This window comes from Saccostrea echinata, unplaced genomic scaffold (genome assembly GCF_033153115.1).
Source record: "Saccostrea echinata isolate AGI-Se365-2 ecotype Australia unplaced genomic scaffold, CSIRO_AGI_Sech_v1 ptg000056l, whole genome shotgun sequence".
NCBI lineage: Eukaryota > Metazoa > Mollusca > Bivalvia > Ostreida > Ostreidae > Saccostrea > Saccostrea echinata.
Window position 1 is genome coordinate 20,198,976 of NW_026889805.1, and position 144,179 is coordinate 20,343,154.

General features: G+C 33.7%; 4 protein-coding genes across 4 annotated transcripts in view; 3 read left to right on the forward strand and 1 right to left on the reverse strand.

Annotated features, from left to right (window-relative positions):
- Window positions 1-12,232: 12,232 nt before the first annotated feature.
- Window positions 12,233-17,868, reverse strand: LOC133173072 (transcription factor AP-4-like). The gene is made up of 5 exons (XM_061307989.1): window positions 17,649-17,868; window positions 16,445-16,604; window positions 14,742-14,928; window positions 14,302-14,501; window positions 12,233-14,118 (listed from the first exon to the last, which is right to left on the reverse strand). The coding sequence occupies exons 1-5, from the start codon at window positions 17,738-17,740 to the stop codon at window positions 13,693-13,695; spliced, it is 1,065 nt and encodes a 354-aa protein (XP_061163973.1). The 5' UTR covers window positions 17,741-17,868; the 3' UTR covers window positions 12,233-13,692.
- A 4,604-nt stretch (window positions 17,869-22,472) lies between these two features.
- Window positions 22,473-72,814, forward strand: LOC133172963 (zinc finger protein GLI1-like). Its single transcript, XM_061307827.1, has 9 exons — window positions 22,473-22,507; window positions 37,288-37,357; window positions 37,698-37,855; window positions 58,006-58,080; window positions 63,576-63,738; window positions 66,854-67,230; window positions 67,615-67,868; window positions 68,625-68,743; window positions 70,270-72,814. Exons 4-9 carry the CDS (start codon window positions 58,069-58,071, stop codon window positions 70,935-70,937), a joined length of 1,593 nt encoding a protein of 530 aa, XP_061163811.1. The 5' UTR covers window positions 22,473-22,507; window positions 37,288-37,357; window positions 37,698-37,855; window positions 58,006-58,068; the 3' UTR covers window positions 70,938-72,814.
- LOC133173944 (tigger transposable element-derived protein 6-like) lies at window positions 46,753-48,315 on the forward strand. The gene has a single exon (XM_061309008.1). The coding sequence runs from the start codon at window positions 46,753-46,755 to the stop codon at window positions 48,313-48,315; it is 1,563 nt and encodes a 520-aa protein (XP_061164992.1).
- A 7,038-nt stretch (window positions 72,815-79,852) lies between the features above and the next one.
- Window positions 79,853-144,179, forward strand: part of LOC133173070 (transient receptor potential cation channel subfamily M member 1-like) — an 88,678-nt gene continuing 24,351 nt past the window's right edge. Inside the window, exons 1-21 of the mRNA XM_061307987.1 lie at window positions 79,853-79,930; window positions 88,249-88,605; window positions 90,862-91,047; window positions 95,780-95,962; window positions 100,162-100,383; window positions 100,594-100,801; window positions 101,263-101,461; window positions 102,396-102,543; window positions 104,000-104,093; window positions 104,216-104,343; window positions 108,886-109,077; window positions 112,431-112,586; window positions 113,768-113,946; window positions 125,749-126,001; window positions 128,535-128,643; window positions 134,692-134,789; window positions 137,515-137,652; window positions 137,839-137,982; window positions 138,841-139,074; window positions 141,523-141,697; window positions 141,825-141,881. Of these exons, the coding sequence (XP_061163971.1) occupies window positions 79,877-79,930; window positions 88,249-88,605; window positions 90,862-91,047; window positions 95,780-95,962; window positions 100,162-100,383; window positions 100,594-100,801; window positions 101,263-101,461; window positions 102,396-102,543; window positions 104,000-104,093; window positions 104,216-104,343; window positions 108,886-109,077; window positions 112,431-112,586; window positions 113,768-113,946; window positions 125,749-126,001; window positions 128,535-128,643; window positions 134,692-134,789; window positions 137,515-137,652; window positions 137,839-137,982; window positions 138,841-139,074; window positions 141,523-141,697; window positions 141,825-141,881 (3,514 nt within the window). The 5' untranslated portion in view covers window positions 79,853-79,876. The remainder of the gene's footprint in view (window positions 79,931-88,248; window positions 88,606-90,861; window positions 91,048-95,779; window positions 95,963-100,161; window positions 100,384-100,593; window positions 100,802-101,262; window positions 101,462-102,395; window positions 102,544-103,999; window positions 104,094-104,215; window positions 104,344-108,885; window positions 109,078-112,430; window positions 112,587-113,767; window positions 113,947-125,748; window positions 126,002-128,534; window positions 128,644-134,691; window positions 134,790-137,514; window positions 137,653-137,838; window positions 137,983-138,840; window positions 139,075-141,522; window positions 141,698-141,824; window positions 141,882-144,179) is intronic.

The following is a 144,179-nucleotide window of genomic DNA, read 5'->3' on the forward strand; positions in this document are numbered from 1 at the left end:
CTATTTTGAAAATAAATGCAAAGATCGAAATCCCCCTGAAATAAATATGAATTTAATTTTAACATGCGACAAATTAATTTGAATCTATAAAAACAGGAACAACAAAATACAATGCACAATAAGTTATGATCCTTTGGTTAAATAATAACTGTAAACGTTCTAATCCACTAAAGGATGCAAAGACATATTAATGCAACAACAAAAATGTGCACAAAATGTCAAAAATACGAAAGCCTACAAGAATCAATGTATGTGAAAATAAAAATAAAAAGGCGTTAAAGGCTTATAATAGTGAGGTTGAGATTTTAAACTTGTACGTGTGCACAAACTTTAATTGACGTACACGTACACGTTTTTGTAATTTGTCTGTTGAGGTGTAACAAGACCGTGTAGACTGTATTCGGTGTCTCTATTTCAACTATTTAGTAGTTTTGTAACATTAGTTTGACTTTAGTAAGTGAACAAAACATGGTTAAAATAAGTGTTCATGAAACTTAACATCCTGAATAATTAACAGCAATAACAGTTTCACACATAAATTGACTAGTTTTTATTGAAAAAGCTACAAGTTTACACCTACGTGTAGATCTATGTCTTTTTAAAAGTTGTACGAACGTGTAGAAAACTTATCAACACCAAAACTGATGACGTAATACACGAGAAATTTAGGAAATTCCCTACTAGTACCCGTACACGTTCACGTATGAAATCTCAACCTCTCTAATAACGAGAAAAACTGAATAAAATTATCTTCAAACGATAGAGAATTCCACAAAAAAAAAATGGCGAAGGCGAAAGTGTATCGCTCCTTCGCCTTCGCACTTTCGCCCTCGCACCATCGTGCTTCGCCGTCGCATCTTCGCACTTTCGCTCCTTCGCCATCGCAACTTCGCACTTTCGCCTTCGCACCCTCACATCTTCGCCATTTGGGGCCACTCGCACCTTCACGAGAGTGCGAAGGTGCGAGTGGCCCTAACGGAACACCATAAAAGGCGTTATGGCGTGAAAAAAGCGTTATTACGCCTTTACAAAAGGCGTTATAATGCGAAGTAAAAATGCGGTACATTCGCCTTTCAATAAGGCGTAATAACGCAAACTGAAAGGTGTTTCAATGCGAAAACGCAAAAAAGGCGAAATAATGCCTTTTAGAAAGGCGTGATTACACCCCTCAAAAAATCGCTATTACGCCTTTTAGAAAGGCGTGATTACGTCTTTAAAAAAGTTGTTACTAAACTTTTCAAAAAGACGTGTTTACGCCTTTCATTGAGGTGTTCCTATTAATGCAAAATGGGCGTTATAACAACTCATAGCTTATTTTTCAAAGGTGCCGGTATTTTCAATATATGTACATGACTAAGCCCCATCTTGGGGGCTAAACGCTTGCTTTCGTGGGACACCAGTTCACAATTTAATATAGGGCTAATCGCTCAAAAAATAGTTTAAACAGTTTATCGCTAGATATTCATGCAGGAGAAATATTTTAAAATGTGTAACATATATTTCAAATGTTGAATCAACTTCGTCCTTCTCTGATGCCACCTGCACCTAAGGTCATGGAATTCACAATTTCGGTGACAGGTACCTGCTCATTATACCCATGAAAATAATTTGCCTGCTTTATTTCGAAGAGGAAAGAAAAATATTCTCAAATGTGAAAAATCCTAATCTATTACCAGTTAAGTCCCACGCTGAGCGTGCATGAGCCTAAATCCTGGATTTTCACAAGTAATACTCAAACAGTTGTGCGCTAGATGTACAAAAGTGGAAATGGAATTTACCTTTTTTTTTTTTTTTTTTTTTGCTTGTCAAGTAATTTTCTGGGTTTAATACGTTCGGGAAGAGAATTTAGGTGTTTTTTTTTGTTTTGTTTTTGTGCTTGTTTTTTTTCTTCTTTTTTGTTTTTGTGCTTGTTTTTTGTTTTGTTTTGTTTTCGTTTTTGTGCTTGTTTTTTTTTTTTTTTTTTTTTTTTGTGCTTTTTTTGTGCTTGTTTTTTCTTTCTTTTTTGTTTTTGTGCTTGTTTTTGTTTTTGTTTTTTTTTTTTTTTTGCTTGTCAAGAAATTTTTGGGTTAGAATTTTTTTTTTGACTGGGTTGGACCCCCCCCCCGGAAAAAATTCCTGGATCCGCGCCTGTATTATATCTTACGCACGCCCATGTTGGGGAGAAGTTCATGATGTTATCATTTAAGGATTTATTCCATCAAAGTAATGAAATAATAACGTCTCCATTCTAACACAACCACAAAAAGATCGACCGTTCCTGCGGCCGATAACTAAACCTGAAATTCCGGAGAAAATTCTGCGATCAGCCACGAATGGTCGACAGTTATACTTTTTAGTTGACTTGTATCAAGTTCCGTCAAAGTGAAAGTAAGAATGACTATTTTTGCCCCAATGCCCCCGAAAGGATATATATATATATATATATATATATATATATATATATATATATATATATATATATATATATATATATATATATATATATATATATATATATATATATATTTTGTTCAATTCGACAACATATTAATAACATTGACAGCAGACAGTTACGCGGTGCTTCGACCTTTTTGACAAGTGCTCTACTTGACATTTAAAAAAAAAATACATACATGCATTTATTCTGGAATGGAAAATTAGTGCAAATTGTCTATTCAAATAATGGTAAATCTCATTACAAAGAATTATGTCCAAAAAAATGAATGAGAAAGAAATCGACACATTAATCACATGTAAAAGGGTCGCACAGCTTTACCTCTTACGAGCAATATTCGTTCTGGGGGCCAGAAGGGGACAATGCATGCGCATAAAAATACAATGATCAGCAGACGATTAACCCCTACCCCCCGCTTCTCCTCGCCAGACACACACACACACATGCACTTTTTATTTCTAACCAATGTACACATGCACGTGCATGCATATCAAGAGCTTTTAATGGACTCATGGGTCAATCTTTGGTAATTAAGTATGTCAGTGATGGATATATAACACAGACTGATTTATAAACAGACATGTCAATCAAAGATAAGTTAATGTTTTATAAGTATTCAATAAAAATGTTAGAAACAGAGTTTTAAAAAAAAGATACAATTAGTAATGTCCGTAAAAGCCATAACGTTTGTCTCATAGTCATAGGTCTGTCTGTCTATTTAGTAAAGCGAGCTTTTCCATTATTATATGTTTAAATCAATTTTGTAATGTTTCGCGTTGAACACAATACAAAAAAAAATAATTATATTTGTTTCATTACATTTTATTTTATTACATTTTGCATTGTCCTCAACGCAAAAATTAAGTAACGCAAAATGTAACAACCAAAAAGTGCATTAATACATCTTGCGTTAACCCCAAAGCAAAATGTAAAAACGCAAAATGTAATAATCCAAAAATCGTGTTATTACATTTTGCGTTATTACATTCTGCGTTGAACTCGACGCAAAATGTAATAATCCCAGTTTATGACATTTTGCGTTGTTATTACATTTCGCGTTGTAACAATGCAGTCTGTCAGTAACCCATGGATTGTGCCATGGCTTTTATTTTGAAACCATTGACTAAAAAGGCCCGTAGGAACAGGGGGAGTCATCGCCCGCGCCCCCTAATTTTGTCACTATTACTATAAAATAGAAAACAAAGCTTATTTACAGATTTGCCCCCTCGTGACATTAATTTTTGGGTGTTGTATTTTTGTTCAGTTGTGCCCCCATTTCCTATTGAATTTGCACCCTACGGGCCCTGGATTGAATAAATTACTACTTGATGTTTTCGGCCTAGGTCGCACCTCATAGGTAGAGGTCAAAGACTTTTAAACATAACCTAAAATTTTACCTGATATTGTTTCCCATGATCGTGGGTCACTATGTGTAATCATTACTCAGTGTTATATGTCCATGGTCATGCATTGAATTCATTGGTGGGACAGACATCTAAATTATCACATGTACTTGTATATTGTTCAGTTGAACAGAAGGGTTGTCATAATTTTGACCGAGTTGGATTTTGAAATACAACGTGGGTGTTATATTAAGAAAATACGAGTCGTAATGAAAATTTTGTATTTATCTACGAAGAAAATTCAAATTTGAAAACATGTATACAAGTATAAGGTATCTGAATGCCCACATAAAAATACCAAGTAATTCATACGTTCCTTGTTTCTAACTTAGCATTCCCGGGATCTTGTAGAGCGTGACTGTTTGTATGGATTGACAATATCTGGCAGCCGTGTCCATTTTTTTATACCTATGAAACATCCACGGAATGTATATAGGTATAGAGTATTAGCTTTGAAATGTATCTTTTTAATGAATGGGCCTCGTCTATTGAAAGGCCCGACCGCAAATATGTAGGTCTTTTAATGGTCTGGTGATAGCTTTAAAGCTGATTATCATCAAAATATTATTTTGACAGAGGAAAAATATATTTGTAAATAAAATAACGGCATTTTGGGGGGCCACATATCTAGTAAATCGTCTTTTAAATGTTTAACATACATGTATTATGAGGCGTTATTTGTGATGTATGACAATGAATTATGTTGTTGCAAGGACAATTTTTTTAAGGAAAGAGACTGGAGAATATATATATATATATATATATATATATATATATATATATATATATATATATATATATATATATATATATATATATATATATATATATATATAGAATCGTATTAAAACTTAAAACATGCTATGATCTTCTGGTTTGAACTAGTCAACATTTAGAGGAGGTTAAATTAAGCTTGAAGAATTTTTTTCCTTTCTTCTTCCTCTTCTTCTCTTTTTTCGGGGGGGGGGGGCTTCTTTCTCTGAAAAATGACATTTCCTTCTTTAAATCAGACATGGTATGCAGCATCTTAATTTAATCTCATATTAATCCAAAAACATTGCAAATTATCTAAAGAGAGTCGATAAAGAGTGGAGGCTCGAAGGCGAGGACAATCCCCGTTCTAAAATAAGACATTTCTCAATTCGAAAAGTTCGTGAAAAACTATATTTTCACAAATTGTTTTGTCAATATAATCTTTTGCACATTTCCTTCCTTTATTTTATTGAATCTATTATTGATAAATAATTCATTTTTCACTCATATTTATAAGGTATGTGAAAAGAAAAAAAAGCTTCACGAATGATTCGAACTAGTTCTCCAAAGCTCACGGCAAGCCACTATGCTACGAAGTCTACTTGCCTTCGATATCGATGTGTGTCAGTGTGATTTAAATAAACGAGTTTGTTGAAGCGTATAATATTTTCAGAAATGTTAACTTTTCATATACTTTATATAATCTTTATTGCCCAAGACATATATCTTATAGCATTGAGTTAACAAACATCAAAAGATTAATAAGAAAAGATTATAGAATGGGTTCAGACTCAATTTTTTTGAAACATGAAATATACATATAGATTTTACATTTTATTTTCCGTCATTTAAACGTGAACGAAGAATGGAGACTTGACCCATTCATGTTCAAAAATAATTTTGTATGGCTCTAATAAACCCATTTTCCACTAAATAAAGCTTAACTGTCAAATTTAAAAACAAATTATCAATTAAGTAGTCGTTCAATAAAATAAATAAATAAAATGTGTTGAAGATGAAAACATAATTTTAGAAAAATACAACTTTTCCGTGAACTTTGAAAAATTGAGAAATATATTATACATGTGTACCTCTGAACGGAGGATTGTTCTCGATTGAACGTCCTCTTTCTTTAGCTATTTCAATTGAGAAGCATACCGGTAAACACAATGCATGTCCTTATATCCTTATGAAATTATGTTAGCATTAGACAATTTTGTAATCATAGAAAAAAAAATGTACAAACATTAAATTGAACAAAAAGTTTTTGCTGTTAAAATTCTAGTAACGATAGTACAGTAGCAATACCTCTGCGAGAAAAAAATGGTCACAGAATAATGCATCTGGATGCGATTAATTTATGTTCAAGTTTTATTGAAATCCGAAAATTGAAAAACAGTTCAAGTGACATTAAAAAAAAGAGAGACTATCCTCTCATGGAAGCACCTTTTATCAAAATGTATTTCGTTGCAAAAATGTATCTTTAATGTAATTTATTTGTGTACTACACTTAACTTGTATCAAATTTTATTTTTAGGGTGAGTAGAATTTACATTTTGAAAGAATTTAGAGAATATTACTATTTTTATTAGCTATGGCAACACCATTCATCAATATAAAAAAAAAAGTTACACAGATTGAGGTATCTTATAGTGTGTCAAGTTTGTCAGGCAAAAGCTGCGGGAAGGGATTGTCATTCTTTTAAAAAGATGTTTACAGACAGACGGACATGCACTTTACAAATTCTCTCCTCTGGTTCTTAACCAGTAAGCTAACAATATCTGTTTCAAGGTGTGACTCTTATTAAAGGGCTTTTCATATTTTTCTTTACAATTATTTGGATATTTCATGAATACGCTGGTCTTCAGTGTTTTCAGATATACATACAGACAGATACATAATTAAATCTGTGGGGACATTTTCCTGCTATTACATTCTTCACCTCTCTATTCTCATTGGTCAGTCAACAATTAACGACTCAAAGAAGCCCCCTTAACTAACGTCTGTTAGTCTTTTGCCATTTAATGGTGTTCGTCTTGCTGTCTTTTTATTCTTCCTATTAAAATGCAAATAGGTTTGGTAATCAGTGTGAATGCAAATATGATGTAAATTAATCTTGGGAAGACGGCGGTATTATGTACAGATGAGTTACAACTGAAATCAATCTCATGGACTGTCTACTGAGAGAGAGAAAGAGAGAGAGAGAGACTGGATGACTTTTATCCACGTAGTACTAAAGAGAGTCTATGATATCCTTTTGAGCCAGAATTCAAATTAAGTGAGAAAATTGTATTCGTAAGTATATGGTGAACTTTTCTCTAGAGTTTCAATACCAATTCCATGCAGGCAAACTTCACAAATAGCTTCAAGTTTGAATTACTTTTAAACAGCAATTCCCACCACACCCCCTACATTGGATGAAAGCTTCTACGCATCTCCGCCGATCACATTTCTTTGCTTTGGACCAGGAATAGTGCACTATTCGGAGAAACAAAAGGAAAACACAAGGGAAAAATTCGTTTTATAACAAGGTTTCAATTACCCACATTAATGTGTAGGCATCTTTATAATGAAAAAATGTTTCTTTAGGAAGGTTATATACAAAATTGATGAGCGATACGACCTTTTAAGGTTTCCATTTGTTCCCCACTTTCGCCAAAGCGATCGAGGGGACATTAAATATCATTCGTCTGTCTGTCAGTCTGTCCATCTGTCAGTCTGTCCGTCACAAAAAACTTTAACCTTGGTTATAACGTTTGAATGAGAAGGGCTTTCATATTTCACATGTACATATTACCTGTGACAAGATCTTTCCAAATTTACTATGACTTTTTACCCCGTGACCTTGAAGTTTGACCTAATTTTCAAAAAAAAATTAACATTGCTTTAAATTGGCTATAACTTTTGAATGTGTAAAAATAGGGCATTCATATTAAACATGTATATTACCTGTGAAATCCAAATATACTACGATTTCTGACCTCGTGACCATGACCTCGAAGTTTGACCTAATTTTTAGAAATTGTAACATTGGAGATAACATTTGAATGACAGGACCTTTTTATTTGACAAGTGCATTACCTGCGACAAGAAGTTTCAGAGTGTGTTATATTTGACTCCATGACCTTGACCTTCAAGTTTGACCTTAATTTAAAAAAAAAATTCAGAATGTGCTATGATATTTGACTCCGTGACCTTGACCTTCAAGTTTGACCAAAATATATAAAAAATTATCATTGTTGATAACTTTTGAAGGAGAGAAGATAGGGCATATATATTTGACTTGTGCATTACTGTTACAAGAAGACCTTTCCAAATGTACTATGATTTTTAATCCCATGACCTTGGCCTTGAAGTTTGATCTGATTTTTAAAAATGTTAACATTGCTAATAACTTTTGAATAAGAGAAGATAGGGCATATATATTTGATACGTGCATGACCGGTTTAAGACCTTTCCGAATGTTTTTGACCTCATGACCTTGACCTATAAGTTTAACATACCGTCTTTATCATTTTTTTCTTACATTGGTAATAACTTTTAAATGAGAAAAGATAGGGCTTTCATACTTCACATGTACATTACCTACATATGACAACACTTTCAGAAAGGTATGATTATCATTTTTGATTTAACGACCTTGATCTAGAAACAAGACAATTACAATATGCCATATATGCATTCCAACCACTAAGACACCGAAAGCGGGAGACCACAATTCTTTGAATTTGCTTTTTTTTTCCTACATTGGACTAAAAATACATCAGGAAATTCCGAATTGATTCAAATAGGTCTGGTAAGTTATTGTGTCAGAACCTTATGGAAAGCGAGGGAACATTAAATCTCATTCATCTGTCAGTCTGTCCGTTTGTCAGTCTGTCTGTCACAAAAACTTAAATCTTGGTTACAATTTTAAATGAGAAAAGATAGGGCTTTCATATTTCACAAGTGCATTACCTGTGACAAGACCTTTCCAAAAATACCAATATTTTTGACCCCGTGACCTCTAGGTTTGAACTTCTTTTCAAAAATTTTAACATTGGATATAACTTCTAAATGCCAGAAGATAGAGCATCCATATTTAACATGTGCATTACCCGTGACAAGACGTTTCCGAACATGCTATGATTTTTTACCCCATGACCTTGACCTTGAAGTTTGACCTGATTTCAAAAATTTTTAACATTGATAACTTTTGTATAACAGAAGATAGGACGTTCATCTTTGACAAATGCATCACGTGTTTTAAGACCTTTGCGAATGTACTCTGGTTTTTGAGCTCGTGACCTCGACCTTTAAGTTTAGCCTACAGTTCTTTTCATTTTTTTTTACATTGGTAAGATTTTTTGAGAGAAGATAGGGCTTTCATATTTTACATGTACATTATCTATGAAACATCTTTCAGAAAGGTATATCATTTTTAACTTCATGACCTTGATCAAGAAGTTTGAAGGACACACAAACAAGACAGATACAATATACCATTAATAATTGCATCCCAACCACTAAAACTACGAAAGCGGGGGACCACAATTTTTTGAATTTGCTGGTTTCACTTGCACTCGACTTCCACTCAGGTGAATATACGTGTAACATTTAGGCATATAGGGGCGGGGTGGTTGATGGGGAATGCAAGAGGTCTTTCCCTCCCTACACCATTTTTTTTCTCAACGTAAATGTTTACTTTCAATTTAGTATAAAAATGTTCATAGAAAGGCTAGTTGCCCCATCCTCCCAACAGCCTCTTCCCCCGAAAAAAATTGGAGTTTGGAGAATTTTCCTCTTTGGAAGGGGGGGGGGGCTAGTCAAAGATTTTTATGTCCCCGTAATCGAAGATTCTGGGGAATAAATTTCTTGCTCTGTCCGTCCGTATGTCTGTTTGTCCGCAAAAACTTTAACCTTGCCCATAGCTTTTGATTGAATAGAGCTATGGCCTTCATATTTCACAAGTGTATTCCTTGTGACAAGACCTTTCCTTGGGTACCAACATTTTTTTTTACCTCTTGGCTTTGACCTTAAAGTTTAACTCACTTTTGCAAATATTTTACCAAACTTTTACCTTGGCCATAACTTTTGAAAGGTTGGTGCGAGTGCTTTCATAGTTCAAATGTTTTTTGACAAGACCTTTCCTTGTGTACCCTCTTTGACCTTTGACCCTCTGTCCTTGACCTTTGAGTTTGACCTTCTTTTAAAAAAAACTTTAACCTTTGCCATAAATTTTGGACGGTTAAAGCTAGGGCTTTCAAATTCCAAAGATGTTTTTCTTGTGACAGAATTTTCTCTTGGGTACCAAAATTTTTTACTTTTTGACCTTGGAGTTTGACCTACTTGTGTAAAACGTTAATCTTGGCCATAACTTTTTAATGGTTGGTGTCACGGTTTTCATATTTCACAATGTATTCCTTGTGATAAGACCTTCCCTTGGGTACCATTAATTTTGACAATTTGACCTTAAAGTTTGACCTACTTTTGTAAAACTTAAACTATTGAAAGGTTGGTGCTAGGGCTTTCATATTTCACAAATGTTTTCCTTGTAACAAGACTTTTCTTTGGGTACTAACTATTTTGATCTCTTGACCTCGGAGTTTCACTTGCATCTGAGAAACTTTAACTTTCAACATAAGCTGTGTCAGGTGTTATCAGTTTTTTCCCTTATAGCCCCCCCCCTCCCCAATTCAAAATTGATCATACGTGTCTCACATTCATTTTTTGTACATAGCATGCATCGAAATTATTTTAAAATATCAAATTAATACAACTGGTTATGTTTATTTTAAACCCCGCTTTTCTCGTTGCGTTTGACTAGGACTTCTGCCCATGTAAACCAGTAAGATGGCATGGATTACTTAACGAGTTTGTATCATTTAATCATAAAATAAAACAATTATTTTTTTTTCTAAACCCTTCGGGCTCCGTGAATATTGTACTTCGAACTTGTCTTAACCATCGTATTGACCTCAAAAACAGTAATAATTACATAATATCACATTTCTCTATGGCCTTTAAAAGACCCCTGTGTTGATTTTGAGGTCAAAAGGTCAAAGGTCAGAAATTTATATATTGCAAAAATGGTTTCCAGATGAAAACTTTATTTCTCTTTAAGCTTTTTCAATGAAGTAACATAACTTCTATTGACTTAAAGAAAACCCCTAGAGATTTTTAGGTCAAATGATCAAAGGTCAAGGTTTAAAATTCATACAATGCAAAAAAAGATTTCCAGATGATAACTTAAGTTTCTATGAAATTTTATATAGTAACCTCTAATGTCTTAAAGAAGACCTCTTTTGATTTTTCGGTCAAAAGGTCAAGGTAAAAAATTCATATCTTGTATAAAATAGTCTCCTGGTGATAACTCAAGTTCTTTTTGAGGTTTTGCAATGAAATTTTTACTTTTAGCCAATATGACTTAAACTCCCATTGATTTGGAGGACAAAGACCAAGGTCAGAATTTTTTAATGTATATTGAGTACATAGTTTTCAGATGATAATCTTATACTTCTCTGTAAGCTTTTGCAACGAAACTCCAGGTCATGATTTTTATTTTAAAATCTTAAAAAGACTACTAATGACTTTAAGGCCAAAAGCTAAAAAGTTAAGGATAGCGTTTTTTTTCAATTCTCCATCTGCCTTTTTGTTTCGAGTTCTCCCACCCTCTTTTTTTCCTTAAGCGGGGGATACAAATTCTCTAAATTAGCTTGTTATTTTAGCATCTGACTCCGGGGCCATAAAACAGATGAGCTCACTCTGTCTCACTTTTACCAAAGGAATTCACTTTTGATCTCTTTCTCGTTATTACCAAAGGAATTAATAGTGGAAAAGTGAGACTGAGATCAAAAGTGAGCTCGTCTTAGTTTTATGGCCCCAGGGTCTGATTACAACTGTTAGTCAAGGTTATACCTGCCGGTGCGTTACATTCTACTTAAATTCAGTTTTTAGATCTTACTCCCATGCCCCTTTAATTTCTACGATTTGATTGAATTTTAGGGGGTATAATTTTTTTTTAGATAGTGAGGTTGTAGAATTATTTGCTGGCCACTTGTTCACAAATGAATATTGATTCCTGGCATACTGCCAGCGAGACAGACTAAATCCAAATTCAATAGGACACCAACATTAAATAAATAATCGCCCCGATAAACTGCCCCCGAGAACAGAAAAGTTGGAGAAAATCTTCAGACAATATAAAGATATTTAACATGCGATTCACTAAAGAGCCTTAAAAAAAACTACAAATGGGTAAGAACAATGGACAAGGCTCTGTCAATCACTTGGACCTGTGCCAGCTCATTTAATGCATGTGCAAATGAATAAAAAAAATAGTATCGGCTTTGGTATTGATCTGCCTGGCAGTGTGCCAAGGCGCCAACTTATTTTACGCTAAAAGCTTACACCAAATGCAATATGCATGTCGCTATAGGAAAACAACCGTCGCAAAAGGAGAAGTCCGTTTATCTGTAAACAGTATATTGTTTTTTAATCAATGACTTTACACTTTGAATGCAGGGAACCGTAACATGATATGAATGGGACTATTTCTTTGATTATCAATGCTTTCTCATTCCATCTTAATCATTCATTTTACCACAACTCATAAATTTTCATCCATAAAAAGTAAAACAGAAAGAACGCATGATTTACAGTTACCACAATTTATTATAATTTCAGACTTTCAAGTTCCAGAGGAAACAACAAATATTCAAATCAGTCTAACATAAATACACAAAAAATGTATAAAATTATAAGCATCCCTTACAAAAAAAAAAAAAAAAAAAAAATCAAAAAAAGAAAAAAAAAAACAGCAACAATTTGATAACGGTATCTTTCATAGCACTATTTAATGCATATTAGTTTTAAAATATCTGATTTCACATTTCAAAACTAAACAACCATTTTTTTTAAAAATTAAATCATAATTTTTTTTTGTTGGTAATATTCTACTTCTGAGGGTAAATTACATCTTGAAACCTATTTTCAGAGTTGTATATTGTACAATAAATAATTGTGGTATATATACAGTATGAAGTGGTGAGAAAAAAAATAAAATGCACATAGTGGCATAAACTTGAGTCCCAAAAAATGCAGCTTAAACTTCCATATTACCGGTTTCTTGTAACATATACAATTTTCACAGGAAGAGAAAAAGAAATTTCATCATGTTAAAAGATGGACAGAAAGCATGGTTTAGCAGAAAACACTTTAAATATCAACAAACACAAAAACTGCCACAAGTCACCTCGCATCCCTCCAGATAGGAATTTTTCTACAATTCTATAATGAGGAACTGAGGTGACATATGCATTGCTATGTGCATTTTGATGGTCATCTTGATTAAAAAAAAAGATGATCCATGTCAAAACAAATTCACAATAATCATTCAATAACACACACTAGACAGCTCCTGCAACATTTACCAAACATGTATTATAATGCTGTGTAACTGAGAAGGTCACACTTGATGAATGATTCCACTAGATAGTTATATTCTGTCACAATAAGCACCTACACAAAAAAGCAACAGGAATATAACAGGAATATGTGGGCAAAGAAATTAAACAAGACCTATTGGTTATGTTTTCCAAAATATGTTCTTTTTTTCAATAATCAATTTTGATATTAAAGACAGAAATCATTAGAGCAGCATTTAAAGCTTGTACAGGCAACTCATTCATACAAAAAGATCAAACTTAACAACTGCAATAACAAAATTTGATACAATGACATGATCTATTTACAAATGTACATGGTAATAAATTACAAGTCAAAATGGGGAAAAATGCCTCCCTGTATATTAATGGAAAAAAGAAATCTGACAATTTTTAATACTCAATGGAAAAGATGAAACCTTTATAACAATGCACTTGCATGTTTCATGGTCTGTTAAAAGCATAGGTCAGAAGACAGCACATTGTATATACATTTATAACAAAATTGAGCATTTCCTTGGGTGAGAAGCACTTCTTTAAATAAATCAAATAACTAGTTGCAAAATAAAAAAAAATCATGAAATTTTAAAAGGGCAGTTTCTTTTCCATGATATAATGAAACTATGATGTCTCTATATACAAAGTGGCAGGATGAAGGATGAGACCCATATGATTGGTCTTATGACTTCTGAACTATAACGTTTGGTCGACAGTAGTAATGAACCATATTGGGTCGATGTAATAAATTGGTGGCAATGGGGAATTTCTCGTGATACTGTGATGGAGAAAGATGGGGGTGAATTTCAGTCAATGGAACTTCTGTGACAGAAACTGATTGTCTTGAGTCTATTTTCTCAAATGGAATAGGAGAGTCACGGTCTTCAGGCTCACTGCAAGTGACACTGCTGTCTTTTTCACTCTCATCACTATGAGGAATGCCCCGATGGTGAGTTGTCCTATCATTTATCCCTAAACGATCTCCTTCTAGGTGTCGGATGGCCTCCACTATTGTTTCCAAGTTCCTCCGTGACATAGATTCAGAGTCCGAAGAATTTCTCTCATGCAACTTCTCATCTTCCTCCGATTCAACAGATTCAACATAAATCTGCAAAGAAACAACAAACACCCTTTAATACAGATAATATGAAAATCATGTATACTTGCTCAAATTTCTTCAGTACATGTATATGCATTTAAATTACATATCTGGATTTGAAAGATAGTATACTTTTATTGTAAGAATATCAAAACAAATCAAGGATAATAGAACTGCTAATAAAACACGTACAACTTTATCTTTAGGTCTCTTCTCTTGCATATGTTCAACAAATGTTGGATGCTCTTGCTTCAAATGATACGATTGATTTTGTTTTTGCAGCATCATTCGCAGATGTCTTTCTCGGTCTAACTGGCATCGCAAGTCTATCATCTCCCGCTTGATTTCATTGATGTCTTCATAGTCTGCTGATATTCCCTCATCTGACGATTCTATTAATGAAGTTGGATGAAATAATCAAATAAGGTTCCCTAAACTTCCCCCATTACAGGTCATTATTTTACTGTATAAAAAGTCTCATTGTCAATTCCTTTCATGAAATTTTTTGAACACAAAAATTTAGTATACATAGTAAAACTGACAAAGTATGACTTCTCCCTTTGCATTCAATTTCATTTACGCTTTACAAAGTAAAATCTACTGAAAATATGTAGCCACAATGAATAGGGTACCTGTATCTCGCTTCTTCCGTTTCGTTGGTGGAGATGGGTTATAGTTGTTGATGGATACTTGTTTCTCATAATCGCTCCCCAATAACCGCTTTAGTTGAGTGCTCAGTTGGTTGTTGATGGCTAAAAGTCTGGTCTTGTCACTTTCCAACTGCTCAATGTAATCAGAGGTCTGCTGCAGAATGGCAGCCTAAAAACAAAATTAAAATAAAATGCAACAATTTCTCAATAAACAGCTTCAATCTTACTAAAAATTCTTGACACAATTCTACCAGTACTACCTTTGTGTCAATTTTATTTATTTATTTATTTTGTTTTCACAGAGAAACATTCATGCATTTGTGTTATTTTAATTTAAGAGTACATTCTGTACATTGAATGAGACACTTTATTTTGGCGTGATTTACTAGATCAGCTGATAGCCCACTACTCTCTGGCAATTTGCCAAGGAGTACTGTTTGCATAATTTCTGTTTATTTTACCCAGGACCCAGTGACCAAGCAATGTTTGTATACCTAGATGTCTGTTCTTTCGACACAATCAATACTCTCATTTATGTTTCACTAATGTCACTGACCTACATAGTCATTTTAAAATCTGCACATCTTTTCACCTGTGAATCTCTACTATCAACTCCCAAGAACTACAGTTCTTTCAATCTGTAAACCCTTCAGTAAACATGATCTCCACACACATTTCATGAATGGCACATAGTGTGTTACACCTGAGTAATTTCATATTTAGGTTCTTCTATAACCAAAGGCATCCCTGGAATCTCAGGTGAAATATAATTTCAGAATATTTTCTTTTACTGGCACATCATCACAAACCTGTCCTGACCCATCCTTCTTGATCTAAATTTGTCTACAACTATCTTGTGGTAACCACCAAACACTTACAGCTCTGTAATTTGGGGCTTTCTTTACACACAGCCCTTGTGAACGAATGCTTACATAAACAATTTTCTTGCCTACTGGATTTCCCATTCAATACAAACCACTCCTCTCAAAGGGAACATGAGTTGGAAGTTTATCAGTTTCATGCCTATAAAAAGTGTCAAGAATACTTTCATACTTATTTAATGCTGATTTCTTACAGCATAAAAATATTAATTCAGCCTTATCAGACACTAAATTTACAATTAATAATGCACACAGTAAAACTACTTTATGACCTATATACCACAAGGACATCAAAATGTATGCACATCTAATTAGTTTTAAAAACCTATCTTAATCTGCTTGTGGTAAAGGAGACCCAGAGGTCTGCGAGTCAACTATTATGTCTGATAATGATTATACAAGATCAATAACTGCTTTCAGACAGGCTGGGAAGTGATAACTGCTACACAGCTTCTCCTAAACACAGCAGTTACAGCTTGTCTAGACTGACTAATTTATTTCCATGCAGAGAACTCTGATGTCCATCAATTGATGATTCAGGGCACAGAGCCAAGAAATACATACACATTTCACTTTACTATCAGGTGAAATGTCACCCAATACCTTAACATGATAAACATTCCTACACCTGACTGCTGTGTCATTCTTGTTCCAACCCCCCCCCCCCCTTTCAAATCCTCTTTCACAACTGCAATGCTCACAATTTTTTACTCTTGAATAATGATGAGCAATTTTTTCATATTTATAACATTTTTTTGGTTCATAATCATTTAAAATTGTTTATATGTACACACACAAATTTACCTTGCTCAATTTCTCTCCATCACTGTGTGGAATCAAGGATTTTAAACTCTGAAAACCAGCATTAATGCTTTGCATTCTTCTTCTCTCGTTGCTGTTAGCAATCTCTCTCCTCATCTTTTTCTCATGTTCCATATGAGGTTTCCCAGGTATAGACTGTGATCTGCAATAATTTGATTATTGAAGTCACACAAAATACAACTATAATTTTTTTCCACATAAGAATTTACCCAACTCAAAAATCATTTTTTAAAAAAAAATACAAAGTACAAATATCATTGAATTATTACTAGCAAATACTTTTAGAAATGACTATTTTCAAACATTGATCACTTTCCCAAGAATAAAAAAATTCCTTGTATTACATTCTAAATACATATCACATAGATCTTTTAACAAACTTTGCAATTTCTTATTTTGCTTCCACCATATTTATTTATTATTTTCTACTCTCTATATTTATATGTAAAAATACATATTTCCTGTCCAGGTAACCTAACAAATAAATACACATTGATGCAAACAGAACAAACTTGTGTTAAGTAACAATTATCATATGACATGGAAAACATTGGAACTGTGCCAAAACTTTTTTTTTTTTCTATTTACAGTTCAATTTTCAGCTGTTTTGTATGCGTCATGCAAAAAAAGTGTACCAATGTATCACACAAATGTACTGATCTATTGTTATATGTTTCTGTTGACTTACAAGACATATCAAAAAATTGTTTCCAGATAAGGTCAAATAAAGACGTCGCAGCATATTTTGCGAACATATTAGATACGTATGCAATAAGAACTGGTTTTATTTTGATTTTTGTTTAAACAACAGATAATCGTAATAATTTGATATATGATAAACAGATTAAAGTAAAAAATGGTCCCACGTGTGTTAATTAATTGAAACACTGCAAAGAAATGCAACGTAGCCGGTAAGTTGTCTGCCCTTTGTTTTCAGTCACGCCATGTGCGGTCTCGTGCTCCGGCTAACATAGAAACTTTGGCATCCAAGTACAACAATATCAACACATAATTTTAGTAAAATAGTGTGCAATAACATGCTTTATATCATATAAAATCATAATGTGAACTTTTAAAATCAAACTGAAGTTGGCGAAATAGAAAAAAATGCAAAACAAGCTTGGCCTACAAGCCGCTACGCAATGTTTATATTGTGGAAGGCGTGCGTACTCGCGTCGCTACTCACCTTCCCAGAACAGCTGTTAAATCCTCTCTTTGCAATTCGTACTCGGAGTACAATTTTCTTCTGTCACTACTCCTGTACACATTCGACATCATAACTCCCTTGAAATCACAAACTTTACAACAGTTAAATCCAAGGAAATATTAAAGTTGTATTTGCAAGGTTTACTACCGGGTCGTCGTGGCTTCAGTAGAATGAGTATTAATTGGCGGGAAACAGCTGTAGGTCGATTCACGAAGGCAGTGCTCTGGTCGTATCCATGAATTTCAATTTTATAACATTGAATTTACTTCCCATTCTATAAGAGTTGATAAAAAAATAAGAATGTATTGAAACGTATCATTTCTATGGCAAACTTTGAAAATGTAATTTTGTGCTTGCACGAAACATATGGGATTCTTTCTTACTGCGCAATCGATTCACTTTCCCAAGCCGCACTTGATCTCCGTTGGCAAGACGCGGGAAACAAACCAACAGCTGTTTGGCACACTGCCAAGAATTAGGTAAGGAGAATCTATACACAATGTTTTTTATATTAGGCTCTCTTTTTCAACTGTTTGTGTTTTTTATGCCAATAAGTACTGCAAAATTTATTTTTAAAATATCTAAAACCAAAACAATTATCATAATTCAATATAACTTTCTCTATAAAAAACATAACTGCAAACCCATATTTAATATATTGAAAGTCTCAATTAGAACTCAATTCGTCTGGAATGCAGACTGCTCTATGACATTACCATATTTGTAGTTACTAAATTTAGGTGTCAATCAGCTGAGCCAGTGCATGTAACAGATTGGCTTCTTCGGGTCAAGGGAAGGCAGACGGTGAAATTGTTTACTAACACAAGCAGAATGGGGAAATAAAATACATCCTACGGGGTTTTATTCAGATGTGTTGTAAGACTCCTCAGTCTAAATTATTAAGGTCACATAATCTCATCATTAAAATAATGTTTTAAGGGGTTTTTTTTGGGGGGGGGGGGAGGAGGTAATTTTAATTGTTGGATCATCTGACGAACTATATAACCTCCCAGTCTCCATGTTTACAAAACTTTCACAGAAAGGTAATAATTATTAATTTACAGGTTGGTCAGATAATCACATATAAAATCAAATATGCATATACACTTCTGGTTGCTGTAAATAAATCATTTTTCATGTATGCCCTACTTAATAAAAATTGAATCTGATTCAATACATACGATCGACGGTAAAAAGGTAGGAGATGTCCCTGTTAAGCTTAAAAAAAATCTTTCCCAGGCCATCTTTTAAAAAAAAAAATGTTTGTTTGCCCTCTTCCGACCGACTGGCTAAAAATGACCCGACTCAAAACTTTTTTTAACCTCCAGGAAACGATTTTTTTCTTTTCATTCCTGAATTTTCTCATCCCGTCAAGAGGTCCACAAGTATGTTGAAATTTTCTCGGGAAAAAAGATTGCATCTCCCTACCCTGAGTCGGGTGAGGGCAAACAAACATTATTTTAAAGATGACGTCACTCAAAGAGTTTTAATTATTCAATTTACTTTTCTAATGATAAATTCTTAACGATCTGTGATTTTTAAAAAATTATTTTATTTATTTATTTATTTATTTATTTATTTATTTATTTATTTATTTATTTATTTATTTATCTATTTATTTATTTATTTATTTATTTATTTATTATTGTTGTTGTTGCAAAAATAAAAATGGTTACATTTTTTCTACATAGCAGACCTGTAGCAACGTTTTTCAAAGTTGAGGGGGAGATTGACAAGCCCTTCCCTCAAAAACAAAACACCCCCCCCCCCAAAAAAAAAAACACCTCGTCAACATGCAAGTTTTAAATATGTGAAAGTGCAAGTTGTAAAAATAACAATGGGTGCCGTAGAAATGACACAAAAATAAAATATCATATTGCTGTTTTGATTTTCAAAACAGTCGATGATTGAAAATGTTCAAAGTCTAAAGGGTTTTTTTTATGGGCCAGTCAATGCCAAACTCGATTTGAAAGTCATCAACATTAACGGAAGTTATCTAGAAGCAGAGGAAAATAAAATTTTAAAAAAGCAGAAGGTATATAGATATTGAAAGTCAAGGGTCATAATTTTCGAAATTCCAGAAAAACTGAATAATTGGAAGTTTTTCAAGTAGGAACTTACTTTTATAAATGAGTCAATCAACACGAAAGTTAAACTTGATCTGTTAGTCATCAGTAAGAAAAGACCAAAAATCAAAATTATTATCTACAAGGACAGAAAAAAAGAATGTCCGGAAAACGCAGTGAATTATATTCAATAAATTCTCAAAGTCTAAGGGCCATATGGTCCAATCAACTCAAAACTTGATCTATAAGTCATCAATATGAAGGAATATACTAAAATGAGTTTATTATCTACAAGCATAGCAAAGATAAAGTCTGGAAAACTAACTATGGCTGAATGATATACGGAATGACAATTTAATGACGGAATGACAGACGGAAACTATATGCCCCGACCATTTCATGGCGGGGGGCGGGGCATAAAAACTTAAAAAAAAAAAACAACAAACAAACAAACAAACTTTGACAAGCCATAAAAGGGGGATAATGGACTGTTTCACAAAACTCCTAATTCTTAATAAAAGGGGGGGGGGTGTTGGTAAAACTCATTTTCATCAGAAAATATTTTTTGTCTACAACAAAATAATGGGAGAGCCAGTTGATTTAAGTACAATTCAATTCAATTAGTTTATTTATCAATTAAGGGCCCTCATGGGGCAAAAAGAAAGTACATTGTAAATTAACATTTTTATATAGTCATATACATGTAATACAATATACATACACACAAGAGAGAAAGAGTTGCATGATTGATAGTAGAAAGACATAAAAATGAATAAACCAGATAGTTTTTATACATATACATGTACATAAATTCTGCACAAATAATATCATACATCATATATATGCAAATTTACATATTTATATCATACACATATTAAAGTACATTTTTTTTTTTTTGCATAATTTATCATAAAACAGTTCACATGCCTCAGACTTGACTTATGGTAATGTTTTTTGTAAAAATCTTCCAAGAAAATTCAAAATATCTAATTCCTCACAGTTTAGAATCCAGAATAATTGTTGTTTATCAGGCAAATTTTGTAAAATGTTTTACTTTGGATGAGATTAAGTTAAATAGGTCTTCTCTTTCCTTTGTGAATTTGCTACAGTGAATAAGGAAATGTTCTTCATCTTCAATTTGATTAAGCATACAATTTTTATATATTCTTTCTGTTCTAGGTGTGTTATCATATCTGCCTAATTCTATAAAGAGTCTGTGTGCTGATACACGTAATCTACAAATTGGCTTTCTGTATTCAGGTTTTAATAAAATCAGATATTTTTATGCCCCCGGATTGAAAGATCCCGGGGGTATATTGTTTTTGTCCTGTCTGTCTGTTTGTCCGTTTGTCCATTTGTCTGTCTGTCTGTTGTCAACTTTAACCTTGCCCATAACTTTTGATTGGTTGGAGCTATGACTTTCATATTTCACATGTGTATCCCTTGTGACAAGACCTTTCTTTGGGTACCATCAAATTTGACCTTTTGACCTTGACCTTGGAGTTTGACCCACTTTTGCAAAATTTTATGAGACTTTAACCTTGGCCATAACTTCTGAACAGTTGGTGCTTGGGGTTTCAAACTTCACATGTGTATTCTTTGTGACAAGGCCTTCCTTTGGATACCAACAACTTTGACCTTTTAACCTTGACCTTGGAGTTTAACCTACTTTTGAAAAACTTTAACCTTGGTCATATCTTTTGAACAGTTGGTGCTTGGGGTTTCAAACTTCACATGTGTATTTCTTGTGACAAGACCTTCCTCTGGATATCAACCTCTTTGACCCTTTGATCTTGACCTAGGAGTTTGACCTACTTTTGAAAAACTTTAACCTTAGCCATAACTTTTGAATGGTTGGAGCTAGGGCTTTCATACTTCACACATATGTAATCCTTGTGACAAGACCTTTTTTTTTGGATACCAACCACTTTGACCTTTTGACCTTGACCTAGGAGTTTGACCTACTTTTGAAAAACTTTAACCTTGGCCATAACTTTTGAATGGTTGATGCTAGGGTTTCATACTTCACATATGTAATCCTTTTGACATCACCTTCCTTTGGATACCAACCACTTTGACCCTTTGACCTTGACCTAGGAGTTTGACCTACTTTTGAAAAACTTTAACCTTGGCCATAACTTTTGAATTGTTGGTGCTAGGGCTTTCATACTTCACATATGTAATCCTTGTGACAAGACCTTCCTTTGGATACCAACCACTTTGACCCTTTGACCTTTAAACCTTCGCCATAACTTTTGAACAGTTGCAGCTAGGTCTTTCAAATTTCACAGGTATATTCCTCGAGACAAGACCTTTCTTTGGGTACCAACATTTTTTATCTTTTGGCTTAAATATTGACTTGCATTTGAGAAACTTTAACCTTCTTCATAAGCTGCCATACGGGGGCATCAGTGTTTCGCAAATACATCTTGTTCTAGTCTAAAATTGTTCTTCAGAAACAAATAAGTGACAAGTTTATCCCTTTTTAGTGTTTCATTTAAGTACTGCCAATCCATAGAGTACATGTATGAAAATATCAGCAGACTTCCTCCCCCTCACGCTCTACCAGGCCCTGGGAGGGAGAGAGATCTGAGCAATATGATGAAAGATAAACAACTCTGGGGGAAATGTATATTTGGTTTGTACAAAGAAAGATAACTCAAAGCATGCACAGTTTTGTTTGACTTGCAGGGGGTCTTACGCATGCGTACTTCACCAAATCAGCATGTTGCATTGTTGACAATAAGAGGAAATTCCAGAGAGCTGTGAAAGGTAAAACAGTTTGTAACAAGTTTTATAACACAATTCACTGACTTAAATGAAATTTATGTAACCAGAGAAGAATACTTTTGCCTTTTTGTTTGCTGTCGCAAAGTTTGATTAGCTGTCTAGTTAGCTATTGCGCGAATCGTTATGTTACAATGCACAAACCGATATTGACTTAAAGAACTTGGGTCCATTATTTGAACTTGTTCAGGTCGCTGATTTTAGAAAAAAAAAATTGCTCATATTTTGCATTACAAGTCTGAAACAAAATTTTATCTCAGCTTCATACGTTAAATTTCAATTTAGTTTCTATCAATACACATAAAACAAGATTTAACAAGTTTTACAAAAAAATTCACATTTTAATGCATGAAGTAACTCACCTGAGCGATTTTTTGTTGATCAAAAGGGTCCGGGATCCATCCGTCCGTCTGTATGTCCTGTTTTGTCTCTAAACTTTTCACATTTTCAACTTCTTCTCCAGAACCACTGTGCTAATTTCAGCCAACTTGTCACAATTTTTTAAAAGCATCCTTGGGTACAGGGGATTCAGATTTTTACAAATGAAGAACCATGCACCCATTTTTAGGCAACATGAATTCAAACTTAAAGGACTTATCGCATGTTTCTAAATTATTTGAAATTAAAAGCATAAAACGTTCCTTATGACCACAGTTTATAAATTTTGTGTTTTTACTGCGGATAAACCTCGATAATTAACCAATTGTCACACGATTGCGGTGTTTTTCTTTGAAGTTTGCTGTTCTGTATTAGCAATACAGAAGGGAAATTCAGTGGGCAGAGCTACTTTCCATTCTGTATTAGCTCTGTATACTGTCTTGTATTAGCCAACTGTTCTGTATCTAAAATACAGCATGGTCTAAAAATAAATCTGATTCAATTTATCAAAAGCACGTACAAATAGTAAATGCTGATTTTTTTCCTATTATAAATTTGAAGAAATATTTCCTTCAGAATGTAAAATGTCAAAATTTCTCAATCACTCTTAAAAAAATTATTTCACACGGAATCTACACGTTATTTCGATCCAAAGAAAAGGAAAAGTTGCAATTATGGAAAACATCCTATGTTAGAGAAATTCCTGAAAACCTGTTTGTTTTCCCTGCTTTTTGTGTCCCCTTCAAAATAGTAAAGCCAATCGGTTCGTGGATGCAACATACATTACGTGAAATTTCGCACTCCCCTTCCCCCATTTTCCACTCTTCTCATGTAAACTCAATCAAGTCTATTTTTCGGGATTTTTTTTAAAAAAATTTCATGTTAAATCCTTATCGCTGACGACTGCCGCACATCTCTTTCACTTCATTTTTAATGTCACATTTCAATAAGAAAATAAAAATCCATAATGTTCATCAAAAAACTGTCTGTATCACCTGTATGTGTATCTTTAGTTAACTGAGATTTTAAGACCCCTGAAATAAATTCGGATCAATCTCCATTTACAACAATTAAGGTTAAATTGTCCACCTTATCAATTGAGACTGACTTTGAGTCTGTTACGTCTACCCCATTGTCAAAACTAATCTGACTAAATCTTACGTTGTCCTTGAAAATATATGTATACTGCGGATGTATACTCCCCGTCGAGCCCTCATCTACAGAAAGAACAAACGAACTCTGGCGGAAGTTTGGATGCTGCACAGGTATGAAGTGGGCGGTGCTTTTTTTTGAATGATCGTGTTACAAATCATTTAGAGAACTTGACAGGTTCTGTATCGTAGATACCAATTTGGGGTGGAGACTCGTGCTACGCACTCGTTCACCCCAAATTTGTATCTACGATACAGTACCTGTCTCGTTCTCTAAATAATACTTATTGACTCAAATTAAAACCCCTGAATTAAAAATCTAAGTTAATTAGATAGCGATCACGTGACCCTGTGACATCAAAGGCGACAATGGCTGTTCACTCTTCACGTTAATCTTACTAAAATATACGCGATACAACCTGAATTTTCTGCATTGTGGACGACCAAATCACTGATTTTATCGATATGAAATTGAATATCCAACCTTATATTTCATAAATGTCAGCAAGAAAAAAATCTGAAAAATCTGTTAATATTGTAAAAATAGCAGCAACGATATCGAATGAGACGCGGCGAAGAAGAAGAAACTCGCCATCACAATACAATTTGATTTGTCATCTTATCACATGTATTAACTTAGTTCATTCACAAATTTAATATTGTATAACTTCGTTTTTAGCATAACATTAATTTACGCGGGTTTGCTGACGTCGTTAAAACTGGGTACGCAATTTATATGATTTGGGTGACTTTCTTGTGCACATTTGATTATGACGTCACAATGAAAAAGAAATCTGCGATGGTTTTTGTTTTATTAAATTCTTCAGTATATCATTATTTAGCTATAACTTTTCTTGGAATTGGTAGTTAAGTGTTATATTATTTAAGCAACAACTTATCACAAATAATGAAGACTTTTTACGATTTGTATAGTCAATACAATACTTACATATAACTTTTGTTGGAATTGGTAATTTAGTGAAGAAGGCTTATTACGATTCGAATGATCGACACTGGAAGTATTAAAAAACGTTTAATTATATTTGTTATCAATCGCATCTTCTCGGGCCTTTCCTGCAAGCTTGGAAAAACAAGTGGTTGTTTTTCGGCTTGTCGGAAAGGCCCGAGAAATTGCGATTGATTTGTTTTCACTTGGTATCGCGAAACGATATGGACACAAGGTTCAACTGACCTTTCTTCCTTTGATCGTAATTGAATTAACAGTTTGATTTATTAATAAAGAAGCCATTATTTAAAAAAAAATCGCAAACACACCTGTTACATCAAAAGATTAATTTTATTTTTAAAAAGGATATTTTTAAAATAAATAGATCTACAAGTTTATCATAAATTAAATACTGCTAAGGTACGATGAAACATAAAGACAATTTGTTAGCGACACTGACCTCCTCTTAGGTTACAACTATTTGATTCTGAGGGAGAGGGGGTGGCAAATTTTACAGAGACAGATTGTTTATTTTCCTGTCGGTGAAAAACAGATTATTTATTTCCACAAAAAACAAGGACAGATTATTTATTTCTTCTTGACTGAAAAAAGTCTGACAAGCAAAAAAAAAAAAAAAAAAAGCCAAAGTTGAAAACTCCCATCGGGGGGGTGGGGTATGGGGGGGTCTAGAACTAGTCATGGACAGATTATTTATTTTCTTGCCCAGTCGAGGACAGATTATTATTTCCAAAATATGTAAGCCCCCCCCCCCCCCAAATGAAATGATCGTCCACTAAGCAACAGCTTGCAATGGTGTTACCTACAGATTTTATTCGCTACTTTGCTTTCCATGTCCAACAAGTAGAATTAATGTTCTGCTGTTGATTACGTCAGATAAAATTTTTAAATTCTCGTCCCATTTACCCCTCTGAAAATGTGGTATGTAAGAATAAATATTTTGTTTAAATATATACTGAAAATATATTGTATTTCGCCGGGATGATATTTGGCAGAAATTCGTTGATTTGAGCACCTTGCTGAATGGTCTAAATAAACACATTTTATATACTTGAATTACTTGAATTAGAGGATACCGTTTTCCGCCAGCACGCTGGAAAAGAAAAATACACAGCCAAATGTAAGGATACGTCTAATCTACGAAAAAAAGCAAAACAAAACAGATAGAAAAGAAACGGTAAGAAAACAACACATAAAGAAAGTAAATTGGAAGAAACTAAAGGATTGACTCATTTGATTGTTGTTTTACGTCCCTTGCGAGAATTTTCACTAATATAAAACGTACAAAAACCCTAATCTCAAGAGAAACATGTCTAATAATCATTTCATTGATATTGAATTATTATGATAAGATTCACGGGTCACTTGAAGCGGATAGATGTGAATTTCAGGGGTGTGCAATTAGCATCGCCCGATGCCCGGGGCTACCATTTTTGGGGTCGGGCTAGTAGTTTTCTGCACGGAGGTAGCCCCTTGGGCTAGTAAAAATTAAAACTACCAATGTAATAATACATGAAAATCACTATCGGTGTTTTCACTCATTTTTTGCTATTAAATTCTCAAGCAATGAAAAATTTTCGGCAGCATGCTCCTATTTTTCGTAAATCTCCATAATCTTATCCATTTTGCAGTACCACCTGACTTATTTACTTCCAAAAACGATCGTTTTTATCTAATCCGAATTTCCTCTATTCCTCTGTTTATGGTAAATACACATGCAGATATCTCATTAAATTATTTGCGACCACTCAATCAACTGAAAAATAAGTGTTATGTGGTTTACATAGAATATATTTCCAGCAAATTTAATGATTTAAGATGAAAAAAAAAAAGATTTTCATTTCATTTTAGATAAGATAATTTATTTGAATTCATTTTATTTACTATCATAATTATTAATTTATACATGATTTAATTTTACTAGTGAGAATTAAACTTAGTGAGAGTTAGACTTTAATTTTAAAAAGAATGACATTAAAAACTCTGACCTTTTCAACAATAAACTATTTTCTTTTAATATTGGTTGTTACTCCCCCCCCCCCCCCCCCCCCCCACACACACACACATTTGGGCTAGTAACTTTTTACATGGGGCTAGTAACTTTATTGCTGCCACTAGCCCGTGGGCTAGTGCTTAATTTTTTTAATTGCACACCCCTGAATTTCTTTTTTGTAAAAATCATTTTATCTTATTTTTCTGCACTGAATACCGGATAGATATTCACGACGTCAAGCATGACGTAGTGATATTTTATGACGTCGTTCTTAAAAATGTTACATTTTGTGATATAAAAGCAATTATCCACATTTAAATTACGCGAAAACTAACTCGAAGACCTATTAATTTTTTCACATTGATTTATTTCAAACCAATTCTTTGTTAAAATACCAAAGGGGGAACAATTTCGTCTACACCATTTAAAAGTTACTGATATTTTTTGAAACAAAATCTTGCCTCAAAACGAGCCGAAAACGACGTTTTTATTATGTAATTCAATAGAATATCATCGAAAATGTAACGACAACAATGGCATGTTTGGGATTTAATTACACAAAAACGATGCAGACGAATTTTATAAAATTTTCAGAGAATATAAAACGAAGGTAGAGGATTCATATAACTAATTTTCATGGTATGTTTTTGGACACTTTTAAATGGCCTGCAAACCCGCGACCTACGTTAAGAAACTTGGAAATTCCAGACTGGCTTACAGAAAGAATAGTAGCAATGTCCTATTGGGTATATCCACTCTCAGACATAGTTATTGTTGCATTTTTCATAGAGGTAGACATTTGTTTACCTTTAGTAGCCATCTTGTCAATTGCTAATTATTTCACAGATAATATATCACTTTTATAAAATGACATCATTTAATTATTGTATATACTCTATAGAAAGAAAATATTCAACAGGGGCTTGTTTAGAGTGATTTATTTACCAACGCTAAAGAAAAAAATTGGCTTTCTGAATTTTGATATTTTGGCAGCCATTTTTATGACAGACTTGTGGCCAGGTACTATATATTTACATTTTACATATTCAAAAGCACCAAAAATATACTCAATGTTGATGAATTTCTCATTGCCATGTATCATAATATTTTTATTAACGTCTATGTAGCCTCACTGTGATGTCACTATAGTGCGAGTTTCTCCATGTATGAAATATGGAGATATCGAACTGTATTCAAGCTCAAAGTCCAATAAAACAATACAAATTGGGAGTAGAGCAAACACGGATCTCCAAAAACATCAGAGGTGGGATCAGGTGCCATGGAGAAGTGAGTATCTCCTGCTGACCAGTCACACCCGCCATGTGCTCCTTGTCATCATTGAGAAATAATGTAAAAATCCGTTGACAATTCAATGTGTAAATAATGGCCTAACAATTAGTATGAAAAACGTCAGTCAGCATAAGACTTAATGATAGAGTGTATTTGCTGACAAGGTCATTGTATCAACCGTAGAACTTATGAAATGATGACTGTTGATATTCTTGTTTCATCAACTTGTTTCTCAATAACTTGCCTCGTTTTAAAAATTGATACATAGAGCATGCTGACTTGCGTATCAAATTAACTGAGAGATATACACCCCATTTGCAGGAGATAGGGGTATATTGCTGCATAAGTAAGGGAAGTTGACAACTGAAAAGTTAGATTCATCACATTTATCATAAAGCTTTGTTGTTAGATTACCATTAATGTCTTTTTCTAGTAAATTAAAATTTTTAGGTATGGAGAACCCTGAGAGATATATACAGACAGATAGATATGCAGACAGGCAGATTTTCAGATAGATATACATGTAGATATACAGACAGATATACAGATATGCAGATGGACAGACATACAGACAGATAGATATACAGGTAGATATATAGACAGATATACAGACAGAAAAACAGACAGCTAAACAAAGAGACAGACAACTAGACAGACAGATAGATAATAATACAAGTAGATATAGAGACAGATAGATATAATGGTAGATAACAGACAGACAGCTAGACAGACAGATAGACATACTGAAGATAGATTTACAGGTAGATATACAGATAGATATGCAGATGGACAGACATACTGACAGATATATATGCAGACGGACATACAGACAGATAGATATACAGACAGATAGACATACAGACAGATAGATATACAGACAGATAGCTATACCTGTATACAGACAGATAGAATTAGTTATAAAGACAGGCACACAAGATTAGCCAAAAATTTCAACATAGAAGAGAAACAAAAACAGGACATCCCCCCCTTCCCCCAACACACACACACACACACACACCCTCTCACACACACACACACACACCCTCTCTCAATATTATTTTGTTTATAGATAAATCCACAATGTAGAACAGCTAGATGCTTTAGAATGTGTATTTGATCTGAATCTTATTCAGTTCAGGATGTGAAATTTTATCAAAAAATTTGCCCTGAATCTATTCTGTATAGTAATAGAAGAAACTAAGAAAATTAGATTATGTTTAGATGGTGATTAAATGCAGTTTAAGTTGCAAGCATGCTAAAATGTACATATTTCAAAACAATTTAATGGCTTAATCTATGACTTATAAATGTGTTACCAGTACACCTAAGATCATGTGATAAAAAATAGGAAAATTTTTGTGTAATATGGCTATATTGCACTTCTGCTCATTCAAATGATGGCAATATACGTAAATATTCAACTATAAATATAAAGTTATTATTAATCTTAAATGCTGAAACTTGATTGTAACCTTGATATAAGCATATTATAGTTAATTATTAACATTAAGTTTTCGTCCTTATTGATCTGTGTTATTTATTTATGTTTTTCGTGATCAAAATATTGTCACTTAAATGGAAACTGTTCCTTTCTTCAACATTTAAATTGCAGCAAATTTTTAATAGAATATAATACAAGAAAATCCTATAAAGCCAAAATTCAAAAAAAAAAAAAAAATTGTTTTTCCCTTTTCTGGCCCATACAATGGGCAGGCAGGCACAAATTTTGTTTTCATTTATCATGATGGGGGCAGGGCACTTTGAGAGGGCTGCAGTGGGGTTGTGAATCTAAAAAATAAATGTAATATGCAGTATTAGGTGAACTATTTATTTGTACAAAGAACAATATTTAAATATCTCAAGGAAATACATAGGGGAAATCTCTTCGAGTAGCTTGTACATCAAGTGATTTTTAGGTCACCTGAGTCACTCAGGTGACCTATTGCTATCTCTTTTCGTCCGTCGTCGTCCGTCGTTCGTCGTCCGTCATTCGTCGGTCGTAAACTTTTGAACATTTTCAGCTTCTTCTCTGGAACCAGCAAACCAATTTCAACCAATTTTGGCATATAGCATCTATGGGTGAAGGGGAACAAAAATTGTGAAATTCGTGCCCCCTGCCCCCTGGGGCCTGAGGGGTGGGGCCAAAACCATCAAAATTAATGCAATCTTTAAAAATCTTCTTCTTTACTCCTGGACATCAAGCAGTCAAACTGTTGGCATGATTGTAATAAGCATTGAGCCCTCTACCAAAATTGTGAAATCCATGGCCCCAGGGTCAGGGGTTCTGGTGCTAGTGCGGGGCTATATAGATCATATAGTGAAAGTGCATTATTTCTTTGAAAATCTTCTTCTCTACTCCTGGGTATTATTGAAACAAATTGAATACATAGTTATGATAAGCAAGGGTGACTCTACCAAAATTGTGAAATTCATGACCCCAGGGTCAGGGGTTCTGGTGCTAGGGCGGGGCTATATAGATAATATAGTGAAAGTGCATTATTTCTTTGAAAATCTTCTTCTCTACTCCTGGGTATTATTGAAACAAAATGAATACATAGATATGATAAGCAAGAGTTACTCTACCAAATTTGTGAAATTCAGACTTGTCGAAATCCATCGGTCCTGTTGGCAAGGCCGGTAAAAATTTGTCTGGACCGACAACTTTTAAGAAAACGTTGGTCCAGATGACCGTTTGAAAAAATCGAGCGTGATGCAAATTTAATAAAGGTCGGGATCGGGATGCGCAGCTGAAGGTCACAAACACAGGAAAAAATGGCCGCGTATGCGGCGTGTTGACGATATCCAATTAAATTTGTTATGGCAAAGTCATAAAACATGTCATTTATGTCTTTTTTTAAAGACTTTTAAGATTGAAGGCTGTTGAAAATAACCCAGGGCATTTTGGTGCTGTTATTCATATGACTTTCAATGAGGTACATGTATCTGGTCTGACAAAACTTTTACTGGTCCGACAGAACATTTGACTTTGTCAGACCAAATGTCTGAAAATTATTTAAAAATTTCGACAAGTCTGGAAATTCATGACCCCAGGGTCAGGAGTTTTGGTGCTAGGGCGGGGCTATATAGATCATATTGTGAAAGTGCATTATTTCTTTGAAAATCTTCTTCTCTACTCCTGGGTATTATTGAAACAAAATGAATACATAGATATGATAAGCAAGAGTTACTCTACCAAAATTGTGAAATTCATGACCCCAGGGTCAGGGGTTCTGGTGCTAGGGCGGGGCTATATAGATCATATAGTGAAAGTGCATTATTTCTTTGAAAATCTTCTTCTCTACTCCTGGGTATTATTGAAACAAATTGAATACATAGTAATGATAAGCAAGGGTTACTCTACCAAAATTATGAAATTCAGGACCCCAGGGTCAGGGGTTCTGGTGCTAGGGCAGGGCTATATTGATCATATAGTGAAAGTGAATTATTTCTTTGAAAATCTTCTTCTCTTCTCCTGTGTATTATTTAAACAAATACATGGTTATGATAAGCAAGGATGCCTCTTCCAAAATTGTGAATTTCATGACCCCTGGATCAGAGGTTCTGATGTAAGGGCGGGGCTCTATTTATTATATAGTGAAAATACATTAATACTTTAAAAATCTTCTCTGCACCTGGGCATATCAGAGGCAAAAAGAGTAAAAGTTTTACCGTATATACTCGCCTATAAGTCGGTGTTTTGGGAGTTAATTTTTGGTCCAAAACTCTATGTCCGACTTATAGGCGAGTCATAAAAATATAAGTATTTTTCTGGACGGCGAAATGTAGTATTTTATAAACATTTTCCAAGATTATCGTTGAACAAAGACTGGATATATCATATCATTTAAATATTCTAAAATTATACATAGAATGCAAGTATTTACATAATTTAATCACTATATTTTTATCTTAAGTGTGCATTATGTATTTTTCTTAATGATTTAAAATTAAATATCGGCATCATTTATAAAAATATTAATCAAAACCAGGTTAAAACATCAGAGCATTGATTTGAAATTGTTAACTGATTTTGGCAAAAAGTTGTACCGACTTATAAGCGGGTCAATGGCAAATCCCATCAAAATAACCTCAAAAAATACAACCGACTTGTAGGCGGACCGACTTATAGGCGAGTATATACGGTAATAAGGAAGGGTATTTTTACCAGATTTTTGTACATCAGGACCATTTGGTCAAGTGTTCTGGTCCAGGCCAGGGCTCTATTAATTTGTATTCTACTGAGAGGAGTTATTCCCCTTTGCCATTTACTTGTGATAATTAATCACTGTAAATAATGTACTTAAAAGGTTAATAGAATAAGAGAATTATGCAAGAATTTTTATTGTATAATACAAAAAGTACTTTCATAGTATTAATGATCAGGTAAATTTGTAAGTAATAGATAAATAAAAATGAGACAAAAATAACTTGTCTTATTAAATGTTCATCAAAGACCAAGAGAGGCCAGTGTAAGAGATTTCAGTTCATTTTATACTTTATGGATCCTCTAAATTGTTGTATTATACTCAGGTTACCGTTAAGGCCCTTGGGCCTCTTGTTTTTTGTAGTTGTATGATTTGATTATAAATCAGAAAGTTATGTGTAGTTTCTGTGCTTTGGTTATGTGTATAAAGACTATTTTGGATTAGTTTTTGATGTTATAATTCATTCATTTTTAAGTGTTTATAAGCTCTTGTGATTCGTCAGAGTCATTTTTCCCTTGACACGATGGTCATTATGCAGGTGTGACTATTTATCTTTACATCTTCAGCGTAAGCTGTATTTTACTTGTAGTAGGGCAATACAAACTAGTGGCAGACATCAAAAAATAATTATATATCATGATTTGTTTGTCTTATTCAATCTAAATTATTTTATTGGCTCCCATATCTCTTAAATTGCAACACTCAACACATTGAATGCTATCTAAAAAAGAAAAGAAATAAAAAAAATGCAAGGGGGCCCCCAAAACTTTTTTTCATTTGTGGAATTCCTTCTAGGTCCTATTAATTTGAGTGAAATTTTTTGGTTGGTAATTCAAGTGATGTCATTCTTTCCATCGACTTTGAAAGTTAAAAGCTGGTTTTAATCTGGAAAATCTCTTTTCACTTTGTTTTTTTCAATTTGAATGAAAAGACACTTCACATGTGCTCTGAAATATTTCAAAAGTAGACAATTATGAGTGAACATATTACATCAACAGGATTAATCCAGTAAAGCTAGTGATTTGCATTATTGAATTTTACACCCATAAACCCAAGGAACCCCAGTGTTTTGTGGTCCAAAACTTGGCCTTGAAATTGAAGTTTAAATTTTTCAATATTTCAGACATTTGATTGCTTCTTGGCACTTGGTACATTTCACTTTTTGTAATATATATGTGGGCTAATTGTGCAATTGCTTCAACAAAATTGAATTGACCTTTTCTTAATTGAAACCAGTTATTCTTATTATAGAAGCTTTTATTTGATTGGATTCTTTGAAAATAAGTTCTCACAATAAAGAGCAGGTTTCCTGAACATTGGGGAATCAATATTCCCGCTGTTAATTATACAGTTCAGATTACATATATGTATTTTATTTAAAAAATGGTAGCCATTTCTCAGCTTGAAAAAATTCCATATTTTAGACCAAAGAATACAAGGCATATTTGTTGCACATTCCCTCACAGATTTATCATGGAGGGTCTGTTGTACATATAAAGGAATTTATCAGCAAATCAATTTACCCTGTCAATATGCACTTCAGATATACTTTGTTTTAATCCCAGCTTTTAAATTTAAAACAATTTTATCAGTTAATTATCTCCAAAAATGCTTTTAATATATTTTCTTTTACCAAGTCTTATATATTTTTTATATTATGATTAGCACACTTTTATGGGTAAGCTTTTCATCAGATGTCCCAAAGTTCTAGTACTTCTTTCCATTTTGTGTCACAAAGGTGTGGTAAAATGGATAGTACATGTATAGTTAAATTGCATTTTAAGGTAAAAAGGGGCTACAAAATGCAATAGCTGTTTATTTGATGAGTTTTTAGCAACAGTAAATATTTAAATTATAAAAAAACATTTTTCTGAAACATTACCACATTTAAGTCGTGTATTCTTCATGATATTTAAGTAGACTTTAAGTTGCAGAGCATTTTGCTTTTCACCTAATATTAGAAAATTGTTAAGGATAAAGTAGAGTCAAACCTCATTATCTTGAAGTCTATGAGACTGAATATCATAGAATTTGATATATTGAGGTTATAAAGTACTTAAAGGAAAAAAAAAAAGAAAGGCTCAAATTTGTTCTGTTGTATGTCATCGTCGTTGTTGTAAACTTTTCGAATTTTCATCTTCTTCTCCAGAAACAATGGACCAATTTCATCTCAACTTGCTACAAAGCATCCTTGGGTGTAGGAGATTCAAGTTTATTCAAATGAAGGGCCACGCCCTCTTTCAAGGGGAGATAATTAAAAATCTGTGAAAATTTAATGGGATCTTTCAAAATCTTCTTAAAAACCACTGGGCCAGAAAAGTTGAAACGTATGTGACAGCTTCTTTTAATACATAGTGTAAATTCATGTTTATTCAAATCATGACCCCCGGGATTAGGGTGGGGCCACAACAGGGATCAAAGTTTTACATACAGATATATAGGAAAAATCTTTAGAAATCTTTTTCTGAAGAACAGCAAAGCCATGATTAGTCATATTTAGGAGTGAAACGGTTCACCACGGTATCGATTCACCGCGGTATTTTTTCTCGGTTTGATACACGGTGCAAAATCTCTAATTTTCGGTTCGGTTCATTCTTTGGTCGGGATCGTTATTCAGTCGGGTTTGGCATAAGGTAAAACATGCTCCTCAGTATAAATAAGTATAGAAAACGTAAATTTTTGATGACTGATAGCTTGTAAAATAATTTTTGACAGTCAAATAATTTTAGTCAATTTCTTCTAGTCAATTTGCAAATAAAATTCGTAAAATATGTGACTAGATTTAGAAAAAAGAAAGCATAAAACAACGTTGAATTCATTTCCTTCTATCAAAATGTATCGTATCGAAAATAACCGAACCGAGAGAAAATTATACAATACGTATCGAACCGTGAAGGAGGTGTATCGTTTCACCCCTAGTCATATTAAAACAGAAGCATCCTCAGGTAGTTTAAATTCCAGTTTGTTCAAAGCATGACCCAAGGGGGTAGGATGAGGCCACAACAGGGGATCAAAATTGTACATAAGAATATATGTAGGAAATATCTTTAAAAATCATCTTCTCAAGAACATCAAAGCCATGATTAGTCATATTAATACAGAAGCATCCTCAGGTAGTGTAGATTCATTTTTTTTTTTTCAAATCAAGCCCCCCCCCCCCCCCCCCCCAAGGTTAGGGATATGGGTCAACAGGAGCTCAAAGTTTTACAGATGGGGCGGTTGTAGTACATGTACAGGGTTCGACATTAACATTAGTCCGTTAGTCTCAGACTAATACATTTTCATTCGGACTAATAAAATCTGTGGCTAATTAGTCCAAACGGACTAATAAAAATTTCTGGAAATTTTTTTTAAAATTACCGATGTTCGATTCTGGACTACTTTGACTGGAATATCCCACATGTATTTTTAGCTTTCTAGCTTCTTATTGGGAAGTTAGGTAATTCAGAGTCAATTCGGCGCTTAATTTTAGGTCTGATTGGCATGACATTAAACATTTTAGCAATCATGATTTAGTTTGACACATAAAGAAAGATGTCGGACGTTTGGATGTAATGTATGTAGAAAAATGAACGAGATCGGGAATATGATCGTAGTTCCTGATCGCGAGATTTCAACGAATCTTAGAATAAAACATTTCACGTAAATGATTTGTTTATTTCAAAAAAAGTATAAAATGTATTGCAATGTTTATTTTTAAATTAACCGTTACAAAACATTGATTTTTTTTTTTTTGACTGACTCATAAAATCGCGTGCGGACTAGTAAATGTAAAGAGGCACTAGTCCGGCCAGACTAAAGCCTAAAAATGTTAGTGTCGAACCCTGATGTCCTTATATAAACATTCATTGGCCATTAATTAGGTTTTGAATCCTGTGTTAAATAATAATTCATGAATATATAACTGGGTTTATTTGTGCTTGAATTTGCAAACTAGTAAACTTAAAAGAACAACTTACTAGGGTATACTGAGCATGTACTATAATTAAGTATATGTCATATTTTGCAATGTTTGACAATATGTCTCTAACTTTTAAAATGCAGTGTCACAGAAAGATTTTCTTTTGAGGCAAGACATATTTTGGTGGGTTTTGTGTTGTTGACACAATGGAGTATCAGTTTTAATGTTTACTCTAATAATGAATATTGATTCAACACAATTGGGAATGAAATTCAATTTCCACATTATCCTTTAAACATTATCAGATTATCACCTGAACGTGTGTATATTTAGAAAAGATATTGCAAATCCCTGGTGATAGAGGGTTAGAAAGACCCTCCAATAGAGTCTCAGTTTGTTTTAAGCGAGTGCTTGATTTGGCAGAATTTTAATAATATCAGGCTTGGAATCACACAAAACTAGAACTGAGGACGTTTTTACCTGTAATACTTAGGAAGGAAAATTTGGCCAGCATCTTATATAAGGTGAAGGGTTTATTTATTTGGAGTGGTTTTATTTATCTTGAGTGGTTCCCACTGCAGAGGGAAGTTTTGTATGCATTGGTAATTATTGGTAAGAAATTTGGGGGGGGGGGGGGGGGAGGGGTATATTAAGTGATTGAAATGTTTCCATTTTTGCTATGTTATTACTTGTATACAAACATCATTGGATGATATTTTTATTTCATGCACTGAGCTACTTTTAAAATTCAGAAATTAGAATGTTTATTCATGTTGTATGTTAGAGTGTGTATTGAAATGATCAAAATTAATGGGTTAGGTTGATAATTGGTTTAAATGTACAGTATTATGACACTTAGCTGTTTATTGTCTGTATTTTTCAGGTTCTGGGTAGACAAAAGTGTTTTACAATGGGTGTGGCAGGGCCTATTTCTACAGATAGAATGTAAAAAGGTAATTTAAGTACCATTCTCATTGTTTACTTAAACTTTTTAATGTTTGGTAGTCATGCAGCTCAGGTTTGATGGTAAGTGTGTATCATTTATTTACTTTTCAAATTTTATTTAGAATTTTAGATGACAATTATAATTATGTATCTTTTGGGGAAAGTTAATTATTACATTCATTCTTTACTACAAGAAATCAAGTTATGCTATTTCATTTTATATTGATATCTACATTGTATTTCCAAAGTTAGAATATCCTTTTTATGTGGAATCAGTGTTATTTACTTATTACACCTATATATGAACCATTTATATAAATAATTTTTTTTTCATTTTTTTTTTTTAAGTGCAGAAGAAGACATATTGACCATTTCAAAACCAGCAACCAATCATCCACAAAGGTATCCGCAAACGTATCATTCTAAACCACTGAATACCATCATAAAATCTACCATACTTACCAGCTATAAAACCATTCACCAGATTCCAGTACCATACAACTTCGGTAAGTTAAGGTCCATGGAGAGCCATTAATTTTTAGCTCTACTGGTCAGAGACCAGAAGAGCTTATGCAATAGTAAAGTGTCAGTTGTCTGTATACAGGGTGTTTCAGAAAACATGCAACCATTTGCTTTCCTCACTGTATTGATATGCAAGCAGAAATATATAAAATTTTTAATTAAAGTTATAGAAAATAGGCTTAAAATTTTATTGATAACAAAAATTTTGGAAATAATTATCATTTAAATTAATTATGACGTCATATTTGACATCATCAAAAAACAGGTCATATCATTCTGAATATGTAATTTTTTAGCTCACCTGAGCCGAAGGCTCAAGTGAGCTTTTCTGATCACATTTTGTCCGTCGTCCGTCTGTCTGTCTGTCCGTCTGTCTGTAAACTTTTCACATTTTCGACTTCTTCTCCAGAACCACTGGGCCAATTTCAGCCAAACTTGCTACAAAGCATCCTTGGCTAAAGGGAATTCAAGTTTGTTCAAATGAAGGGCCACCCCCTCTTTCAATGGGAGATAATTAAGAATTTGTGAAAATTTGGTGGTATCTTTTAAAAATCTTCTTCTCAACAACCAATGGGCTGTAAAAGTTGAAACTTATGTGAGACCTTCATTACATAGTGTAGATTCAAGTTTGTTCAAATCATGACCCCCTGGGGTAGGGTGGGGCCACAATGGGGGGTCAAAGTTTTACATAGGAATATAAAGGAATAAATCTTTAAAAATCTTCTTCTCAAGAACAACAAAGCCACAATTAGTCATATTGATATGGAATCATCCTCAGGTTGTGCAGATTCAAATTTGTTCAAATCATGACCCCCGGGGGTAGGGTGGGGCCACAATGGGGAATCAAAGTTTTACAGAGGAATATATAGAAAAAAAACTTCTTCTCAAGAACAACAAAGCCACAATTAGTCATATTGATGTGAATTCATCCTCAGGTTGTGCAGATTCAAGTTTGTATCAAATCATGACCCCTGGGGATAGGATGGGGATAGGGTGGGACCACAGTGGGCGATCAAAGTTTTACATAGGAATATACAGAAAAAGAAACTTGAAAAATCTTCTTCTCAAGAACAACAAAGCCTTGTTAAGTCATATTGATATGGAAGCATTCTCAGATAGTGTAGATTTAACTTTGTTCGAATCATGACCCCCAGGGTTAGGGTGGGGCCACAATGGGGAATCAACATTTTAACAAGGGAATATATAGGAAAAAAATCTTTAAAAATCTTCTTCTCAAGAACAACAAAGCCACAATTAGTCATATTGATGTGGATTCATCCTCAGGTAGTGCAGATTCAAGTTTGTATCAAATCATGATCCCTTGGGATAGGGTGGGGCCACAGTGGGCATTCAAAGTTTTACATAGGAATATACAGAAAAAAAAACTTGAAAAATCTTCTTCTCAAGAACAGCAAAGCTTTGTTAAGTAATATTGAAATGGAAGCTTTCTCAGATAGTGTAGATTTAACTTTGTTTGAATCATGACCCCCAGGGTTAAGGTGGGGCCACAATGGGGGGTCAGTGTTTTACATAGGAATATATAGAAAAAAAATCTTTAAAAATCTTCTTCTCAAGAACAGCAAAGCCTTGTTAAGTCATATTGATATGGAAGCATTCTCAGATAGTGTAGATTTAACTTTGTTTGAATCATGACCCCCAGGGTTAGGGTGGGGCTACAATGGGGGGTCAACGTTTTACATAGGAATATATAGGAAAAAATCTTTTCAACAACAGAAAAATCTCCTTCTCAAGAACAGCAAAGCCTTGTTAAGTCATATTGATATGGAAGCATTCTCAGATAGTGTAGATTTAACTTTGTTCGAATCATGACCCCCCAGGGTTAGGGTGGGGCCACAATGGGGGATCAACGTTTTAACAAGCGAATATATAGGAAAAAAATCTTTAAAAATCTTCTGCTCAAGAACAGCAAAGCCATTTGTTATATTGATATGGAAGCATCCTCAGGTAGTTCAAAATCCAAGCCCTCCCCCCCTTTAAACTTTTTAATACTGAAGTGATTTGTGCTTTTTCCTAGCCATTGTGCTCAGGTGAGCGATGTGGCCCATGGGCCTCTTGTTTAATAAAGAGCAATCATCAGGAATTTTGACACTGTTTTATCAAAGCATGTCGCTAGTTCCTGTGATTACTTAGGACAATATAAATGGGTATCCAGAATGCAAAGAACTTAATAAAAAAGTTGAAGTTGTACAAAACTGCAAAAATTTTTGAATTTTGGAATGTAAATTATTAAAGAAAAGGAAAAATTGGAAGAACGAAAACAATAGAACACATGAAAACATTGAGAATGTTAGAGACATTGATTCAGGGACTTGCATATAATCCTTATGTAAAACAAGTGACCTTGTAAACGAATGCGACTCAAAAATGAAAAGTCAAGTGTACATGTATATTGGATTCTGAAATATGATTTGAATCTTACATATTTGAAATTTGTTTTCTGTTTGAAACAAATGTTTGGAGGACTATATTCTTCTCTGCCAAATCCCAAAATCATTTGACTTCGACATTCACCTCACTTAACCCCCCATGGCGTTTATTTTTTGGGACATTTAAAGGTTATAGTTTATAAAACACACCCCATCACAACACATGCACTAAAAATAGTTTTCAAAAAATGAGTCAAGGTTCATAATAAAGAAATTTGGTGCACTCGTTATGATTATGAAAAATTTCCTGCATCGATTACATTTATTCATTCACCAAACAATGACGTCATTTTGAACATATTTTGTAACTAGTTGAAATTTTAAAGATTTTCCTTATTCTTTTGTAACTCATTATCTATTTGCCGGAATAATTTTATTCTTACAAGAATAAATTTTGAAATTGTGCCTTTTAATTTAATATGTTAATGGATGGTTTTTGATGAAACACGAATAAAACGTAGTCAATCAAAATGGTTGCATGTTTTCAGAAACACCCTGTATGTCTGTCTGTAATCAATTTTTCAAAATGCTGCTCCTCCTACAGTTTTGATCTGATTTCAGTACAACTTGGTACAAAAGTAGAGCACACAAAGATACACAGTTCTTTGTATTTGTGTTAAATAAACGATGTTGCTCTGGTTATTCAAAATAGAAAGTTTGATGAAATTCTTTCATAAAGCTACTCCTCCTACAGTTTTGTCCGATTTCAATAGAACTTGGTACACAAGACTACACTAAGACACAGAATTCTGGTTATCAGTTTTTGATTTCAGTGAACGGTGTAACCATGGTTACTAAAAATAGAAATTTCTTGGAAGCCTAGAAGCAATAATTGTCAATGTTCATTTACTTGCCAAATAGAGGAAATGAAGTAATAGAATTTAGATCTAAAACTAGTTTGTATTTCATTAAAAAAAAAAAGAATTTGGATTTCCTGCAATGACCAAAAGCAAAAGTAGAGATGCCAAAAAGTATTAAATTCACATTTTATACTTTTATGAACAAAGTCAAAAGTTTTCATCCAGGTTCTGAATATTATCTCTCCCTTTTTCTTGGCAGGGATGTTGATGAAAGGACAAGATAGGCTAAGACCCCTTTTTGGCCCCTGGTTTGGGGTGTCTTTTAGAATGATGCAACAGTTTATCAATAAAACCTGTTGTCACCCCTACCACAAAATGAGTATTGGTTCTAAGTTTTGGGATGCACAGAGGTCACAGGAAGGTCACAAAATATGTCAATTTCCGAATTTTCTCATTTTTACGCAAATTTTACAGCAAATTTTGTTTCAGAAAACATAGAGCACAAGCTTGCCTATCTACCAAATTATATATTTCATACACTAGTATCAGATGCATCTTGTGCGCTTTGTTTTCCAAAGTGAAAAGTATCTCAAATTTGACGAAATTCCACCAGAATTAAGGAAATTAAGGAAAATGTCCTACTTCTGCACCCTCATGTGGCCTCGTGTAAGCTTTGAATTGAAATTAGTGCTGGTTTTAAAACGAGAATCATTTTAAATTCTTAACTACAAACTATCACAATTTTAACTGTTTTCCGATTTTTACATCAAATGAGGGGCCAAATTCGGCCGTTACCATACCTTGTCCTTTATCATAACTATAAATGTAATCACTGAGATATGTGCATTATGTTTTTGTCAAACACATGCTTGAAATCTGTGTACATAAGTGCCAAAAAAAAGCCTTTGTATGCTCCCAGTTCAAATGATGCAATATCTTAAAAATTAACAAGACTGGTTTCAAAAATGGCTAAGCAAGTGGACCAAAAATGAATTCTACAGGAAAGCTGTAGATTTTTGAATAAAAGCGGTAGATGGGAGATGGAGTAAAAAAAACGGTAGACTTCCGCCTTAAATGGTAACATGTATGCAAACACTCTTTGGTTACATTGGAGAGAAACTTAATGCTGGTAATTATGTAAAGAGAATTGATTGAAAGAAATTTTAGAACATGTTTGACAGAAAGTTACTTAATATAGGTAGTCACTAAGGCAGGTTTGACTATACCTAGTTGATTAAGAGACCAGCTTTTCTGTATTTATACTGTATCTTGGTATTTCATGTTTTGTAAGCTGCATTGATTAAAATTTCACATTTATCAAGAAATGTGGAATGTTGGTTTGGAAACAAAAGGTTGTTTGGGCTTATCGTGTACTTAACTGTATTTTTTATACTGATCAATAATCATATTCATGTAGATATCTACCTTTAATGGTCTCTCAGAAAAGTTTGGAAGATCAAAAGACTACTTCTTTGGAGCTTTAAGCCACAGGATAACTCCAGACTGTCATGTTGAGTAGGCCTGAAAAATGTCTGAATTTTCACATTGGGGGTATCAACTTTGTGGAATTCTTAAGAGAAGAGGAACACGCTTAGTTTCTTACGAAGTAGTGCAGTTTGTTTTGACACTACAGATAATGAGACATGTAATATAAAAATTGGGCCCAAGATATTATTGAAGATTCATGAGGGATTTTCTTTTATTGTCAAAGATAAGCTTGTGACAGTTTCAAAATTTATAGACCAGATCAGTTAGATTTTGTGTAGCATTTTCAAGATTCTTTGAGCCTTACACAAAAAATGGAATTTAATTCTCTCACAAAGATGCAGTCTCCTTGCCTTCCATCTTTAATTTGACAGCTTATCACTTTCAGCAAATGTTAAAGCACTGTTATTATTCGGCTAATATCTAACTTTCAGAATATGACATTATACTAACAAAAGAAATATCCATGACAAAAATTTGATTTGCTTTTTCTGTAAATAGAGAAAATATGATTCATTTATTAGCTTTCTTTTCCATGTGAGGGAGTTGTTTCTGTCAAGTTAAAAAAGAGACTTAATCATCAAGGATTTCTATACACTTCTTGGGTTCTTGTTTGTTTGGGGTAAAAAATGTAAAACGTAATTTTGATTTTGTCTGACTTTTAAAACTTATCATAATTTTGTATATACAAATGTATTACTGTTTTTATCATTGATCTAGTATAGTAAAGTGTTACAGATTTGTAAAAATTGTCCATGAAAGCAAAATAACCTATTGTGTTTGTTGTGTTTTTGAGTGTGAAAGACATTTATTTGACTTGAATTTATATTTCTCTACCATGCCAAATTGGTGCCAATAACCTTAGATTTACTCATCATGTATCTAACATCAGCAGCTCCTTAAAACATCAATGTCAAAGTACACTGGAGTTTTATCGAGTCCATTATATTTGTTTATGAAGATATTTACCTTAATGCGATGTAAGATGTACATGAGTAAGAAATAAGGGCTTCTGGATTTTCTGTCCCTCTGTCTGTCTGTCAGTCTTTCAAAATTTTAAGTGATACAAAAATGAGTCCTGCATTGAAAATAATTGTCAAATTAATAAAAACAAACCTTTTTAAAATTGTGGATACCTTTCATACACAAAAATTAATACATAAAATGGATGAATTCACACTTTTTCTCAATGTTCTTACTCGCTTCGAATTTACACACCATGTTGACATTTGAAACTCTTGGGATTGTTCATAGTATATGCACTGAGTAAGAGTTATCTCCTGTGTTTTCTTTGCTACATTGCTGATACACAGAGCGCATTCTATCATTATACTGGGTTCATAGGACATTTATCATAATCATATTATTTTAAAGATAGAACATTCTATCTAATGTTGGTAGTATTTTTATTTCCCAGATTATTTTGGAGGAATTTGCCATTGACCTGCTTATAGGTCGATATGGTTTTTTGCCAGAATCTGAAACCAATTTCTGATTAATTTTTATGCCCCTGTAATCGAAGATTCGGGGGTATATAGTTTTTGACCTGTCTGTTTGTCCGCAAAAACTTTAACATTACCCATAACTTTTGAATGGTTAGAGCTATGGCTTTCATATTTCACATGTGTATTCCTTGTGACAAGACCTTTCTTTCAGTACCATCATATTTGACCTTTTGACCTTGACCTTGGAGTTGACCCAGTTTTGCAAAATTTTTCCCATCTTTAACCTTGGCCATAATTTTTGAACAATTGGTGCTAGGGCTTTCATACTTCACATGTGTAATCCTTGTGACAAGACCTTCCTTTGGATACCAACAACTTTGACCATTTGACCTTGACCTAGGAGTTTGACCTACTTTAAAAAACTCTAACCTTGACCATAACTTTTGAACGGTAGGTGCTAGGGCTTTCATACTTCACATATGTAATCCTTGTGACAAGACCTATCGATGGATACCAATAACTTTGACCCTTTTGAGCTTGACCTACTTTTTACCCACTACCTTGAACCTAGTTTGACCTACTTTTAAAAAACTTTAACCTTGGCCATAACTTTTGAACGGTAGTTGCTAGGGCTTTCATACTTCACATATGTAATACTTGTGACAAGACCTTCCTTTGGATACCAACAACTTTGACCCTTTGACGTTGACCTAGGAGTTTGACCTACTTTTGAAAAAACTTTAACCTTGGCTATAACTTTTGAACAGTTGTTGCTAGGGCTTTCATACTTCACTTGTGTAATCCTTTTGACAAGACCTTCCTTTGGATACCAACAACTTTGACCCTTTGACCTTGACCTAGGAGTTTGACCTACTTTTGAAAAACTTTAACCTTGACTATAACTTTTGAATGATTGGTGCTATGGCTTTCATATTTCACATGTGTATTTCTTGTGAGAAGGCCTTTCCTTGGGCACCATTAATTTTGACCTTGACCTTGATGTTTGACTTACTTTTGAAAAACTTTAACCTTCTCCTTATCTAGAGCTTAAATGGTTGCTGTCGGGGCTTTCATATTTCACAGGAATATTCCTCGAGACAAGACCTTACTTTAGGTACCAACATATTTGATTTGCATTTTAGAAAGTTTAACCTCCACTATAAGTTGCCATACATGGGCATCAGTGTTTCACACACGCATTTCACTTTCTATTGCATTTCCTTGTCTTTCAAAGTATATTTTGGGGCATGACAACAATATTTAACAATTTTAACAGAAATAAGTTCATTTAAATTTGTATGCAGGTGTGTTATTTGCATGTGGTAACTTTAGATTTTCCTTTCCTGCTCCAGAGTTGGTACGATATAACTATGTTTTTCTCATCCAGAAAATTGCCCATTTCCAGGACTTACTTATAAGTCAGACATAGATTTTTGGATCAAAATTTAACTTCCAATAAATTTGACTTGTAGGAAAGTATATACACTACAAGACCATGTTTCACTTTTTCTTCAGGCACTTTTCAAAAGATCAAGGTCAAGAAGTCAAGACTGGCTATATAATTAAACTGGGACCCTGCTTGTCATTTTCTTGTTACATGTACTAAGATAACTGTTAAAAGGAATACACATGAGCTTCCAGTACATATGGAGGGAATACACCTCATCTGACCTTATAAATGTATAGATACAGGGAATTCACATGACCTATATATAAAAGGGAATGCACAACTTTTGAAAATTATGCATGTAAGTGGGTCTGAGTATGTTTTTGAGTTAGCTTAATAAAATGATTTCAGTAAGATACTTGGGTATGAAAAAATCTGGAGGTAAAACTGATTGAAATAAAGTGAAAGTGTATGATTTGAAGTCGATAATTTACTGCTCAAAAGTCTAATCTACCTCTTCCATGGGGCATTTCTTGCCAGCTTATCAGGTTTTTTTCACCTGATTAATTCATTTTTGCCATTAATTTGTTTGCCCTTTACAAAAGCTAGGAGTAAACATTCCATTTTGGTGCTGTTAAACATGTAGGTGCAATGCAAAAACTTTGTGACATTAATAAAACTTCAGGACCCCCTGCTTGGAGAGAATTGCAGTAAGACTTCATTTGTCATTATGTTTCAAGGTTGAAATTCGCATTTTTTCCCTTTAATTATTGTATGTTGAAAAAAGTAAAGCAGTTTTAATCATATATTTTAATAATTTTGTAAGGGTGTTTGGGGGTGGGGCAAAGCCTTAGTTTGTATTTATCATTTGTTATAATAGTAATTATACAGTATAATTATAAAATATTTATCAAACTTTGTAGAATTCATAAATAAGAGTACAGTGCTACCTCGGTATATTGCCCCCCGTTATATTGCCACCCCCGCTTATTGCCAAGAAATCTCCAAGAACGGATTTCCCCCTGTGTTAATACACCCGTTATATTGCCACCCCTGCTTATTGCCATCCGCCACTGTGTTTGAGAAACAAATAGTCAAATTATCTAAGGTAAACCCTCGATAACAATGCCAATTACCTAGCACGTGTCGGTGAATTAGACATCATAGCGGACGGTGCTTTGACAGTGGTTTTGGTGAAGGGTGACTGGCTGGACATGGAATTCAGGTAAATTAAAGATAATTGTTGAATAAAACTCAAAATAAACATAAGTCTTTGGTGTTGTTTTTTAAAAGATAGCAGTGTTATTTCAATTAATAATGGAAACACCAGGCAAGAGGAAACGCACAACTTTAGATTACGAAAAAAAACAAATAATTGTGCAATATTCTAAGTTGCACCCAAAATCGAGCCAGCAGGAATTGGCAAACCATTTCACCGCTCTTTGGAATATTGATGTAAAAAGACGGACAGTTGGTGAGATTCTGACAAAGTCAAGTCAATTTGAAAATGTCGACTGTGAAGGTACACCGCCGAGAAAACGTCATAGAAGTGCTCATTATGCTGATATGGAATCAGCTTTATTTATGTGGTTTTCTAATGCGAGGGCACAAAACATACCAATTTCTGTAGAAATACTAAAAACTAAGGCTAAACAATTTGGAACAGAAATGGGTATTACTGGATTTTCTTATTCAAACGGTTGGCTATCGAGGTTCAAGATGCGTCATGGGATTTCCTCACAAATCATTTCTGGGGAAAGTGCTGGTGTTGACCCTCAATTAATTTCAGATGGTAGACAAAAAGCTGCAAGTGTTATTAAAAATTATGAATTAAAAAATGTGTTCAATATTGACGAAACTGGTTTATTTTATCGTCTCCTTCCGGATAGATCATTAACGACTGCAGATGCGACAAAAGGTGTGAAAAAAATTAAAGATAGAATAACTATCGCGCTTTGCTGCAATGCCGATGGCAGTGAAAAATTAAAACCATTTGTTATTGGAAAGGCGGGAAATCCTCGTTGTTTTAAAAATTTCAATGTTGGACTTTACTGTGACTATGTACATAATAAAAAAGCTTGGATGACATCAGTAATTTTTTCCGATTGGCTTCAAAAATTCAACAGTAAAATGAGACGACAAAACCGCGAAGTCTTGCTTATAATGGATAATGCACCCAGTCATATTATCCCAGCCCTTTCAAATGTGAAAATTCATTTTCTTCCTCCAACAACAACCAGTCACCTACAACCGCTTGATTCAGGAATTATACAGAGTTTTAAAAAACATTACAGAAAACAACAGTTGTCTCACTTGATAAAGTGTATCGATCGAAGGGAAACACCGTCCCTATTTTTAGACTCTGCTATTCGATACGTGAAAATTGCTTGGGATTCCGTAACCAGTGAGACTATTATTAATTGTTGGACTCATAGTGGGTTGATCAAGAAACCTGAAGGAATAACAGAATCTGACGACAGTACTCAGGGTACTAGCGAACTTGAAAATATGTTACAACGGGTTCAGGAGGATTTAGAAATGGACCCAGACATGAGACTTACTATTCAACAATTCATCGATTCAGATCGTGACGCCAACCCGACCGAAGTTTTAACTGACTCTGAAATTCTGGAGACAGTAAAAAAACCTACTTCCGAATCAGAATCTGACGACAGTGACAATGAACCTAAAAATATTTATATACCGTCAATGTCAGAAGCTAAAACTGGTATCGACAACATTCTTAAGTTCTTGGAGCATGACGAGAGAACGACAGAACAAGAAATTAATAAGTGTTTGAGTATTCAGACATATTTATTTCAACTGAGTCAAAACTCTAGCAAACAAAGAACAATTAGTGACTTTTTCAAAAAGAAATGAATGTCGCGTTCTGTACTTTTTGTAAACACACGTAACATAAACAAAATGTAACAAAATAAAGTGTGTATATATATTGATTTTGTTTTGATAGTCTACAATTGTAATTTTTGGAAGAACTCGTTATATTGCCACCCTCGCTTTAATGCCAAAATCTGTCTTGAACAAAAGTTGGCAATATATCGAGGTAGCACTGTATATACAATTTAAAAATATGGTACCAGGTATTTTCTTATCCATTTGACAAAATTTCAACAAAAAGATTTGACTTTCTTAAGATTTATTTGTATGTAACATCGTTGATTTGAATAAGAGGATGAAATTCTTGTCATAACAAAAAACTTTAAAGGTTCATACTTGATACAGTTTTAGCTTATGACCAGGGTTATATGCAAGTTTGTTTTCAGCAATATGCTTTTTTTCACCTGTATTTAAACAACTTTTTTTAGTATAATTTTTGACAAGGGGTTATGAAAAAATTTCCACATGCAAACATCTTAACCTATAAAGTAAAGGTCAAGGTCATAATTAGGTCAAGATTATTGATTTAACAATACTTTGGAGCTCTGAACGACTTTCAGATTTCAGGGGTTTTTTTTGGGGGGGGGGGGGGGTGGTTGAGGTTGAGTGTTGTGTGCATATTATGTGTAAGCTATGTTTTCAAATATACCTAGAGCAAAGAGACAACTTAATTCAAATTTTGATCTTGCTTGCACTCCAGTCACAGAGGTGATTTTGCCAATATCTGATACACATTGTAAATTACTAGTTGTACCAAATAGGACAGTTATGTCGCCTTTCAATTCATCTTCTGACATGTTTTTGATTTTCAAGTTTCATCTTGATTAAATTCAAATTTCATAAGATGTGCAATTTAAACTTTCAGGTATTATTGTAAAAAAAGATGGCATTGTTATAGGATCAGGCTTAAAGAATTCAATCTGGGTTGTCACATTAATTCCTCTGCATGTATAAGTTCTCCAATTAAATTCTAATCAAATTCAACAATCTCTAGGGGGTATGGAATGGTTGTATTGTTATGAGTTAAAGTGTAACCCCCCATGATCGTAGTCTGCAACTGACAGCTTGTGATAATTGTTTATTTCTTATTATGAGCCGGGTTTTCTGTATGTGCAATGGTGTATATTTAAAAGGTCTACATATAAATGACCCACACAAAAACATTTATAGGGGGTACTTGTGTGCGAAATATGTAATCAATTCCCTAGGAGGTATCAAAGAGGTTTAATTAAAGATTCAAATAAATCGTGAAATTTAAATGCAAATGTGCTCAAAAGTTTTACTATAATGAAATATTTTCTGAAAGTTTAACAGTAATATTTTCTTTGAATAGACGTAAATTGATGCATTTCACAGAATAATTATTTTGTAGTAATTTTTCGTACAAGTTTACCCCCCATAGAGGAGCCCTTAGCCACACTTGATTTGGATTTGATAGGTAGATAAATGGTTAAGCATATCTTTTTATATCTCTTCACACATTTCATGACAATATTGGGGTATAAATCAGTGTGCCAGTAAGAAGCCAGTATTGGTAAGGAAGAACTTTTGAACTTGACTTCTAGTTTAACCTAAATTTTCTTTAAGTAAACTTGCTATTTATGATAATCAAAACTTGCAGTTTAGATTTAATGTCTTTATATATTGTGCATTTCATTGAAGAACAAACTCTCTCTCTCTCTCTCTCTCTCAGGAAAACAACATAACCAGTATTAAGGTTGATGATGTCAAATACAATATACATGTACTGTATTAATCTTTCTGAACAGTGATGGTATGATGAATTATGTACTTTAGTGAATTGAGAAAAGAAGAGCTTAAGTAAATAGTACAATGGAATAGCATGTTTCTCTCTTGTTTTATACTGTATACATACTTTTTTCTGCATGGGATTAATTTTGGCTATGTACACAGTCACAAATTTTCCATGGAAATTTGTCACAGTGTACATAAAGTGTATTTAAGACATACAAAGGCAGTCCAAGTAATCCGCATAATTTTCTCCCTCCCGATTGAACCAATATTGTGATTCCGAAGAATTATGACCTCGTGAAAAAAAGTATGTTTACAGTATATTATGTCAGATCTGGGTCATACTGTAGAGTGATGATCATTTATTTTTTGTGTGACTGCCATTGACATACTGGTGAGTTTAATGGTAATTTTTTTCTGATTTTATGAAATTAAATTAATGGATGAATCAATACAGTATAGTTAATATAATTAATTAATATTAAATAAATAATTAATATAATGTGGTAGTCATAATATGTTTCATGGATTAGTTAGCTCACCTGAGTAAAAGTCCTCTATTAATGGCATATGTATGCCAGGAATAATCCACTGGTCCTATTCTGACAAAATCTTTTTGAAATAAAGGGATTTGAGATGATTCAAATGAAGGTCTGGCCCTTCGTCTTCCAAGGGGAGATGCAGGCAAACCTCAATATCAATATAAAGTGCAAAAAAAAGATCATTTAACCCTATGCCAAGAGAGGTAACTATAACATTTTCTATTTCTCAAATGTTCATCTTTAACAATGAATTTTATCAAATTAAGTTTCACCGGATAATTTGTTTGAATATCACTTTTGTCATTATCTTCTGGCAGAAAATTTTAAAATTACCGAAAAATTCCAAATTAGTAATCAAGAGGTTCCATATTGGTTGTAGCACAGGTAATTAATCCTTGCAAAAGCTATTAGATTTCTGAAGATCGAGATAGAGTCTGTATATGATCTATAAGATAACCCTGTGTATTATAGTGTAAAGATGTAAGAGTATGTTGAATGTATTTCTCTAAGATCTACCTGTTTGAATACCTTGTATTGATACCAGTGTTATTCCAATCATCAATAATAATTGAAAATCAGTCAAATCTTGGTAGATTCTAAGTGCTCAATGAAAGAAAAATGTTACTTCAATTAATTGGTTCTTCATTTTTATCAATGAGTACTATTTTTGGAATGCAAGTTTTCAGCCACAACCTGTCCAATATCCTATAGAGGGGCTCGGTATAAAATGTTAAGTATAAACATGGATATAGTGAATTTACGGATATAGCGAAGGTTTCTGGTTTCTCCAGCCAATTTCTTAACAATTCTTTGCAAAGTTTTATTGTTAAAGCAAACTCTAATATAGCATATTCATTTGGTGTCCAGTAGAGTTAAAAAATTACAAAAGAGCTATATGTGGTATATGCATATTTTTTTCTCCCATAAAAGTCAATTTTGAAAATTTCTTGAAATGTGCTGAATTGTATACATTAAATGAAAAATCTAAATAAACAAAAAATATAGTTTCAAGGTAGGTTATTGACAATTTTTGGTTTTATGACGTCACAAACTATTTGGATTTTGTATTATTTCTCAGAAAGAAGAAATTATGGACAAAATTTTTACTATAAAATTTATAGTGGGCAGACCTGCTCCAGAACGCTATTCAAATATTTCTTTGAATTATAATATCATTCTACACATTATATCAAAACATTGAGTTGGAGCAGACCTGTGCTAGGTGACTCAAAATATCATATCTAACATATGGCATCATGGCTAATGAAAAATATTCAGTGCTTTGAAGTCTGCAGATATCCCCCTGTTTTAAAACATTATCATATATTTCTTTGTCAAAGTTTGATTTTGGGGGCAAATATTGGTCATTACTAAAGATTGTCCTTTACATACTTTACAATGAATTTTTTCTGATATCAAAATTTTAAATATTGAATTGACACTTTTTTATATCCGCCACTTGAAAAGCGGGGGTAAATAGTGATGAAGGTGCCTGTCCATCTGTCTGTACGTCCGTCCGTTACGCTTTGGGGTACACATCTCTTATCCACAACTCCTCTCAGACCACTGAATGAAATTTAATGATACTTTCACAGAATATTTGTTATGTAGTACTATTGTGCACCTCCTATTTATCTTCCTATAATATTAAGGGGTACCCATCTCTTATCCGCAACTCCTCATATACCAATGAATAAAATTCAATGATACTTTCACAGAATCTTTGTTACATAGTGCCATTGTGCATCTCCTATTTTATTTTTTGATCGGACACATATTTTGGGGCTGCCATAGCAAAAAATGGACTTTGGCATTATAAACATATGGGATGCGTGGGGTATCATTTTGTGAGTTCACGGCTTGGCCAAGATCATGTGCCCATGTTGGTTGCAGATTAACCAAAAAATGAAGTCAAATTAATCGTATTATAAGTACGTTCTATGAAACACTACATCCTTTTTGCAGATCGTCAGAAATTTTTGTCCATTTCTGTCAAGCGGTTAAAAAGATTTCACTCTTACTATAGCAGAGACCCAAGTGGGCTACGGACTATACATATTCAGGCATAACATTTATCTTTATGATATTCAACTAAACAAAAAAAGTATAATTCAAATACAAACTCTTCACAAAATATTGTCTGAGCAAAAAAATCACATAATTCATTTCCATCAAAAATGTTACGGTAGATAAAGGACATGGGTAAATTTATTAATCTGTGGGAGTTTTTCTACTCTTTAATATTTAGACATTTAAAGTAAAAGTACATTAAGTACTTTCAATTTTTCTAAAGATACTGTATATGGGGATGAAAATTTCAAACTTATTTGGTAATACTCAGAGAAAAACTGTGTCAGATATTTTTTGATTGACAATTTTGAGACCCCGGGCTACGGACTATACATATTATAGCATTTTTCATTTATTGAGAGACCATAGAAATATAAATGTTTGTATCAGTAAATATTTGTTAAAATTATCATCATGGAGTTCACACATGTTTAATAAATCCTTTTGTTTGGATATTGAATCAATTTTACAAAAATACTGTAAAATTTAACAAAATAAAACAAAAACTTCAAATAAATTCACAAATATGAATTGTCAAAACAAAATAATACATGTCAGAATTCAGAATTACACGTAACTGGTGTTTTGATAAAAAAAAAAAAATATATATATATAGTTAAAGACCAAGAATGAGCTTTAATTTAGCATCTATGAGGCTGAATTTCAAGTGAGCACTGGGGCTACGGACTATACTGTTAAACATCTCTATTGTGGACAATCAACTTAAAGTTAATATAATTGTATAATCAAATTTGTGGCAATTTGTTTAATTATTTGGTATTCTATAACAGTTCACGCCACTTAGTTACCATATTTAAAAATCAATTGTCTCATGTACTGTGTACTTTCAACGCCAAATGAAATTCCGGTTCAACTAATTAAAGCATTATTGGTGTTCAAACTATAATGAATAAAAGCAAGAGGAGCTGTATTTATGTCCAGGTATGATTTTTTGGGGGGAGGTTACAGACTATATTGCTCCATTTTTTTTTTTTAATTTTATTTTAATGTAATACATAGAGCTCAAGGTAGTCATTCGAAAGGTGTATCGGTATATAATTTATCATGATCATATGGTGTAATTCATAAAAAATTACAAAATGATTGACTATTTGAAGTAAAAATACAGTGGAGCCTGGTTTATCCAGACAATTTGGTTCCCAGTTAAAATCGTCCAGATACTATAGACAGCAAATTTTGGCAACACCTTATTTTTGCGCAATGGTCATTTGGTATTTATAAGCAAGACATAATTTTCATGAACTTTGGTTAGTGTTATATATAATCTTTAGTACTAGAAATAGACGTGAGAATTGAATTTTTGCAAGCAGGTAATTATACGAAAATAAAGTTCTCACAGAATTCAATGTAAAATGATTTACAGTAAGTGAAGCATCCAGATACTTGTAGCTCTTTTCACAAAAAATCTTAAGTTTTTGCATAAGATTTTAACTTAAGGAGGTTGGATCCTGCCATCAAAAGTAATGAGAATTTTTTATCAAGTATATTTTTATAATTTATACACATAGCTTTATTAAAAATCAAAACAAAAAATGGGGGTCAATGCGCTTCTTTTGGCGCTACAGAGCATTTAGTTTGACCTTTTTGCACTGTAAATACGTCTTACACATAAATCAATTTTTAAAGTTTTTCCTTCAATATTTTTTGTTCAAATAAATTATGGTGAACAAACACAGTCTTATTTCATCTTAAATAGACACATTAAAATTTGTAACAACGAAGAAATTTTTGAATTACTCCGCCTGTTCAATTATTTGACCTTTTTGCACTCAAACATTTTCATTTTTCTGGTATTAAAATTTAACAAGCAAAAAAAATCATTTGAAAGTAATGACATTTTACTGAATTTAAGAAGAATGATTAAAAGTATCGTATATATTCAGAAAAGAAAATTAAAAGTGGGGGTCTGTGATGTTAATTTTTAAATATTACTAAAATAGTGCTAATTTTAAGCTTAAATTAGGGCTATTTTTTTTCTTCATTTCCACAATATATTTGCTTTATTTATCAAATATGATGATAGAATTCATGACAGTTTTTTTAATGGATAATTTAGGACCAGTATAAAACAGTCCACTGCACAAAAGAACTATGTGTGCAGACTACATGTAAAAATAGGAATCCAAACTTAACATACTTTTAATTCTTCGAAAGAGAAAAAATGATCATTTTCTTCTAAAAATCCTTCCGCCACAAAATATAGTTCCTCACTTAATGCTTTTGGTATGGAATTTAATCATGGAGTTTTAACTGAATATAGTTAAATTGGCATTGTAGAATCCAAATTTATTGTAAGAATTAAAACATTATGCAGAATTTTTGAAATATAGGTTAAGATAAGAATCTGCTCAAAAGCTCAGGAGCGAACCTCGTTAAGAATCTCTTATGACATATGTTAAGTGCGTTTCACGAACACATTCGTAGCAGATTGAACTTAAGATTTTACTTACGACAGATTTCATCCCTAGCAACGACTTATTATGCTTTATAATCCTTAAAAAAGTGGGTGAAATAAAAAAATAAAACTTAGTTTTCAACATTTTTCAGCATAACAAACATTATTGACAACAAATATCGAATCCAATCGTTTGTGAAGCAAGGAAGTTTAAAATGTGACGTCATAGTCATAAGTCTGACGTAAAAGTAGGTCATACGAAAATCTTACCCGGTAAGTGAAACGTACATTGTAAATATTAAGTAGTGTATTTCATTTAAGTTTTCGACAATGATTGTGAAAAAAATATAAAATAATATTGTAAGTTGTTTTACAAAGTTCAATTTAACATGTATTTTGGTTTTTGCAGTTATATTTTTACAATAAAATCGGTTTTAAAATACTTGAGAGAGGGTTGGGGCTCTCATAAAGTTACGACAGATTTTGCACTTACGACTTTCTTAAGAATTTTTGTGAAAATGATTTTTATCATAAGTTTTCATTTAAGATAAAAATATGTCGTAAGATTTTTTTTGAAAAGATCCACAGAATTGCATTAATTTTAACTGCATGTTTATGCTGCAATGTGCATAACATTAACGTTTTATCGTACGTGTAAAGTACTTTAATGTACATTAGCATATTTACATAACACTAATTAAAATAAAACTAATAGTACATTTGATGTAATGTTTATCAGCTATTATTTATAAGGTCATGTTAATAATTGCCCAAGCTAATTCCTATTTGCCATTTTCTAATGACTAAACCTTGTGGTAGAGCTCTGAATCTACCCAAGAAAGCTGTCAATGGAGTCTCAATCAACCATGCTATATATGACATAAACTACACCAAAAACGCTTATCATCCAATGCAAGATTGCATTAGTGTTTGTGTAAATTTGAATCAATTAAGTTATTCATTAAATGTGGTTTCATAAATGTCATTAAATTACAAAATATAAGTTTCTGTCTATATGATTAATAATACCCAACTATTTTCACATAGTGTTCTAAGGATTTATATAGTGTAAGAATACTATGCCGAAAGAAGGCTTCTTTTGTCTGAAGAAAATCTGACAGCGGTCTGAGGCGCTACTGATTATGCCATATAAGCTGTTACTTGATACAGTTTATTTTAATGTATATAAACATAGTTTCAAATATATATGACACTTAAAGGAAAAACAAAAATAATTTTTCCAAAATAATGCCATGTAAACTTTTTTTTTTCTGTACTCTACTAAAATTCTATAAAACTATCTGTATGATATACATAACTGCATGAAACACACACAAATAATATGACTTATCACAATGTGAAGTCATAATAGGGGTGTACTAACATGTTGAGAACCAAAAAAAAAAAAAAAATCACTGAGGGGTAATGAAATATTCAAACAAATTTTGTACTTATTTTTATTACACTTTACACATCATTTCACGAAGTAAGTCCATGGAATAATGAAAATGCTTGTTTGTATAAAACTTAATGCAGGAATTTACAGAAAAAATATTAAATTAATGAGATTTGATGTCTGCACACAGGGATTTATTTAAATTGTGGTTTTCTTACAAGAGTCAGCATAAGAATAATGATAGTGTTGTGCTTTGCATATACTATGCCTAAATAGTAGTCAGGGCCTAACACATAGTACATTCGCCTCCGGCTTGTGCACCATGTGTCAAACCCTGACTACTACTTATAGTATTAGGCATAGTACATGCAAAGCCTCCGGCTCGTGCACCTTGTGTCAAACCCTGACTACTACTAATAGTATTTAGGCATAGTACATGCAAAGCACAACACTATTATAAGCTCACCTTAGCTGAAAGCTCAAGTGAGCTTTTCTGATCACCTGTTGTCCGTCTTCCGTCCATTCATCTGTTTGTCCATCTGTAAACTTCTTACATTTCAACTTCTTCTCAAGAACCACTGGGCAAATTTTAACCAAAGTTGGTACAGCCCAAAAGCATCCTTGGGAAAAGGGGAGTTTAAATTGTTGAAATGAAGGACCAAGCCCCCTTACAAGGGGAGATAATTAAGAAAAAACAAAAATAGGGTGGGGTCATAAAAAAATCTTCCTCTCAACAACCACTGGCCCAGAAAAACTGAAACTTATGTGGAAGCTTCCTGGGGTAGTGTAAATTCTGAATTGTTCAAATCATGACCCCCAGGGGTAGGGTGGGGGTCATAATAGGGAATTAAAGTTTTACATTGAAATTTATAGGAATAAATCTTTAAAAATTTTCTTCTCAAGAACCATTGAGCCAGAAAAGCTGAAACTTTTGTGGAGGCATCCTGGGATAGTGTAGATTCTAAATTGTTCAAAACATGACCCCCAGGGATAGGATGGGGCCATAATAAGTATTACAAGGGGGAATCTGGTGAAGAACAGCAGGGCCTAAGGCCTAAGGTACTCAGGTGAGTGTATGGCATATGGACCTCTTGTATAGTTAGGGATCAGACACTTAGTGAATGGCATTTTAGGAGATTGCTTGGAGATTAATTAGTAAGTGAGTGGGCTCATACCATTTACCTTACTCGGGAATGATTAAGAAACATGGTGATGCAAGGGTTTGGGCTTTCCAAGGGTTAGATCTTTAAGAAATCTTATTGGAAGATATTTCTCCAAACGTCATGTGTCTGTATTCATATATAAATCAATTAACACTTCTGAATGCCATTGTATCAAATGAGGTATATTGAACTTCAGAAAATGAGGATAGTGACCTAGTTTACTTGCTAAGCAAGGTGACCAGCCTGAACAAAACTGGGCAGTAGGGTATATGAAAACTGTGAAATATAAGTGATAATTGACAATAAAGTATGTCATTATATATATTTTTGTAGGTGAACCATGCAGAATTATTCCGCATCCTGACGAGAGACCTGGTGCATACCTGAGTAATAATCATGAAGTCAGAGGTATGATTTATTTCATCATTTTTAATTTGGGGGGAATTATTTCAGAATCATAATTTATAAGTTATCATGCAAAGTTTAAAAAATAAAATTTATTTGAATTGCAAATTGCTATTTTTTTTTTTTTTTTTTTTTTTTTTTTTGTCAAAAAAAAAAAGTGTGAAACAAAAACTTTTAAATGCATAAGCTAAGATTTTGTTTTCCTGACTCTAAATATTTTTTTTTTTTTTTAATTTTTTTTTTTAAAAAACCAATAAGGGTATATACGCATAGACTATCAAAAAATATTTAATTTATGGAGACATTTAGATTAATGATCTAATTTCCAAAAAATGATAGAATCATAAAATTGATAGAGGAATTCCGTCGGCTGAAAGATTCAGCATGTCTGTTCTTAAGACATTGGTTGTAAAGGGAATGTATGATTAAAAGTGGGTTTTAAGTCACCTGGGTAGGAAATTGCGGCCTGAGTATCGCAGATGATTCACAGTATGAAACTGACACATGATACAACTCTGTTTCACGATACAATTATAAGTACAATATAATGAATTCCATTTTGCAGAATAAAAAATGACATAACATGTAATTTATGATTAAAAACAAATTGTGAAATTTTGATTACCTGATAAGTAACTAAAGAAACAGATGAGTTTCTAATTTCAATACTTGTGTCTAAAATTTCATTAGCCACTACGCTTATGGATGCCATTTTGTTTACCAAGTTATTGTAAAGTTAAAAAAGGCACTTCCTTTATCCCGATTTTGGAATGACGATAGGATATGCATATAGTATAGACACACAATCAATACTGTACAATTGATATATTGCTGTATCGTTACAACTCTAAAAGGAATGTATGGATTCCGAAGCATTGTTCTCTTATTATTAGTTTTCCATTGATTGCCACATAAACTTAATTTTTAGATTCTCATCTTAATTTTCCAAAAACGGTGCAATTGAGTATATTTTTCAATTATACTTGATATTAACAATATTTTTTTTTTTTTTGTAAATGCCTTGTTTTTAGGGCCTTTCAGGGATTTGTGCCTCTCTAATATCACTCTTTCTGTCTCCCTATCACTTACTATTTTCTTTGTTATTTTGTCCATCCGTAAATTTTCTTTTTTTTAAAAGCACCTTTTTATGACTGTCCTTTTATGTTCAAATTTGCTATTTTAAATAATTAATAGAAAAAAAAACATTCGTTGAATCAGTTAAAGTTTGAATCTGTTTGCCATTTGATTGAGGGCTGGGATGATGGGAAAGATTCCTAACTTCACATAAAAATGAATTTATATACAAAACAAAGCAAGGTTTAAGTGTTCTGTTGGTGTAATACCTATCATTCTTCAGTAACACAAATAAAACACCTGAACACATTGAAACTAATAAAGGAAAATGTACATACCAATGATTATTCATGATATTTTGGCATTCTGAGGGCTACCCATTACTTCCTCACACTTTTCATTCCAAAACAAAAGGAACAACCAAATATAATTGTCACTCAGAGCTAATCCATGGAGCACAAGAGCCAAAATCATACCTAGGGTTGATCCCTAAAGGCCTGAACACATCAGTACTCTGAGCTGATCCCAGGAGTGCATAATGCCTAGGACTGATCCCAGCAGGCTATAAAAACAAAACTAACTTCCAGGCTGATCCCAGGAGGATACTTAACAAGATGCAAAGCCTAGGGTTGATCCCTAAAGGCATGAACATACCACTCTGGGCTGATCCCAGGAATGTTATAATGCCTGGGACAAAAGAAGACAAACCTCCCAACTGATTCCAGGAGGCTTTACTCATCAAGATTTAATGCTTGGGGCTGATCCCTAAAAGCACAGACACACCAAACACTCTGGCTTAATCCTAGGAAAGCATAATAATGGGGGCTGATCCCAGCAGGTCACAAAACTCTGAACTGTTCCCAGAAGCATACAAGCTATCGCTAACACTGCAGCTGGGGTTGATCCCTGCAGGCACTAGACAGATTCTCTAGGCTGATCCCACTTGTGCATACAATATAATACAATGTACTGCACTATATGACCTACATATCTAGACAAAAATAATCTACACTACACATAGGAAAAAAATAAGTAGTTCTGGGGGCAAAATTCCCTAGAACACCAAGTGAATGAAGTAATGAGTGAAAACCCCAAGAGTATGAATATAAATGATTTCTGAAAACTTTACCATTGTAAACTCGGTTCAAAAAGATCAAAGCTGCAATCTGTCCCTTGGGATTAATAATCTTGCCTGCTGCAGAGGACTTGGAGCCTAATCTTTATCTCTTTACACATTAAATAAAAGTAATTAAAACCTCTGTCTTAAAGTGAAGTTGTTTTAAAGTAAAGATCAAGTCTGGATGACATTTACAGTACATTCACTAAAGGTTGGCATTTTATAATTACAAACATCATTTTGGTTGGGTGCCCTATGTTATATGACATTAATCCTTCCTTAAAGTTCATGACCTTGGAAACGTTTTGATTATCAAGATAACATGATCTCATCCTTGTTAATTAAATCAACCCTTGCATGCCTCAGCTGCACCTTTGCTGACTGGTCAGTTTTTAGCTCTACTGGTCGGAGACCAGAAGAGCTTATGCGATAGTAAGGTGTCCGTTGTCCGTCCGTCTGTCTGTCTGTCCATCCGTCTGTAAACAATTTTTCAAAATGCTACTCCTCCTACAGTTTTAGTCTGATTTCAATATTACTTGGCACACAAGTAGACTACACTAAGATACATAATTCTGTGTATCGGTTTTTGATTTCGATGAACGGTGTTGCCATAGTTACTAAAAATAGAAATTTCTGTGAAAAACATTCAAAATACTACTCCTCCTACAGTTTTGATCTGATTTCAATATAACTTGGCACACAAGTAGACTATACTAAGATGCATAATTCTTTGTATCGGTTTTTGATTTCGATGAATGTTGTTGCCATGGTTACTAAAAATAGAAATTTCTGCAAAATACTTTCAAAATGCTACTCCTCCTACAGTTTTGATCTGATTTCAATATAACTTGGCACACAAGTAGACTATACTAAGATGCATAATTCTATAAATCGGTTTTTGATTTCAATGAACGATGTTGCCATGGTTACTAAAAATAGAAATTTCTGTGAAATACTTTCAAAAATGCTACTCCTCCTACAGATTTGATCTGATTTCAATATAACTTGGCACACAAGTAGACTATAATAAGATACATAATTCTGTGTATCGGTTTTTGATTTCAATGAATGATGTTGCCATGGTTACTAAAAATAGAAATTTCTGTGAAATACTTTCAAAATGCTACTTCTCTTACAGTTTTGGTCTGATTTCAGTATAACTTGGCAAACAAGTAGACTACACTAAGATACATAATTCTTTATATTGATTTTCTGATTTCGATGAATGTTGTTGCCATGGTTACTAAATATAGAAATTTCCTTGAAATACCTTCAAAATGCTACTCCTCCTACAGTTTTGATCTGATTTCAATATAACTTGGCACACAAGTAGACTATACTAAGATGCATAATTCTATAAATCGGTTTTTGATTTCAATGAACGATGTTGCCATGGTTACTAAAAATAGAAATTTCTGTGAAATACTTTCAAAAATGCTACTCCTCCTACAGTTTTTATCTGATTTCAATATAACTTGGCACACAAGTAGACTATAATAAGATACATGATTCTGTGTATCGGTTTTTGATTTCAATGAACGGTGTTGCCATGGTTACTAAAAATAGAAATTTCTGTGAAATACTTTCAAAATGCTACTCCTCTTACAGTTTTGGTCTGATTTCAGTATAACTTGGCAAACAAGTAGACTACACTAAGATACATAATTCTTTATATTGATTTTCTGATTTAGATGAACATTGTTGCCATGGTTACTAAAAATAGAAATTTCCTTGAAATACCTTCAAAATGCTACCCCTACAGTTTTGGTCTGATTTTAGTATTCTTTAGCACACAAGTAAACTACACGAAGATACATAATTCTCTGTACCAGTTTCAAATTTCGATGAACAGTGTTGCCATGGTTACTAAAAATAAAATTTTTCTTGAAATACTTTCAAAATGCTACTCCTCATACAGTTTTTGTCTGATTTCAGTATAATGTGGCATACAAGTAGACTACAGAGATACCTAATTGGTGTTATTGTTTTTTGATTTTTGTTGAATGATGTTGCCATGGTTACTTAAATCAAAATTTCTGTAAAATTGTTTTAAAAGGCTACTCCTCCTACAGTTTTTGTCTGATATGATAATAAATCTTGCCACAAAAGAGACTAAACCAAGGATCATTATTCTATTTATTGCTGTTACAAAGTTTCAAGTCCAAGTGCTACTTTTATCTTCCTTTATAAATACAACCAGTAGAGCTACAGTCTCGTCAGAGACTTCTGGTTTTTATTTTGTTGAATGATGCTGCCATGGCTACTAAAATAGAAATTTCTGTAAAATTCTTTTAAAAGGCTACTTCTCCTACAGTTTTAGTCTGATAGCATAGATCTTAATGATACAAAAATCTCCATAAAACAAAAAGAGACTTCACCAAGGATCATTATTTTATGTATTGCTGTTACAAAGTTTCAAGTCCAAGTGCTACTTTTATCTTCTATTTTTATAAGTACAAACCAGTAGAGCTACAGTCTCGTCAGAGACTTCTAGTTTAGTTTAATTATCATGCACAGATCTAGAGGGGGATCTGGACCCCCTGGTATTTGCAGTTATTAAAAGTATATACTGAAGCAAATAAAAAATGACTTTGGACCCCCCCCCCCCCCCCCCCCCAAAAAAGTGGACCTACCACCACCAAAATAGGTTTTTTCCACGTTTGGGAAATGGATTTTACATGAATTTGTTGTCGGATGATAGGTCTGTAGAGACAACTATAAAAGGTTGGGAGGTGGGTAAAATATACAGGTTGGTTATAGAATATGTCTAGAATAAGGGAATGTAGGGTTATTGATTGGCCAATGCTGGAAAGTGGAGAAATACATCCCCAAAGTGCACAGAAAATCTTGCGCCGTAAATTGCACCATATTTGCATTACGGGATCTGTAGCGTTATAGTTAAAGACTAAAATTTAAAAAACCATAATGCTACAGTTCTGTAGCTACATTATAAAAAAAAAAATAACTTTGGATTGAACTCATGATCCCAGGAGCTAGTTCACAGGGAACCAAGACAGGAATAATAAGCTAGAATCTGTCAAATATGAAAATGTGTTAAGTTGTGTATGTTCAGATTTGTTGAAATCATGGTCCTTTGGGATCAAATATTTTAAAAATGAACTCTCAGAAATGTTTTTGTTGATAATTGAGTGACTGCTAGGCCTGTAGTGATCTCTCTAGGGAAAAAGTTTGTGCATGATTCTAGAGTGACAGCAAAGGCCCATGGGCTATCGTTTGTGTTTGTTTTTGCCTTGTTTCTCTGAACCTTGTCATCTTATATTCATTGAGATTGAAATCAATTTTTCAGGTTTTGTTGAATTCAGCTTCTAGGAAACAAAACAAAAAGAGACAGATTTTGATGCAAGAAGAGAATGGAAATGAGAGCAGTGACAAGTCTCGGAGTGATTTTGATACATGTAGTGTCCTCAGCATGACTAAATGTATCAAACTTTCAGGAAATCTCCTTTCAGGTATACATGTATTAACTTTCTTGAATTAATGTTTATTAATGATTGCATACTTTTAAAACTACATGTACTACCCGTAACTCAATTCAATGAATTTTAATGTCATCTGAGTCAAAAGTGACCTTTTTTTGATTTTTCCACATTTTTTCGCTGCCTTTCTAAAATGACTGAACCTAAATTTGGTTTATTGCATTTGAGTAAAGGGGAACAGAATTATAAATTCATGGTTCCTGTCCCAATAACCTTCGATTGAGTTGATCATATACTGTAAACCTACTTTTTTCCACAGAGTCAAAATTCCATGGAATCACAATTTCTGTTCATTTTGTGGATAGGAAATAACATGGATATCTTAGATTGGCTCTATATGCCTTAAGTGTACTTTTAAAAGTATGCTGGGACAAATTTCCGTGGAAAATTTGTTGCAGTGTACATATAGCATTAATTGATACCACGCTGAAAAAAGAACTTCTACAGTATTAAGGATGCATTAGAGCTTTAAAAAAAAAATTACAGAGTTTTTTCATTTTTATGAAAATTTTATTAGGCAAAATGCTTGCATGGTTATTAGGGCCCTGCAAGGATTTACGGGTGCCCTATAGTAATCACTCTGTCTGTCTGTCTGTCATTCTTCCATCTACAAATTTTCTGGGTTTTTTTAACAACTTTTTTTAGGGTTGACCAATTAAGTTCAAATTTGGTATGTTGGTTGAAGAGGCAGTAAGACGTATTTTGATGCTAAGTTTGGTTCTCTTTGTCACCCAGTTTGGAGTTGGGGTGATGGGGTAGATTCCTCAACTTTATATAAGAGTTAATGGGCAAAGAGAGATAACTGCTGAGAATGTTCCTATTGTAAACTATGAAAGGCTGCAATGAGTCTCTTGGGATTAATTAACTTTCCTCTTGAAGAAAATCCAAAGCATTAATCTTTATCTGCTACATTGAGATTAATTAACACCTCTGTCTGCAAATGAAGTTTGTTTTGAAGTTAAGGTCAATTCTGAATGATGTTTACATTCTCTGAAATGTGGATTTAAATAATGTTCATACTTTATTTTGGTAAAATACACAATGAGTTATGATTTTATTGAATTCTAAAAACAAGATTTACATGTAGATAAAGATATCGTTATTATTGTGATTTTCTTTTTTTTTCTTTTTTCTGCCTTATGTAAATTCAAGAATACTATTTATTTTGACAGGTATTCAGATAATAACCTCATTCTATCATTGCTGAAAAAGTTCTTACTGTAAACTTAGAAGAAGAAAAGGTTGAGAGAGCAGTATAATTAATCCCCTGGGATTGATTATCTTGCTGGTTTGCAGAAAATTTTAGAAGGTTATCTTTCTGTCACTTTAAGATTAATTTACACCTTTGTCTGCAACTGATATTTGTTTTGAAGTTAAGGTCAAGCCTGGGTGATATTTGCATTCACTGAAGGCTGGCATTTTAGAAAACACATGCTTCATTCTTCTTTAAATATACATTTAATTTAGTTATTATAGATATGATGTTTTTTACTGCCTTATGAAAATACAAGGGTACTATTTACAGGTTGTTGGATATTTAGCAGTTTCTATTGCTTATTCTTTATATATTTTTAAATTTTTGGAATTAAGTAAAAATTCTCATCCCCTAATCTGCACCCTTATATTTCTACCCATTGGCGGGGCCCTTGCTGACTGGTCAGATTTCTAGTATTACAGTATAAATCCACTTCTTATATTATAAAATGTCTGAATCCTGGATGTTGGGTTTATGTTCAAAAGGTGAAGCTAGTTGGTCTTATATTTAAAGTGCATTGCATCTTTGAAATCTTAACTCATGAATATGCAGTCTATTTGTGTTATTATTATAAATGAGTAATTAGCACTCCTCCATAAGTATGATGAACTACTAAAAATCAATAAAGCAAACTATGGTAATAACACCCAATATACCTGTAAAAATACTCTAATAAAAATCTGTATGTAATAACAGTCACTTTTTAACAATCCCCCCCTCCCCCCCAAAAAAAAATCGGTAAAGAAATCTATAGTGTTGACATTAACATAGAGTCTACCTCTGGATTAAAATTATCCAGATGAATAACTTTAAAGTTTGAAGTAATTTCCCAAAAACTTAAGCATGTTTGGCATTTTACAAAGTGATTGCCTTCCAAACAACAGCTTGGCTCAGAGCTTAACTTATCATGCTTATATTTTCTTAACAATTTACACAAAGTTAAGTTTTATTGTCTTAAACTGATTCGGATTCCACCCAAAAAATACAAGCCAAATTATTGAGTCCCTTTTGTATGAATAGCATTTAGCAGTAAAAAATATTTCAGATGAGAGATGCAAATTTAGGGACTGTTAAGTCAAAATTGTGTTCCCAAAAATATTGTCATGAAGGTGAAGAAATCTGATTATTGGCTTGTTAATTACCGTCACACCACTGTTTTATGTTTTAAAGCACAAGCAGAAAATCATCATAATTAAGCTATGCCTAAATTAAACATTTAACAAATTTTACGTCCCTTGAGCAAGTGTTCAGGGTCAAGGATAGAATGATCTGTTTAATTTTTTTTCCCTTTTTAAAATATAAGAAAGCACTATTTATGCATGTATATTTTAAGTTAGATAACAATTCAACCACCCTACAAATACAATTAAGAGTCTATAGTATTGACTGCCCATTAAATGTTTATACTAGATACAAATGTTGATTAAAAACTATAGGGGTTTGTCACAGCAATGATCCAAGATCATTTGGACTAGGCTAGTTATTGGAAGGAAAATTTGTAACAGAGAAATGTGGGCATTTGTATATGACACTCATGTCTTGGAGAATATTCAATTACTTGTGATATTCAGGTGACCATCAAGGCCCACGGGCCTCCTGTTTGATGTGCTTTAACTCTCTTTTTAATGTTGTATATCTTAGCTGAAAATAAATTGAAATTGATATTTGAATTTTATTATGACACTCATGTCTTGGAGAATATTCAATTACTTGTGATATTCAGGTGACCATCAAGGCCCACGGGCCTCCTGTTTGATGTGCTTTAACTCTCTTTTTAATGTTGTATATCTTAGCTGAAAATAAATTGAAATTGATATTTGAATTTTATTACAGATTCTAAATCCAGCAACAGTGAGGTCAGTGAAGGGTTAGGACATGGATTGGAGGGAGTCCCAGAGAATCGGGCAGCTTCCCTGTCATGTGACCCTCCACTGTCGTTTGGAATGCTAACAAACTTCCAGGCTGACCATTTATTTGTGAATAAGCATAATACGTCTTATGAAGCAAATCTAAGAGCAGCTTCACCAGAATTGAGCTACAGTGATATTGTCCACAATCTGTCTGTAACCTCTCCAAATTTTAGAATTTCAAATAATGTTCATCATACAGACCTACATATAAATACCCTTGACACCCAGGGGTTTCCAAGTCCCTTAGCAACTCCATCTGCTATGATCACAACACCCACAATATCAGAGGATTCACAAAATGTAAGTGTAAAAATATGCTGTGAAGTGTTGTTTAATCCATTTGATGTCTGTAACTACCAAATGAATGAAAGCAGGACTGATAATAAATGTAAAATTACAGTATTCCAGATGGAAGACTCAGGTTTTACAAATCAGTAGTAAATGGTGAATAGAAGTATGAAAAATTTTGTTGAAAAATCATTTTGTTAAAAAAATACCAGGAAAACAACAGTGTTTTAAAATTTTGATGAAAAATCATTTTAAAAAAAAAAAGAAGAAAACATTTACAAATTCTTTTAATTGATATTAAATGATAAAATTTGCACTTTCAAGAAATCAATTTAAAAGGTTTTTAATGAATACTTGAGGAATTCTTTTTATATTTCTGCTGTCAATAATTTCCAGACATCCCAGTCCAGTAATAATTCTCCTACCAGCGGTTTTCCCTACCTAAGGCTGTACCCGAGGGATAAAGAGGACTCACCCCCTAGGGTGCAGTTCCACCAGTGTAGATGGATGCACTGTGACAGCAAGTTCCTCAAAATGGATGACCTTGTCAACCATGTCAATGACCAACATGTCAAGGTTGAGAGACCTGATATTGACTATCAGTGTAAATGGGAAGGTTGTCCTAGAAGAGGAAAAGGATTCAACGCTAGGTAGGGTCCTGATAAACTTATAGATCTATTGCTGAAATAATATACATTGTCATATTTTATTGTTTCATTGATTTTTGCCTCAACTTAGTAAATGGCTCAAGTGAGCTTTTCTGATCAGTTTTGACAGGTGTCAGATATCATCTAGAAACTTATTTCTGATTTAAATCCACTGGACTGCTTTCATAAACTTTGAAACAATGATTCCTTAAATAAATGGAAATCAGATTTTGTTCATACAAAAGGCTATTCTGCTTGTAGGAGGCAGAGAATAAATTCTGAAAGTATATTGGATCTTTTAGTAATACTTTTTTCTAGAACAACTGGACCACAAAATGTATGTGATAGCTTACTGAATAATGTACTACATGTAATACTAAATTTGTTGAAAGCATGGCTCCTGAGATTAAAGAGGGAGTGATGACTTTAAAATAGATATATGTAGAAATTCCTTTAACATTTTTTCTTAAGAACAAGAAGAATTTGTTAAATAGATACAATACATGTAATATATATGCATCTTCATGTGATGTTGAATTCATTCTTGATTAAATTATGATCAACAGGAGTCATACTATGGGTGCAAGTTTTATAAAGAAGTTTAGTTGAAAATACATTTTAAAAGACAAAAAATAATAAAAGGTACTGCCTTTAGAAATTTAAGATGCCTGAGATTGTCATTTGTATAAAGCATATTTAGCTCTTGTTAGGTGTACGTGTAAATTCAATGTAAAGTGAACTTATGTATGTTATTTCCAGGTACAAGATGCTTATCCATATAAGGACCCACACCAATGAAAAGCCTCATAGTTGTGCTTTGTGTGGAAAATGTTTTTCTCGCTTAGAGAATCTCAAGATTCACAACAGATCACACACTGGTAAGTTATTAATAACAGATCACATTCTGGTAAGTCTTTAATAACAGATCACACACTGATGATATTAATAACAGATCACACACTGGTAAGTCATTAATAACAGATCACACACTGATGTCATTAATAACAGATCACACACTGGTGAGTCATTAATAACAGATCACACACTGGTAAGTCATTAATAACAGATCACACACTGGTAAGTCATTAATAACAGATCACACACTGGTAAGTCATTAATAATAATCTTGTACAGATGTTTAACATAAAAACTTGATCTTGGAGAACTTTGATATATTTAGGAATTTGTGGTATTGAGGAATAGTTTTATTAGCTCACCTGAGCTGAAAGCTCAAGTGAACTTTTCTGATCACCTGTTGTCCGTCGTCCGTCCGTCTGTAAACTTTTCACATTTTCAACTTCTTCTCAAGAACCACTGGGCCAATTTTAAACAAACTTGGTACAAAGTATCCTTGAGTGAAGGGGAGTTTAAATTGTTAAAATAAAGGGCCAAGTCCCCTTACAAGGGGAGATAATCAAGAAAAGACAAAAATAGGGTGGGGTCATTAAAAAATCTCCTCAAGAACCACTGGGCCAGAAAAGCTGAAACTTGAGTGGGAGCATCCTCAAGTAGTGTAGATTCTAAATTGTTAAAATCATGATCCCGGGGGGTAGGACGGGGCCACAATAGGGAATCCAAGTTTTACATTGAAATATATAGGAAAAATCTTTAAAAATCTTCTCCTCAAGAACCACTGGGCCAGAAAAGCTGAAACTTGAGTGGGAGCATCCTCAAGTAGTGTAGATTCTAAATTGTTAAAATCATGATCCCGGGGGGTAGGACGGGGCCACAATAGGGAATCCAAGTTTTACATTGAAATATATAGGAAAAATCTTTAAAAATCTTCTCCCCAAGAACCACTGGGCCAGAAAAGCTGAAACCTATATGGAAGCATCCTGGGGTAGTGTAGATTCTAAATTGTTCAAATCAGGACCCCCGGGGGTAGGGAGGGGCCACACTAGGGAACCCAAGTTTTACATTAAAATATATACGAAAAATCTTTAAAAATCTTCTTCTCAAGAACCACTGGATGGAAAAGCTGAAACTTATGTGGAAGCATCATGGGGTAGTGAAGATTTTAAATTGTTCAAACCATGACCCCCGGGGGGAGGGCAGGGCCACAATAGGTATTACATGGGGGGAAATCTGGTAAAGAACAGCACGGCCAAAGTTACTCAGGTGAGCGATGTGGCCCATCGGCCTCTTGTTTCCCTTGCTATTTTATTGATAAATCTGGAAAGAAAAATTAGGGTACAAGACAACTTTTTTATGAAATTCTGGGTTAAATGTATAGAGTAACTGTTTCCCAGTATGAATTTTTTTGCAAAATTTGTTAAAATAGTTTGTGATACTGAAGTAGCACCAATTGACTGTGACTGAGTTATAAAATAAAAATAATATAATAATGATAATAAAAAGTTTTAAATCACATCCTGAATGATATTTTTTTTTTTATTTTTTGAAGGAGAGAAGCCTTACATCTGTCCTTTTGAAGGATGCAACAAAGCCTACTCAAACTCAAGTGACCGATTCAAGCATGTTCGAACTCACCAAGAGGAAAAACCGTACATCTGCAAAATGCCAGGCTGCAACAAACGTTATACCGATCCAAGCTCTCTACGCAAACATGTCCGCACCCATGGACATTACTTCAATGGTGAAAATGATAACAAGAGTTCCAAATCAAAATCTCCCGATCAGCGGAGGTCTCCTCCACAAAATTTGTCTCCGCCCATTCCCTCCAATCCGTCACCCACCTGCGTTAATCAGAAATTGTACAGCATTCCTACGAGCTGCATTCTTCAACAAAGTGTGCCTGCTCATTATATGTCTCCTCATGGAATATTTCCCTCCAATCCGATGTTGTCGTCTGCTGTCTTAACAGGTGGATTACAGTCAATGTCAATTCCACCAGCTGACAGCTTGGTGACTGTGTCTCCAAGTTCTCCCATCAAACTGGACATTGAAAGTGATAAACTGTCTCTGGAAACCAAATGCCAAGATGGACCTCTGGACTTGACAACCAGCAGCCCCTCTACGGGATCCGATGTGGATGTTGGAGACAGAGAAGTTCCACACTTTCATCAGAATGGAAACTCATCCGTGCATAGTGCCTTGTTTGAGGATGAGTGACCAGCAATGTTATTTTTTTTCTTTTGTCTCATAGCTCTGGGGTATTTTAAAAAAGGAAAGAAAAACGTATTGGGAAACTTCTGCCTTGCAAATCAATGTATTTTACTTGTATATTTTTTCTTTATTTATGACATAAAGGCAGTTGTTTTCATTTATTTATTTTCTCCGTCCATGTTTTTATGAACACTAGAATTATGTGTGATTTTTTTTTATTTAAATGTATTTTAATAATTTGTAATAATGAAATACAACTGTGACTTTCTTGTCACAAGCAACGAAGATTTCTACCTAACAGTATTATTGCAATAATCATGTCTTATTGTTAATTAAGGTAGCTAGCCTGACAGTTTGGATTTGGATATATACTTATCATTCCTGCACGCACACAAAAATGTCAGTTTAATAATCATCACAGCATTGTGTATCTGGAGCCATTTAGGTCGATATATCTTTGTATCATACTTTTTTTGTTGTTTTCCTATCTGTTTGGTATTGATTTTGTGCATAATTCTACATTGTATTGTTTTCAAGCTTAATGCATTTAGTTGTTTACCAAAAGAAAATAATTTAAATATCTTTGAAATGTATACAAAAAATTTAAAATTGGAGTACATCACATAATCTTAAGTCCAGACATGATTCTCCCAAGTTGATGCCATGCTTTATGTAATAGAACTTACATCTAATTTGATAAAACTAATGGAAATTAACAGAACTGTCAGTAATGATAAAAGATGCATGAGTATATAGTTAAGTTAAATTGGAACAATTTTTTTATTGAGCTTCTTTTCTCCTCGGTGTTAGAGTTTATGGAGAAATACCTTCAGTTTGTGACATCATAGAGAAAAAATAAGTCTGACATTAATCCCATTCCTTGCATATTTTCTTCATTGTCTTGTTTGAGACAGTGTGTAAGTGTACAGTTTGTCAATGAGCATTTCTAAAAAGAATTTCCTTATTAATAGGAGTTGAGCCATTTCTGCATATAGACCTTGGTTTTATGTGTAGATTTTGAGACATCAATTTTGATATGACAAGTGTACTGATCAAAAGTCAGTATACTAATTAATTCACTCATACATTCTCCTGAGTTGCTCTATTTATTCCTATTATTTTATTTTAATAATTGATTATTTATTAAATGCCATAAAGTTTATTTCATTAAAGTTCATTGACCCTGTGATAAGGGAAATAACTCTTACTATGATTAAGGCTACATTCCCAGTAGATAAAGAGACATATTTTGTTATATACTGAATTTACAGTAAAGCATGGATATAGTGAACCCTTAAGATTGACTAGAGTTACATGTTATATTGAATTTGGTTATCAGTATACAGTGGATATGTTGATCTTTTAAACACATGATGACTGTGATATAAACAGGTACTTGCTAGAAGCAGGGTCACTATAAACATGTTTTACTGTACTAAATGTTCCTGTTTGCATTTAAAATGAACAGGTGTTCATTATTCATTTACTTATATTTTAATGAAAAGTGCTACACCAGAGTGCTAAAAACTTACTGTAATCATATACTGTCTGGTATAGACTTGAAATATTTCACAACTAAGATTAGCAGCACATATGGAAATCTTTTTCTTGAATTTAAATTGAAGCTATACCTCAAAAGCTTAGCATAATATAATGATAAAGTATGAGGGAAATCAACTAAGGTGTTTTATTTATTGAGATTAAGGGATAGATAAATGACAGAATGATCATTCTACTATTAAACAAGATCAAATAGAATTAAAATGTGTAAGTTATTAATGATAAATTATATGTGAAGATTCTCCCAAAATAATAATTGTACTATAATTAATAGGGACTTTCAATAAATTTGAATGATGTATAAAATACTTTTTAATGTGTAAATTGACAAAAGAACTTTTAAAGTTTCAAATTGTGAAGGAAACATTTAATTTCTCTTCCATCTCTTCAATTTATTGTTAGCTTACCTGACCAAAGGCTCATGTGAGGTTTTTCTGATCAGATTTTTCTGTTGTCGTCATTGTCTTTGCAAACTTTTCAACTTCTTCTCCAGAACCACTGAGCCAATTTCAACCAAATTTGCCACAAGCATCCTTGGGTGAAGGGGATCCAAGTTTGTTCAAGTGAAAGGCCATGTCCTCTTTCAAGTGGAGAGAATTAAGAATTAGTGATAATTTAATAGCATCTTTCAAATTTCTTCTTCTCAAGAACCAATGGGCCAGAAAAATTGAAACTTAGTGAAAGCTTCATTACAGGTGTAGATTCAAGTTTGTTCAGATCATGACCTTCTGGGGGTAGGGTAGGGCCACAATAGGTGATCAAAATTGTCCATGGGAATATATAGGAAAAAATCTTAATCTTTTCAAGAACAACTGAGCTAGAAAAGATGAAACTTATTGAAAGCTTCATTACATAATGTAGATTCAAGTTTGTTCAAATCATGTCCCCTGGGGTAGGATGGGGCCACAAGGGTATGATCCAAGTTTTATACAAGGATTACATAAGGAAAAATCTTTAAAAATCTTCATGATTAGTCATATTGATATGGAAGCATCCTCAATTACCTAGTGTGGTCTCTTGTTTGTGCAAATAATGATCCCTGGGCATAGGGTGGGGCCACAATAGGTGATTAAAAGTTTTTTAGGAATATAGAAGAAAAAAGTCTTGAAATTTTTTTCTCAAGAACAGCAAAGCCATGATTAGTCATATTGATATGGAAGCATCCTTAGGTAGTGTAGGCTTAAGTTTTCTCCAATTTATGACCCCAAGGGGTCACAATAGACAATCAAAATTTTACACAGGAATTAACGGGAAAAAAAATCTTTAAAAATATTCTTTTCAAGAACAGGAAAGGCATAATTAGTCATTTTGATATGAAAACATCCTCAGGTAGTGTAGAATCAAGTTGTTCTAATCATGACCCCAAGGAATAAAATGGGGTCACACTAGGAAATCAGACTTTTTAAATAGGAATACCGGGGTATCTAGGAAAACTGATGTAGAACAAATAGCAAGGCCATTAGTGATTCAGCTGAGCATTGTGGCCCGTGGGCCTCTTGTTTGATGTTGGGGTACATGTTTCTATTTAAAACCTCATATACATTTTGTGTAATGTAATGCATCACAATGGCACACATACAACTTAACATTCAACTTATTGCAACCTAATTTAAAAGCTGGATATAAAATATTTTTGATTAATATATACAATTTTAAGTTAAAGAAACATGGACTGGGACCAAAATTCATTTTAACTGTGTCAGCACCCAATACCTTCCAAAGATCTAAGCAAAATTGATTGTGCCAAACAATTCATGTTGCATTCCATACATATTTATAAAATTGAAGTTTTTGTTTCTCTTTATTCAAAAAAAATATTGAAAGCATTATGAACTATAAGATTTTATTGTGTATTTCTTGCCTATCATAAGATGTCTAGGATTCAGTTCTCTTCTCAGTTGTATAGGTGCTATATTATAAAGCATTTAGTGACATATGAACTCGTTTATTTGTTGTGATACATTGTTTTGGATTAAATAAATGAATTATATCTGTTATAACAAATTGTTGTATGTTTGTTTCAATTTTCTGGTGAAGTTGAACTTTGATATCTTGAACACTGATATCTTGAATGCCATGTATATGTTGAAGTGACTTGGAAGTCCCAACTACTTTTTGTCCTCTGCTTTCACTGAAATAGGGGGATATTAATTTGAATCTGCCTCTCTGTCATTCTGTCTGTGTGTAACACTTTTGTTTCTGGATATCTTAAAAAGCCTCTGAGCTTTTGCAATGAAATTTTATATTACAACTTCTTATGGCCTGAAGAAGACCCTTATTGATTTTAAGGTCAAGGTCATAAGTTCATACATCACAAATAACAGTTTCCCAGATTATCTTTAGATTCTCTGAGATTTTCTCAATGAAATTTTTAAATCAACTCCTTATGGCCTGAAAAAGACAACTGGATTTTTAGGTGAAAAGGTAAAGGTTAAAAATTCATGCATTCTGTTTGTCTGTAGTAATACTTTATTTCCTGGTTTCCAGATGATAAATTTACTTTTCCGTGGAGCTTATAAGGTCACCTGATTCACTCAGCTGACCTATTGCTATCTGTTTTCTTCCATTAGTGTGTGTCATCTGTCTTGGATTGTGCATTAATATTTGAACATTTTCAGCTTCTTCTCTGAAACTGCTGAACCAATTTCAACCAAATTTGGCATAGAACATCTGGGGGGGGGGGGGGGGGGCAAAAATTATGAATTCCATGGTCCCTTTTTCCCTGGCATCTCAGGGGTAGGGCTAAACCCATCAAAATTAGTTATATCTTTAAAAATCTTCTATTCTAATGATCATATAGTGAAATGGCATAAGTTCTTCTCCACCCCTGTATCACCCCTGTATATAAAGCAGATAAATTAGGTGCATGGTTATGATGATATGATTAAGGGTGCCTCTTCCAAAATTGTGAAGCCTGTGGTCCCAGCCCATCAGGGGTTCTGCAGGAGGGGTGGGGGCTGTATTGATTGTAAAGTGAAAATGCATTATTTCTTTGAAAATTTTCTTCTCTGCTCCTGAGTATTTTGCAGATAAACTAAGTGCATATTTTTGATGAGCAAGGATGCCTCTTCTGAAATTGTGAATATCATGGCCTTTTGGTGAGGGTTTTGTTGTAGGGGCAGGGTTAAATTGATTATTTAGTGAAAATGCATTCATTCTTTGAAAATCTTCTGGATATTTATCAGATAAACCAAGTGCATGGTTAAGATGATCAAGAGTGCCTCTTCCCAAACTGTGAAATTTGTGGCCCCAGGGTCGGGGATTCTGTGGGAAGGGGAGGGGGGCTCTTTTGATAATATTGTGAAAGTGTGTTGTTTCTTTGAAAATCTTTTTCTCTGCCACTGGGTATTAAATAAACTTATTCAAGTGCATAGTAATGATGAGCATGGATGTGTCTGCCAAAATTGGGAATTTCATTGCCCCCCAGGTAAGTGGTTTTTAGTGTTAATGTGGGGCTCTTTTGATTATATAGTGAACTTGCGTTATTTCTTTGAAAATCTTCTTCTCGGCTTCTGGGTATTAAGTAGATAAACAAGGTGCATGGTTATGATAAGCAAAGATGCCTCTTCCAAAACTCTGAAATCTGGCCCCAGGGCCTGGGGGTCTAGGTGGTGGGAGGGGATCTGTTGAATATATAGTGAAAATGCATTATTTCTTTGAAAATCTTTTCTGCTAGTGGGTATTAAGCAGACAATGTAACTGAATGATTGTGTTGAACAAGGATGCCTTTTCAAAAAGCTTGAAATTCATAACCCCTGGGTCAGGGGTTTTGGTGTTTGGGTAGAACTCTTTGGAATATATAGAAAAATGCCTTATTTCATTGAAAACATTTTTGTGTGACTATAGGTATTTAGCAAACATATTAAGTGCATGGTTATGATAAGCAAGGGTGCCTCTTCCAAAATTGTGAATTTGGCCCTTGAGTCAGGAGCTCTAGCGTTTGGGTGGGGCTATGTTAAATCTATGGTGGAAATGCATTATTTCTTAGAAAATTGACTTCTCTGCCCCTGGGCATCTAGTAGACAAACAGAGTATATAATACAATATAATTGTATTGAGTAAGGGTATTTTTACTATAATTTTGAAATTCTGCATCACTTGGTCAATTTATTAATTTGTATTCTACTGAAAGAAGTTATTCTGTTTCGCTATTCACCTATATTGATTAATCACTGTGATTGAATGGTCAATGGAATAGCATAATTTTTAAATGACAAGGTAGACTTGCAAATAATAGATAAATAAAATTAGACAAAACATTTTTGGGAGCCTTGATCTTTGACGACCTCACTTCATAAATTGGTGTTAGCAGAGTTTTAAAGAAAATATTCAAGATATTTTTATCAAATGTCATATGCTGATACATAAAAGTGAAAGCTATTCAACTGCAGCAAGAAGTTTTGACCTGGACCTTTCCTCTGACTTTGATCACACTAATAATAATTTGCATTTAGCTCAGTTTAAAAAAAATGTGCAAGATTTTTTTTTATCAAACTTCATATTCTGATACATTTTGGTGAGTGCTATTGAACTGCATCAAATTTTTTGGATCTTGACATTCTCTTTGACCTCACTTGCCTAAATTTGCATTTAGTTTAGTTTCAAAGAACATGTTCAAGATATATTTATCAAACGTCATATGCAGATACATATTGATGTGAGCTATTCAATTGCATCAATATTTTTGGACCTTGACCTCGACCTTCTCGATGATCATGACCTTACTATTCTCAAATTTGTTTTGCTCAATTTCAAAAAATTATTCAAGATATTTTTAGCTAAGCACATATACTGATACATACATGTATTTATGAGAACTTATCAATTGTGTCCAATTTTTATTTTACCTTGAACTTCTCTGTTATTTGACTGTATTATGTTTTGTTTAAAACTCATTTTCAAAGAAACTGTTAGTAATATTTTCATCAATTTCATTCACTAATGCAAATTGGTGAGAGCTATTCAACTATGTCATTATTTGGACCTTAACCTTCCATGTGACCTTTATCACACTTTTCTTCATTTATAGTATATATCATAACTCCCAAAGACTTAAAGAAGACCCCCTTTGATTTTTAGGTCAAGGTCAAAAATTTATATCTTGCATAAAATGGTTTCCTGGTGATAATACTAGTTTTTGGACTGAAATTTTATTCCTTTAGTCAATATGCCTTAAAAAGACTCCTCCTGATTTTGAGGTCAAAGGGACTTTTTTAATGTCCCTGTAATAAAAGACTTGGATGCATATAGCTTTGATCTGTCCATCCATCTGTTTATCTGTTTGTCTGCAAAAACTTGACCTTGCCTTGAATGGTTGGTGATAAGCTTTCATTATTGCATGTGTGTAATCCTTGTGACAAAACCTTTCTTCTAGGGGTACCAACCTTTTTGACCTGACATGACCTTGACTTTGAGTTTGACTTACATTTGAAAAAATTTTAAAACTAAAAAAAAACACTGATTTTTTGCAAAAGATTTTTAAAATCAATTATAATCTAACACTCACTTTATAATTGTTCAATAGTAAGTACAATTTAACTGTTTACTAGCGATGGGCCCAATAATTAACCTGGAATTGGACACATTTAAATGATTTCAAGTGATTAATCATTTACGTGCATTAGTGTCTGGAGTAGAAATGACAAGTCATGGTATTTGACAAGGTGTATAAATATAAGAATTTCAGTAAAAAAAAAAATCAGATACATGCAGTACAGGTATTTTTACTAGGTAAATGTACATGTATTGAGAAATGAATGTACATGTTGTATGTGATGATAGCCTGATTTAAATAAACAATAATTACAGTATTCAAAGGTTACAAAATTATGTCATATTTTTTTCAATTAATTCTAAGAATATCTTCAAAATGCCTTTTAACTTTAAGCATTTATTAGTTTCAGTAATTTATGAATGCTAATCACACAAATTTTAATTTGAAAAATTGTATTCCATAGGAAAAGACAACATTTAGACCCTGTATGAGCTAGGGTAATTTGATTTACTAAAAATTATCATTGAACCATAAGCCTGCATGATGCACAGATTATCACAGATTATATTTACAGTATTTTGATTCATGTAAATTATTAAATACTCATTTGTTATGCCCCACCATGAATATGGCCAGGGCATATGGTGTTTGTCATGTCCGTCTTCTGTCCTTCCGTCTGTCCTTCCACACTTTGCCTTTAGCTCTGTTCAAAGCTAAGTTTCAAAGAAACTATCCAAGATATTTTTATCAAACTTCATAGATGAGAGCAACATTTTTTGACCTTGACCTTTCATTTACCTTGGCCTCACTTTTCTTAAATTAGTGTTTAACTCAGTTTTAAAGATACCATTCAAGTTAGTGTAATCAAACGTCATATGTTGATATATACTGATGTAAGCTATTCAACTGCCTCAACATTTGTTGATCTTGACCTTTCAGTTGACCTTGACCTCACTTTTCTTAAATTAGTGTTTAGCTCAGTTTTAATGAAATCATTCAAGATATTTTTATCAAACTTCATATGCCGATACATACTGATAAGAGCTTTTCAACTGCATCAATATTTGTTGACCTTTTACCTTGACCTCACTTTTCTCAAATTAGTGTCAAACTTCATATTCTGATACATACTGATGTAAGCTATTCAACTGCATCAATATTTTTTGACCTTGACCTTTCCTTTGACCTTGACCTCACTTTTCTCAATTTGTGTTTAACTCAGTTTTAAAGAAAACATTCATATTAATATTTTTATCAAATTTCATATGCTAATACATACTGATGTAACCTTTTCAACTGCATCAACATTTTTGACCTTGACCTTTCCTTTGACTTTAACTTCATTTATTTTAAATTAGTGTTTAGCTCAGTTTTAAATAAACCATTCAAAATATTTTTATCAAACTTAAACTTTCCTGTGACCTTGACCTCACTTTTCTTAGATTTGCATTTTGCTTAATTTTATAGAAACCATTAAAGATATATTTATGTAAGTTTATGCACTTATACATAATATGGCGAGAATTTATCATCTATATCCAACTTTTTAGATTTCAATTTTAAAGAAACTATTCAAGATATTCCCATCAAATTTCATACACTAATGCAAATTTTCATGTTGTATTACTAATATACCCTCAGCCGGGCATTCATGTCCTATGGACATATTTCTAGTTTTAAAAAAATTCTTTGTTTATTTTTTTTCTCCCTCCCTCATAGGTTTTAGAGTTTTTATGTGACGTTAAACGTAGAATTAATTTCAGCCAGCCGAAATTATTTTTTTTTTAGAAATTATTTTGATCGGGATCGATGTTCAATTTCCCGCAGTACTCTGATTTTATGGCGGTATTTTGCATTGATTTTGACGCAACCGTAGATATCATGATCCTAAATGGATGACAAAGGCTCAGATTGGAAAGAAACTAGTCAAACGAATAATATACAGGTATTTTTATCAAATGGAAACATAACTGAATTCAGGTTTAGCCTATATTTTTATGCCAAACCTAAAACTTTCCTGTACATCTGCTGTGCATATTCTGTTGACAGATGAGATGGTTGTTGGAATACACAATTTATCCTTAACGTTAATATGACATGTTTGACACTGATAAATTAAAATACATGAAAGAATATACAGGGATAAGAAGACAAAACATCAAAGAATCTAATTGCGTTTTTGTGTTAGATCCAGTTTAAACCAGTCTAATTCGTGGAATTTAATTAGGCTGCGTTCAAGATGTAGTGCATAACAGAGAAGCTAGCTAGATATCTAGCCACTAAGGTTAATATTTTTGATAAAAAAAATATCAGAATAATAACTAATTTTTACAGCAAAGTGAGTCAATTTCCATCCTAACGTCAGGGGTCCTGAGTTAACAAGTGGTCATGGTACCCCTGGCAAATGGGGGGCTGGGGGTGTTGGGGGGGGGGGCAGCTATAGATGGTAGTCAATGCTTCTCATTGAGCTTGCTCTAAAAAATACCTTTTAGATTGACTAACAACTAATTGTGATCACCCTTGTCAAAATTTGAAATCACTGTCAGACATGTGGTCTGACAAAGTCAAATGTTCTGTCGGACCGGATGAAGTTTCTTCAGACCAGATACATGTACCTTATTTTGACGCTGAGAAAGGAAAATAAATAACTGCACCAAAATGCCTTTTATTATTTTTAACAGCATTCGCTCTCACAAGTTTCTTTTCTTAGGATAGAAAGTCTTTAATTAGAGACATAAAATGGCACATTTTATGTCTTTGCTGTAACAAATTTAATTGACCATCGTCACCACTTGGCCATCTCTTCTGTTTTTGTGACCTTCACCTGGGCACCCTGATCTGGATCTTTATAAAAATTAAGTCATACTTGATTTTTCAACCCGTCATATGGAGTGACGTTTGCTTAAAAGTTATCGGTCCAGATAAATTTTTACTGGCCTTGCCGACAGGATCAACAGTTTTCAACAAGTCTGTGTGATTTGTCTGAAAGTATCTGACACAGATTTCCACTGTCCTTATAACATCCATTATTTTTTTGTTCTTGACAGTGACACATTTGTTATTGTCAAACTTTTGCAAAACAGGGTATCTGAACTGTTCTAAAGAATGTAGCCTCTGGGGAACAATTCTTAAAGATTTACTGTTTTCTTTAGCACTGTTATCCTCTACTGTCTGACGATAATCTTTCTTTTAATACAAAATAACAAAACTTCCGATCATTATGAGATGTTGCAATTTTTTAATGCTTTAAGGACGTACGCAACATACCTTACCTACTGATAATTTTTCAAGATAATCTTAATTTAAGATTATAGTGCCATCAGACATTCATAGACAAAAAATCAGCATGCATTACCAGGGGTTTTGAAAAGATATCAATTGATGAAAATTTTTGTATAATTTAAAGAAAAATACACAAAAATTACTAAACATATATTCTAGATGTTTATCCAAACTTGTTTTAAAAGAAGTGTACAACGGCATATATAGACATTCAAATGTAGCACACAGTTCCTTTAAGTATTGGAACTCTTCAACTCCAGGGAAAAAGACAATAAAGTTCAAACTACGTTGCGTATGTCCTTAATTGTCTGTCTGGTTATATGTTTATTTTGTCCAGTTATCTCTTTTAACACTTGCTGACGGTACCTAGAATGTAACTGTTATTTTCCTTACGTCTGCCTTCTCTAGATATAAGCATATTGTCTCCTGTGCTAAAAATAGTGAGCAGGGCTTAATTGACCCATTTTGGTACAGGGTCCTGTACCTTTTCATTAGTGGTCTTGACTTTGGTAAGTTAAACAAAATACAATTTTCCATTTCTAAGAACATAAATGACTGCCGTCATGAGAAAAGGGCCCTTAAGGTCAAAATTTCACAAATTGACTTTTTGGTATATTTTGATAGCCTGACTCTTTCTGAATGCAAAAATACATAACATTTAAAAATATCTCACTTTTTCAATATTTTATGAGCATTTTAGTAAATCGCCTCAAAATAACATTGACGTTACTCACTGAAAATGTAATGACGTCGCGTGCGTCAAATTCAGTTTCCAAACATTCTTAAAATTATTTAAATAACTTTAATCGTTTTGACACAAATAAACTTGAAAAAAATTGATTTCTTCTTCCAAGCTTCTAGTATGTAATTATTCTTAAGGAAAGTTGCCTTTATAGTTCATACTATTTTAGAGACAGATTCAGTGATATCGTAAAGGAGGGGGGTGGGGTGGCCATGACAGGATCTAGGAACGGTTTATATTCATTTGAAAAAATAATATTTGTACAATTCCACTATTTCAGCACAAGATATTCTTTTTATATTTAATACTCTAACCAAATTTATACAATATATAAAACACTTGTAAATTAAAAACATAAAAAAAAACTTCACAGGTGTCCAATAGAGAAAGGATAGATCCAACCCAAGGAAGGGCAACGCTCGTAACGCGGGACATCAGCACATCGATCCCGATATATTTATAAAAAATATTTTTGGATTAATATAAGCAGGCATTCACTCAGTCCCCCCCCCCCCCTCGATACACAGACACACACACGTTGTTATAGGAGGGGAATAATACAGTCATGTAACATTTTATGTATTTTCTGTATCACCAAAGAATTCTAATGGACGCCATAATGTTTAATTATTTTTTTTTAAAGCATCTTCTGTTCATAAAAAAATCATAAACAATAAATATGTTCTGTACATCCGAGCGATTTTTTTTAATTAAACTCTTTAAAAATACTTTGATAAAACAAATGTTTAATAAATTTTCATTGTTCATCATACAAATCAATTTCTTCTCCTGTCTTAGTAACATAAAAGAGAGACACATAATGATGTCAAAGGATTGTCGTTTAAGAAAGGTTAATTCGTACGTGAAAATTGAAACTGTTTCTCAACTTCTTTAAAAATTTCAAAGTAAATCATGCTTAATAGAAAAGCTGCTATAAATGCTTCTATACTTTTTTGGGGGTGGGGGTGCTTTGCACCTGTGGTTTCGACGCTACTACTGTATCACTTGGACACAACAATCGTTCAATATTTCTTATAAGGGTCGCTAATGTAATCTCAAAAAGAAAACTTTATAAAAATTTCTGTAAAAATGATTCAATGTCGAAACGATTTGGCAATTCGCTATCATATTGCCAGATACTAATTACTCAGTATCACCTGCTGGACATGCAAAGATAGCCGGCAGACACGTGTCATATTTTAAGCTTATCAATGCTCGACATTTCAATTCTAGAAAAAAATAATACCTTGTAACATTGCGCTCGATCTGAAATAATAACCTCCCTGGATTTTTGGAATTGATAAAATCTCGTCAGATATTAATCACTCACAATGCATGTGTAAACGATTGTCTGGTTTCCGACTCAGATTTACGGAAAGTTCTGTAAAAAATAACATTGTATAGTTTAATCAAAGAGAGGGCTGTACTGCTCTTGACTCTTTTTAATATATGTACATTTAATGGAGCTGGATTTTTCTAAGCAAAATAAAATATAGTTGCGTTACAATTTTGACGAAATCTATTTGAAATTGAAACTGAATATCTTTCAAGACTTAAATATATTTTTACGCAATTAAGGTCATCTATTCATCTTAATCCGTGACATCAGCTAACTTGACATCAAAGGTTTTCAGAAGTCTTAAGCAATAATTAAATATTACGTCCAATACACGTTATATTTTTGTATGATGCGTTTAAGCAATATTCCCTTGAATGTTTGAAACTCTGCCGCTCTAAGTTGAATCTCTTCATAGGAGACTTAGTATCTGCTTGTGACGTGGAAGCTAAAAGTAAAATAGGCAATCCATTTTTCAAAGAATACCACTTTCTTGGAATGGTGAGATTAAAGAACATGACTCGTATTTTTTGCCTGTCACCACTCGACTGGAAGAGAAATATATATTTTTTTATTAAAAGCAGAAAGGATGTGTGTTTGTTTAATCCTTCCCTTAAAGTCAGGTACAGTTATAAACTTCGGCCTCGTGATGTATGGAATAAAACCCGGGGTAAATCCCCGTACACCTTTGATTGGACCTGGATTACTAATAGTATCCCGACATCAACGGAACTTTCAGAAAATGTCGAGATATCCGGGTTATCGAGATGAGACTCGACGTCCAAGATTTAAACGCGAAACGTGACTAATTTATTACATACATGATTTCAATAGTCAGTAAAAAAAATGCTTCCCTTCATATTTCACGGTCATCAAAACTTTGAGCCTCCGAAAAAGTTTTGTTTTTTGTCGCTTGAAACGTCACCATTGCTTTTATTTTTCATCTTTCTCAAAATGTAGATTTTTTTTATTGTTGTCTTACAGTTGGTGTTAATGTCGTTGATGATCAGAACATTTTTATAACAATATAATATGACATTCATAATTTAACCACTTGTTACTAGTACTTTTTTCCTCTGTCAGTGATTTATTCTCAAAAGATGTCGCTATATCAACATTTACCAGAAGTTCGTAATTTCTTTATATACAGCCTAATCTATCGTTTAATCTGCTTTTTTCTTCTGTTTCATACGCATATTTTCACGCATAATGTCACGTTCCATATAAATGTTATTTTCTTCAACGTTGAGTATAATGCTCATGGAAAAGCCCACATTAGATGTATTTTAATAAAATTCCTAAACCAAGCGCAATTTAATTTCAAGCCAGCTTTCATCGGAACAATTTAAGAAAATTTATACAAAAGTAATTGTGTATCAGAGAGTACTATATTTTATGCATTATTTGATCATTTCATTATTTTTTTTTTCAAAATTATATTTTGTAGCAAAATTTTCGTGGCACCCTTTTCTCCATTTTTTCCCCTAAGCATATTCTTTTGCTGTTAATTTTGTAGAGAATTATTTACATAACATTTATACAATCCCCCCTTTTCATTTGTTGTAGTACATGTAGGTTCGAATCTCCCATGTTACAAGTATCTTTATCAAAAACAAGATGTTCTCTCTTTTTTTGTTTGAACTTTTACCGGTTGTCTTTTTTATTCGTCGATTTATTTATTTATATTTTTTTTGTTTGTCAATAATCTCCCGATCCCCCCCCCCCCCCACACACACACACATTAACGCTTCACCCTTCTCTGGTCTAATTGTGCATATCAATATGATTAACTATGGATTAAAATTTAAATAACCATTTTAAAATGAACGAATTTTTAAAATAAAGCACTTATAAAGTACGCGTATATGTGCATTTCTCTCTCTCTCTCTCTCTGAAAAAAAATATTTACGTGCATGTAGAATACCTTTTAATAATACGTCTAATTCATATGAGTCAAATTTAAGTATTTGCAAATTGCTCAGAAAACAAATACACAGTATTTTTAGTCATGCATAGTATATAGACATCGCTATAAATCGCTGTACCCAACAATGTGTTCAATGTCGCGATTAGATTAATTATGCGATATCAAGAAAAATGCTTATTAATAAACAGAATTATGAATAAATACATGTACTAAATAGTAATAATATTATTTATTACAAATTTCGGCATCAATTTTCAAATATTTTTTTTATTTCACCTGGAAATCCAATTTTATTTCTTGTTCACGAAACGCAGTCGACAAAAATTACTTCCGTGTTTACAACACCGCGACTTTGACGTCGTTTTCTGAGCATTATGACGTCAAAAGATAAGGGCCCTTTTCTCATGACGGCAGTCAAATATATTTGAAAGGTTTTTCTTTATTTTCATAAGACAGTTTAAAAAAGGTACATGATTAAAGAAAATACCTTTCTATTTAATGTACTACAGTCTATAAATGTACATTATTTTAGAAAAGAAATACATAACTGGTGTTAGGTAAAGAAGTCGATTACATTTTATTACATTTTATTACATTTTATTAAAAATTTTTTTTGTCTTTTGTTTTTGGTCAAAATTTAAACTTAGAGTCGTAGAAAAAATATTGATAATCATGAAAATGGCTTGTGTTTACATTGAATGTTTATAACACTTGCACTAATTACGCCCTTGAGTTAGTCCTATGTAATGAACATACACGGTTACACGGTTAGTTTATATTTTAACATTTTCAATGATGATGTTAAACAGTTCTGTTATATCAAATGAGCTTGAATAATTATAAAATATGGCAAAATAGAACAGTAGCAGATCAAAATTTGGTCAGTCCATGCAGTCACATGCCAAAGAGAAAGCAGTAAAATTTTCTGTGTTAAAAAAAGAGGTCTCAGCATAAAAGTGTCTATCCATTTTTTTTATTATGTAAATTACATTTTAATATTTCTTTTATTAATTCTTTTAAAACTATAAGAAAAAAAATCAATAAACAAGATATTAAAGGTTTTTTTGCCTTCACCAGTATGTGCATGTGTACATGCTTTGAGAGGGTTTTTATACGCCCGTCTTTAGACGGGACGTATTATGTTATAGCGTCCATGTCCGTCCGTCCGTCCGTCTGTTAGCTTTTTCGTGTCCGGCTCATAACTTTAATACTATTAGGCCTAGAATTATCAAACTTTGTCAGCTGATGCATCTTGGGTAGAAGGTGTGTCGCGCATTAAAAGTAGGTCGCTCTGACCTTTAATTAAGATGTTATGGCCAAATATGGAAAAATCCTGTCCGGCTCATAACTAGAAAACTATTAGACTTAGAATCATCAAACTTGGCCAATTTATGCATCTTAGGTAGAAGGTGTGTTGCAACCTATTTCAAGGTCACTGTGACCTTTAATTTAAGTGAAATTTTTAAAAAAAAATGTCTTTGTAGTATTAAATTACACAATCCCAAAAAATGAAAGGGTGTTGCAGTATCCATATTAAAAAAATGTTAAATCAAGAAAATACTTATTTTTTTCATTATATACTTTACAGCAATCTATAACAAATGTAATGTTATAAGAGAAATTCCACCTCTCCCATGGGTTTAATTATCAAGCACTGGTCAAGTAGAATTTTGATAACAGAAAATTGCATGTCAAATTAGAAGGTTTAGTGTGAGGAGCTAACTGGTAGAGCATCTCTGATCAAGCAGGTGTTATCTATATCTCTTGGGAACTGGGCAAATGTTGGATTAAATACATGTAGTTCTTGTTCACAGGCTAGCCTAACTTTTAAAATGAATTTGATGAAAAGTGATTAAAACTAATTTGATACTGCATGATAATAAAATTTGTTGATATTTTATAATAAACTAATTAATTAAAACTAATTATACTGGGGGTGGGGGGGGGGGGGGTAATGTTGAAATCATCATGCCCATTGTCCGTATGATTGCAGCTTAAAACCAGCTAGTGTGACATTAAATCTAAAAAATTTAATTATGGTAGATAGCCACTACAAATCTAAGAGTCATGCAGGAACCTTATTAATAATGTTGCTTCAAGATGACAAAAGTTTTTTTTTCTTTTTAGAAATCTTTGTAACAAATTTTTAAAAAAATCTTTGTTTTCAAATTTAACTTCAGGATGACATAAATATGCATTTTTATTGCACTACAAAGCAAATAGTGCAGATCCATTCATCCCTTGGGAGTAATGAGTGGACATGCATCCAGTTAAAGATTAATTAATGAGTTCAATGTAGAAAGGCTAGCTGTCTCAGTCATTTCTATTAGAGCATCTCTGATCAAGCAGCTCTTATCTGTATCCTTTGGGAATTAGACAGAAGAACTGCTGGTCAGTTTATAGCATATGTCATTTGATGGCCAGCCTTTTTATTTTCAAAATTAATTTGGTATAGATTAAGTTGTTAAGACTAAATTGATATTGCTTAATATGATATTTTTATATTTGTTGAAAATATCAACTAGAGCATCATGTCTCACAAATATGAAAGATGTGTTGGGGGGGGGGGGGGGGGGGGGCTGCAGATGGGCATTTGTCAAGCTCTGCCACAACCAGTTGAGGATTTGTAATGTGATATTTGTTAAAATTAATGCGTACACCACAGGAGTTGTATAAACAAATATTTTAAGGAATGGAAAAATCATGGAAATCCTTGTACTGGTATCAAGGTTGACATGATTTTCTTGCACTCTAAACTGTTTTTGATAATTGAACAATATTTGACGGGCGTATCATGCTGTGGCGGGGCACTTTATTTTTCACTTATCTGGACGATTCATTTATCCAGATGATTTCGTTCGGGACTGAGGTGTCCGGAGTAACAAGGCGTCACTGTACATAACCATTGATGATGCATGAAGTGAGCTTCTGAAATATAATTATATAAATAATTTTATTGTAAATTTTTTTGGTCAGGAAACAGAATTGGAGAAAAAAGAGAAAGAGGACTTGGACAGTGCAACTCCTAACAATGAAGAAGTTCTCAGTGATGACAGCTCCTGTGGGGAGCAAAATAGTGAGCATTCTGTACACGATACAATCACCTCAGTACTCCACATGCCACTAGTGGGTCCTCAACAGTCAGAGTGCTCTCCTCAAAGCCCTGCCCACTCTCCAAGACCGATCCTGACTTCTCAGCAGTCCATTGTCTCAGGACGGTTTACACGGACCTCTTACATCAGTGGAGATACTGTCAATCATAGCAGTCCCTCTAGACTCAGTCCTGCACAACTTCATGCTGTTGAAACAGAGGAGGATATTATTGAAAATAATGTATGTATCCCTGTGTTTGAAATGAATATTACTCATTTACTGGGCTTGTAATATTGCTTCTTGTCATGTAAGATGAGAACGCAAACATGTTGGCAACCTGTAGTTTTAGGGATCATGTCTTATGTTTTATCTACGTTAGTCACTATTGAAAATTGCTTTCTTTTCCTGTGGGTAAAATGAGCAGTTTGCTCTCTTCCAAAGTTGTGGCATTCATGTTCTCTGTCTAGTCCCCAGGATTAGCCTAAGTTAGTCTTATACTGAAAATTTAAATTACAGTAAAGCCTCGTTATCTCAAGGATTCGAGATATCCAGGTAAAATACTTAAACAATAAGGGATTTGGACTTCCAAATCATTTCAACATACCCATGGTATTCAAGATATCAGTGTTTGAGATACCATTGTAACGTTTTGGGTTTTATATTAAAGTAAATTTAAATAAATTCGCTGCCACCAATACTAACGTGTAATTTTACATCAACTCGGTACCTATGAGGCACGTTACAATAGTTGGGTTCGAAGGTACCTAGTTTTAATAAAGGAAAGAAATATATATAAACAGTTAATACATATATTTATTATAGCATCAGTACATATATTTATTATAGCATTAAAGACAATAAAGTTCAATAAATATTTAAAATGTCTCTTCAATATTAAGTATACTGCCGAAATTCCACGGAGCTCGGTGTTTGGTGCTACTCGGTGCTTCTCGGTGCTCGGGCCTACTCAGTGTTCGGTGCTACTTGGTTTCCGGTGCTTCTAGGTGTTCTGTACTACTTCTCGATTTCCGGAGCTTCAAGATGTTCGGTGCTATCTGCTGCTACTACTAAGTATAACTATACAGGCACAATCAGGAACTCTGATACTGTAATCAGAACTATATATGAAATCCAAATATCTACTTCTTAATAACAAAAAGTCCACCCCCCATCCTATGCTAGCATGTCATGCGTAGATAGGAAAGTTCTTGTGCTAATGCCAACCATAATTTATAACCTATGCAACTTAGAATGGTCTAATATATACTACTCGGTGCTCGGGACTACTCGGTGCGACCAGGTGCACTGTGGTACCCGGTGCTCGGTGCCGCCGGTGCCAAACTGCACCGTAAATTAACTTCAGCTAAATCTTAATAAAAACGGAATTGATTATTCTAAACTTGCACAGTCGATAATACTAAAATTTATTCTAATAATTTAAGAAACAAACTTTGGCTCAGAATCTCACACCGAGTAGTCAATATCTGAATACTTTAAACTAATAAAAATTCTCAAATATTTTCTAAAGAATTTACATTTTAATATACTATATCTAAATAGGCTAAGAAGGTTTTAACTTTTTCTAACTTATCTAAAATATGAATTTACCTTAAACTTTACTGGCACCGACCAACACCGACTTTTTCTTTATTTTTCTGGAGGAGATCTGACGACGACGCTTCGAGTTTGCTGCTTTTATACTGTGACGCAGTGATGCTGTGACTACGTCATATGTAAAATGTAAAACTCCAAAAACAATACTTTTATCAATAAACTAGGATAAACCAACCTACTAATAATACTCCAAAAGATCTATTTTATATAACTATAATTTTATAATTATTTTAAGCTTATTATTTCTAGAGTTATATATCCAGAAACTACTCGTCTGCTAACAATCCGGATATATTCATCTCTACCATACAGTTTCCGCAATTATTGAATCTCATGCATTTCCAGTTATCATATAACGAAATCCCGGTAATAAATAAATCTTTTGATGCTAAGTTCTACAAGATAATAATTTTAAGAGACACTCTTCTAGAATAGACAAAAGTGGAAATATATACTACAGGTAAACGTAATCAGCGTAATCAAAATGAAACACTGACATTTGTTGTTCCAAGTGTAAACATGCATCTTTAGTTCTGTAACGAAAACATAACTAAGAAACATACATTCTAAACAACACTAAAGGTTTGCTATGCAGGTGCAACACCATGAATAAGCATGTGCATGAATTAGCAGACAAAAAGCAGTGTGAAAGGCACTAAAATATGATTACACTAAAATAAGTATATGTTTACAGTTAGTCAGGCAGGATATTTCCAAAGTTCCATATTCAGCCTAAAATGGGGCAGAATATTTTATAGCCTGAAAAACTCTATATACTAAGGTACTCTGATGACTGTCAAGACTTTGAGACTTTTGTCTGTATTATACTATATATAAATTACTTGCATTTTCTATCCTTTGTTGATTATTTCTGTAATTCAGGAATATGCCAGTTCAGATACAACTGTTGATGATTCTACAGAGTATGTTGAGAGTGCACAGATAACTGTTACATCCTTTGGGGCAATCTCCACTGACACACAAGACAGTGCCAGATATGATGATGCCCCATTTCCTTGTGGAAACATCCATTTCTGGAGTGAAGCTCACCATATTGAAGAACACACGGTACAAAACTGTTACAAATGTTCAAAATTGAAATTGATAATGTAATATACCAAGTTACTTTAATTTAGTTACTTTGCTTGTCTTTATGATAGTAATTTCAGTTTTGAGTATACCTAGATATATACTTGTAATTTTAGATGCCCTGTCATGAATATGGCCAGGGCATGTAGTGTTTGTCATGTCCATCTTTCGCCTTCTGTCTCTCTGCCTTTCTATCCTTCCATCACATTGCCTTTAGTTCAGTTTCAAAAATATATTCAAGATATTTATTATCAAACTTCAAATATGATACATATTGATGAGAGCTATTCAACTCCATCAACATTTTTTTTTTTACCTTGAGATCACAGGCACTTGGGGTATGGACACCCCCCTCCCCCCCTTTCCATTTTGTTTTCTTTTTAAATCTGGGTTTGAATCACCTTTTTCCTATTTTTGTATTCTAATATGAACTATATGTTATCAATAATGTAACTCTTTTGTTTCTATAAGCTGTTTTTAAATATATCGTTTTCGACTGATACATAAAAAGAGAGAAGGCTTGCAACTCTTTTCTCGTCGTCTGCCTCACCTCGCTTAAACTTCGCCTGATTATTTATCTAAAGCATAAGAACACATGGAATATGCATATGTCAATAAATTTGTTACACTTTCTTCTTCCTTTTCATATTTCCATTTAATTTTTATTTTCCCCCGATTTGTAAATATTTCGATTAAATCACCCTCATTTAGGGTAAAATTTGTTGATGTGCACCAGCTGGGACAGAAGTGTCCGGTATTTTCGGACGTCATCATTAAGTGTAATGTCATTCGGAACATTAAATGCGAGAGGGAAAGATCCCGAATTTTCTCTTTATATTACGTGTAACGGTAAGTTCTGTGTATAACAAGATAGCTGTAACTAGCAGATTCTTATGGATGAAGATTAACATTTTTAACATACAACCTAGACAACCAAATTTCACAATATAATCATTACAAAGCCTGGATTATTTTTAAATGCAGAACATTTGTAGAGTTAGAGTTACCGTTATTGTACTTCCGTCCCAGCTGGTGCACATCAACAAATTTTACCCTAAATGAGGGTGATTTAATCGAAATATTTACAAATCGGGGGAAAATAAAAATTAAATGGAAATATGAAAAGGAAGAAGAAAGTGTAACAAATTTATTGACGTATGCATATTCCATGTGTTCTTATGCTTTAGATAAATAATCAGGCAAAGTTTAAGCGAGGTGAGGCAGACGACGAGAAAAGAGTTGCAAGCCTTCTCTCTTTTTATGTATCAGTCGAAAACGATATATTTAAAAACAGCTTATAGAAACAAAAGAGTTACATTATTGATAACATATATAGTTCATATTAGAATACAAAAATAGGAAAAAGGTGATTCAAACCCAGATTTAAAAAGAAAAAAAAAATGGAAAAGGGGGGGGGGGTGTCCATACCCCAAGTGCCTGTGCTTGAGATTTAACCTTGACCTCACTTTTCTGAAATCAGGGTTAAGCTCAGTTTCAAAGAAACTATTTAAGATATTTTTATCAAATTAAATTTGCCCTATTCAACTTTACATATTCAGTTGCATCAATATTTCTGACTTTGACCTTTCCTTTAACCTTGACTTCTCTTTTCTCAATTTTATGTTTAGCTCGGTTTTAAAGAAACAAATCAAGAAATTTTTATCAATCCTCATGTGCTGATACATTTTGGTGAGTGCTATTGACCTGCATCAAAATGTTTGAACATTGACCTTCCCTTTTCACCTTGATCTCATTTTTCTTAAATTAGCATTTTGCTTAGTTTTAAAGAAACTATTCAAGATATTTTATGTGAGCTTATGCACTGATATGTACATTGTTGGAATTTATAAACTTTTTTTGAAACCTTTACCTTCTTAATGAGCTTTGTCTTCACTATTTATTGTGTTGAAAACTCAGTTTTTAAGAAACTACTCAAGATATTTTCATCAAACTTCACATACTTATGCAAATTTCATGTTGCACTACTAATGAAGCCTGGGTCAGCCATTCATGTCCTATGGGCATATTTCTAGTTACTTTCACAGGTAGGAACTAATGAAATAAATGTACACTTCATCTGGGTTACTTTAAGGATAAATCACAGTTTAGAAATGCTCAATTATTGTTTCCAAATTCAGCAGGGCTCTACATTAACTTTTTTTTCTACTTGTCCAATCAGACAAGTGACCAAGATATTTACTTGTCCAAACGTCAACTTCACTTGTCTGAAAAAATTTTCAGTGGAGATCTAATTTTGTAAACTTTAAAAGTACAGTACTGTATTACCAGGTCTGGCACAATCTCTTGATTTAGCTATATAGCTTGATTTAGCTATATAGCTCAATGAAGCTATTCAGAATAGCTTGATTTTGGTATTGTATCACACTTTTTTCTTAAATGTGTTTTTTTTATGGCATGTACAAAAAGTCACACCATGGTGCAGTGAATGTATTCAACCTTGAACTCTTCTGAAAACAATGCATGTAAAATTCGCTCATCAAATTGTGTTTCCTTGAGAGACTTAGTACTCAGAAGTTCTTAAAATTTTGGTCCAACAGACATCACAGCGATAGCCATTTGTGCAGTGTGCGTAAACTTTTTAGAATATGGGCCTTAACTCATGAACCCCTCGGCCAATTATTGTCAAATTTGTCACAGGGTATCCTTGGCCTAAGGGCTTCTGTTTATACTAAAACTGGGGTTGTGACCCTTAAACAAGGGGAGATAATTAGGAAAATAGAAAAAAAGTACTGGTTGCTAAAAAGTCTTCTTCTCAAGATCCACTGGGCAGATTGTCACCAAACTTACACAAAAGGATGAGGATATGTTGTAGATTAAAATTTTTTCAAGGCATCACCCTGGAGCATAGGGCGTGATCTCAAGGTCACTTCAAAGTTGACAAAAAATTACATTTTATTAAAATGTTGATATTTTGCTTACTATAAGGACTAGGATCATCAAGTCTTGTCAGTTGATGCATCTAAGGACCTCATATCATGTTGACTCAAAAGTAGGTCACGGTGACCTACTTTTAAAATTTTGCCACCATTCTTTGTCAAAATGATTTAGAGGCATATTTTGAACAATTTAAGGCCTATGATCATTAAACTTTGTCAGTTGATGCATCTTAGGTCCTCGGAGTACGTCAACTAAAAAAGTAGGTCACCTTGACCTACTTTTTGAATTTTATGGCTAATCTTTTTCAAAACAATTAAGATCATTAATTCAAATACTGAGAGGTTTAGAATCATGAAATCTTGTAAGTTGATACATCTTGGGGCCATAAAACATTTTTATTAAAAAGTAGGACACAGTGACCTACTTTTTGAACTTTGCAGGCATTCGATTTCAAAGCGTTTTAGAGGCATAATTTGGGCAATTTAAGGCCTATGATTATAAAACTTTGTAAGTTGATGCATCTTGGGTCCTCGAAAAACGTCAACTGAAAAGTAGGTCACCATGACCTACTTTTGAAATTTTATGGCTATTTTTAAATATTTAGGGTACTATTTGGCTTAGAATCATCAAAATTTGTCAGTTGATGTATCTTGGGTTCAAGGAGTAGGTCGACTGAAAAGTAGGTCACCATGAACTACTTTTTCAATTTATATGACCATAATTAAATATTTCGGGTACGAATTGGCTTAGAATCATCAAACTTTGTCAGTTGATGCAACTTGGGTCTTCGGAGTAACTCGACTGAAAAGTAGGTCACTGTGACCTACTTTTGAAATTTTTATGGCTGTATTTAATATTTTCGGGTACTATTTGGCTTAGAATCATCAAACTTTGTCAGTTGATGCATCTTGGGTCCTTGGAGTATTTCTACTGTAAAGTAGGTCACCATAACCTACTTTCAATTTATATGGCTATAATGAAATATTTCGGGTACTAATTAGCTTACAACCATCAAACTTTTTTCAGTTGAAGCATCTTCGGTCCTCGGAATAAGTTGACTGAAATTTAGGTCACTGTGACTTACTTTTGAAATTTTACGGGTATATTTAAATATATCAGGTACTTATTGGCTTAGAATCATCAAACTTTGTCAGTTGATGCATCTTGGGTCGTCAAAGTATGTCATCTGAAAAGTAGGTCACTGTGACCTACTTTTGAAATTTAATGGTTATAATTTTTAAAATATTTTAGGTATTAATTGGCTTAGAATCATCAAAGTTAGTTGATGCATCTTGGGACCTCAGAGAATGACAAGTGATAAGTAGGTCACCATGACCTACTCTCAGGTACTAATTGACTTAGAATCATCTTGGGTTCTCAGAGTGTTTCATCTAAAAGGTAGGTCATTATGACTTACCTTTGGAATTTCAAGGCTTTTTCAAAATACATGTATACAGGATACTTAGTGGCTTCAAATAGTAGTGATAGGTTGTACAGTTTATCAGAAGAGTGATTCAAGGCCCTTGGGCCCCTGGTTTCTTGAGGTTTTCTTTCTTACATATCTTAAATTGATCAGGATAAGTCTGTAAGAGTATTCAAACCTTATTGCAGGTTGTTACCTTGACTTTTTCTTTGATGTCACAATTATTTGTATTTAAGGGTGCATATTACACAGCAAGGAATGAGAACTTCTGAAATAAGCAACCACATGTATATTAATGAGGCTTAAACAGGTAAAAGGTGAAATAAAATTTAGAAAACTTATTATTATTATCAGAAGTACATTATTTATAATGGATTTTGTATATTTTAGACCAAGAAGCATTATGTGACAGTTTCGGCTGACACTCCCAGTGAGGCTGTGGCCCATTTTATGGGGACGTACTGGAAAATGCGGAGTCCCAAAATTGTATTGTCTGTCATTTCAGGAGTCAAACACTTCAGACCATGGAAAAATAACAGACTCAAGGAACAATTTCAGAAGGGAATAATCAAGGTAGTATTAATCCAAAGTCATTTTTAGCTCACCTGAATTGAAAACTTGAGTGAGCATTTCTGATCACATTTTGTCTGGCATCTGTCTGTCCCTCTAATTGTCTGTCCTTCTGTAAACTTTTCATTTTCACTTCTCCTCAAGAACCACTGGGCCAGTTTCAAACAAACTTACCAAAAGTGTAAAGGATTAGTGATTCATTTTGGTCTGTGTCCTGCGTAAATTACGCACAGATTTTGCTCAGGACACATTATTTCAATAAACATGCATCCCAATGGATGCAATAAATTTATAGAAGGACATGTATTATTTTAAATTGTTGCGGTATAATCTGATTCAAAACTTGATGGAGTGCATCATATCCACGTGCTGAGGGATATATGTATGAGCGATTTCAACAGGTAGAAGGTTGCCAACAAAAGGCAGATTTCACAATTCACTCTTAAATTGTAGTTAACAGGCAATTACAAAATATTTGAAAGTTAAATAGCATAGTTTGATTATAAATGTCTACTGTTGAACATTTCTGTAGCGTTTACTATACCTTTGTATTTAAACTGTAACCTGTATCATTAATTTTTTTTCTTAGAAGCTAAGAAGTATAAAATTTGATCATTTTTCTTTCTGACTATTTTTCTTTTTTTAAAAACTTTCTTCTCTGTACTTCTTCTGACTGATACAATGTGTGAGATTGTATTTATGATCTAAAAATAGAACCAATATGCACAGTTGGCAATATATTTTTTTATGCCACAAAAGGATGTATTCTTACTTCCAATTGATAGTAAAAGTATAAAACACAGCTACAATAAAACATTTGCACTTTCGTGTAATACCCTTTTATATTTCACCAGAATTTCATCTGTAATATCTAATATACGGCACCCTTGGATTTGGACACATTGATTTTGGCATGGGACTCGTTGTCATTAAGAGGGATCCTTTGGACCCATGATAACCATTTTCAAAATGAATAACTGAAAGATATTCAGTTTTGTTCCAATGAAGGGCAATATCCTCTTTCAAGGGGAGATAATTGAGAATTTGTGAAATTTGATGTTGAACATTGAAATTTAATGGTATGATTGGTATCTTTTAAAAATCTTCTCAAATTACCACTGGGCCAGAATGAAACTTATTTGAAAGCTTCATTACATGGTGTACATTCAGGTTTGTCAAATTCTGACCTCCAGTAGTAGGGTGGGACTGCAAGACAAGATCAAAGTGTTGCATAGGAAAAAATCTTTTTCTCAAGTACAAAGCCATGATTGGTCATATTTACATGTATATATAGAAACATCATCAGGTAATGTAGATTCAAGTTTCTTCAAATCATGGCCACTGGGGGTAGGGTAGTGCCACACTAAGCGATTGAAGTTTTTAAATAGGAATATATAGAAAAAAAATTTCTCAGTAGCAAAGCCATTGATATGCAAGCATCCTTAGGCAGTTTAGATTCATATTTGTAATTTCCTTGGAGATAAATATTACAAGCCTATCTTGACATACCTGCAGGAGTGATGAGTCTAGGGATGCTTACTATCATTCATTCTTTGGATTTTGACCTATCTTTTCTGAGTGAATGACTGAAACAAAACTTTTGTGCCAGGTTAATTTCCAAGTATTTAAGTTCTACTTGGGCTAAATTTGCATAGACGATTATCTACAGTCTAGGGATGCATACTTAAGTCTTGCCTCAGATGCAAATTATTTAAATTTTTAAATGAAGGACTACTGTTGTGTACTTTAAAAAGCGCACTTCATATTTTAGCGGCTTTGGTGCGGACACCTATGCGTTGATTCATAAATATCATTAATAATTCATAAATACATGTAAATAGAACACGTGGCGTGGACGTTTGTAACGCTAATTCATGATTATGCCAACCATGGATTGTGCTAAATTGTGAATACGTCAATTTATGTACACTTACAGTATCGTGACAAAAAGGAACTATTGTGTCCTATTGGAAATTCATTTGGTACTTGACTAGGCATTATAGTTGAACTTTGGTATCTCAAACACTGATATCTCAAATACCACAGATATGTCTAAGTGATTTGAAAGTCCTAACCCCTTATTCTTTAAGAATCTTACCTTGGATGTCTTGAATCTTCGGATATCTAGAAGTTTTTTCTTGGTCCCATTGAGTTCAAGAAAATGAGGCTTGACTGTATATATAAATAAAAGTTTTTAGCTCACCTGAGCTGAAAGCTCAAGTGAGCTTTTCTGATCACCCGTTGTCCATTGTCCGTCCGTCTGTCCGTCCGTCTGTAAACTTTTCACATTTTCAACTTCTTCTCAAGAACCACTTGGCCAATTTTAACCAAACTTGGTACAAAGTATCCTTGGTTGAAGGGGGGTGTAAATTGTTAAAATAAAGGGCCAAGTCCCCTTACAAGGGGAGATAATCAAGAAAAGACAAAAATATAATGGGGTCATTAAAAAATCTTCTTCTCAAGAACCACTGGGCCAGAAAAGCTGAAACTTATGGAAGCATCCTGGGATAGTGTAGATTCTAAATTGTTAAAATCAAGTCCCCCGGGGGTAGGGTGGGGCCACAATAGGGAATCGAAGTTTTACATTGAAATACATAAGAAAAATCTTTAAAAATCTTCTTCTCAAGAACCACTGGGCCAGAAAAGCTGAAACTTATATGGAAGCATCCTGAGGAAGTGTAAATTCTAAATTGTTCAAATCATGACCCCCGGGGGTAGGGTGGGGCCACAATAGGGAATCCAAGTTTTACATTGAAATATATAGGAAAAATCTTAAAAAATCTTCTTCTCAAGAACCACTGGGCCAGAAAAGCTGAAACTTATATGGAAGCATCCTGGGGTAGTGTAGATTCTAAATTGTTCAGATCATGACCCCCGGGGGTAGGGCGGGGCCACAATAGGGAATCGACGTTTTACATTGAAATATATAAGAAAAATCTTTAAAAATCTTCTTCTCAAGAACCACTGGGCCATAAAAGCTGAAATTTATATGGAAGCATCCTGGGGTAGTGTAGATTCTAAATTGTTCAAATCATGACCACTGGGGTAGGGCGGGGCCATAATAGGGAATCCAAGTTTTACATTGAAATATATAAGAAAAATCTTTAAAAATCTTCTTCTCAAGAACCACTGGGCCAGAAAAGCTGAAACTTATATGGAAGCATCCTGGGATAGTGTGGATCCTTAATTGTTCAAATCATGACCCCCGGGGGTAGGGCGGGGCCACAATAGGGAATCGACGTTTAACATTGAAATATATAAGAAAAATCTTTAAAAATCTTCTTCTCAAGAACCACTGGGCCAGAAAAGCTGAAACTTATATGGAAGCATCCTGGGGTAGTGTAGATTCTAAATTGTTCAAATCATGACCACTGGGGTAGGGCGGGGCCATAATAGGGAATCCAAGTTTTACATTGAAATATATAAGAAAAATCTTTAAAAATCTTCTTCTCAAGAACCACTGGGCCAGAAAAGCTGAAACTTATATGGAAGCATCCTGGGGTAGTGTGGATCCTTAATTGTTCAAATCATGACCCCCGGGGGTAGGGCGGGGCCACAATAGGGAATCCAAGTTTTACATTGAAATATATAAGAAAAATCTTTAAAAATCTTCTTCTCAAGAACCACTGGGCCAGAAAAGCTGAAACTTATATGGAAGCATCCTGGGGTAGTGTAGATTCTAAATTGTTCAAATCATGACCACTGGGGTAGGGCGGGGCCATAATAGGGAATCCAAGTTTTACATTGAAATATATAAGAAAAATCTTTAAAAATCTTCTTCTCAAGAACCACTGGGCCAGAAAAGCTGAAACTTATATGGAAGCATCCTGGGGTAGTGTGGATTCTAAATTGTTAAAATCATGACCCCCGGGGGTAGGGCGGGGCCACAATAGGGAATCGACGTTTTACATTGAAATATATAAGAAAAATCTTTAAAAATCTTCTTCTCAAGAACCACTGGGCCAGAAAAGCTGAAACTTATATGGAAGCATCCTGGGGTAGTGTAGAATCTAAATTGTTCAAATCATGACCCCCAGGGGTAAGGCGGGGCCACAATAGGTATATTAAAAGGGGAAAATCTGGTAAAGAACAGCATGGCCAAAGTTACTCAGGTGAGCGATGTGGCCCATGGGCCTCTTGTTTGGTTAGCAAAAGGTAGGTTTTCATAACATTTAGTATATAATTAATTGGTTTGTTTTTAGGCAGCTAACACTACAGAGATGTGGATCATAACAGATGGGGTAGACACTGCTGTATCTAAGATGATAGGGGAGGCAATCAAGGAGGAAAGGGCTCGCAGAGAATGTAAACAATTACAGCTTAGTCAACTGGCACACTTCAAGGTTCAGCAGTTCCAGAAATTAACGGTCATAGGCATTGTTCCTAAGAATGTCATCACCTACTCACAGGAATTCCAGGGAAATGTGAGTAGTGAACACGCTCAGAAACACTTATAGTAAAAAAGTATTGCAGAAAAATTAAAATGTTTTATACAGTTTTGGTCATATGCAAATGCTGAGATTTGTTATAAATTATTCAAGATATGTATGATTTCTAGATTTTTACAGATAATGCATTTATGATCAATCTCTTGGTAAGGCTTTTCATAAAATTTTTATTTTTGTGACATTTAGAATAAAGAAATGGGCATTAATATAAAGAATGTGGGAATTATGCCAAATAGTGACCTTTATGAACTAAATCCTGACCACACCCACTTTATCATTGTGGATGAGGAGGACACTGAGCGAATGTTCTTTACAAACATTCGATGTCAGCTGGAACAGCAATTCCAGTATAGTGTGGGCAGAAGGAGACGACTAAGGAGACTGTTCAGCTGGGGTAATCCTGATCAAACATTTCATATAAACTCCATAAGGAGGTTTAATACACATTTAAAATATAAACATAATAAGGCCCCAAAATATTAATTAATAGTTTCTCAGGCCAAAAATTTCAAAATTCAATGCAGCAGACAGGTTTTTTTTTTTTTTTTTTTAGGTGTTATCTCTTTTTTTTCATGTCAGTCATTCAACAAAATGATGATTTCAGCTGAAAAATGAGTTATTTCCCTTTGCAATATGTCAATAAAATTGAGCTATGCAGCAGTTTTTGACCTGACCAGTCTTATAAAGTTTGAGCCCAATTTCTTTAAGGTCAGTGTTAGGTCAAGGTCATTGATAAAAGCTTACTGTCAAAATGTCAGGCTCACTGCTCATTGCATGACTTTTTCGGTTTTCAACTAAACATTAAAATTAATGATTTAAAAAAAAAAATTATTATTCTTTCATTGTAATTTACAGGGTCGGATGATCAGCATGAGTTACCAGAGCCAGCCATAAAGAAGATGGTACCTGTGGTAGGTTTGTTAGTACAGGGGTCACCAAGGGGAGTAGAACATGTGTTGACCTACTTAAATGATAAAATGCCTGTTGTCATACTAAAGGGAAGTGGAGGAGTGGCTGATTTGTTGGCCTATGCTTTTGAGGAGCTTGTAGAAAGGTAAGGCAAACTAATTAGTCTCTTAAACTGAGATGAAAATTTGAGTTAATTTTCCTCTTGTGATCCCTCCTAGTAGTTTCAGTGTTTAAACTTCTGTCATCATACTTGCCAACAACCACCAACATGAAAAAAGGGGGTCATGGCCCTCTTTGGAAAATGAAAAATCTGGTCATAATGCGTTATGGCATTCAGGACGTATTTTCCATGATTATATTATATTTCATGTATACTATAAGCACCTGTATATTTAGAATTATTTTACTGAAAAGAAGCAATTGAAAATTTGAATATTTCATGAATAAAATTTATTGATTAAATTAACATAATAAAAGGGCATGGAAGGGTTTCATTGTGCAGTATTGACCTGAAGTAAATATGTATTTTATTTCTTTTTAAATACTGAAAGCCCTTTCAGAATCTGCATTGCTGTTTTGGAGAACAAAGGAAGTTTGAGAAAGAATTCAAATCAGAGACATAGAAACATCCCTGTTAAAATCTTGGTTTGGAAGGAAATTTTTATCTCCAGACCTAATAAACAAGTGAATTTAGATGTGAAGTACAGTTGGCCTCATACTATTGTCAATTACTTTATTTTTTCCAGTGAAATTTGTTTTCCAAGATTCTCTAACATGTACATCATACATAAATATCGTTTTTCTTTTTGTTGGTGTTGTTCCTGCTGACCCTTCTATCGGCAGCCATTTTAAAATGACTACAAGTTTTGATTTGTAAAAACATTTCCAAGATAATTTTTAACACCTGCACTGATAATTTATCCATACACAGCCTACTGTACATAGCCATCAGCATTGTTTACGTATATCCAAGCTTGATTTGATAAGTGTAAATGATATTTGCAAACTAATTTACAAACCAAATCAGGAGATTTTCCGGTTGATCTGCAGTAAGATTTTGCATGATAATTATTTTGCAGGACTGATCCTGACTTTGAAGAGCATTTCCTTAAGCCAGAATTAACAAGAATGATCTGTAAAATTTATCCTGAAGATTTTAAAGACAATGATATGGCTCGGACGGAGTTCAGGAACAAAATCTTGCAATGTTGTCATCTAGCCATAGAGGTATAGTTTTACATTTACATTTTTTCATTCAAATTAATATACATGCAGTATTTCTATAAGGTAATAACATATTTTTATGCCCCGCCTTGAATATGGCAGGACATACAGTGTTTTTCATGTCTGTCTTCTGTCTTTCCATCTTTCTGTCCTTCCCTCTATCCGTCTGTCACACTAAGCTCGGTTTCAAAGAAATTGCTCAAGATATGTTAGCCAAAATTCATTCACTGATAAATATTCATGAGAGCTATACAACTGCGACATGAATTTCTGACCTTGACCTATCCTGTAACCTTGAGTATTCCTTATTTTGTGATTAACTTAGATCCAAAGTAGCTATTCAAGATTATTTTGTCAAAACTCATAAACTAGCTTTTGAACTGTGTTATTATTTTCTGACTTTGATATTCCTTACGACCTTGACCACACTCAAAAGGAAAAAAAATCTTCCATAAAGGAAGGCTTTGTAAATTATATGGATATTTAGCAGCCCCCTAGTTTAGTTAAGCCCTTAGGGGAAAGGGTGTGCAGACACAACAGCAAAATTTTTTAACATGGAATATACATGTATATATCATATATATATCATAATATATATGTGGAAGGAAAGCATCTCATGCTGAAGAATGGCAGGGCCAAGGTGACATGGGTGATCATTGTATATAGTCCAAGGGTCACCCTTTGATAAGATAGATAACTCTGGGACAAATGACATTCCTTTATTTTTTGTTTTTGTTTGTTTGTTGTTTAACGTCCCTCTCGAGAATTTTTCACTCATATGGAGACACCAACACTTGCCGGTGGAGAGCTGCAAATTTTGTCCTATGCTCGGCACTTACGGCCGTTGAGCAGTGAGGGGTCTTTTTCGTGCCAACACCTACTGCGACACGGGACCTCGGTTTATACGGTCTTATCCGAAGGACCGGTCTCCATGTCCCACAGTGGGATTCGAACCCGCGACGTTAGGATCAACTCCTTACCTCGCGACTCTAGAGCAGACGCTCTAACCACTGCGCCACGCAGGCAACGACATTCCTTTATAAAATTAAGTTAAATGTTCATTTCTGTCAAATTTTGCCCCAAAGTATGCTTAAATTGTGTCCAGTTTAGTTATAAATTAGATTTATTTTAGAAAATTACTAGTGCTAAAGCAAAATTTAATATTTGAGTGAACAGAAATTGAGTGATCAAACAGTTGATGAACCTTAAGTCTTCATATATGTAAACCTCAGTATCTCAATATTGGGTATGTCAACAACATACATCAATGTTTTGCCATTAATTCAGTGCATCAAATATCTAGGTATTATCTGATAGTCCCATTGATGTTGAGGTACTGAAGTTTACCTACATATATTACCTTAGTTAGCAGATGTTTTAACTTGATTGAAATCATACAATTTTTACCAGTCATTATTTTTACTTTTTTTTTGTAAATGAAGTTTTTATATATTTTCAGGATGAACAGATTTTTTTTACCATAGTGAACACACAAGGATGGGATGCAAATTTAAAAGATCTGGATAAATACCTCCTCAAAGCCTTGTTTAATTGTATGTGTATTTGTCAGTATAAAAAATGTTTTACTGAAATAGTGTTCTTGAAGCAATGAATGCTTGTGTTTTTCTTCTTTTTTATTTGGAAGTTTGCTTTGATGCTATCTTTTAATGATTAGGTGAAAGGCAGACCAGAGTGAAATGGAGAGAAAAAATATTCAAGGATTTACAGCTGATCCTGGATTGGAATCGCCCAGACATGGCTTTATCAATGATCTTTCATAGAGATGACTGGGGAAAGGTCAAGGTACCTTGTATAATTTAATTTCTACAAGTCACTCTTCACTTAATGTTGTTCAAATGATAGATTGATAGTTCAGAGTAGTGGCACTTGGTATACTTTTAAAGGTCACCTGAGCTGAAATCTTTTCTGATCAAAGTTTGTCGTTCATATTTATTGTAGTTAAAAGATGTTTATGTTAAAATGAACCTTTTGAGTTTTGGCCATGAATCCATTCCTATTGATTGAGAAGTCGAGATGAGCTTATGCCATACCATCAGCGTTGGCATCGGTGACCTGGTTAAAGTTTTAGGAGCAAGTCCATTCCCAAGTAACTATAAGCCCTGTCTGGATCAAACTTGCATGGATGATGCATCTAGGGATGAACACTACCACACTTGCTTTGGATGCTGGATCTGACCTACATTTTTCAGTTAAGTGATTAGGTTAAAGTTTTTGGAGCAGGTCCATTCCCAAGTAAATATAAGCCCTACCTGGACCAAACTTACAAGGATTATGCTCCTAGGGATGGACACTACCACACTTGCTTCGGATGCTGGATCTGACCTAGATTTTCCAGATGAGTGACCAGGATAAAGTTTTTGGAGTAGGTCCATTCCCAAGTAACTATAAGCAGGGGTGTGCAATTAAAAAAATCAAGTACTAGCCCACGGGCTAGTGGCAGCAATAAAGTTACTAGCCCCAAGTAAAAAGTTACTAGCCCAAATGTAGGTGGGAAAAGTAACAACTACGAAAACTGAATAAATTATTGTTGAATAAGTCAGGGGTTTAAGGTAATTCTTTTTAAAATTAAAGTTTTATTCTCACTAGTAAAATTGAATCATGCATAAATTAATAATTATGATAGAAAATAAAAAGGAATTTAAATAATTTCCCCCCCCCCCCCCTTTTCTCTATGCATAGCACTAGCTCATCTAAAACGAAGTGAAATCTTTTTTTTTATCTTAAATTATTAAATACACTGGAAATATATTTTATGTACACGTAAATCACATAATACTTATCTTTCAGTTGATTGAGTGATCGTAAATAATAGATATCTGCCTTTATTTACCATAAACACATGAATAGAGGAAATTCGGATTAGGAAAAAAACGATCGTTTTTGGAAGTAAATAAGTCAGGAAGTGCTGCAAAATGGATAAGATTATGGAGATTTACGAACAATAGGAGCATTCTGCCTGGATTTTTTCATTGGTTGGGAATTTAATAGTAAAAAATAAGTGAAAATACCGGTAGTGATTTTCATTTATAACATTGGTATTTTTAATTTTTACTAGCCCAAGGGGCTACCTGCATGCAGAGAACAACTAGCCCGACCCCAAAAAATGGTAGCCCCGGGCGTCGGGCGATGCTAATTGCACACCCCTGTATAAGCCCTACCTTCACCAAACTTAAAGAATTATGCTTCTAGGGATGGACACTACCACACTTGCTTTGGATGCTGGATCTGACCTACATTTTCCAGATGATTGACGAGGTAAAAGTTTTTGGAGCAAGTCCATTCCCAAGTAACTATAAGCCCTACCTGATCCAAACTTGCATGAATGATGCATATAGGGATGGACACTATCACACCTGCTTCGGTTGCTGGATCTTACCTAGATTTTCCAGATGAAGTTTTTTGGAGCAAGTCCATTCCCAAGTAACTATAAGCCCTACCTGGACCAGACTTGCATGGATGATGCATCCAGGGATGGACACTATGACACTCACTTCGGATGCTGGATCTGAACTAGATTTTCCCTATGAGGGACCAGGTTAAAGTTTTTGGAGCAGGTCCATTCCCAAGTAACTATAAGCCCTACCTGGACTAAACTTGCATGGGTGATCCTGATCCAAACTTGCATGAATGATGTATCTAGGGATGGACACTATCACAACTGCTTTAGTTGCTGGATCTGAACTGGATTTTCCAGATGAAGTTTTTGGAGCAGGTCCATTCCCAAGTAACTATAAGCCCTACCTGGACCAGACTTGCATGGATGATGCATCCAGGGATGGACACTATGACACTTGCTTCGGATGCTGGATCTGAACTAGATTTTCCCTGTGAGGGACCAGGTTAAAGTTTTTGGAGCAGGTCCATTCCCAAGTAAATATAAGCCTTACCTTGACCAAACTTGCTTCAGTGATGCATCTAGGGATGGACACTTCCACACTTCTTCGGATGCTGGATCTGACCTTCATTTTCCAGATTATTGACCATTTTGAGAAGGTCTATTCCCAAGTAACTTTAAGCCCTACCTTGACCAAACTTGCTTGGATGATGCATCCAGGGATGGACACTACCACACGTGCTTCAGATGCTGGATCTGACCTACATTTTCAAGATGAGTGACCATTTTGAGCAGGTCCATTCCCAAGTAACTATAAGCACTACCTTGACCAAACTTGCTTGGATGATGCATCCAGGGATGGACACTACCACACTTGCTTTGGATGCTGGATCTGATCTAGATTTTCCACATGAGTGACCAGGTTAAGATTTTGGAGCAGGTCCATTCCCAAGTAACTACAGTAAAACTTGTCTAATCCGGCGACCAGTGGTTCCAAAATTTTTGGCCGGATTAGACAACATCCGGATTGGAGAAAATTGAACCATTATAGCAAGTTAAAAATTACATAAACATAGAGTGGTAAATAAATACTTCATCAAATGTGTCATATTTTACGTATCACTTGAAAAAAAAATCGTCCATTTCCGTTTGTTTTAAACTCTGTTTGTTCTTCAGAATTTTCATTTCTGTTTAAGTTTTTTATTCAGTAACGAAATATAATATCTCTTGGTCATTTATTAAATTTGAAAATCGTTAAATGTTTTAAACACACTCCAAAACCTCATCGTCGTTGTAAATATTATTTTGTTAGGGACAGATTCCTAATTAATTTCTTTCTTTTAAAATTAATATGATTGAATATTAAGACACTTCAAATGTTATAATAAATATTGAACCAAAATCTTCTGTCGTTATGGTCGTTGTAAACTAGCGACACAAAGGGAAGTAATTCGAATTGCACGTCGTGCACACAAAACGAAAGTAGAAAGGAGGTCATGAACAAGTCTCCAAGTTTTTCTACAGACATGCTACACCCAACCATCACTATTACTCGTTCTTTTGCGAGTTAATTTCCTCGCCTTACTTGAGCCATTAAAGATTTTTTTTATCACGTTTGTTAAAATCTAAACTGTCGATACAGGATAGATCATTAACGGGACAATAATTACCCCACGCGAGACTTCTCTAATGACCAGCGGGCACAGGTAAAAATAAGTGGCCGGATTAGAGGATATAATTTGTACCAATTATGAGCAGTTAGTTCTTTAAATAGCGGCCGGTTTACAGAATAGGCAAGATCCGGATTGAACAACATTTATTAAACATAAATTATAAAGGAAATTCAGGGGAGTAAAATATTACGCCGGACTGAACAACATGCCGGAATGCACAACATCCGGATTCAACAAGTTTTACTGTATAAGCCCTACCTGGACCAAACTTTCATTGATGATGCATCAACCTGATTTGGATGCTGGATCCAACCTAGATTTTCCAAATGTCATTGAGTGAATTTTAGCCATATTTTAACATGGATGATGTATCTAGGGATGGACACTTCCAGACTTCCTCTGAATTCTGATTCTTGACCTACACTTTCCAGATGAGTGACCATGGTAATGGTTTTGGAGTAGCTATATAATATTATGGCCTGTTATGATTAAAGTTTACATAGATAGTGCATCTAAGGATGAAAACTTCCAGACTTGCTTTGGATGTTGGAACTGACAAAATTTTCTTGATCAGTAAACAGGTTAAAAGTTTTTTTGAGCAGGTCTATTTCCAAGTAACTATAAGTCTAACTTAAACCAAACTTGCATGGATATTGATCTGGGATGTACACTAACTAAAAAAAAAATTGATGTGAAATTTGCCTTACTTATAGATAACATTCGTCGAGGTGAGCTTCGTAATCTTTGATTACCTATGTTTTTGGAGTAGCTATATAATATTATGGCCTGATATGATTAAACTTGCATAGATGGTGCATCTAAGGATGAAAACTTCCAGACTTGCTTTGGATGTTGGAACTGACCAAAATTTTGTTGATCAGTAAACAGGATAAAAATTTTTTGAGCAGGTCTATTTCCAAGTAACTATAAGTCCTACTTAAACCAAACTTGCATGGATATTGATCTGGGGATTTACACTAACTAGAAAAAAATATAATGTGAAATTTGCCTTACTTATAGATAACATTCATGGAGGTGAGCTTCATAGTCTTTGATTACCTATGTTTTGTTGTAATAGATACATGTATCTGAGATTGGTATAATAATTTTCACATACTTCGCTAGATAAATTACTAAAGCGGTCAGATACACACATGCTTCTTTATACATGTAATTGTTAGTCATTATTTTCAGAAATAATTTCAGTTCAAGCTATTTCACAGATATTTTTGTATTCAGAAGTAGAGTATTAAGAGAAGAAATAAACCAGTAGGATTTCCATTTCCTAAATAATGCTTGGTTTATTTTGTTTTACAGGTTGATAAAAAATTATTTGAGCAAGCTCTTCTGAAGTTGGACAGAGAAGAATTTGTTGAGATTTTCCTGGACCAGGGCTTTCTCATTCACAAATACCTTAACCACAAGAAATACAAACTTCTGTTTGAGAAGGCCGAAGACAGGGAATTTTTTGTCAGTGTTTGTCTGGAGAAGGTCCTGGGGCAGATTGTGGTAAATAATTGACTGCTTAAAAGTTTAAACTCTTTAAAAATAATATATCAGTTAATATTTATGTTATCTCTTTTTAGTTCAAGTGAGCTTTTCTGATCACCTGTTCTCTGTCTGTGCATCAGTCCACCTCTTTAACTTTCCTAATTTTCATTCAAGTTTGTTTAAATCTTGGCTCCCTGCATTGTCGCAAACCACAGGCCAAAATGTACGATCCTCTCCCATTCTGGCCATGGTTGAATGAGAAGAGAATATTTCTTAGCTCATTAAAATATTGACCTATGCGAGTAAAGCATAGTCGGATAATGAACTTTAACGCGACCTTTCAATACCCAATCGCAGTATACGAAACATTTCTTGTATACTGTTGATGTCATTTGTTGATGTCAAATGTGATGGAAACAAATATTGTCATTGGCTGAACATGACGTCACAATATAGAGGCGTAAATATTCAAGATTACGACTCTTTTTGTGATCAAGCAGCCACGGGTAGGAGGGAGCTATATGCGGACTCCGGACCATGGCTTGAGACGATGTGCTCCCTGGGAATACAGTAGTGCCACAGCAAGATTTATGTTAGAGTACATGTATATTTGGAACAAAAATTGAAAAATTTCTCAAAATCAGCAAGGCTATGTTAGTCATATTGATGTTGAAGCATAATGTAGATTCAAGTTAGGTCATTACTCCTTGAGAACTGGGTGGGACCTTGATATAAGGTCAAAGATTTTCATAGGAATAAGGTGAGAAAAATATCCTAGAAAAAAAATATCCTGGAAGAACAGCAGCGCCAAGGTGACTCAGATGAGCATTGTGGGCCATGGACCTCTTTTTTTTATGGCGTCGAGCCTTAGAGCTTGAACGTCATCTAGCTGGTGTCTGATTGAAATCACTACCAAAATTTACATGACGGAATGTGTCAGTTGATGCATCTGCAAAAGAAAATAGCAATAGTAATGCATCAATGTCTTTGAAAATGTTCACAATGAATAAAAGTTTGAAATTAAAATTGCATCAGTTGTATACACAATGAATTCTATTACAAAACAAAGATGCTTTGTTTAATTTCACAAGATAAACATGATAGTTCTTGCGGATGAATTTTTAAAGAAAGGATGCATCGAATGACATGAATAACGTTTCTGAAGGATAACAATACAACACAAACAACCCAAAAGGCCGTAACATAATAAAAACATACACTCTAATACTAGAAGATTAAAACAATCTTATAAACAATCTTATCATAAAAACTGAAGATTTTACTGTATTTCTCCATTTTCTCCAATACGCAATATTCTGTATACCACACCCAATCATAATTCAATCCTAGTCATAATAGAGCTAAGACATGGTTGTGGTTTAGATGCACTATAACAATACTTAGACATTGACAATTAGAATAATTATACCCCTGCTCCAAAGAAGACGGGGGTATACTGTTTTACCATTGTGTGTGTGTCTGTCTGTCTGTAACAAATTTTGGTCACAATTTTCACAGCAATTACTCATGGCAGATGCTTGAAATTTTATCACACTCATTGTATAGGCATGCCATATGGAAGGATTTATTTTTGTGCGAATCCGATGTCAACTTGCTGTTTTTCTGTGCGTCTGTTCGTACCATACGTAACAAATTTTGGTCGCAGTTTTCTCAGCAATTACTCATCACAGATGCTTGAAATTTTAGCACACTCTTTGTTTAGGCATTCCATACGGTGGGATTTATTTTTGTGCGAATCCTTTGTCAACTTCCTATTAAACCATGCGTCTGTCCGTACCATACATAACAAATTTTGGCCGCAGTTTTCTCAGCAATTACTCATCGCAGATGCTTGAAATTTTAGCACACTCTTTGTTTAAGCATGACATATCAGGGATTTAACAGTACCTTCTCAGGGGCCGAAATTCGGCCCCATTCCCAATTGAAAATGAGTTCAGTTTTTCCCAATTTGGCAGTATTTTTTCCAGTTGGTGAACAATGCTTTTATATTCAATTATCTTGGAAAAACACAAAGTAAAATTGTCAGATTGTCTGTAATTTTCATCTATTTAACTCATTTAGCAAAGCTACAGTCATAACACATGTTTAAAAACACTGTAAAAACATCGCCAACTTTTAATCCAAATTTCCTCCGTTTTTCTGAAAATGGTGATATTGTGTAATTATATAGATTTATTAAGTTATTTCTACCTACTCAATTGATCTACGAGTGAATGGTAAGGACTGTAGGCATTATTTCAAATAGAAAAATACATTTTCAATGCATTAATACATATTAAAAGAGGACTTTGAGAAAATGTGTACTTAGTATAATTTTTTGCTGGAGGTTTATAATCTCCAGAAACAGATTCTGTAATGACCTGAATTGGAATCTCATACACACATGTACTACCTTAAGTTGTATAAACACTTTTTACTCATTGAAGTCAATTTTACTTCTATTAATCTGTTATTCATAATTGATCTTGTATGAAGTTGGATCATATTTAATTGTTTGTTGGTTGCCCAAATTAGAGTTCATGCTGAAATGTTAAATGAATTACACCTGAATACATGATTTAAGCAACATTTTAAATTTTTCCCAATTTCATCAAAAAGCCGATAATTTTTCCCAATTCCCAAAAATGGCGTTTCCCAAAATAGGCTGATAAATCCCTGCATATGGTGGGATTTATTTTTGTGTGAATCTGATGTCAACAGCCTGTTTTTCCATGGGTCTGTCCATACCATACATAACAAATTTTGGTTGCAGTTTTCTCAGCAATTACTTATTACAGATGCTTGAAATTTTAGCACACTCTTTGTTGAGGCATGTCATATGGTGGGATTTATTTTTGTATAAATCTGGTGTCAACTTCTTGTTTATCCCTGTTTCTGTCCATAAATGAACTTGTGTATTCACATCAGAGCGGGGGTATTATTAATGAGCATTGTCTCACAGACTTCTTGTTTTATATAAATTCATTAAATCCTTCATTGTTCTTCAACTGTCTGAAAAGAGATGAGATTGATTGTTTGACGGTGTCTAGTCACTTCGAACCCTGCTCTATTTGGACCATTGCGCAAGGCCCCAGACTATAATTGTGACATTTTGTTTAAAACTACAATTTTTTTTTATCAGTTACCTGAGTCACTAAGTTGACCTTTTGCTATTTCAAATTCAAAAAGATCTTTTGAAATTATTTTTCATGTTCGACGCCATTGAAGCCTTTCATGCTTTTGATATTATTTTTTATTCTCAGTTATCATCTATAAGAAACAAAGAGTTTATGAGTGATTCTTTGTTATGTTGGAATTCACTTAGTTTGTTTTTGGTACAGCTGTAAATGTGTTGTAATTTTTTATTCTAGGATATAGATCAAGAACTGGATGCCAACTTTCTGGTGAATGACCTGAATCGACTTATTTTTAAACTGCTAGGACTGGTAGATTTTGTCCAGCCTTATGAGATGTCCATGAACTCAGTGGGGCTCTATGTACTAGACCCTGCAGTGGCGGAGAGGAAGGTAAGATACCTTGTGTAGTGTAACATTCAGGCCCCACGGTAGTGTTAAGTTGCTAATGTATTAGAAAATGTATTATATCTTTGAAAATCTTTACTCTTAAACATCTATCTGACATATGCAGGATTATAATGTACATCTAATAAAGTGTACCAAAAACAAGGTGTGTTTGTGAAACACCGATGCCCCCGTATGGCAACTTATAGTGAAGGTTAAACTTTCTCAAATGCAAATCAAATATGTTGGTACCCAAAGTAAGTTCTTGTCCTGAAGAATATACCTGTGAAATATGAAAGCCCTAGCAGTAACCATTAAAAAGATATGGAAAAGGTTAAAAAAATTCAAAGGTAAGTCAAACATCAAGGTCAAGGTCAAAATTAATGGTGCCCAATGAAAGGCCTTCTCACAAGAAATACACATGTGAAATATGAAAGCCTTAGCACCAACCATTCAGAAGATATGGCCATGTTTAAAATTTATCAAAAAGTAGTCAAACTCCAAGGTCAAGGTCAAAAGGTCAAAGTTGTTGGTATCCAAAGTAAAGTCTTGTCACAAGGATTACATATGTGAAGTATGAAAGCAGTAGCACCAACTGTTCTAAAGTTATGGCCAAGGTTGAAGTTTTCCAAAAGTAGGTCAAACTCCAAGGTCAAAGGGTCAAAGTTGTTGGTATTCAAAGGAAGGTCTTGTCACAAGGATTACACATGTGAAGTATGAAAGCCCTAGCACCAATTGTTCAAAAGTTATGGCCAAGGTTAAAGTTGGGTACAATTTTGTACAACTTGGTCAAACTCCAAGGTCAAAAGGTCAAATATGATGGTACCAAAAGAAAGGTCCTGTCACAAGGAATACACATGTGAAATATGAAAGCCAAAGCTCCAACCAATCAAAAGTTATGGGCAATGTTAAAGTTTTTGCAGACAAACAGACAGACAGACGGACATACAGGGCAAAAACTATATACCCCTGAATCTTCGATATGGGGGCTTAAAAATAAAAATTCTTATTTGAAAGTAAAAAGATCAATCATTGTTGTAATCTTACAAAAAATTATTTTACATGCGTGTTGATGCGGCTGTCTTAGAGAATATAAGGAAATCCTAAAATTCAGGTTCCCATGGGCCTCTTGTTTGAATAGATTTGTTGAAATATTGATAATAAAAATGATAGATGACTTATTTCAGGCTTTGAACTGGTTGACAGTCTGGGCAGTTCTTATGAACAGGCGAAAGCTGGCTAAAGTACTTTGGAACCGCTGTGATGAACCAATAGCTTTGGCTCTTATTTGCAGCAACCTTTACAAAGAACTGGCTAGAAATTGTACTGAACTTTTTCTACGAACAGAGATGGAAAGGAATGCCAAGTAATTCTGACTATCAATTATTTTCTATCTAAAACTATCAAAAACATGGACAGGTATCCAAGTTAAACTATATTTCTGTTATCCCAAGCATAAATTCCAGTGAGAGGTCCTTAAAGGTCATACAAAATGGTTCTTAACACTAGGATTTTACTTTTTAAACATAAAGATTGGTATGAAAGAGAGTCAAATTACTTTGAGTAAAAAAAATTTGCCTTTGCTTAACTGAGTATTGAAGGCATAAACTTGTGCGCTTGATAAATCTGTTACCGGCTTATCGTTCTGGATTTTGTGGTTTTATGATGACACAAAGACCCGTTGATGTAAATAACACATTAGGCAAAAAAAATTAATACCGTATTTGGCCGAATATAATACGCATTGGTGTAAAATACGCACCCCCCTTTTTGAGCCTGAAACTGGGGGAAAAACGCAGTTCGGTTGTATTATACGCAGCAGAAAATTTTAACAAGCGGTGTTCTGAACTTTTGAAAATCGCGGTAATTTGCTATGAAAATCGGCGCGGAGATAAAGTGCAGAAAAATTTACAGAACACGATATTTTATTCAAATGCGTGTTTATTTTTTAATCTTGACTTTCCATATCGCGGCAATCTGGAGGAAATTATTTATTTAACAAAGCACGAGATAATGTTGCATTAAAGTATTAACAGAGTTTATTATTAATTTTTTTTTTTAGCTAACGGTGATATTGAAATTATACGTCGCCGTATTCTAACTATTCTTTGTGGAAATAATTTTATTTCAACAAAGCACGAGATATTGTTGCAAGTTTAACAGTTGTCATATATATTTTTAGTTTAAGGTAATCATGTTGAAAATTATGTAAATTTAACAGGCAAGCGATATTGCAACATCAAAGTATTCATAGACTACGATTTTCCTCTTTTGAACTTGAAATTAATTAATTAAATAAATAGCTGATGTTATAAAAATAAAATCAAAATTTAACAAGCGTATAAAGTGTAGTTATCAACACACCTCCAAAGCTGTGAAAAATGATGTACAAAGGTGGGATATATGTCTTCGTACATCGAGGTAATCTTCGTGGATATCTTATTTTCTACAGAGCACGAGTAAATGATAACACTTAGGTTTCAACATACTTCATATTTCCTTTTTTAACTTTCAATCATTTTAACACGAGGCCGATATAAGATAAAGTAAAATTACATTTAACAAGCGTTTAACTGTTTAATGTGTCGTAATCAACACACGCTTATACATACGAAAGATCATAAACCAACCCCCGATTTTTAACAAAGAAAATAATCAGAGCCATTAATAAGGGCAGTAAATAATCAGTGCTCTAGCTTTGGAGTCGGTAAACAATTTAATTGCCTGGAGGGGTGTTGAGGGGTAATTATCAAGTGACAAGCGCACGTGTTCACAACATTGGCTTCCATTCATTGGGACGTATAGAGGGGTGTTTATTTTGAAATGAATTTTCACTGAGTTATTTAAAACCTAAAATAAATTTGGTTTTATTGTATTTCATTAAAAAATGACTGTACTACTTTTTTGACCGAGTGTCTGACTGATTAGGTACATGTGTACTATTATTACGGAAGCACATGGCAAAGGAATGTGTGAACATCTATAAATAACATCGTTAATGGCGGCCTACACGGAGAAGATGAACATGCAGCTCAAATTAATTTTAACTTGCTTTTAAATTTAATTTAGCTATCAAAAGGTTATAAATATAACATTTTTAACAAGTCTACATTCCAACAATAACTTTCCGAAGTTTTTTTTTTTTTAATGCTTTATTTTTGAAAAAGTTTTCATATACATAATATCAAATAACACAGACATATATGTACAAACACACCCACACCCACACACATCCACACACTCACTGTGCACCTTTCCCAAAAAAAACCCCAACTGTTCAATATTACAGCTATAGTTATACTAATTAGAATTTCTTATATTAACAAATCAAATCAAACATTGCCCATTTACTATACATATTAGTTTTACAATGAAAGTTACTTTCACAATATTTTTCAATTTTTCTATAATACTTAAAAATGTTAATTGCTTCTGTAAATTTAGGTATTGTACATTGAGATCTTCAGTGATACAAATACTTTTTTCCTAACAAGATAAGAAAATTTTCTAAACAACTTCCATCAATGTTACCAAGCATCACCTTTTGTTTTGAAATTACATAATCATTTTCAATAGCACGATACCAATTTTCAAAATCTCTCCAAAACCTGGTTACATGTATACAGTCATAAAAAAGATGAATCAATGTTTCTGGATCTGTTTTACAGAAAGAACAAACATTATTTTCAGCAATTTTTATCTTGTGAAGAAAAGAATTTGTGGCTAGGAAGCCCATAAGAATTTTATATTGAAAGTAAATTATTTTGGTGTCCTTTGTGCATATGGATGCATTCTGAAGGGAAAAATTCCAGTGTTTTTCTGTGATAGGTTCATTTACATAAATCTCCCATTTTAATTTTTTGGGCTCTGGTGCCACAAATTTCTTATCTTTTATAACTTTATACAGAAATTTCATACTTGTCACAGACATCATTTTTTGTATAACACATTTCTCTGGTTCTACAAATTGATTACCTCTATCTCTCATATAAACAATTATTTCCCTTTTGACTCTTGATGGTACTCTTGATATAATATTAAAATAGTTTTAAAAATTATTAGTACCAACCATATTCTTGACATCATTAAAACACTTAAATTTTCCATTATCTATCAATAAGTCTTTCAGTATTCTAAAACCTTTTTCCACCCAAGAGGTGTAGAAACTCCATTTATTTACATCAACAAAATTTCTGATATCAGAATATAAATAATCTAAAACACTCACAGGATTTTTTTTAACAATTATAAGAGCTTTGTTAACATCTTTCCAAAAATCATTACCAATGTAATTCAACAACTCTGAAAGTTTTTCTTTGGTTAAATAAAATACAAAATTAATATCTTTTTGATTTAAAATACAGCATAATAATTGCTGCCATGCTCCACTGTTGTCTGTAAGGACTCTCTTTATCCATTTAAGCTTTATATATGATATGAAGGAGGATAAATGAATCATATTTAGTCCACCTTCTTCAATTTTACCTATTAAGGTATTCCTTTTTACTTTTTCCACCTTGTATGCCCAAATAAATTGAAATAAAATTTTATTGATCTCATTAAGAAGTTCTTTTGGTGGATTTGGTAAAGCTGAGAATAAGTGTATAAATTTTGGAATAACTAGCGTTTTAATGACAGTAATCTTTCCTATGGGAGTTAATTCTCTTTTTGCCCATGATGCAAGTAATTTTTTGATAGAATTTATTTTGGATTGATAATTAATAGTCACAATATTTTCTAAGTTTTCTGTAAATATTATTCCTAAAAGCTTAAAGGTGTCACCACCCCAATTAATTTTTAAGTCTTTGCATAGAGTTTGTTTTGATCCAGCCTTGCTTCTTAACCATATTGCTTGAGATTTTGAAATATTAAGTTTCAAACCAGATGCATTTCCAAATTGTTCAATTAATTTCATCGATTCTCTCAGTGATTTTTCACTTCCATCTAATGTTAAAAAAGAGTCATCTGCATACTGTCCTAGCTTGTTTTCTTTCCCATTAATGGATATGCCTTTGATATTTTCATTTTTCTTCAATGAGATTGCTAGTAGTTCTACTGTAATGATAAAAATATATGGTGCTAATGGGTCTCCCTGTCTACATCCACGTTCAAGATTAAAAAAGGAGGATAAGTTTCCATTATTTATCACACAGCTTGTGCTGGATGAGTAAAAAGTATTAAACCATTTAACTAATGACTCCCCAAAATTAAAGGACTTTAATGCTTTAACAATAAAATCCCATTCTAATGAATCAAATGCTTTTTCAAAATCTAATAAAAGGAGCAAACCAAACTGTTTTTTATCTTTAAGGTAATCTATTAAATCATATAAAAACCTGGTATTTTCACCTATAAAACGTCCTTTTATAAAACCTTTTTGGGTATCACTTATAATACTGGTCAACACATTCTTAATGCGATTCGCTATGGTACTAGAACCAATTTTGTAATCTACATTTAATAATGAAATAGGTCTCCAATTTTTCATGTATCTTCTATCCTTTTCCTCTTTAGGAATGCATGTAATTACCCCCTGAGATTGGAACTGTGAAAGTTTTCCAGTTAAAAACCCTTCATTTAAAGAATTCATAACAAAGATACCTATATCATTCCAGAAAAATTTGTAAAATTCCACTGTAAACCCGTCTGACCCTGGTGATTTTTTGTTTTTCATATTTTTTAGTGTCTTTGTGCATTCTTGAAGTTTCAGAGAACCTTCACAATTGTCTCTTTCTTCATCAGATAATTTGACGTTATGTTGTAAAAAGATATTTTCAGACAAAAATGTTTCATTATTTTTATTTTTTTTACTTTTATATAAATTTGAGAAAAAAGACCTTTGTTCATCCAGAATGTCAGACTGATCTGAAATATGTTTACCATCTGAGTTTATTAATTCAGATATTGTTTTATTTAAGAAATTTCTTCTTTCTAATTTACAGAAATAGTCAGAATTTTTTTCCCCCATTTCATACCAGGTAGCTTTTGAGCGTAACATTAAACCCTCTTTATAATTTGACCTAGAATTTTGTAAAGTTTGCTTTTTTTCTTCAAGTGTCAAAATATCTTCTGCTTTTCCTGAAGTATTTACTTTTCCTTCCAAATCTAAAATTTCCTTTTCTAGTTTTTTCCTAATTTTTGTTTTTTTGATCTTATAGATGAATATTCTATTGTTAAGGATCTGATTTTCATTTTCAAAACTTCCCAGAAAAATTGATTACTTATACTAAATTGAATACTCTCCCTTTGCTCAATATCTCCTGATACCCTATATTCCTCAATTGTTTCCAAAATACATTGCTTTACTTTTTCTATATACTCATTTTCATGTAATAATTGACAGTTAAATTTCCAGTAACCTCTCCCTCTAGTACTGTCACTTGTTTTGAATTTTAATACAATTGCTGAGTGGTCAGTTCTATATCCTGGAATTATTTTGGTATCTAATACTTTACTAAAAATGCAATCAGATACAAGAAAATAATCGATTCTACTTTGAATAACTGGGTTTGATCTTCTCCATGTGTACTGTCTTACTTCCTCATTCCAGATTCTCCATGGGTCATGAATTTCAAGTTCATTTTTTATATTCTTTATTACTTCATTTGCCTTTGGATTATTAAGATTCTTAACATTGAAAGTGTCAAGTTCTTTATTTTGAACAACATTCCAATCCCCACACATAAGGATAGACATGTTTTCTAATTTTGTAATTTCTTCTTTTATGTTTTGGAAAAATTCTGGACTATCATTATTTGGACCATACAAATTTACTAAAGAAAATCTAAATTTATTTGCTGAAATATCCATTATAATATATCTACCCAAAGAGTCATGTTTAACTGAATGGATATCTAATTCAAAGTTATTCTTGAAAAGTATTGCAACTCCGGCTGAGCTGCTTGTATAACTACTGAAAAAAGATTTGTAGCCCCACTCTGATTCCCATAACCTTAAAGTCTCATGAGTACTGTGTGTTTCTTGAAAACAGATAATAGAGATATTTTTATTTCTGACCCAGTTAAACACATCTCTACGTTTTTGACTGTTAGAAGAAAAACCTCTTACATTCATACTCAATATACCTAACATTTCTTTGTTGCTCATTTTAGTTTTATCAAATGTCATGAATGAATTTCAGCATTCTTTTTAAACATAACTTATAAGGTATAAAAGGTGCACTAGAACTCAAAAACAACTTTACATACATACACACTCCACACACACTTACATTCACAAAAGTCAACCATACATTTGGCATACCTCGCCTTGAAGTCATAGTCCCACCTGTACCGGCTCCTCCTGCTAATTTGGCTTAATGTAGACAATTTAACATTTGATTGTTTTCATTTTTTTTTTTTTTTTTTTTTTTTTTTTTTTTGAATTCTAGGTTATTGTTTTTTTAAGCTCTTAATATTTGGTCAATATTATCCATGACATCAATTCGGTGTCTGTGTCCACTCCTATCCAGAACAAAAATGTGACCATTGAAGTACCAGGCACTATCCACGAGATGCTGTTTATTCTCCGCTTTTAAGGTTCTTAAGAGCTGTGCATTCATGCTGGTGATGTGGTCTAACATGATGAAGTCATCTTTGAGCGTTTCGCATTTTGTAATCACAGATTTTCTCGCCTCTGCTGTATTAAACTTCACAATCACAGGACGCGGGTGTTGTTTGTCACTGGATGGTATCCTGTGAATGGCAAGGATTTCCCGCACATCGAGGGTAATGCCTGTTCTCTGAGCCACGATGGTACAAAACTCTTCTTTCAGTTTTTGGCCTTGTCGTTCAGGCCAGTTGAGGATCTTGATATTGTTCTTTTGCGAATACTGCTGGTTAAAATTGGCCATACTGACTGCTGTGTTGGCTAGCTCATTTACTGTCTTCAGCTTGGTCTCCAGTTTACTGATTTGTTTTTTAAGTTTCGAAACATTTTCCATATTGGTATCATTATCCATCATGAGTCCATCTACTTTGTCTGTTAACTGTTTCCTTATTTTAGCGACATCTTCAGTATACTGTTCTTTCTGTGACTTCAATTCCTCTTGGATCTCTGATTTTATATCTTTCAAAATCTCTTCCTTTATACTGACTGTCAACTCCTCCTGTAATTCCTTCTTGAGATCTTCCTTAAAGTCAGCCACTACACTTCTAACAATTTCCCTTATATCATCCTTTGTAACTATCTTTTGTATTGACAGCTGAATTGATGCCAACGCACACTTTATTTCCTCAATTTCTGAAGAATCTTCTTCCCCTGCAGAGGAAATCCTTCTCTGTTTCGAAGCTGGTTTTGAAGATACAATTTGTGATTTTATCTCTGATGGCACTCTTGTAAGAAAAAGAGTTGATTGCTTAAGCAATGGAACAGAAACTTTCTCATTTTTATGCCCCGCCATGAATATGGCCGGGGCATATAGTGTTTGTCATGTCCGCCTTCCGTCCTTCTGTCCTTCCGTCTGTCCTTCCGTCACACTTTGCATTTAGCTCTCTTCAAAGCTCAGTTTCAAAGAAACTATCCAAGATATTTTTATCAAACTTCATATGCTGATAGATATTGATGAGAGCTATGCAACTGCATCAACATTTTTTGACCTTGACCTTTCCTTTGACCTTGACCTCACTTTTCTTAAATTAGTGTTTAGCTCAGTTTTAAAGATACCATTCAAGATAGTGTAATCAAACTTCATATGTTGATACATACTGATGTATGCTATTCAACTGCATCAACATTTTTTGACCTTGACCTTTCTTTTGACCTTGACCTCACTTTTCTTGAATTAGTGTTTAGCTCAGTTTTAAAGATACCATTCAAGATAGTGTAATCAAACTTCATATGTTGAAACATACTGATGTAAGTTATTCAACTACATCAACATTTTTTGACCTTGACCTTTCTTTTGACCTTGACCTCACTTTTCTTAAATAAGTTTTTAGCTCAGTTTTAAAGATACTATTCAAGATAGTGTTATCAAACTTCATATGCTGATACATACTGATGAGAGCTATTCAACTGCATCAATATTTTTTGACCTTGACCTTTCCTTTGACCTTGACCTCACTTTTCTTAAATAAGTTTTTAGCTCAGTTTTAAAGATACTATTCAAGATAGTGTTACCAAACTTCATTTGCTGATACATACTGATGAGAGCTATTCAACTGCATCAACATTTTTTTTGGACCTTGACCTTTCCTTTGACCTAGACCTCACTTTTCTTAAATTAGTGTCAAACTTTATATGCTGATACATACTGATGAGAGCTATTCAACTGCATCAATATTTTTTGACCTTGACCTTTCTTTTGACCTTGACCTCACTTTTCTTAAATAAGTTTTTAGCTCAGTTTTAAAGATACCATCAAGATAGTGTTATCAAACTTCATATGCTGATACATACTGATGAGAGCTATTCAACTGCATCAACATTTTTTTGACCTTGACCTTTCATTTGACCTTGACCTCACTTTTCTTAAATTTATGTCAAACTTCATATGCTGATACATACTAATGTAAGCTATTCAACTGCATGAATATTTTTTCACCTTGACCTTTCCTTTGACCTTGACCTCACTTTTCTCAATTTGTGTTAAAATGTTGCATTACTAATATACCCTCGGCGGGGCATTCATGTCCTATGGACATATTTCTAGTTTTGCTCTTCTTTTGTGTCCTTGGCCTGTTGATCAGCCATTGTTACACTATACAATGGTTCAGTGAACACTGTCTCTAAACACTGCACACACAAGGGGTTACCTGTTTTTTTTACACTACAACTCCAGGTACATGGAATACATGTGAACACAGCTCAGTGCTTCCATTAACACTTAATACAAAATAATAGTTTTTCACAAAGTCCACTTTTCCAAATTTTCTTATATAAACAAATCCAGCCTTTTTTATGGATCTATACCACACACTATTAAGTATTTTGTCCACCAAAGAAACACTTTAACACTCTAAAAATCCACTTTTTAACAGAGGAGCAAAAAAACACCACCTCACTCTACAAGCATGACCTTGACCTCCACTTTCCGAAGTTTTAAATACGGCGATAAACAGCAAGAAATTGCACAAGTCTCTAGGTAATACTACGGTATGTTCGTTTGATAGCCGTGTTTCACATGAAAGAAAAACCTATCAAAATCCCATTGTGGTGTAAAATACGCACCCCTTTCTCACAGAAAATTATTATGGGAAAAAAGTGCGTATTATATTCAGCCAAATACGGTAATTTGGTTCTCAGGCCAGTTTTCTCAAAAATAAATGCGGAAGGGAGGCTTTTTTTTTCCCTTCTTATCTCGTAAAAAAAAATACAGATGCAGGATTTTGATTTTTTTTTAATTTCAAAACTAGCAAATTTTAATCAACAGTGCTTCAACATTGAATGTAGAAATCAAGATAATTTATTTTCTGCTTCTTTCTCTTTTTTTTCTTGCATCTTCTACATTCCGATGATTCCTGTAATGAAACGACGGCATCCTAAAGACCAGACGTGTTAAACTTAGTTACAGAACCCAACACTTCTAGATAAGCATCTGGTCAATTGCTTACGTAACACAACTAATCTAAGAGTGTTTCAGCACTATAAATAGCGCTTATGATTTTATTAAACGTCAAATTTATCAGTCCTTTGTTTACCCACACTAAATGTGCTGAAGTCCAAGTTCCAAGGTTGAGAGAGCCATCTTTGATAGCGTTATTGATCGAATTCTTACGATGGCCGATAGCGGCCGTCAATTTACACTAACGTTATGTGTGTAACATGTACAGCATTTTCAATGAAAACTCACTGACACATTACACCCAAAAGGAAAAGTGGACAAAGTGTACAGTGTCAAAGCAAATGCCATGTACACTCTACACCAATGTTTTATGTGTAAAATGTCAGTAAAACTTTCATGTACACTCTACACCTAAAGGTGATATCAAGATTCAAAACAGATCCAGTGTTTCTTTATCGTGCTGCTCCCTCAAAGTGCCTCTTGATGTTCACATAAACCTGAAGTAATTTTTATTTATATTTTCGCTATAAGGAAATGGCTGAATAAATGCGTCTGTCCAGTAGAAGATATCAAACAGTTCATATACTTCTGGAAGTGAAAAATCTTGTTTCTAGTAAATATGGATGAAAGGTTATAATACGTTTCAAAATATATAAAGTGAATCATATTCTTTTACTTTGCAGTAATATTTACAATCATTTTCACACAATGTGAAATGAAAACAAGAATTGTTTTATATTGTGTGATAATTATCACTTTCCATTTTTTGACTGGAAAATTTGAATGCTGATGTACCTCTCCTACTGGCAGACTGATCCGTTTTCCAAGCTGTGTCCTAAATAGCATTTTCGATAGTTATTATCATGATCTGATTAAGTACCTGTAATTTAATTGATGACCCTTTTAATCCTTTCATAAAATACTAATTTTGCTCTTTACTGATTATTTACCAAAGAACTTAATTTGCCAGCATTTCCTCAGGCCCCAAAACCATAAAATGAGAATAGACTTAAGTCAAAATTATTGATTTTTTAGTATCTTGATTTTTTTTTTTTAATGTTGTTGCTTAAAAATTTGCAATTTTATATAACATTTAAACTGAAATATATGATGAAAATTTGGTTTCAATATCAAAATTATTTCAAAAGTTATATTGGTTTGAAATTTTGACTTAAATGTATTCGCAGTTTATGGTCTTGGGGCCAGATCTATCTGAACTTCAAGAGGCACCTTGCGGGAGCAACAAAAAGAAACACGTCTGGTTCTGTTTTGAATCTTGATTTCACCTTTAGATGTAGAGTGTACCTGAAAGTTTTTCTGACACTTTACACACATAACTTTGTTGTAGAGTGTACACGGAATTTGCTTTGACACTGTACACTTTGTACACTTTTCCTTTAGGTGTAATGTGTCAGTGAGTTTTCAGTGAAAATGCTATACATGTTACACACATAACGTTAGTGTAAATTGTCGGCCGCTATCGGCCATCGTAAATTCTAGCATGGAAAAACCTTCAGAAACCCCCACTTTGTACCATGGAAGTATTACAGTCATTCCCTTGTGAATTTGCACTGAAATCAACGCGAATGCCATCATGACTAAACAGATCCTGTTAACTTGAAAGCCATATTTGCGATTTTTAACTAGGCCAGTAGTCTGGATCAACTTGATGTTTGTCAACTGTTTTACTGATTTCTAAAATGCAGTCAAAATGCGGGAATTCCAGATTTTTTTTGGCACCACACGAGCGCATGAGAGAAATTTTATTTTATTTATTTGAGGATAAAAATGGGTAATGCGCATTGTTGAATGAGATGCGAGTGGGCCTGAGAACCAAGTTATTAATTTTTTTAGGCCTTAGAACTATTGTAATTCTACCGTATTTTATTGAGTTAATTTTAGCCATTTTTTGTGGATATAAATGTGATTATGTTTTCAGATGAGCTGAGTCTATAGTACAGTTGACTCTTTTGAACTAGTTGTTAATTAAGCACAGCAACTGAAAACGAGAACTTAACATCGTAGGATGATCCTTTTGAATACCCCAGAGAAATCAATTTTCCCCCCTCCAACTATGATTACTTTTCAAAAATTCTTATTCCTGTTTGATACATATATGACACGTGCCAAAAGGATTTCACAGTCTCTAATTTTTTATTTCAGTTAAGACACATGATGTTATTGATGTGTATTACGAAAATGTGTTTTTTTTCATTCCAAGTGAAATTTTATAATTTACAACAAAGAATAAAGCAATTTATTCAACATAGACCTGAAGTTTCTTACAATAAAATTTTTGATAGGCCAATAAATTTCTGTAAAATAAAGATGTGACATATACTGTGCAAGAAAAATACCCAGCTCATGAGTATCACCCATCCCCCTTTCTTTGAAATAAACACAGGGAATTGGCATCTTTGAATGTGTGCTTTCTGCAATCTGAAACAAGTGGATTGATGTAAAAATGATATAGAAATAGAAGTTCAATTTTGTGATTGAGTAATTTTGATTGATTCTGCTGCGACTACCTTGTATAAAAAATTCAAAATATAATTTCAGGCTTATCAAAGTAGCTCAGATGAACTCATTTCCATATACAACTCGAAATGCTCAGGACATTGTTTTGTATGACCTTTAATAAGACTCTTCTGTTTAAAACTTCAGACAGTTTGGAGATAAAGCGCTGGGTGTTTTAGATATTGGGTACATGGACTCCAGTGAACAGACATACAGTATGCTAAGTACCCCTCTCAAAGACTTCAACAACAAGACTTGCATTGAGATTGCTCATGATGCTGGATACATTGGTTTTATTGCACACCCATGTTGCCAGAAGTGGTTGACAAGAAAGCTTTTTGGAGCTATTCAAGTCAAAGAACTTGATCTAGGCTTTATATCACTACCAGACTGGTTTAAGGTAAGCAGATACTGCGTAAATCTTACTGGATATTTTGAAAACAGTCAAAGATCAGTTCTGTTTAATAAGCATGCTAATATGTACTATTTTACTAATGTACATATTCTGAAAGATTTTTTTTTATCTAACCCTATATGTTTACACATTATTAGTGAGAGCTATTCAACTGCATCAACATTTTTTACCTTGACCTTTTATCTAACTTTGACTTCAAATTTGTGTTTAGCTAGATTTCAAAAAAGTATTATAAATGTAAACAGTTATGAACAATAATTCAGAAACCAAGTGCTCGGAGGCCTTGGTTAATTGTCATAAGGGTGAAAAAAAATTTGCAGGCGATAATTTTCTATTATAGGAAGCGGAGTGTACATTTTACCTATGATAATAACTAGAAGAATTTACATTGAATTATGAAGAAATGGTTTTGTGTTTCAAAAATCTTTGATAATAGAAGACGTATCAAATTAAACTGATATCATAATAAACATGCCCTACCTGGATAAAACTTGCATGGATTATGCATTTAGGGATGCATACTACCAGACTTACAATGGATGCTGGATATGGCCTACATTTTCCAGATGAATGAACATGTTAAAGTTTTAGGAATAAGCCTATAGGATGGACACTATGATTTGCTTTAGATGCTGGATCTGACGTACATATTCTGGATGAGTGAACAGGTTAAAGTTTTTGAAGCGTATCCTTTCCTAAGTAACTATATGTGCTTCCTGGTCTAAACTTGCATGGATGATGCATTTAGGGATGCACACTTCCCAACTTGTTTCATATGCTGGATCTGACTTGCATTTCCCATTTATTGAACAGGTTAATGTTATTAAATCAGGTACCTTCCCAAGTAACTATAAACCTTACCTGGACCAAGCTTATATGGATGATACATCTAGGGATGCACACCAGATTTGCTTTGGATGTTGAACTGACGTACTTTTTCAGATTGTGACTATTAGCCTTACTAGGACTAATCTAGCATGAATAATGCATCTAAGGATGGAAAGAATAAGGCTTGATTCTGTAGCTGGATCTGACCTACATTTTCCGAATGAGTCACCAGGTTAAAGCTTTTGGAGTAGGTCCATTACCGAGTAACTATAAACTCTACCTGGTCCAAACTTCCATGGATGATACACACTACTGATTTGATTTGGATGCTCGATCTGACCTAGATGAATGACAAGGTTAAAGTTTTTGGAGCAGGTACATTCCTAAGTAACTATAAGCCGTATCTGGACCAATGCATGAATTATACATTTAAGTATGGACACTACTAGACTTGCTTTGGATGCTGGATCTGATAAATGAATTTGTTAAAGTTTTTGGAGCAGGTTCAGAGGTGAGCTTCTCTGTTTAAATTCTGTAAACAAGGTTATTTTCATCCCATTTTATTTTGCCCTGTCACATTTGCAGTCAAATTTGCCATGATTTAAATTCCCCCAGACACATCTGTGTCAAAGAGGTTAATGCTGTCATCTCTGAATTGCCCTGTTTTAAATTTGCCCACTTGGGACGAGGGAGAGAGGGGTGAAAATCAAACAGGGAAGAAAATATCCCAGTATTGATATTTTTTTTGGTCACTTGCCAAAAAGGAAAAAAGTGCTAATCAAAAATTCATTTGCCCTCCCTTAAATTCACTTGCCTCCTGGTCAGGTAATTTGGATTTGTCATCACTTGAGGTAAATCTCATGACATGCCACTAAGGAAATCAAATTTGTGTCATAACAAACTTGTTTTTAGCTCACCTCAACGAAGTTGGGGAGCTTGTGTAATAGCCTTGGCATCGGCATCCCAGGTTAAAGTTTTTGGTGCAGTTTTCTGTTCAAGTACTTTTGTGCCCTACAGTAATCAGAGATGCTTTGGGATGCTTCTAGTATGTTTAATTGTACCAGTCAAGGTTTCATATGCTGCAATTTCAGCTGAAGAATGACCAGGTTAATGTTTTTGGAGCAGGTTAAAGTCTCATTTCCAAGTTACGATAAGCCCTATATTGGATGATACATCTAAGGATGCACACTACTGGACTTGCTTTGGATGCTGGATCTGACTTACATTTTCCAGATGAGTGACCAGGCTAGTTTTTAGAGCAGGTCTCATTTCCAAGTAACTTAAAGCCCTATATTCACCAAACTTGCATGGATGATACATCTAAGGATGCACACTACTGGACTTGCTTAGGATGCTGGATCTGATCTACATTTTCCGGATGAGTGACAAGATTAAAGTTTTTAGAGCAGGTCTCATTTCCAAGTAACTATAAGACCTCTATTGACCAAACTTGCATGGATGATACATCTAAGGATGCATACTACTGGACTTGCTTCGGATGCTGGATCTGACCTACATTTTTAGCTAAGTCCATTCCCAAGTAACTGCAAGCCCTATCAGACCAAAACTGCATTAATGTTACATCTAGGGATGCACACTACTAGATTATTAGTTTGGGACTTTGCCTTACTTACCGACAACATTCGTTGAGGTGAGCTCTGTAGTCTCTGATTACCTATGTTTGTTGTAGATTCTTGCAAGTGTTTTCTTCATCTTTCCTATTTACGTCTGGATTGGATTTGTTCCTAAGGCAATAAGATGGAAAAAGAAAAGAGGAATTACATTCAAAGGGGATGCTGGTAAGTGAAAACAAGTGTATTTGTCATCTTTTGTTTGTAAGGGGGGGGGGGGGGGTATGGGGGGTATATTGGAATTAGCATGTCAATCTGCCTGTCTGTAGACATGTAAAATCATCCAACTTGGTCAGTAAATGCAAAGTTGGTAGAAGATGTTTGGCACCCACCTTAAGGTCACTGTGACTTTTAAGTAAAATTGATGACAATGATATGGTCAAATATGTCAAAACCCTTTTTTTGATTCATGTATATTTGAGACCTAGAATCAAAAAACTTTTTTAGTTGGTGTATTTGCAGAGAAATAAAAATTGAATTGCAGCTGAAAACCAGGTCATGAAAACTTTTAAAGAAATGACCAAGTGTTTAAAGAATACACACACACATTTTAAAGGAGGTAATTCCTACAAATTTAATTTTGTAAAAAATGTATCAAGATGTCATAAATGTACATTTATATTTTACTGCAAAAACTTAACTGTCCATCACACAGCAGATATTGTAATTCCATTTGTCCTGTGGGTGAATTGATCTGAAGGATGCAAAGAGAAATTTGATGATAGCCAAATTATAACTGTCCAGTTGAGGGTTAATTAATGAGTTCAAAGGAAGAAGGCTGTCTTAATCATTTCTTTTAGAATATCTCTGATCAATCATTTTATCCATATCTTCTAGGAAATTTCCATAAGATTTGAAGATCTGGTCTCTTTTAAAATTTCAATTTTCAATTGATAACATTTGTCAAATTAAAATACATATTAATGAGGCTCCACTGCATGCGTATAGGTAAAAAAATATTTAAAAGCTCTCCTTCTCAAGTATACAGGGCTACAAATTGTCAAATTATTTGCAGTCATAATCGTGGAGTGTAGAATCAAGTTCTAGTTGGGGAGAATGGATCACTGTTCTAGTTGGGGAGAATGGGTCACTGTTGTGTATACTATCAGAAATGAGGAGTCGAGTCTGTGTCTATTTTAAAATTATATTTACTGCTGACGAAGATTCCTAATTTCTTTACAACATGACATGATGACGACAATTCCCAGAAAGAATCAAAGTACACTTTTACAAACAATACACATATGCTGTAAACTGTAAAAAATTGCACTGCTTTTGAAGTATTTATATAAAATAATAAAATAAAATGATACAGAATGTAACAAACACTCAACTAACTTGCATATATTGCATAAATTAATTATGTAATCAACTGAAAAACAATAGATAAATGATTTTGATTTTTTACCTAAATGGTCTCTCTTCTAGACAACACTTAAATTTTGTAAAACATAAAATAAACATTAAATTTGAACTTGTCTACATTGTTACCCATTGACAAAGTATAGATATATAAATATGGGTTCTCAAGCCTTATAGTAGAAAAGAGAAATACATTATGCGATTAGAAAAAAGAAATTGCTAATGGGCCTCTTTTTGTTGTTTTATTTGTCTTAATTTAATAAAATTTGATAAACAGGTAGACCACGTCAAGGTAAACAATTCTATTTGATTAATGATTTAATAACTATCATTTTTTATTTTGATAAATTGTAATGTTGTGCTTACTAAAAATGGAATAACCAATAAAAATCTTTCAAGATGCTATAACTGTTACAGATTTAGAACTGATTTCAGTAAAATTTAGTACATACTACATCAAGATTAGGGGATGTCTAAATCATTTTGAAAGCTTGATTAACTAATCAGGGGTTTTTATCTGGCAAAAGTGGATTGATCAATGCAAAATCATAGTACATCTTCACACCACATGTTATAGAAACGATGTTTATAAAATCATGTTTTTAGTTCATCCATATTACAGGGTTTTAAGCTCTACTGGTCAAAGACCAGAAGAGCTTATGCAGCAGTAAGGTGTCTATTGTCTGTCAGTCTGCTTGTAAACAAATTGTAGCTCTTCTGAGCCAAAAGCTTAAAAGGCTAATGATATGACCATTTTGCATCAACTTTTTGGAATATGTGCCAAAGCTCAACAACCCCTTGGCCAGTTTTTGTCAATTTGACACAGAGTATCCTAAGCCCAAGGGCTCTTATACTAAAAATAGGGATGTGACCCTGAAACAAGGGGAGATAATTAGGGAAATAAAAACAAAAGTAGTGGTTTCTAAAAAAAAAAAACTTCTCAGGAACCACTGGGCAGGTTTTATCGATCTGTACAGTTAAGCACTGAATTGACTTGGAATTGCCTAACTACCCACCAAAAAAAAAATAAAAATACATTTGGATTGTTCCAGTAAAAGTTGTGGAGAATCAGACATCAGTAATGTATTCATATTGTTTAACAGGAATTTTTATTGGTCCATTCAGCCACAAATATTATTAGTCCAAATGAAAATGTATTAGACTGAGACTAAGGGACTAATATATATGTTGAACCTTGATTGGTGACATGTGTCTTTAAATTCATACTTAAATTCTTAGTATATTTAACATTTACTATGGTTTAGCAAACATTATACAGCAAGTAATGCTAAGAATATAAATCCCACTTTATGTATTGAACGTTTTAACCAGTAGAGCTACAGTGTCATCAGAGACTTGTGATTCATCAAAGAATTGAGATGTGGATTGAACAGGTTTTTTAATAAAAGTTTTTCATTAATTTATTCACTTTTCACCTTGTTGACATCTGCAGAGGAATGGTGATTTTCTATACTAATAAAAGCAAAGGCTATATTGCTTGAATTAAGCCACCATCACAGTGATGTGAATTGATATCTGACACATTGTCATATACATTTCTCTGAAACTATTGTTTCACAAGATGCTAACCTAACCCAATACTTTATAGACTGCTTAAAGAAGATTTTCAAAATTTATACAGAAATATTTCTCATCATTTTATTAGAAGGTTCTTGTGTGAATGTGCAGGGAATCTGTTGATATTAAAAAAAAAAAAAATAAAAATGAAGACCCTTGACTAGAGGCTTTTTTCTCAAAAAGGCTAAGTACTTTGCTAATGATAATTATATAAAATTTTTTAGTATTTATTGTGATGAAATGTAAAAATTAAAGCTTCAAAATACTTTGGAACTGAATTTATAGGTGAATTTAATGTGAGTTCATTACACATAAGTAATTCTGGGTCCTTTCATTGTAATGGACAGGTTAAGGCCGCCCAAAGATTTTGCAGAAATGCTATATTTTTTCTTTTTCTCTGTAATTCTGTCCATCCACATTTTTGATATAAAATAATATTTTATTTGATTATCCGATTAGGTCAACTGAGCCATAGGTTTGTAAGATTTTTTTTGTGGAATTTTGTCATCCATGAACTGTAGGGCTGTCACGAGTACCCGAAATAACCGAGGACCGCGGTCCAAGTTGTTCGGTTCGGTTCCGGTTCCATTTTTCCGGATTTCGGTTCGGGTCTGGTTTATATATTATAGTCTGTTCAATACAAAATGGCGTCGAAATCAAAGGAATGATGACGATAACAGTGATAAATAAACGTCACAACTGAAATTTACTTCATTCCATGACAAAACACTTGTCAGGGAAGTGTTAGATAATTATCAAAACGAGCAGGAATGGTCAGGTTGTGACTAATAGTAGGCCAAGTCACCGATGTCTAGACGTTTTCAATGTAAATTTAATGTAACAAATAAAGATTTTTCAAGTTAAATTCATGAAATTAAGGTTTAAAATAGATGTAAATACCCAACCCGAAAAACCCGAAACTGAACTGAAAATTTACAGACCCGACCCGATTCGAAAAAATTTTGGAACCATGACAGCCCTAATGAACTGTCTGTTAACTTTTTAGCTCACCTGAGCCAAAGGCTCAAGTGAGCTTTTCTGATCAAAATTTGTCCGTTGTCTGTTCTTCCAAGGGGAGATAATTAAGAATTCGTGAAAAATTAATGGCATCATTAAAAAATCTTCTTCTCAAGAACCACTGTGCTTGAAAATATGAAACTTATGTGGAAGCATCCTCAGGTAGTGTAGATTCAAGTTTGTTCAAATCATGACCCCTGGGGGTCGGTTGGGGCCACAATGGGCGATCAAAGTTTTACATAGGAATATATAGGAAAAATCTTTAAAAATCTTCTTCTCAAGAACAGCAAAGCCATGATTGGTCATATTTATATGGTAGCATCCTCAGATAGTGTAGATTCAAGTTTGTTCAAATCATGACCCCCGGGGTCAGGTAGGGCCACAATGGGCAATCAAAGTTTTACATAGGAATATATAGGAATAATCTTTAAAAATCTTCTTCTCAAGAACAGCAAAGCCATGATTGGTCATATTTATATGGTAGCATCCTCAGATAGTGTAGATTCAAGTTTGTTCAAATCATGACCCCCGGGGGTCGGGTGGGGCCACAATGGGCAATCAAAGTTTTACATAGGAATATATAGGAAAAATCTTTAAAAATCTTCTTCTCAAGAACAGCAAAGCCATGATTGGTCATATTTATATGGTAGCATCCTCAGATAGTGTAAATTCAAGTTTGTTCAAATCAAGACCCCTGGGGGTTGGGTGGGGCCACAATGGGCGATCAAAATTTTACATAGGAATATATAGGAAAAATCTTTTAAAATCTTCTTCTCAAGAACAGCAAAGCCATGATTGGTCATATTTACATGGAAGCATCCTCAGGTAATGTAGATTCAAGTTTGTTCAAATCATGACCCACGGGGGTCGGGTTGGGCCACAATGGGCGATCAAAGTTTTGCATAGGAATATATAGGAATAAACTTTGAAAATCTTCTTCTCAAGAACAGCAAAGCCAGGATTGGTTATATTTACTGGTAGCATCCTCAGATAGTGTAGATTCAAGTTTGTTCAAATCATGACCCCCGGGGGTCGGATGGGGCCACAATGGGCAATCAAAGTTTTACATGAGAATATATAGGAAAAATCTTTAAAAATCTTCTTCTCAAGAACAGCAAAGCCATGATTGGTCATATTTACATGGAAGCATCCTCAGGTAGTGTAGATTCAAGTTTGTTCAAATCATGACCCCCGGGGGTAGGGTGGGGCCACAATGGGCAATCAAAGTTTTACATAGGAATACATAGGATAAATCTTTTAAAATCTTCTTCTCAAGAACAGCAAAGCCATGATTGATCATATTTAAATGGAAGCATCTTAAGATAATGTAGATTCAAATTTGTTCAATCCTTGACACCCCCCCCCCCTTCCCCCCCCCCGAACCACTTTTTTATTTAAACTTTTCAACCTTTCGAGACTGAACTGTGATTTCTGCTTTTTCCTAGCCATAGTGCTCAGGTGAGCAATGTGGCCCCTGGGCCTCTTGTTTTATTTTTTTTTACTTTGTCTCCAGAACCAAGGGGAGATAATTAAGAAAAAGTGAAAATTTGATGGGTTGTTTAAAAATCTTCTTTTCAAGAACCACTGAGCCCCCCCCCCCCCCCAAAAAAAAAAATTGAGGGTACCTGACATAATGTAGATTCAAGTTTGTTCAAATCATGAGGGCAAGGGGTTCACAGTTTTACATGGAAATACATAGAAAAAAAAATGTTTACAAAATAAGAACAGGAGAGATGAATAAAATTAAGCATCCCAAGTTGTGCAGATTCAATTTGTTCAAATTATGTGTTGATTCAATTAAGGTCATGACATAATCCCTTGGGGCTAGGGTGGGCCACAATATCTGATAAGTATTTCTCATGTGAATTAATATTGAGTTTTTATCTTTGAATCTTGCAATGAAGAACAGGAGGGCCAAGGTGTCTCAGGTGAGCATTGTTGTCTAGGAGCCTCTTGTTCTTTATGTATTTTAACCTCAATACCTTCTCAGGTATCTCAAAGTTTTTTTTTCTTTTCTTTTATCTTTATCAACATATAGTCCTCTCTTTAATCCCACCCTTAGATGCATGTCCCTCAGCGGGGCCCTCACTGAATGGTAATTTTTCTAGTTGCCTCTGGGATGATCGATTGACATTGTATTAAATGGGAAAAGTCTTATAAAAATCTTCTTTTTAATCATGAGGAGGTCACTCAGGTAAGCATTGTAGCCTATAAGCTTATTGTTGATAGTCTAAATTTGAACCTTTCTTTACTTGGAAGATTCCAGAATTCTTGACGATGCTGAATCCGAGTCTGAGGACGAAGACGATGAAAATCTGCCAACATCTAAATCTCTACTACAGAATGAACTGGAGACAGTAAGGTTTTTAGGTCATCTGAGTCACTCAGGTGACCTATTGCTATCTGTTTTCGTCCGTCGTCGTCCGTTGTGCATCGTGTGTTAACATTTGAACATTTTCAGCTTCTCTGAAACCGCTGAACCAATTTCAGCCAATTTTAGCATATGGCATCTATGTGTGAAGGGGAACAAAATTTTTGAATTTCATGGTCCCTGCCCCCCTGGGGCCTGAGGGGTGGGGCTAAAACCACCAAAATTAATGCAATCTTTAAAAATCTTCTTCTTTACTCCTGGACATCAAGCAGTCAAACTGTTGGCATGATTGTAATAAGCATTGAGCCCTCTACCAAAATTGTGAAATTCATGGCCCCAGGGTCAGGGGTTCTGGTGCTAGGGCGGGACTATATAGATCATATAGTGAAAGTGCATTATTTCTTTCAAAATCTTCTTCTCTACTCCTGGGTATTATTGAAACAAATTGAATACATAGTCATGATAAGTAAGGGTGACTCTACCAAAATTGTGAAATTCATGGCCCCAGGGTCAGGGGTTCTGGTGCTGGGGGGGAGGGGGAGGGCTATATAGATCATATAGTCAAAGTGCATTATTTCTTTGGAAATCTTCTTCTCTTTTCCTGGATATTATTTAAACAAATTGAATACATAGTTATGAAGAGCAAGAGTGACTCTACCAAAATTGTGAAATTCATAGCCCCAGGGTCAGGGGTTCTGGTGCTAAGGCAGGGCTATATAGATCATATAATGAAAGTGCATTATTTCTTTGGAAATCTTCTTCTCTACTCCTGGGTATTATTTAAACAAATTAGATACATAGTTATAATGAGCAAGAGTGACTCTACCAAAATTGTGAAATTCATAGCCCCAGGGTCAAGGGTTCTGGTGCTAGGATGGGGCTATATAGATCATATAGTAAAAGTGCATTATTTCTTTCAAAATCTTCTTCTCTACTCCTGGGTATTATTTAAACAAATAAAATACATAGTTATGATAAGCAAGGATGCCTCTTCCAAAATTGTGAATTTCATGGCCCCTGGATCAGGGTTTCTTATATTAGGGCGGGGCTCTATTGATTATAGTGAAAATGCATTAATGCTTTAAAAATCTTCTTCTCTGCTCCTGGGTATTATTTAAACAAACTAAGTACATTGTTATGATAAGCAAGGATGCCTCTTCCAAAATTGTGAAATTCATGACCCCAGGGACAGGGGTTCTGGTGCTAGGGTGGGGCTATATAGATCCTATAGTGAAGGTGAATTATTTCTTTGAAAATCTTCTTCTCTGCCCCTGGGTACTATTTAAACAAACTAAGTACATTGTTATGATATGCAAGGATGCCTCTTCCAAAATTGTGAATTTCATGATCCCAGGGTCAAGGGTTCTGGTGAAAAGTGGAGGGGGGGGGGGGGGGGCTCTATTGATTATATAGTGAAAAAGCAAAATTTCTTTGAAAATCTTCTTTTCTGCTTCTGGTGAAAAAGCAAAGAAGCTAAGTATATAGTTATGATGAGCAAGAGTGCTTCTTCCAGAGTAGTGAATTGCATGACCCCTGGGTCAGATGTGCTGGTGTAAGGGTGGGGCTCTTGATAATGTAGTGAAAATGCATTAATTCTATTAAATACTCCTGTCTGCTTCTTAGTGTTAAGCAGATAAACAAAGTGATTACTTACGATGAGAAAACTTCTGGTCCCAGGGTGAGAGGCTCTGGTGTTTCTCGGGGGGGGGGGGCTCTGTTGATAATATAGTGAAACTGTAGTAAAAATGCATTATTTCTTTAAAAATGTTCTCTGCACTTGGGCATATCAGGGGCAAAAAGAATAAAAGTTTTAATAAGGAAGAGTATTTTAACCAGATTTTTGAACATCTGGACCATTTGGTCAAGTGTTCTGGTCCTGGCCAGGGCTCTATTAATTTGTATTCTACTGAGAGGAGTTATTCCCCTTTGCCTTTTACTTTTGATAAATAATCACTGTAAATAATGTACTTGAAAGGTTAATAGAATAAGAGAATTATGCAAGAATTTTTATTGTATATTACAAAAAGTATTTTCATAGTTTTAATGATCAGGTAGACTTGTAAGTAATAGATAAATAAAAGTTAGACAAAAATAACTTGTCTTATTAAATGTTCATCAAAGACCAAGAGAGGCCAATGTAAAAGATTTCAACATATAATTAAAATAGTACAGAAACACTGATTAGCTTGTTAATATACTGTATGGTGATAGTGATAAATGGGGCACAGATTAGAACCTAATTTATCAACTGTTAATGAATACTAGACTGATTATTTTGTTGATCCTGATCACCTTATTTTTCTTGCTTTTGGGCAACAAAGCTTCACCTTTCAGTTCATTTTATACTCTATTCATCCTCTAAATTGTTGTATTATACTCAGGTGACCATTAAGGCCCTTGGGCCTCTTGTTTTTTTTTTTGTTTTTTTTTGCATCCATGAAATTGTATATTTGTAGTGAAATTTGCTTAAAGGGGCATAGACACACTTGCATTGTTGTTTTCTTTACAATTCTGAATTTCTCAATCTTAAAATTATCTTCATTATTGTGCACAAAACATGTGTATTTGTAAACATGAATTTTTGTAATGGTACATGTGATATTCTTCAGTGAGAGAGTCCATGTATTTCCCAATGTATGTTCAAATGTCATACATATATGTTTTATTACAGTCCTATGATTGGTGAGTTACAAGATTATTTTTTGTTTCAGTTTAAAAAAAGGAAAAAGCTAACTGTCAGAAGAAGAATACAACATGCCTTCCAGAAGCCAGTAGAGAAAGAGTTACCTCTATGGAAGAAAATCTACCTGTTGTGGAGTGCTCCCATTACCACATTTTGGGTAACTCAGGTAAATTTTCAACTTTTTGTATGACAACTACTGAAAATGATTTTACTTGTTTCTTTTTTTTTTTTTAGGTTTTTTTTTTTTTGGAGGGGGGGGGGGGGAATTGCCTTTTGATCTGAAAATAAACTTCAGTCATGTCGAGGAAAGGAAAAAATTCTTATTGTGACTAGTTTTTACTTCTCTCTGCAGACAATGTACTTTGCCTTCCTTGGTCTGTTTTGTGTGGCTGTGTTGTGGCCAACCTGTGGGAACTTTTACCTGGACTTGACATTGTGGTTGTGGACATCCATTATACTGATAGACTTAGTTCAACGGACCTACAGAAAACATATAGTATGTCAGAAAAACCTCTGGGTTTTTATCTCACCTAAGCTGAAAGCTCAAATGAGCTTTTCTGATCACATTTTGTCTGTCCATACATCTATAAACTTGTCACATTTTTAACTTCTTCAGAACCATAGGGCCAATTTCAACCAAACTTACCACAAAGAATCCTTGGATTGGAGGTGATTCATGTTTGTTCAAGTGAAGAGCCACACCCTCTTTCAAGGGGAAATAATTAAGAATTTGAAAATTTGGTGGTATCTTTTAAAAATCTTTTTCTCAAGAACCACTGTGCAAAATAAGCTGAAACTTATATGAAGCTTTCTTTACATAGTGCAGATTCAAATTTGTACAAATCATGACCCCAGAGAGTAGGGTTGGGCCACAATGGGGGATCAAAGGAAAATATAGGGGAAAAAATTAAAAATCTTCTTATCAAGAATAACTAAGCTTTGATTAGTCATTGGTATGGAAGCATCCTCAGATAATGTAGACTCAACTTACTTAAATCAAGACCCCATTGGGTAGGGTGGGGCCACAATGGGGGATCAAAGATTAACAAAGGAAAAACCTTTAAAAATCTTCTTCTCAAGAACAACAAAGCTTGATTAGTCATATTGATACAGAAGCATCCTCAGGAAGTGTAGGTAGATTCAAATTTGTTCCAAGCATGAACATGGAACCAACAAAGTAAAGCAGGTCACAATGACCCCTTAGATAGATATGCACCATTTAGTTGTACACAGAGTATGGTGTATTCTGACAGTGCACTTTATTGTACTGTCATATAGGCAACAATTTTTTTTCTAAAGACACTTGTGTATTTTTTTAAGAGTATTGTTTGATATTTTATTGTTCCTTTTGTAGAAACACAAAGCAGTGCCTCTGCTGAAACCTTGCTGTGAGATATTTCTAATCATGGTATTCCTTGTTCTGTATCTGGTTCTGAGAATTATTCCTCACTGGTTTAATTACACTGATATCATCACCAGCAAAGTTGTCTTGAGCATAGGTCTTATCTTCTTCTTCTATCGTTTGCTGGGGATTTACCTCCCCATATCTACAACTCTAGGACCAATGCTTGTCAGAATGAATCGAATGGTACGTAATGACAAATCTTTCTCTTTTTTAATACAGTAAAGTAATATGGTCTGTAATTAAGATATTTTAGACAATTTGATTTAATTAAATTGTAAAAAATGTTTTTTGTAATACAATAAAGTGATTTGGGCTATAATTAAGATATTTGGGACACAGTGATTTAATTAAATTGTAGAAAATGTTGATGTATGGTATGTTTGATAAAGATGACTTTCTTGTTAAGTAAATTCTTAATAGATTTAACATACATGACATGAGCATATTGGTGAGGCCTAAAAATAATCTCGAGTTTCTATGGCCTGAGAAACTGAATATACTGTAGATTCCTAAATATACGCGAAGAATTAATTATCGCGAAATTATGCGAGAAGCACCACTCGCGAAATAAAATAACTCGCTTTTATTTTTATGGTACTTTAATGTATGTAAAATCTCTAGATAAATCACCCATTCATGAATTATTGTTCTGAGTCGCGATTTGACGCCCTAGGGCCATTTCGCGATATTAAGTACTTGCGTAAAATAAGGAATCTACAGTTATCTTCACCACAGTAAGTTATAACAAGAATGGGATCAATGTTTTCATACATCATTGACATACCGTAAACTTGCTTATAAGTTGGTTTTTAGGAGTTAAATTTTGGTCCAAAACTCTATGTCCAACATACAGGCGAAAAAGATTGGGGGTTTTTTCTGGATGGCGAAATGACAGCTCCAATGATTATCATTGACAGATGTCTGGACATATTATTTTGTATACGTATTTAGGTATTCTACCATGATGCACACAAGTACGTTTTTACATATTTTTTTAGCTGTATTTTTTTTAATTGTGTTTTATTTATTAATTATTCACAAACCTAATTCTTTCAATAAATTGCGATTTTCTATGAATCTATCATTTATAGGTAAAATTGAATTGCAAACCCATATTTGCAATTGCAACGTATTTGTATGTGGTACTGTCTTAAATATTTTTGATAAAAGATATGATATTAATTTGTTTAAAAAATAATTCAGAATAAAATTCTTGACTCTATATAAACTTCATTGAGAATGAAATTAATTGTTTCCCATGTCTTAGTTGTCACCACTAGCTAGACACAATGCATACATGTGATATGTACCGGCGGTACGCAAAATGTACAGTTTTTCGAGCCCAATCATCGTGTACCGGCGGGACACCAAAATTCACGGAATATTAAAATTTGTACAGTATTTTGAATTTCTCGCTAAATGCCGCCATTTTCTTCTCATTCTCGCTCGCGAGACACTGGAAAACGTCACCTGTGTTTGACACTTGACCTTCTGATAATTGTGTAGTGTACACAAACCATCGCGTGCGAAGGAGTGAACTGCCAATTGGGATAATTATCTTGCTATATGTCACAGCCTTTTAAATGTGGTAAAATACAACACAATAGGGCTGCTGGGTTCGATGTTTATATATAATATATATTCTACGATTATGGAATTTTATAACATAGAAGGAAGAGTGACCGTAATTCCTAGTCTGAAGTTCACAATTATCATGAGATAAAGTTGTGTTGGGGAGCATGGGGAGAGAGAGCGTCTTCTCTCCCCAAAGTCTTAGGTTGGAGTCTCGAGAATTAGTATTGGCGCGAATGCGCAGGGGACAGAATAAAACCAGTTTGACCACTCACACACCCGTACTCTCACTGACCACTCACCCGTATAAATGAATGAATGAATGAAAAAGGCAATGAATGAACGTAGTAAATTCCGTAGTGAGAACGGAATTCACTAGTTACTATAATGATATAATGCCTTAGATAAATGTATGAATATGATATGAATGATAATTAGTAATATTAATTGATTAATTATAATTCACCCTGTGACACTATACATGAATCTGACCCAGATCTTCGTAGGTATAAAATATACGACGTTTATTACCATGATTACGCTGAAATTTCAGAAGAATTTAAGCGATATTTTATACCGGTTTTGTACCATTTTTTGATAGGCAGTGTACAGTTTTTTCACCCAAATTCCAGTTTTTTTATGGCTCCTGTACAGTTTTGTGGTCTTTGACTTATCACATGTATGACAATGTCAAGTAAGCAATAAAGGCAAGAGACAGTATGACTAAAAACTTATTATGATAATTGCCAACGAAATCAAGAGTGGCATTTATAATCAGAAATAACAGACAACATGGCTTGGACAAAAATGTTATTTGAAACTTGGGTTTAAAACTTGAGCATTTACTTGAAATTGTCAACTGATTCTGGCAAAAAATTGTACCGACTTATAAGTGGGTCAGTGGCAAATCCTTCCGATATAAGCTTAAAAAATACAACCGACTTAAAGTCAGACCTACTTCTAGGCAAGTATATCCAGTATATTGCTTGATAATCATTTAATACACATTTGAAAGTATTGTTGTTTTACAAATGAAATATGACAGGGATTATGTTTCAGATCAAGTATGATTTTGTGGACTTTATTCGAATGTTCCTGGTATTTATGATCTCTGGTGGAGTAACTATACAAGCTATACTATACCCCAATTATCCACTGGGGATAGATCTGATCAAAAGAGTCTTAACACGCCCACTTTTCGCTATGTTCCTTACACAGATTGCAGATCTAGATGGTAAGTCTAGAAATTTATCATTTACAGACAGATACAATATTTATTTTATACTTAAATGTGTATTCCAACTATGAATGTTTTCTTCTGGTGATTATTTATTTGTATGAATGTAATCTTTTTGCTGCAGGAGATGTAAGCTGTTCACATCACTATAAAAATGTGTCGGAAGGTTTTTGCACAGCAGGTAATTTTTTTAAATTTTGAGTTTCATGCATGTAAAGTTTATAAACAGCAGTTAGTTACTTTGATTTTTATGGAAAATAAGCTCACCCAAACAAAAGGCTCATTATACCCCCTGCTTGAAAAGTGATGGGAGTGTCAGTCTTTCTATATAGCTGTCTGTCACAAAAACTTTAACCTTGGTCATAACTGTTGAATGAGAATAAATAGGGCTTTCATATTCACATGTACATTACCTGTGACAAGACCTTTCCAAATATACTATGGTTTTTGACCCCTTGACCTTGAAGTTTGATCTATTTTTCTCAAAAATTTTATCATTAAATTGGTCATAAATTTTTAATGAGAAAAGATAGAACTTTCATGTTACATAAGTGCATTACCTATGACAAGAACTTTCCAAATAAGCAAATTCAAAGAGTAATGTTGTGGTTTACCGCTTTCAGTGTCTTAGTGATTGGGATGCAATTATTTATGGCATATTGTAACTGCCTTGTTTGTGTGTCCTTCAAAGTTCTAGATCAAGGTTGTAAATTCAAAAATGAGATACCTTTCTGAAAGTGTTGTCATAAGTAATATACATGTGAAATAGGAAAGCCCTATCTTCTCTCATTTGAAAGTTATTACCAATATAAAAAAAATTATAAAGACTGTAGGTTAAACTTATAGGTCAAGGTCATGAGGTCAAAAACCAGAGTACATTTGTTAAGGTCTCAAACCGGTTATGCACATGTCAAATATATATGCCCTATCTTCTCTCATTCAAAAGTTATCAGCTATATTAAAATTTTTAAAAATTAGGTCAAACATCAAGGTCATGGGGTTAAAAATCAAAGTACATTTGGAAAGGTCTTCTTGTCACAGTAATGCACATGTCAAATATATATGCCCTATCTTCTCTCCTTCAAAAGTTATCAACAATGATAATTTTTTTAATTTTAGGTCAAACTTGAAGGTCAAGGTTAGGGGTCAAATATCAGAGCACATTCTGAAACTTCTTGTTGCAGGTAATGCACTTGTCAAATATAAATGACCTTGGTCTTGAAATATGATGTAGGTATAAAACTTAAAAAATGAGTTTTAAATCTTAAAAAAAAAGCATAAACAAAGGACCACAGTTAATCATTTTAAACTGCAAGCATCACCTTGATAAATTTATTGAAGCAAGGGCCTAATTTATAATTGATCATCGATTGGAAGGGCTGGAATTTTAGATAATCAATTTGAGATTTTACGATCAATTATAATCTGTATAATAGAGCACTTAATTACCTTGTATTGTTTTCTCACTTTTATTTCAAGAAAAAGCTTTTGTTGTCAATATATATCTTCCATATAAATCTTCCAAGTGTTGTCATTTTCAATTTTAACATACTAAAATCGGGTTCAATATGAAAAGCTGGTTTTCTTACAGATACGTACAAATACGCTTGAATTTCTAAAAACAGATTATAAGATTGTAATGATATTTGAACTAACTGCTTGTATTATAAAATTTGGTTATCAGTGTTTGGGGAAAAAAGATCACTTTTCATTACGTACGGAATCACATGGATTTGCAATATTAACTGTCTAATAAACAGTTAAAAATGTAATTCCATATTTTAGGTGATCATGTTGATCAAAACTCTTTCAACACAAAAACACCAGGTCAAATATCTTAATCATCCAAAAATTTGTATTACTGAAATTGATAATCAAACCACATACTGTCAGCGCTCGACATTAACGCTTGTCCGCTTGTCCGGTACCAGTGAAAAAAAAATACGGACAAGTGAATATTGCTGGGCACTTGTCCGATTGGACAAGTGCATTTTTATGTAAAGAAGTCTCTAAATATTTAAAAGATCGACTGTTGAAAGTTTGCCGGTACTTTAAGACGGAAACAGTACATAAAAAACGAACTTTGATCCCGATATAGATCGCTATGTAATTGAGTACACTCGATTGGGATCGAAGTTCACTAATTGCAAACTACTGCAAAGGCATGGAACTGACGAAGTTTTATGTTGACAGCATTGATGTTGTCAGGACAGAAAGTCTAGATAAAATTTTGTTTTATGTGTTTGTTGTATTTGTTAATAACATCATGCAAATGTAATGGACTTTATTTTTAGTTTTTCAGTTAACAGTATTAGAACTTTATTGAAAAATTTTCGGACAAGTGAAGTTGAAGTTCGGACAAGTAAATGTCTGTTCACTTTTCCGAATGGACAAGTAGGGAAAAAAGTTAATGTGGAGCCCTGACTGTAATTAGAATTTTAATCTGTATAATACACTTCTACTTGCATTATCATGAAAT

Coding starts and splice junctions, on each gene's coding strand:
- LOC133173072 (XM_061307989.1), bottom strand. CDS start 17,740: ATGATGTCGAATGTGTACAGGAGTAGTGACAGAAGAAAATTGTACTCC. Junction 14,502..14,741: donor ACGGAAGAAGCGAGATACAG/GTACCCTATTCA, acceptor CTTCATTAATAG/AATCGTCAGATGAGGGAATA. Junction 14,119..14,301: donor AGAGACCTAAAGATAAAGTT/GTACGTGTTTTA, acceptor GTTTCTTTGCAG/ATTTATGTTGAATCTGTTGA.
- LOC133173944 (XM_061309008.1), top strand. CDS start 46,753: ATGGAAACACCAGGCAAGAGGAAACGCACAACTTTAGATTACGAAAAA.
- LOC133172963 (XM_061307827.1), top strand. Junction 63,739..66,853: donor TTCAGGAAATCTCCTTTCAG/GTATACATGTAT, acceptor ATTTTATTACAG/ATTCTAAATCCAGCAACAGT. Junction 68,744..70,269: donor TCACAACAGATCACACACTG/GTAAGTTATTAA, acceptor TATTTTTTGAAG/GAGAGAAGCCTTACATCTGT.